The sequence below is a fragment of the Adiantum capillus-veneris genome, chromosome 15, assembly GCF_014529385.1.
Source record: "Adiantum capillus-veneris isolate H3 chromosome 15, ASM1452938v2, whole genome shotgun sequence".
NCBI classification, from domain to species: domain Eukaryota; kingdom Viridiplantae; phylum Streptophyta; class Polypodiopsida; order Polypodiales; family Pteridaceae; genus Adiantum; species Adiantum capillus-veneris.
In genome coordinates, this window is record NC_140945.1 from 122,535,791 (window position 1) to 122,679,969 (window position 144,179).

The 144,179-nt window shown below is 43.9% G+C and overlaps 2 protein-coding genes across 2 annotated transcripts; one reads left to right on the plus strand and one right to left on the minus strand.

The window, feature by feature from the left end:
• Positions 1 to 28,582: 28,582 nt before the first annotated feature.
• Positions 28,583 to 103,956, minus strand: LOC147441415 (uricase / urate oxidase / nodulin 35). The gene is made up of 8 exons (XM_086483061.1): positions 103,666 to 103,956; positions 56,864 to 56,956; positions 35,714 to 35,789; positions 29,961 to 30,070; positions 29,791 to 29,882; positions 29,533 to 29,682; positions 29,371 to 29,452; positions 28,583 to 28,927 (listed from the first exon to the last, which is right to left on the minus strand). Exons 1-8 carry the CDS (start codon positions 103,849 to 103,851, stop codon positions 28,838 to 28,840), a joined length of 879 nt encoding a protein of 292 aa, XP_086339187.1. The 5' UTR covers positions 103,852 to 103,956; the 3' UTR covers positions 28,583 to 28,837.
• On the plus strand, positions 90,544 to 102,795 carry LOC147441416 (uncharacterized). Its single transcript, XM_086483820.1, has 2 exons — positions 90,544 to 91,542; positions 102,478 to 102,795. Exons 1-2 carry the CDS (start codon positions 90,544 to 90,546, stop codon positions 102,682 to 102,684), a joined length of 1,206 nt encoding a protein of 401 aa, XP_086339946.1. The 3' UTR covers positions 102,685 to 102,795.
• Positions 103,957 to 144,179: the final 40,223 nt, after the last annotated feature.

A 144,179-nucleotide genomic window follows, 5' to 3' on the forward strand; every position in this document is an offset into this window, starting at 1 on the left:
CGCACCCCTTGGCAGCCTTGCTGCTAGGTACAACGGAATGAATGTTGTATTTTCTCAAGATTTGTGATCTATATTTGCTCAAGGTTCCTTTTAGTTCTTAGGGAAGGAGGAGCCTTCCGTCTTTATGGAGATGATGAAAAACGCTGAATTTCTTCCCTGATCTGGCTGCGTTTTTATGTCACTGTTGTAGGCTGAAAACGCTGGTCATGCAAGCATAGCCCATGCTAAAAAACACTGGAATGAGAGGTTCTCCAATGCTGAACAAAAACGCTAGAGGGGGTGGTTGACTGGCGTTAGTGAATTGGCTGAAATGGCTGCCTTGGTGGTAAGGGAAAAACGCCAGCAACAGGAGTATGCACGCGATGGCTATTGGAGATGGAAACGCCAAGGGGTGAGAGGATAGATGGCGATCCTAGTGTCTGATGGCTGCGGGTGAAGGGGCCTCACCAAAATGGCTCGGAGAGGGTCTTGCTGAGAGAGGGAGGGAACACCTCTTGCTTGGTAGCCTGTTGTGCTTCTTGGCTCATCTGCTAATTTGTGCTAACTTGGGTTTGCTTATATATTAACTTACCCAATTTGCCCTACTAAGTACCCAACAAAAGTCACTTAATAAATAAGTGAAAAATGTTAAATATAGGAAAAAATAGGATAAAGTCACTTGAAAAATCCTCAGACTGACTCTGATGGAAATGCTTATGCTTATGCGGTGTGCAACCAGAGGATATGCATCTACACTGAGTGATTGGGCATACGCAGTCTACGAATAGACTCACAAAAGTGCCGGATCACTTCTAATCTAAACTGACTGGACTAACGGAAACCTTGCTATGGTGTAGCTTGTCCACGGACACATAGGGTTGGATGTGTCACGTGACATCCCCTCCTTTTTAAAGTGAGGTACTGGTACCGAACTGTATGGTGTCGAGGGAGATCGCCAACAGCATCCGGAATCTTGGAAGAGACTATTCGCCGGCCTACTCTGATGTGTGGGTCGTGCGGTACTTGAACTTCATAAAGGTCTGCAATGCTTGCTTCTTTGGGCCGCGCCGAAAGCGACACAAAGTCGTTTGAATCTCCTTTCTTGCGTCAACTTCGTCTAGAGATCTGCTTCTTTCGTCTTCAAGAATCTCCATGGCTGAAAATTCCTGAAACCATCTCCAACACAAAACCATGAACATACCCATTTCATGTAAAGTGAAGGAAAAAAATCTTGTCTTCTCTAAAGACTGTGTATGCAATGTAGATGAACATAGAGACAGAGTGACAACCCGTTCATCAAACACATGCGAACAATGAGATCGAATCTTTTCTGTTTGATCAAAATCAATCAACTGTGGAAAATCACAATGGAAATGCCCATGCTGGGTGCTCATACTATCATGTGCTCTTTCTACAACTGTGTCATGCCAAGGAAGAGACATGGAATGCGACTTCCTAACATACATACTTTTCAGCTTTTCACGAAAAATCCGCATACATTCGTGCTCATCCATGGGAGAAACGTGCTCAACATGCAATATGTCATGCCTAGGAAAAGGGATCACATAACGATGCTGACTAAAATACAGGAAACGATCACAAATGAGACATTTGAACAATGCGTGCGTATCAATCATGCGAACACATAATACTTCTTGTGAGGGTTCTTTGGACCAAGGCTCGAGAGCCAAGATCGGTTCGTCCTAAATGATCGAATCGTCCTGTGGGGGTTCTTTGGACCACGACTCGAAAGCCAAGATCAGATCTTCGTGATTGATCGAATCTACAACGAGGTTAGCTTTGCTAGAAAAAGCATCCACTAACACATCATCCTTGTGACTAATCACATCATCGTCATGCAAATCATCATGCTGATCATTGTCATCCAAATCATCATGCTTCTCATAATCATGCAAATCCTGTGTGTCATGTTGTGGAGAAAAAGAGATTGGGAGAATCTCCTTATCCCGAATCCTTTCAACCTTGTCTTGCATATTAGCAATGAGAGATGGAGAAGGAGCAATGTCCACTCCATGAAAGACAGTAGGAGAATCACTTTTGGCATTGAGAGTTAAAGTGTTAGCCTCAAAATCAATGAGAGCGTTAGTCTCACGAAACCATCGAATGCCCAAAATCATATCACATCCTGAGAGAGGAGAAACAACAAATCTTCTAGAAAAGGCATTCTGTTGAATTGCAAACAACACATCAAGGCATTCCTCTGTGATGAGAGCGTCCATACCGGGACGAAAGCCAGAGACCTCGATAGAAGATCTTGGACTAACTTCGAGGCGGGCTCTCTCAACAAGAGAGGAACTGATCACATCATGCATACTACCTAGGTCAAACAATGTGACAAAACGGTGCCCCGACGTACGACCATAACATTTAATAAGAGAATCATCAATGGGAGGGTCCTACGAAACTTTGGGCACAATCGTGTTATCATTCATTGCATTGACAGATCTAGTAGGTGCTGTGGGTTCTTTAGATTCATTCGATTCAAGCTTAGGACATGTTCTTTTTATGTGACCCTTAATGTGACAATGAAAACAATGACCTTCCTTAGAATAAGTGCTTTGTTCTTCTGGTGTGATGTATCCTCCTACAATTCCCTGTGCTACCTTTTCATATGGAGTAAGCTTAGGTTTAGCAGTTGTGTTAGCCTTACCCTTAGAATCATTGGAAGAATTCTTTGATGAGATACTGTTGGAAGATTGGTTAGAAGAGTTATCATTCTTACCATTCTTACCGTTCTTACCGTTCTGAGGGTTCTGAGAAGTTTGCGAGGTACTTGTGGAAGTCTTGTTCTCCTTAGGCTTTCCCTTGTTGTGCTTCATCTCGTGGGCGAGAGCAATTGCTACCGCTTTGTTGAGATCGATTGGATCGAGTACCTCGACATCATACTTGATATACTCGTCCAATCCATAAAGAAATGCCTCCTTGCGCTTCGCATCCGATTTGCGTAATTGAGTGCCGAGCTGCAAAACACGATTAAAGAAGGACATAACCGGCATACCGTTTTGCTTGAGAGCTCGCCAATTGTCCTTCAATCGTGCAAGGTACTGAGGTGGCATAAACCGCGCATTGAGCTTGTCTTGGAAATCAGCCCAACTAAAAGAGAGGGGCGTGAAATCGTCGGCTGCCTCTAGGTGCGCGGCTAGCTGTGCCTGGTACCAATTAATGGCATCACCGGCAAGGTACATAGCTGCCGTCAAAACTTTGCTATTGCCTGTTTTCTTAGTTGTCACAAAATAAGCATTAAATTGATGCAACCAATAATGAATAACAATAGCATCCATCTTACCGTCATACTTACTGAAAGTCAACTTCTCTATGACTGGATGGTTGGAATCCGCATCGTGGCTTGCGCCACTTGACGAACTTCCACGATCTTTGGGTGGTTCGGTCTTCGAGGCTAGGACTTGGGCAAGCAATTCTTGAGTGCATAGCTCTCGTCGAGCTTCACGCTCGGCCTCCAAGGCCGCGGCTCGTGCAGTCGCTTCCTCCTTCCTTAGTTCTTTTCTTTCTTTTCTTGCGTCGCGCTCGCGTTCTAAAGCAAGGCGCTTGTCTTCCTGTCTATCCATCATGGCCATCATCTACTTGACCATTGCTTCCATAGGGTCTGGTGCACTTGGTGGCGTAGATGGTGAAGGGGGAGGGTTGAAGAAATCATCTCCGGGTGGGGACGAGTCTTCGTCGCCTCTCTCATGCTCATCACCTGTATGCGAAGTATCCATTCCGCTTCGGGTGACGACCATGCACTATGATCTTAGGTTCTTAAGTTCGCGAGGCACTTGGGTTCTTGAGGGTCTTGAGCTTCTTGATTATTGAGCGTCTTGGGTTCTTGAGGTTCTTGAGTTCTTGAGGTTTTCTGTCGCTTGCAAATCGCGTTAGAGAAGGATCTTATCTTCACCCGAGTTCTACCCTTTTCTGCGGGCACCCCTTGGCGGCCTTGCCTTGCGCTCACACCAAGGTTGTTTTTTCCCACCTCACGTCGATTGGCCGGCCGCTAAGTGCACGGTCCGCTCTCAATGAGTGAAAAGAGACACATGGGGAGGCTGGACAAGCCCTTCTTTCTTGGGATTCATGTCACTCTTCAACAAAACACGATTAGGAATCGACACGCCCAAGCGAACTTGGGTTCATGCGATTGCAACAAGCAAAAAATTTCTTCTTGTTCTTTCCTTGAGTAATGGAGAACACTTCCAAAGCTCTGATACCAATGTTAGGTGCAGCGGAATGAATGTTGTATTTTCTCAAGATTAGTGATCTATATTTGCTCAAGGTTCCTTTTAGTTCTTAGGGAAGGAGAGAGCCTTCCGTCTTTATGGAGATGATGAAAAACGCTGAATTTCTTCCCTGATCTGGCTGCGTTTTTATGCCACTATTGTAGGCTGAAAACGCTGGTCATGCAGGCATATCCCATGCTGAAAAACGTTGGAATGAGAGGTTCTCCAATGCTGAACAAAAACGCTAGAGGGGCTGGTTGGCTGGCGTTAGTGAATTGGCTGAAATGGCTGCCTTGGTGGTAAGGGAAAAACGCCAGGAACAGGAGTATGCTGGCGATGGCTATTGGAGATGGAAACGCCAAGGGGTGAGAGGATAGATGGCGATCCTAGTATCTGATGGCTGGGGGTGAAAGGGGCCTCACCAAGATGGCTTGGAGAGGGTCTTGCTGAGAGAGGGAGGGAACACCTGTTGCTTGGTAGCCTGCTGTGCTCCTTGGCTCATCTGCTAATTTGTGCTAACTTGGGTTTGCTTATATATTAACTTACACAATTTGCCCTACTGAGTACCCAACAAAAGTCACTTAATAAATAGTGAAAAATATTAAATATAGGGAAAAATAGGATAAAGTCACTTGAAAAATCCCCAAACTGACACTGATGGAAATGCTTATGCTTATGCGGTGTGCAACCAGAGGATATGCATCTACACTGAGTGACTGGGCATGCACGGTCTACGAATAGACTCACAAAAGTGCCAGATCCCTTCTAATCTAAACTGACTGGACTGATGGAAACCCTGCTATGGTGTAGCTTGTCCACGGACACATAGGATTGGATGTGTCACGTGACACTTGTACTCACACCAAGGTTGCTTTTTCCCACCTTAGGTCGATTGGCCGGCCGCTAAGTGCACGGTCCGCTCTCGATGAGTGAAAAGAGGCACAAGGGAAGGCTAGAGAAGCCCTTCTTTCTTGGGTTTCCTGTCACCCTTCAAAAACACGATTAGGAATCGACACGTCCAAGAGGTTTTGGGTTACGTGCGACCGCAACAAGCAAAAAAAATTCTTGTGGTTCTTTCCTTGAGTGATACAGAACACTGCCAAAGCTCTAATACCAATGTTAGATGCAGCGGAAGTGAATGTTGAACTTTGCTCAAGATAAGTGCTCCGAACTGTGCTCAAGGTTCCTTTTACTTATGGAAGGGAGAGCCTTCCGTTCTTTAATGAGAGAGTGCAATGGACACAAACAAAGGGAATGGACACTGTGAGTGAAGGTGCTGAGACTGAGAGATAGAGAGAGAAGAATACGACACCAGGGATGTTGTAAAACCCTCCTCCAAGGGCCCCACTCTCGATGGCGAGAGTGGTCTGCTATTGATTGCACAATCTGATACAAGATGCTGATGCAAATATAATGGCTATGTCGAGGTCGACAATGGTGACGACGACGACGAGACTATGGCTGAAAACTGAATGCTTTGGATGCTTCCACTCGGGCTGTCCTTTATCCGCTAAGCCCGATGGTCCTTTGACTGAAAATGCTATTGCAAAACACTGATGTGTTGCTCGTTTACCTGTTGAATTTTGCCTGGCTGAAAACGTTGGTTTGGTAGTACAAAAACGCTGATGTAAGTTGGCAAAATGCTGAAGTGGCTGGCTGTTTGTTGCTACAAAAATGTTGGTCTGGCCTATGCAAAAATGCTGAAATGTGAGTAAAAGTCACTTAATAAATAAGTGAAAAATGTCAAAAATAGAAAAAATAGGTTTTATGCACTAGAAAATTCCCTTGATGGATTTTGATGGAAATGCTGATGATCATGCTGTGTGCAACCGGAGGATATGCATCTAATCTAAGTGTCTGGACATGCACGGTCTGCGAACAGACTCACAAAAGTGCCAGATCACTTCCTATTCTAGACTGACTTGATGGAACTGAACCCTGGTCATGCTGTAGCTTGTCCACGGACGCATAGGGTTGGATGTGTCACGTGACATAATTTGTTTCGCATACCCAATAAAGACGCCCCTACTGGAATTGATGATGAATTGCCCGATACTTCCTTATTTCTAATCGCGACCATGCTGAAGTCGCGGAGCGGAGAGTGGATCGACTCTCTCTCTCTCTCACACACACACACACACACACACACACACACACACACACACACACACATACACAGAGAGCTTACACAGTACGCAGAGAAGTCGTTTGAAGGGTTATCTCCCAAAACCTTATTATCCACAAAAGTATAAATGAGTATATACAAAGAGTTAGTGATAAGTGAGTTAGGCGGCCGGCCGGCCATATCCGTATAAGAGGCCACTTGGGCTTTAATCCCAACAACCTCCCACTTAAAGTCCAATGTGGCACTTTAAGTAACTGTAAATCTATGAACATAAATGTACAAAGATTTACATGGCTGCCATTTATCCAATGCCCAATAACTCACGACAATGCACAAAGCCCTCTCCTGGAAGTCCCTTTGTGAGAAAATCAGCAGGATTGTCCTTGGTGTGGATCTTCAGCAGTTGTATCTGCTTGTCTTCAAGTACTTCCCTAATGAAGTGATATTTCACATCAATATGCTTAGTCTTCGAATGGAACACTGGATTCTTTGCCAACTGTATAGCACTTTGACTATCACAATATAACTCTGGCATATCTGCTTTGATTCCCAAGTCTGCTACCAATCTACCAAGCCAAATAGCTTCTTTGTATGCCTCATTTGCTGCAACATACTCAGCTTCTGTAGTAGACTGCGTAATACAATCTTGTAATCGAGATCGCCATGATATGGCACCTCCAGCCAATGTAAAGACATAGCCTGATGTAGATCTCCTCTTATCCAAGTCTCCTGCATAATCTAAGTCGGTGTATCCTCTGACACTCAAATCCTGACTACCATAGCATATACGCATACTCTTTGTATGCTTTAAGTATCTCATGATACCTCTCACTACCTCCCAATGTTTCTTGCCGGGATTTGACATATATCTGCTAACCACTCCCACTGCAAATGCAATATCCGGACGTGTAGCAATCATTGCATACATCAAACTACCCACTGCAGATGCATATGGAATCTTATCCATTTCAGCCTTTTCTTCCTCAGACACAGGACAATCTTGTTTGCTAAGTTTCACATATGGTGGCAATGGAACACTCAATGCCTTTCCCTTCTCCATATTGAAACGTTGCAAAACCTTGTCAATATACTCTGTTTGAGATAACCAAATCAACTTCTTTGATCTGTCTCTCTCCATGTGCATACCAAGTATATGACTCGCCTCACCCATGTCTTTCATGTCAAACGATTTTGCCATCTTTGACTTCAAAGCTGAAATTTCTTCCAAGTGTTTGCCAGCAATCAACATGTCATCCACATACAAAATAAGGATCAGCCAACTGCCATCCTTAGCCTTCTTTGTATGTAGACAGTGATCGAACTCACTACGTTTGTAGCCTTGAGAAAGCATAAACTGGTGGAACTTATGGTACCATGCCCTCGCTGATTGTTTTAAGCCATAAAGACTCTTTAACAATACCAAATCTTCCTTGCCTTTCTCAACAAACCCTTCTGGTTGCTGCATGTAAATTTCCACATCTAAATCACCATGCAAGAACGCTGTCTTGACATCCATTTGGTGCAACACCAAATCCAATATGGCAACCAATGCAAGAAGCATCTCAATGTAGTCATCTTGACCACTGGAGAGAAGACTTCATCAAAGTCAATGCCTTGTTCTTGCTTAAAGCCCTTGGCAACAAGCCTTGCTTTGTACTTGGTTGATTATCATGAGCGGTGATCTTATACCTGTAAACCCATTTACAAGGTAGAGCTTTTTTGCCTTGTGGTAATTTAACTAGCTTCCATGTCTGGTTTTTATGCAGAGCTGTCATCTCTGACTGCATGGCCAACTGCCATTTTTTCGAGTCAACCACTTGTAATGTTTCCTTGCAACAAGATGGTTCTCCGCAATCTGTGGGCATGATATAATTGAGAGATGGCACATAACGATCAGGTGGTTTAGAGACACGCTCAGAACGTCTCACCACAACTGATTCTGCCTCTCTAGCCACTATAGGTTGTTTCTGAGCCTGACCATGCTGTCTTGATGTGCTAGCACTAGGTCCATCTTCCCTGAAGACAACTCTTCTGATCTCCTCTGTCTTCTCTGGCTTAGCGTCAAACTTGGCTTCATTGAAATGCATATCATTGCTACGAATAACTTTTCTAGACTCAGGATCCCAAAGCCGGTAACCCATCTCGCCCGATTCTCCGTAGCCAAGAAATATACACTTCTTGCTCTTTGGTTCTAACTTATTCCTGAACTCCTTCGGAATATGGCTATAAGCTTCACAACCAAAGACTCTGAGATGCTTATACGAAGGTGCCTTGCTTATCCATAACATCTCGGCCACTTCACTCTTATCCAGAACCCTACTAGGAGACCTGTTAATCAAATGGACTGCTGTAGCCACTACTTCCGCCCAAAATCCATCAGGCAACTCAGCATTTGACAACATGCTTCTGACCTTCTCTTGTATGGTCCTATTCATATGTTCTGCAACTCCATTTTGTGAAGGATTGTATGGTGCAGTAAGTTCTCGCTTTATCCCTTTTGCTTCACAAAAGTCTTATGAAGCAAAAGTCTTATAAAGCCTTGGAAACGTACTCTCTACCATTGTCTGTCCTTAAGCACTTCAGCTTCCGACTGCTCTGATTTTCCACAAGCTGCAAGAATGTCTTAAAGACCTTGAGCACCTCATCCTTGTGCTTCAAGAAGTAAACCTATACTTTGCGAGAATAGTCATCTATGAATGTACAAAAGTACGTTGCTCCCCCTAGTGACAAACTAAGCATTGGTCCGCATAGATCATTGTGCACAAGAGCTAGCTGTTCGTCCCTACGATTCCTCTTTGATCTGTGCAGTTCTTGTGTTCGCTTACCATAAACACAATGCTCACAAAACTCGAAATCTTGAAATGAAAAGCCAGGAAAATAACCATAATGAGAAAGTATTTCCATTCCTCTTTTTTACATATATCCCAGTCTACGATGCCACAGTGACACGCTTGGCTGCTCAATCACATTAATTACATGGTTTTTAACCTCTGAAACATGTAAAGTGTACAGAGTTCATGACTTGCTACCATGTGCTACAGTCATCGAACCTTTGGAGATCTTCCAAGCGTTGTTCCCAAAAACTGTCACATAACCCGCATCATCCAACTTCCCTGTACTGATCAAGCTCTTTCGGATTGCTGGAACATGTTTGACATTCTTGAGCCATAAAGAAGAGCCATTCTGAAACTTCAACTGCACATCTCTCACTCCAAGTATGTCACAAACCTGCTCATTGTCAAGTTTGACATAATCTTTAGTAGTCACATATGATGTAAACCACTCTTTGTGCGGAGAAACATGTAAACATGTCCCTGAGTCGATAATCCAATCACTCATAGCATGTCTATCCTCTGCAGTCAAGAAAACAGGATCAATATTGCTTGTGAGGAAGATTTCACCAGCTGCTATACCAGAATCACTGTCTGAACCAGATCCTGTGACATTCACCTCTTCAATCTTCACTGAACTTTTCATCTTGCTCAGAACTCTTTGTTTTGCCTTTTTCTTGTTTCCACTTCGTACAGTCTCGCTTCATGTGACCCTTCTTGCCACAATGGTAGCATTCTATGTCATCCTTTGACTTCGAGTCATGAGACTTACTTCGGTTTTGTGCCTTCTTACCCTTCTTCTCTTTAGACTGTTGTCTCCCTCGAACGACCAAAGCACTATTTCCTTTGCCTTTGTCAATGTTCTTCCTGTTCACTTCCTCTGTGAGCAAGCTGCCTTCTACATTGGCACTTGTAAGACCTTCTGGCACGACAGAATTACTTAACGATGTGCGAAAAGTATCCCAACTATCTGGCAAAGTGATCAAGAGAAACATAGCCTTCACTGAATCTGGAAAGACTAGGTCGAACCCAAGACCTCCCTGTTGCCACACGGATGCCCTACCACCATGCTAGTGCATGTCGCTATCCATGTTGGCATGGCACATGATCACACCCTAGTTTACCCGTCCCTAGTTCACCCTTAGTTCACCACCCCTAGTTCACTGGATGATTCAATGACTGAGATTAAAGCTACCTCACCCTCCCAAATTTGGGCCCTAAATCCCCTCTAAGCCGTAAGGTCGTGCCATATAGTGACGAGGTGAGGTGAGGCATCCACGGCCCAAAAGTCCACCCACAAAAACCAAGGAAATCACATCTACAGGTGTCACAGTAAAACTAAACCCGGACACAAATTAAACCCCAAAAACCGAAGCAACACATGTTGGCTCACAATATAAGATCATAAAAATGTGGTAGGGTACACGATGTGTATGCAAGTGAGGCAATTAGCCCGTGCGATACAAAACCTGGGACATGAGGTTGTGGGTTCAAAACCGGATCGCGAGGGATTGGCGAGTCTCTATATAGCCTTGATTTTTGCGCTGCTCAACTTTAGTTCACCTCGATTTTTGCGTTGTTCGAGTTTAGTTTGCCATGAATTTTGTTGTGGACTTTCTAGCCGCAGATCTAGTGCTTTAAAAAAACCTAGGTTTAGTGTAATCCCACCTACAAATTTACAAATTTACCTCTAAATTTTATATTTGAAGGTGAGAAAACCTACCTAATTTTGAAAAAATTAGTGTAATTTGGTGTAAAAACCTTCACATTTTGTCAATTTACCTCTATTCTTTCACATATGTAGGTTTGCCAAGTTTTTGGAAAAAAGTTCTTTTTGAGCACTGCGTCGATCCCCTCACCACCCCTCATTTTATGGTTTGTGTTATTTAGTCTCCACTAGTGTGGCTGGCAGCTTCGCCATCTCTCTCTCTCTCTCTCTCTCTCTCTCTCCTGCGCGCATCGAGCCTTGCGCTCTGCTGTCCCGCTGTCTCAGTTTGGCTCAGAGGCCACTGCCCGGGAGGGTGCCAGATTAAGCAGACACTGACGCGTGGCAGGGGGGGGGGGGGGGGGGGGGGGGGGGGGGGGGGGGGGCGGGGGGAATTCCCTCCCCCTTTATCTGTAGTATAGAAGCATGCTTTTGCCTTGTGAAGGAAAGTAGACCTAAGAGCTTGTTCAGACTGCACAAACATCAAGAAGAGGCAGGGACATGGCGGCAGCTCATTTGAGGACCCACAAGATTATGGGCGGCCTCCACACTCCCCCGGAAGAGATAGTTTCCACAGTCCAGACACTATTGTAGCGCACGATGCGGATGAGCATCAATCTCTTGAATCTCGGTCTGCCATGCCTCAACTAATTCGTTGTTGAACCTGCGCTACGTGTTGCACACAAAGTGTGAATTGCCTTGCTCATGGAAAGGCTAGAGTTTGTGTGGCACCTCCACACAGTTACAAGACCTAGGAGGTCTCTCTCTCTCTCTCTCTCTCTCTCTCTCTCTCTCTCTCTCTACGTTAAAACATTCTTCTTCTTCTTCTTCTCTCTCCACCGGAGCCTGCCCACATGCATATGTCTTCTTTACAACGAAGATGGTAAGGAAATCCATTGACAGGAGGAAGCATGGGAGAGCTTATGATCGTGAGGGATTATTGGCCGAGCATTTTATTTATGCCAGAGATATGTTTGTAGAGCTCTGATGTTTAACTGTGCTATGTGCGAGAGCCTGCCTGAGACTTGGAGTTTGTCTACTATCGTGCCTATCCTAAAGGCAGGAGACCTTATGGAGTCTGGGAACTACCTTACTATTATGATCGGTCACACATTAGCATGGTTATACACATCCATTCTCGAGAAGCAGGTGAATAGATGGACAAAGAGACAAGGTATATGAGAAACATGACATGCAGGTGTCAGGAGGGGTTTCTCTGCTCTTGATCACATCGTGACTCTACGAGCGATTATTGAGGAGGGTAAGTCACATGGGAAATGGATATATTGTAGCTTTGTGGGCTTTCGCAAAGCTGTTGATACAATACCCAAAGCAGACTGATGCGGCGACTGTAGGTCATGGGGCTACCCACATAGGTCATTTGGGGGATTATGGCTTTATACAGATCGGTTGTGGGGTAGATACGCACTCTCGAGGGGATTTTTTCTACCCGGTTCATTCCACTATTGGAGTGAACCAGGGGTGCCTGTTGTCTCCTACTTTGTTTGGTATGTATGTAGATGAGGCCTCTAATTACATTGCAAGACTAGAGGACAAAGGAGCACAACTAGCAGGGACATGGATCCCACATTTGTTATATGCTCATAATATTGTGCTGATTTTTGACTCCGGAGAGGGATTGCAGCACCATTTGGATGTCTTACCTGTGTTTGCGGAGGATAGTCGATTGTCTGTCAACCTTGGTAAAACCAAGGTTGTGGTGTTTAACACCACACCACAATGGGTTAGGAGGTTAGTTCCCAAATTTAGCTATGGGTAGGAGATTGTGGGGTATACAAATGCATATACTTATCTGGGGGTTGTTTTGAGTGGGCCAGTTTTTTCATTGAGAAAAGCAGGAGAGACTAGATGGTATATGTAGCCTTGGGCAGACTTGAGAGGATGTATTCATAGGTTCAGTTTCAAGAACCTCAAACCAAACTTTGGTTTTTTGATATTTTGGTGACCTCAGCTATGATGTATGGGGTGTAGATTTGGGGCCCCTCAGCTGGTTGGCATGGTAGAGCTCGCAACACTAATGGATGGAACGGGATGGAGAGGCCCTTGGTATCTATGATTTCTCAGATGATTAGTGCCAAGGCCTCAATACCTCATGAGATTATTAGAGCAGAGCTAGCTGCCACTCCGGTGGTGATTGAGGCACTTACTAGATTTGTCTCTTTCATACATAGCTTGTGGGACCTTCCCAGAAACGGATATGCCCGACTTGCTCTTGAGTCTTCCCGACAGTTGGCCTTACAGAGAGACACGGTCTGCTGGTATGGACATATGACTTCTTGGTTCCAGATGCATGGTTTTAGCATGGACAAACTGCCTCCCTTCAAGTACTCTTTGGAAGCCCCCTCTCTCACTGTGACATGGACAGAGATTACTAGACTTATTCACCAGGACTTGATTCTTATGAACACCAGCAGGACTTGGATAGAGCCTACTCTGGAGTTGGGCACGAAGATGGATTTTTTTAGAGAACATTTTCTTCCTCAACTCACGATAGATGGCTTTGTAGTCAGGCCCAACTATATGGATACACATTTATCATATGGGGTGCGGTGTGCTATTGGCTAGATACACACATCCTCACACCAGCTTAAGATTGAAACTGCAATATATAGAGGAGTTCCGGCTGAGGCCAAGGTATGTCATTTATGCCATAGGGAGCCAAGGACAGAGCTGCATTACATTTGTCATTGCTCTGCATACTATGAGATTCGTGGTCGATTCCATTGCTTATTGTCAGGGGTTTTGGACCACTTTCCAGAGTTATGGGATACCAAGATCAGAGATGCTTGGGTCTATTCTTGCTCGAGTTGAGGAGACATAGAGAGTGCTTATTGAGGAAACTAGAGGGACAGACTCAACGGCACGTCATAGACTATTTTAGGCCAGCCATTACCACTAGAGAGCTAGAAAGATAGGTTCTGCAGAGAGTTCGGATCCCACCTCCACTAGAGCCACATTAGTTGACCGTGCGATGGACCTAGGGAGATTCATGCATCCACAATTATAGAGGAGGGCATCCCAACATAGACAAAGATTACTGAGGAGGATTCAATTTTATTTTGGTGCGCCATGCACGATGCCCAGTCACGTTTTTGACCATGGAGGACATCGAGGAGATCCAACAGCTATCGATGCTGGATTTACTTTGAGCTGGAGGATTATCTCCTTCTTAGTAGCTTAAGTTTCTTGCACTTAAGGATGTTAATCTTTATTTCTGCACTTAGACTTTGTATTAGATTCACCAGTTTGTAACTTGTTGGTCTCATAGGTCATTTTGGCCTTTTATAGACGTTAATATATAATTTCATTTCTCTCTCGATTCTCATTACCAGAATCATTTATCATCCCCATACCTAGTACATCACATGTATCTTTGGTCCCATAGGCCATATTTGGCATTCGAGGACAACAATAAAAGCTATCTATCTATCTCTCTTATCCATTGACAAACAATACCATGGTCTGCCGCCTCTACAAATGACTTGTTTCTAATATTCACCTCATGATTTGCATTGCCTAATCACACACACTCCCTACTATGTCTTCATTTTATAGTCATTAGCCTTGAAGATTCCCTTATCATCTCATACCTACAGCTCAATCTCTCTTGTCTCTTTCGGTCTCTATCCCTCCTCAACCATCCCCTCTGCTCTTTAGTTCCACCTCTCCCATCTCTTCATGTATCTTCCCGCAGCGTTGCCCTCAATCTGCCCCACATTGTGTTGCCCGCAATTTTCCACGGGCTCCTCCTCCTCATCACAATAGCAATGTCCTTGCAAGTTGGGCAAGTGCCTCCTCTAGGAACCCTTTACATTTTTGTTTTCAATAATAGGTACCGATGAACGTTGATTATGTTGTTTCACTTTTGTTGGCACTACCTTTCAAGAGAAAGGGAGTGTCCATATAAAAAGGGCATGTTTTTCTCAATCAGTGCCATGTGGGTGTCAAGAAATACTAAGAAGCCTCTCTCTCTCTCTCTCTCCATGTGAGTGCACGCGCGCACGTGTGTGTGTGTGTGTGTGTGTGTGTGTGTGTGTGTGTGTAGCTAGCACCCATTGAAAGGTAAAGCCATAGTTTGCAGAGGCAAACGACTTTTTTAGATTCACGTTTGTTTTTGGCCCAGCAAAAGGGCATAGACCATAGAGTTAGGTCCCTTTTAAAGCAATGAAATATGAAAAGTCTAGATTGTCTTTCGCTGGCCTTGGCTAAAAATGTAATTTCATCAAAAAAAAAATCGATAGGTTGAAGATCACTAAATACATAGACAGAGTGTATAGATAATGGTTACATTTAATAAGTGTGTCTTGACATATTAAGAGCTAGAGTTCATGAAAGTAAAAGGTAGTAGATGCATTAAACTTTTTTTTTTTTTTTTGGTTCGAAGGAGTTGGCTTGGTTGGTTTCCTCCGTGAACCAGGTCATGGGTTCGAGCGTGGCCAACTGACCTTGGTAGCACTCATGGACGCTCATTGTATCACCACGCATGGAAAAGTGTGTTCTGCTACTACAAAAAACATTTCTCCTTTTTCTACAAAGAGTATGAATTGATACTATCATGTGAAATATTGTGATGCTCACATCACACATGATTATATTGTTTTTCTTTTATTCAAATAGTCACCTATTTTTGCTACATCCTATTGGAGACAGGTCTCATGATTTTATCACTTGTTTTTGGATGTTCTAACATGTAGAAACTTGGCTAAAACTTACGAAGACAACTAAGAGTGCCGCCCTTCTACAACATGTAAAAATGTCCCTACACCTATTGCCAATATGAATGGCTTTGATTTTGCCCCTCTCCTCTTGAGTCTTGCTTTAATACCTTGTTACAAATTGACCCCCTTACTAGTAGTCGCAAAGGCACTTGAATTCTTTAGATGGTGGTTGATGGCACCCCATTGTGTCTATTTTTACTGGAAGCTCTTTCAAGAAGCGAAAGCCTTATGCATCCTACACTCACCCGTGTAAGGCCCTCATACGCACCCCTAAAAGGCCTAAGGGGAAATCTTTGAATATCCCAACACCTTACATATTGCACACTTAGGTGGTCCCTTAGAAAGATATTGCAAGAACTATTGACCTCTGTAAAATGGTCCATAGCCAAAAAATATAGGTCATTACTTCGTTAGCGTAGCAACCTCTTTTGAAAATCTGCTTCCCTGTTGCTCCACGTGGTAGACATACATGACCGTTGATTTACGTAGCCTACGTCACACCCAGCTTATTTTATCGATCACGTGCATCATATTTATATAACGAATCCGGAGAGAATGTAATCTGCAACAACTTGGAACGACGTCTCTTGGAATGCACAGGTTGCGGGATACTCACAATAGGAGCAGGGCCAATCACTCAACCATATACTAGATCCAACCAAGTTACTAAAGGCAGAATGCTGCCTGTTCCAAAAAGTGCCAAAGTTTAGGGCCTCTCTCCAGATGCAATCACATACATGTGCATCTTGAAGGCTTGTGGCTTATGCAAGATGCTGATATGGGCATAAACATTCAGGTTGATATTGTTAGTCAGGGGTATTGAGAAAAAAATTCATGTTTGGCACTGCCTTGAAAGCATGTGGCTCTATGCAAGATGTTGATATGGGCTTAAACATTCAGGCTAATATTGTTAGTCAGGGGCTGTTGAGAATAGATGTCGTGCTTGGCATGCCTTGTGTGGATTCAAATTTATATATCGAATCTGATCATGACTCTCGCAAGCAACATCGGTCCATTAGTGTCAGCGCGTAGTGCATCCTCGCAAGCAATACGCATCTACTCCCAATGCTCTTGGTGAAGGATCTCATGCCATGTAATGCTTTGGCTTATATATACGCCAAATGTGGTACCATCACGAAAGCATGAAAAGTTCTTGATGGGCATTCTCTTTGGGATGTCATCACCTGCAACATGTTGTAAGGATCACTTGGAACGACATCTCTTGGAATGCACAGGTCGTGGGATACACACAACAAGAGCAGGGCCATAAAGCTCTAGGTTGTTTAAAGCGAGTGCCTCTCTCCTGATGCAATCACATACGGGTGCATCTTGAAGGCATGTGGCTCTATGCAAGATGCTGCTATGGGCATAAACATTCAGGCTGATATTATTAGTTAGGGCTATTGAGAAAAGATGTGCTTGGCAATGCCTTGAAAGCATGTAACTCTATGCAAGATACTAATATGGGCATAAACATTCAGGCGGATATTGTTAGTCAAAGGCTATTGAGAAAGGATGTCATGCTTGGCAATGACTTGGTGACATTTTTATCCATCGTGTGCATTCAAATTTATATAACGAGATTGCAAGATTTTTCCCACAGGAGAAAGATCTAGACTATTTTTAGTAGATGCAATCACCTACGCATGCATCTTGAAGGCATGTGGTGCAAGATGCTAATATGGGCAAAAGAATTCACAATTATATTGTTTGTTTGAGTTTGTTGAAAAAAGATGTCGTGCTTGGCATTCTATTGGTCGATATGTATGCCAAATCTAGAGCGCTTGGGAAAGATGTCGTGCTTGGCACTGACTTTGTTGATATGTATGCCGAATGTGGTGCGCTTCAGAAAGAAAAAAAAGTTGCTTGAGGAGCTTCCTGTATGGAATGTCGCATTTCGAATACATCCCCGTTTGAAAATCTGCTTCCCATTGCTCCACGTAGCAGACAAAAAGTGCTCGAGGTGCTTCTTATCCGGAGTGTGAACTCTTGGAATGCACCAATTGCAGGATTTTCTCTACAAGAGAAAGCTCTAGGCTGTTCTCAGCGGATGCAAAGCATTGGTCGCGGGATACGCACAACAAGAGCAAGCCAGAAAGCTCTAGGTTGATTTCAGCTTCCTATCCGCAGTGTGGACTCTTGGAATGCACTGATTGCAAGATTTTCCCCACAAGAGAAAGATCTTGTCTGTTTTCAATAGATGCAATCACCTGTGCATGCATCTTGAAGGCATGTGGCGCAAGATGCCAATATGGGAAAAAAAAATCGCAATTATATTGTTTGTCTAAGTCTCTTGAGAAAGATGTCGTGCTTGGTAGTGTCTTGGTTGATATGTATGCCAAATGTGGTGGGCTTGCGAAAGATGTCATGCTTGTCATTGTCTTGGTTGATATGTATGCCAAATGTGGTGTGCTTTAGAAAGAACAAAAAGTGCTTGAGGAGCTTCGTGTCCGGAATGTCGACTCTCAGAATGCATTGATTGCGGGATGTGCACAACAATAGCAACATCAAGAGTCCAAAGTGTGGACTCTTGTAATGCACTGATTTCAGCATGCTCTAGTCTATTTTCAGCAGGTGCAATCACCTATGCATGTGGCTCTATGCATAACAAGACCAGGGCCAGAAAGATATTGTGCTTGGCACTGCCTTGGTCGATATGTATGCCAAATGTGGTGCGCTTGATAAAGCACAAAAACTGCTTGAGGAGCTTCTTCATGTCCAAGATATCACCTCTTGAAATGCACTGAACGCGGGATGTGCATAACAAGAGCAGAGCCAGAAATCTCTAGCTTGTTTTCAACGGATGCAAAGCATTGGAATGCTCTGGTCGTGGATATGCACAATAAGAGCAGGGCTAGAAACCTCTAGGCTGTCTTCAGCTTCCTATCCGGAGTGTGGACTCTTGGAATGCATCTACTGTAGGATTTGCCCCACAGGGACAGGGCCAAAAAGCTCTAGTCTGTTTTTAGAAGATAATAAGTGAGGCCCTCTCTCTAGATGCAATCACCTATGCATGCATCTTGAAGGCATGTGGCACAAGATGCTGATATGGACAAAAATTCACAATTATATTGTTTGTCAGAGTCTGTTGAAAAAAGATGTCGTGCTTGGCATTGTCTTGATTGATATGTATGCAAATGTGGTGCGCTTGAGAAAGATGTCATGCTTGGCACTGTCTTGGTCGATATGTATGCCAAATTTGGTGCGCTTCAGAAAGTACAAAAAGTGCTTGAGGAGCTTCCTGTACAGAATGTCACCTCTTGGAATACATTGATTGTGGGTTTCCTTTTTTGAAGTGTTTCTTGCCATTTTCTTACTTGCTGGCTTGCTAACTCAACTCATCACAATTTGAAGTTTCCTCAAATTTTTTGGTTCTCTCTTTGTGGGTAGCAAAGCTAGGTTTCCTTGTTCTTGCAACATCACCCACAAATTATTTTGACAGGGGTTCGCTGTCTTGAAGAGTTATGAGCTTGCTCTCTACAGAGGTCTCGGATTAGGTCACGATAAGGATGCCGTTAATTTGTTACCTTTGTTGCCTCTTCTCGAGCAAGATTGCAATACAGTTGAGGGTTTATCCCTATCATTTGACTGCAGATTGTCAATTCAAAAGAAAATTTTCAGCATTTGGAAACAAATAAATGAGTGGTGTTGGCCTTCGCTTCAATGAGCATACATAATCTCATTTGTTTACCGACTGTTGACTTCTAATAATCCCACACATCCGGTGTGCTAGTCCAACGAGGGCATGGTTCCTCAAATGTCAGACCAACTTCATCTTCCTCATGCACAACTACTCCCCCACCCTTGCCCCCTCCTCCTCTTCCACCGCCACATTCAACTTCACCAACTTCAACCACAGAAGATGACTCAAAGGAATCGGTGCCATCAAATTTTGATGACCCTTCAAATGAACATATAGAGGTATATCCCTTGGCAGAAGATGAAAAATTAGTGGAGAATGTTGTGGTAAACTATGAAGAAATTAGTGAGACCTTAAATGCTACCAGAAGTGCTTTTTTTATCAAAGTAGAGTGAGAAGGATTCTCTTGATTATTGCAGGCCATTTGAGGTAGGCTCATGCAGTGGAAATGCTCTGACAATTGCAGAATGTACTGTTGTGGGGCACGGGAATTCACAACTGGAGGTTGTTGTGTTGTCAATAAATGCATGTCGAGAAGACCAAAGCAATGCTGAAGGTTTTCCATTACCTTCATGTAAGCCTGATGGAGGCTCCGTTGTTTTAGTGGTTCATCCTCACATGTACAGGGTATGTGAATGAAAAAACCATCATTTGCTGCAACTGAATCTGGATTGCAGTGGTCAAAGGTTACTGCTAGTCTTCCTTTGTCCACTCTCTCATCGTCATCAGCCATAATTCCAAGCTCCCAACGGGAAAGCTGGGGCTTATCTCTTGCATCTAGCTCAATCAAAAGCAAGTGGATCCTCTTGCAACGGTGGAGGGGTGTAAAATCATCAAAGAGCTTCATCTCCAAGGTTGCAATGCGCCCATAAGAAAATGAGGAGAGAGAGAGAGAGAGAGAGAGAGAGAGAGTTTGAAGTTGAAACTAGACGCTCAAAAAGGTGTGGGGGTGTAGCGGATGGCTAAAGATGGGAATTGTCTCTTTCGTGCAGTAGAAGATCAATCACCTATACTTTTGTCTTGAAGGCTATGCTTACATCTTGAAGGCATGTGGCTCTCTGCAAGTGCTCGAGGAGCTTCCTATTCGGAGTGTAGACTCTTGGAATGCATTGGTCATGGGATACGCACAACAGGAGCAGGGCCAAAAAGCTCTAGGATGTTTTCAGTTGCCTTTCCAGAGTGTGGACTCTTGCAATGCATTGATCGCAGTATTTGCCACAAGAGAAAGCTCTAGTCTATTTCTAGGAAATGAAACCACCTACACATTCATCTTGTAGACATGTGGCTCTATGCAAGATGTTGATATGGGCACAAAACTTCACGATCATATTGTTAGTCAAAGGATCTTGAAAAAAGATGTCGTGCTTGGCACAATCTTGGTCGATATGTATGCCAAATGTGGCGCATTTGAGAAAGCAGAAAAAGTGCTTGAGAAGCTTTCTGTTGCCTCTTGGAATGCATTAATTGGAAGATGTACGCAACAAGAGCAGGTTCAAAAAGCTCTAGGTTATTTTCAGGATACAATGCATTGGTTGTGAGATATGCACAACAGGAGCAAGGCAAATTGCGGGATGTGTGCAACAAGAGCAATGTTAGAGGCTATTGAAAAGAGATGTCATGCTTGGCACTCTCTTCATTGGTATGTATGCCAAATGTGGTGCCCTTTTATGAAATCACAAAAAGTTGTTGGAGCATGTGTTAATGAGTGACTCTTATGCAGACGCTGGCATCTCAGGGACGACACAAAAATTTGAATGCATGAGGAGTAAGAATGGTGCTTGAAAGTAGCCAGGTCATAGTTGCTAGACTGATGCAAGTGGAATCAGATCATAGTTTCTAGACTGATGCAAGTCAAAGGACTCAACAATTTGTTGATGAAGCTATCATCTATAAGTCAAACATATCTAGTTTTGCAGGATATCCTATGCGCCTACCGCGCTGATCTTTGTCCCCTATCACTACAAAAGAGCCTCTTAACTCTCCCATACTAAAGCTTTGGTGTGCAGTTTCAGCCTTCGTCTTGGTCACCCCACCTCCAGTATGCACCTACCACGCTCAAAATGGTCCTTTACCATTGTAAAAGAGTCCTCTCAGCTCTTCCATACCAACAGTTGGTGACTCAGCTTCTGGCTTTGGAATGTCCACTCCACCTCCACTATCATGTTTTTTTCGAGAAGTACGGTCATACAGAAGGTTAAATGCAACCTGCATACATCGACGATATACAATTTAATCTCACGGTGAGCAAGCATTACCAGTTTTTCATTTTTGACACTGAGAACGTAGTTAAATGAATGTGCTGAAAATTGCCATTGCCGTGGGAATGGCACGTTCCCTCGTATTATAAAAATCGGGGAGGACTGTGCAAACTTCCTCATGCAAGGAGACTTGCATGTTTTTTTTTTTTTGAAACATAAAATTTGAATAAACAATTAATAACATTGAGATCTTCTATGATTATGAACATTGAGCTTGACAATACTCTAACCTTTTTTGTGGTTTTTTGCGAGGTACATTTTTGAAACACTACGACTGGTATCTTAAACACACTCTAAGGTAAAAAAATCTACGACGATTTGATAAAGAACTATGTGTGTGTGCATGCGTGTACGCTTTATTTTTATATTTCTTCTTCAAGTTAATAAATATCTTAGACATAGTTAATAGCATCAAATAATAGAACTTGTTGATTTTTTTTCATTCGAGGAGTGTTAAAATGGCATATATAATTTTTTAGTACTTGCTCGATCTCAACTCAATGCAAACACGGCTAACGATCACTCTAGTTGTATTATGCAACTCATCTTAGGGAATTGACCAACAATAGAGGTGGATGGGGAGTATGGGTTTTTGAAAAAGCCTCTATAGGATATGCTGCAACCCTTTTCCAAAGAAAGATTTCTCCACTAGGGAGGTTTCCCAACTGGAGGGCTTCTAGAGTTTTTGGTGGAGGCCCTTCCATAGTCTCTCCCACTATGTTGTGAGGTGCCTGGAAAAAACGTCATAGAGAGAGAGGTTTACTTATAGCAAACATCTCCCATATCATTCCATGGGAAAGGGGAGCCCTTTGACTACTCACATGTTTACAAGGGAAGTAAAGTAATATCATTTACTTAGTTCAACTTCTTTATTGCTTTCAGCACCAAATGAGCTCCCATTTGCAAAGTTGGACCTCTAGTCCACGTTTGCCTATGAATACTTAAGTTGAGACTTTTTCCAAATACTTAAGTATCATCAAAATATACTAGGTGCTTGTAAAGTATATTCCCAATGCAAAACAAAGACATGCCTAATTTTGAAACTTTAAACCCCACAACAAGGCTTTGAGAAAAGAAGAGGTCTAGTAGGGTGACAAAGTGGCTAGAGGGTGTCCCCAATTGTGGGGGTTGCAGGCTTGTTTGTGGGCTTTAAAGGAGCAATCATAACAAGAAATGGCTACATGAGGAGGCATGATCAGGGAGACCACAGGTTTTTTATTGATAAGTGGTAATAAGCAAGGACTCAAGTTTGTTTCTAAGACCTACAAACCTAACGAGACCGAGTGAGTCTTGGTAGCGAACAACATGAAAGTGGCCAATAGGAAAGGTGCTTTAATATGTAAAAAGGAAGCTAGCCATAATAATGTTTTAAGAATCTGGTTGGGGGGTGGGACGGTTTTTGACATGGTACATTTAGGCAAATTCTTGATGCATTTAGGAAGGGCTTTATTGATGGTTCAAATTATGCTCTATCAAGAAAAAGCAAATTTGGAGGAAGGTAGGAAGCCCGACCATGTGTAAATGGTTTACTTGAGGATGAGGCATAAGATGAAGTGCCAAGCAGGGCATGCTTCACTGACATGTTTCTAGAAGGGCATTGTGAAATGTATACTTGGTGTGGGATCACTTCTTGATAGGGATCCCTTTCATAGCCCGTCATGGTGTTGGACAAGTGCAATCAACATCGATCCATGCTTGCTTCATAGGGGCACCCACTGAATGTACAATAATGTAGTAGAAAAAGCAACAAGAGGGAAAACCATTGGATGTAATGAGGTAGTCACCATAATTATTGGTCATTTGTATGCATGTTGTTTGGAGCTCTTGACAAGGGGACCAAGAGGCAATTACCAAACCATAGAGAATAACTATGCTTGGGGTGATGATCAACATGGGCATTGAGAAGGGAAGTATAAGGATTTCTATGTGAGATAATGGCATGGAATCATAGTTGGTAGCGGTTTATGGTCTTGGCATGCTTGGGTAATGAAAATGGCATGTAAGCTTAACACGAAATATTGAATTGTGGGAGAAATGTGAATGGGAAAAAGGAATAGATTGATGAGTTGACTCTAGCTGAGGTTTTTAGAGGAAAATGGGGTGTGGTTGGCATAACCACTATGAGCTTGGTAGTGGATTTCCTCCATGCCCAGATACCAAAGTTTCCATATTGCCTTGTGAGCATTGATAAGAAACATCGGTCTGTCACATCACCAATGGAAAACTTCTTTGGAACACATTGACCATTCTTAGACCTCTTTTCATCCTACTCTCTCTTGACACGTCCTCTGTGCAAACACATCTCTGAGAACACTGTCTCTAAGGCTGAGAGTACCCTTTGCTTTGGAGGGGTAGGTCAAGTGGTCCATGCAAAACATATGTAGAGAAACATTAGTTTTTCTATTATCCTATATAGTGTATGCATTGTGCATATGTGCACCCTAGATAGTGGGATATCCAAAACGGATCGGAAGTTGGGGTAGTGCTCCTTCAAAAACATTGTACATGCATTTCAAGGTCTTTAGGTCTCTAGATACGTGCCACTCATGTGCGACCAAGGAGTCTAAATCCTACCTCACCTCCCCCAGACTCTTGCCCTTATATAGACAAATCCTCGAGCTCGCTTCAGACTGCCCCAGCTTCTAGATCCTTAGCTTGACATTGCTCTCTCCTTGGAGAAGTGTTTTTGTCCTAAAAAACAGAAGTGAAAAATTTATTCTTAAGAACACTAATGTTTTTCCAAGTGGCACCTTCTTCGGATCTACCTTTCCACTTGACTTATGCTTGTCGTCGCACATGATGGCGAGTATGTAAATCATGATAGTCGAGAATGTGCGCAGGTTCATGTGGTTGGGTTAGAGGTTCAATGAAATCAACCAAAATCTTTTGGTCAATGACATTGTCCTCCCTATGCAAGTGTTTACATAAGCGACATACATGAAAAACCGGATGAATATTAGAGTGCACAGGTAAAGAGAGTTTGTAAGATCATCAGCAACTCGCTTGAGTATTTTAAAAGGGTAAGATCATTGTAAGAGCTGAGGATGCATTGCGCCTTATAGCCCACAATATCTCGGAGATAATTTAGTTGTTGGCCCAAATTTTAGACTTTTGGAATGTTTCGGCACACACAAAATACCTCTTGCCTTCCGTGAAGGTTACTTACTGACGTTCATGAGCATACTTTTTGCAACTATCATGTGCTTATTGAACATTGTGACGAGAAAGTTTCAGCATATCCATGTGGTCTGGAGAAAATCCTTGGCCTGCTAAAGTTTCTCAATTGCCAACCCTACTGTAATTAGTGATCTAGGTTAAAACAATACATAAGAATGAAAGGAATAAAACCAATCGTAACATGCTTTGCACTATTATAATCAACCTTGAGAATAGTGAGATGATCTTTTCAATCTGATTGCTTTTGGCTAACATATTCTCGTAGCATATCGTATATCATTTGATTAACACGTTCAATTTGACCATTCATTTTTGGATGAAAACACTTTGATCCCTAACCCAACCCTATGCGTAACATAGTTGAGTAGCTTCTTGATTGACCTTTATGGGACAATTAATATGGGCAGCTTCTTGATCGACTTGTATGGGACACAAGATACGGGTACCATAAGGAGAGTTCTTCTTGTCATTCTTTGTGGGACATGCATGAAAGGTGTACCCTGGGTATCCATACTTAAAACAACGATTCTCTTTCTAATATTTCTAAATCTTTTCAGGTGATAGCTCATTTTCCCCCTTTTATACACCCTTCTCTTTCTATATTTCATTCCCTTTATGAGAAATTCCCTTATTGTAGGGAGTCTCTCTTCTCATATACCTTATCTTTATCTTTATAAGGCATCTTGTTGGGAGAGGTATCAACCATGGTGTTATGTCGCCAATAATGTCGCTTGAGAGGGTTAGGTCACCAAGCTCACCACCTAGCCTATGAGAGAATGAGAATTGCCATTCATCCTCCGTGGACCATATAAATAAGTGTGGCATGCCATCCACATTGGTCCGCCGACCGCCCGAGAACTATGGCTGGTGGTCTACCGCCTCCCAACTTTGTAGCTGTAAGGGGCCCAATGCAAATGCACGATCGACTTCCTTGGCCTCTCTAGAAGTTGCAACTATGAACACGCTTGAGAAGTCAGTGTGCAAACAATGATTGCAAGAAGATATGCCAATAAAATGCCTGTATATATTAAAAAAAGTAAGTTGAACATCGATTCCTTCTAGGATGGCCCCCACTAAAAATAGATACACACACACCCCCCCCCTAATTTTGGCAAAATCTTAGAGTGGCCTAACCACGCCCAAATGTTGAGATTAAGAGTTGAAAACAAAAAGAATTTCAAGAGTCTAATAGAAGATCCAAATGACATGCCATTTAGGCACATGAGATCTCTATAGAACGACGTCGAGAAGCACCTTATGCACACATAAACTTCAAAATGCAATGTCAATTATGATGAGAGTAATGGTAAGGCGAACAATTAACTCTCTCTGTTTCATATGACGTTAAAAATTCTCTTCTTCTTCTTCTTCTTCTCTCTCTCTCTCTCTCTCTCACACACACACACACACACACACACACACACACACACACACACACACACACACACACACACACCTGATCACCATGGGTAGTGGAGCATGCTCATATCCTAGGTGATGATTATGGAGCGAGTTTATTAATAATGCAAGAGCAATCAATTAAGCTACTAATGATAATAAAAAAGAGAGATTGGACCTAGGTGTGAACATTGGCTCTGATACCATTTATTGAAATTGGGTGCTCTACCCTAAGCGCCATTAGTGTGAGCTAAGCTATGAATGAAGCCTTAAGCTCACCATGGTGCTAGGGTTAGGGTTAATGCAATAGAAGGGTTAGGGCTATACCAAGAGCATAAAGAGAGGAGTATAGACACAATGGTAAAACTCAAATCGCAATGATTCATCTATTGCAAAAAGAAGGTAAGAGCTTCCAAGATACTATGTGCTAACGATTTAAATAAAAAGCCTATTGATACGAATCTTGAGAGATCCTTTGAGACTGCACGTTGCAATGAGGGAAGAATGAAGCCAAACAAGTGCGGCAAGAGCAGGAACACTGGACTAGGAGCAGGGAATGGCGATGGCGGTAGGAGCAGGATCGGTTGGAGTCAAAACCAGTCACAATAGGAGTGAGCAGGGGATGGCGATGGCGGCATGAGCAAGAGGGATTGATGTGTTCTTTATTTGTTTTATAAAATACATCTTCGTCATCAGCATAGTAGGAGATTGAAGTGGCTAGGGAAGTTGCACTCAACGTCCTCGAGAATCCTGTATGAGGAGGTCGATCTCGTTGGTTTTGGCGTGTGCTGTTGGGGTTTTAGAGCGCCTCTTCAAGCTATATGATTTAGGTATCTGCGAAGATTCCGCTTATAAAAATACAAACCGACCATTATATTCACATCGAACATCAACAACATCAACTAGAAGTGTATTAAGACATGGGTGGAATAACCATCTAACTAAAGATTCTCTTTGAGCAAGCCATGTCAACATTGTGAGAAGACCAATTACCTACAAAGATCCAGGGAAAAAATTAGAGGACGTGAAAACAATCATAAAGCCAAAGTGAACAACATTGTGAAAGAAGTTGTAGCATATATGCTCATGTACTTTGATGATGATAATCTTTAAAAACTAGGAGTTAGAGCTTTCATTTGTAATTGGGAAAGTTGTTTGTCATGTTGCTCATCGCTGTGCTACTCATCGTTTCTTTTAAGAAAGCTTTTAGTCTTGTTGTTGTTATTGTACGCGTGACATGAATGTAAAACGTACCTAGAAACCCCTTGTTGTTGGGAGGATTATTCTTGTTACTCATCTATTGACCAACAGAGGTTTTGCCTAGTGTGTCTGCATGTCATTCCCAGACAGAAGAGGAGTGTTGGGTTGTATGCCTTAGGATTATGCTCTTTCCCAATAAAGCTCAAGAGTAATTTATGGCCAAGTAATCGATCTAAAAGAGTATGTTGAGGACACGCGCAAAAATTCATGGTGAGCTACACACCAACAAATGGTGGGACAACTAATCCACGATTTGCAAAGCTCAAAGTCTAAACATCTCAATATTTTGAATTGTTACTGGTGATAAAGCTGATCAACTTGCTTGTTACTTTTAGTTAATTTCCATCAATGTTACTTGATTATTGCTTAGTTAAATGCATAGCAATGCCATTGACAAACATTAGTTATGGAAAATAAGTAGAGTAATTAAATTATGTTGTACCTCTTATGTTTCAAATGAAGGAAATTTCTCATTCACTTCGGCGATTGTTTTGCAAAAAATTATAATTTTGAAAACCCAAAACAAGCACAATTAAACTTTTGGAGGAAGTGGATGTACAGGATAATATCATGGAGCTTAAACAACCACAAGGGGTTTCACAAACTTCTTGCTCATGTGGAAATGTATTGCTTGAGATGTTGAGACAAGCAAACCAACTGCTGGGGCATCCGTTTAAGTTTTAAGTATTAACAGCTGGGATGATGTCACATTTGCATTGAATGACAACCCCCCCCCCCCCCCCCCCCCAAACAGTGCTTTATTTTTGTTATGTGCACTTAGACTGGTACGTTTACCCTAGTAGCTACATTTGAGCATCTACTACTTCACACAGATCTCCTAAATGGATCAGAGAAGCAACTAAATCTGGGTTGATGGGCTTTCCGTTCTGATGTTTCTTCAAAATCTCGTGTACCACAAGTATTGTGAGGGAAAGGTGAAAAGACCTCACCATATACCGGGAGTGCGATAGAAAGACTGCTATTACCACGACTTGTTTATGCCTGTTGAAGAACATACGCCATGCTGGTTTGAGGAGAACCACACAAGACATATGACATAATTTTAAAAAACCACATATGACTTGTTTATGCCTATTGGAGAACCTTCTAATGCTGGTTCAAGGAGAGCTACACAAGACATAACGACATAATTTTAAAAAAGGACATACGACTTGTTTATGCCTATTGAAGAACCTTCTGATGCTGGTTCGAGGAGAACTACACAAGACATGCCATAATTTAAAAAAAGCACATGCGACTTGTTTATGCCTATTGAAGAACCTTAGAGAACTACACAAGTCATACAACATAATTTTAAAAAACCAGAAGGGGTAGGAGGTTTCATTTTTTGCCTTCTTGATTTGAAAACCATGCCAGCCCAGTGGTCACAGCAAAGGAGCAACTAGTCCTAATACCACAACAATATTTTGTGGCATTATGGAGGGAATATATATATTTAATACTAATGCTTATTTCCATATACACTGAAGGCTTCACAACTTTGAGTGCCCACTCTTCCGGGTTAAGGAAGCTTCTATTGTCCCATGTGGCTCGTCCGTGGGCAAGTACACATCATGGTCAAACTGCATGTGAAAAGAAAAATATTAAATAACTAAGGTATTGCCAAGATTCTTACAAATTGACAAACAAACTGTTTTGTGAAGATTGCTCTAGGCTATCACTAATTACATCCTGATTTGTTTTTTTCTTAAAGAAGCTAAAAAATGATCATGTCCATAATCGCAAGGAACATATTTTGTACTCTTTAGAACATAGCACTTAAATTTAATTTGAACTTCCTTAAATCATTCGATTGATCACAGATTCCTTTACACGCAGAATGATTCAATAAAAATCCGATTGGTATAATGTTCCCTATGGTCACAAAAAACAGCTTTCAACATAAATTTTACTTGTTCAAATTTCAAGATTTTGCTTAGATTTCAGACTTGGCTTGGAAAAAAAAAAATCTTTATACAGATTAATGAGAAAAACTGACAAACATTTAACACAGAAGCAATAATACCTTCACGCCAACCGTGGGCATATTGACTGGTATGAAGTGCAAATTTGGCATGCTAAGTTTTATCGATTCAATTTCCGGCAACCTGACAAAATCATATCGTTAAAAACAGCCACAAAAAAGCTTGACCTCACATAACTTCCTGCTCAACAAAAAGCTCTCAACCTTTGCATAACTCTTTCTCCCATCAGGTACAAAGTGTTTTGTACTGAGGGGCTGTACACGCCAGAGACCGGTGGACCAAAAAATACATCCATAAGTTTGTTTCTAACAGTCTCAAAGGCCTTATTATAGCATGAAGGCTTGCTGCGATACCTGCACATCATATTTGTTAAAACTACTGTTAGCACACACCTGTAAGCTTAAAAATAGTAACACAAGCAAGGAGCCCCTCATTCTTCTTGATCCAAAATTCCCACTAACCTCCAAACAGCTCGAACTTCAGTTGCTAGGATTCGCTCACGCACTTCTGGCAGTAATGTGAATTTGTCTCTCACAAAGCCCTCAAAACCAGACTTTCCAAAGAGGAGCAAATTGTGAGAAAGCTATCATGACAAGGATTTATTAAGGAACTCAATTAATAAGCACTATACCTGAGTTGTCTTCAGTAAAGCCAAGCCCTCCAGTCCACTTAACACAATCGCAGATCCATATGCATCGATTGTCACTTCACAAGTATGACTTCCTTTTCCAAGCTTGAAGCCTGTTTTCAAACAGAATAATAAGGGGATGTGCTAAATAATTTTGTTTTCCGCACAACAAGTGCTTTTTGAGGAGGTAGTCACGACACAAACTTCAAGGAGTGATCTTCATTATGTTGTGACGTGTTGCGAGGTATGAGAGTGAGTAGATTCTCTCAGACCAAAGCTGTAATATACAGCTTGAAATTGAGCAGTTCCACTTCGCTGGAGAAATAGTGAAGATTCAATATCAACACTAAGAGACCCCACTCAGAATTCTACGAGAGTCATAGATGTGAGCCCCGGCCCGCCAGCCACTCTTCATCAGAAATTTAGATGAAAATAAAATAAAATAATGGACTCGATAAGCTTAGGCCAGACTTCTGATACAATGCTCCGGTCCTTTCAAAACTTTTGGTAATTAAACCCTTCTGCTGGGATTGTGAGCACCCTATGCTTGTTGTAGTGCGGATAGTGTGTCGTGCTCTCTACAGTGGGTGTCCTCAGTGCAATGTGCGTGACATCTCACTCAAACAGAATGAAAACAAAGGAAACAATAGATAACAGCTGATCAACACAGAGACACAGCAGCAAACCAGAACATATGGACTCGACTATCTCAAAGAACCAATACAGACTCTGGCGTAGCAGCACACTCAGCTCCAGCCCAGAAGTCACGGGTACAATAGGGGTGTCGAGGCTCAGATGTGCAGGGATGGTGCAGACGTGCTGTGAGTATAGATTCGATACTCTAGACGACGACGCTGGACAATATATGAAGAAGATCCACCAACAACTCATAAATGTCAGCCACCTAAGTCTATCTCCAAACTGAGTAGTGGTGGTGACCTGGCCACGATGTCCACTAGACGACTGTCCGTGTCCCTGCCACGTGTCATTGCCCAGCCCAGAGAGTCCGTCCAGTGTGAACTCAAGCCCAACTGCAACTCACTACTTGTCCCACGCTAGTGACACTGTAGCCCTGCTACAAGTTGCCCGCCACAAAACCACTCACCGTCCCGGTGAGATATAACAGTGAAACTAGAGAGAACAGTGAAAACACCAGGTAAATGCAGTACTCTGTTACCACCGAACCAATGCCGATATTTGCAAGATATGCTGAAGAAGTATCGACTCGGGCTCAATGAGGTAAGCTGACCAGAAAGTAGAAACGGAAGGCTGAACAATTGGTGCTTCTCGCAGAATATTCAATCTCCTCTACTCTGTATACACAGACTTCACTCAGTAGGGGACGGGTGAGGGGGTTGGGCTAGATAGGGGTGAGAGGAGAGGGGAAGGGGTCTAGAGGGGTTTAGAGAGGGGCAGGGAGGGGGTGTTTAGGGCGAGGGGGTTCGGCTAGATAGGGGCGAGAGGGGGAGGGACTAGGGCGAGTGAGTGTGAGGGGGAGGGTAGGGACGAGAGAAAGAGTGTAGGGGCGAGGCTGGTGAGGGGGGGAACGAGTTGGGGAGGGGTAGGGCGAGTTGGGAAGGGGGTAGGGACAAGCTGGGTGGGTAGGGCGAGTTGGGAGAGAGGGGGGACGAGTTGGGAGGGGGGGGAGGGGCGAGTTGGGCAAGGGGGGGGGCAAGGGGTGAGTAGGGGGGGCGAGGTGTGGGTAGGAGGACTAGGGGCGAGGGCAAGGGAGGGGGTGGGTGGGGGGGGGGGGGGAAGTAGGGGGCGAGGGCTGGTGAGGGGGAACTAGGGGAGAGGGTAGGGAGGGAGAGAGGGGTAGTGAGAAGTGAGGCTGGAGATGGCACTCCAAAGGTCGTGGGTTCTTGTAGGTGAAGAGGTTGGAATGACATGGAGCAGAGAGATATCATGAGCATGAGCAGGGAATTTATCAAGCTTGAAATCAACATCTTTTTGGTTGTATCCCGTCTTGAGGAATCTCTGTGAAAGGAGTTCGCTAGACACTGAGGAGAGCTTTGTTCTGGTCGTCGGAGAAGCACACACCGATGGGGCTGATGTTGAAGGTTGTTGAGCTTCTGTTTCTTTCCGCTTCTATGATTTTTCATAGGCTCACCAGATCCAAAGGCTACCACCAAGGGCGCATGGGGAGTAGCTTCTGTGACCTTCAACCTTTGTGCTGGCTCAGGTGGCCTATTAGGTTTAGTTACCGTGGAAACATTGGAAGAGGGTGTACCTTCAGGCAAAGAGTGAATAGAGATTCCATAACAAGGCATAGATTTGGTAGCGTCCAGCCACTCCAACAGATCCTCATCTTCTGACCCATCGGGTGGAGCAGGCTGTTCCAATTCAAGGCTGGTTGCTAGGGACAAAGAAATATGTTGCACGACGGGATCCATGCCTCCTAGGCGAATGGGTTGCATCCGGGAGCCAGGAGTATGTATCCACATGGCATCGTTTCCCCAATCATGAAGTGCTTTAGTGTGTCGCAGCCATGGTCTACCGATGAGCAAGGGAAATCGGCCCTCCACCTGTGGAAGACGAATCACAACAAAATTCAAACTAAAAGTGAAATCTTGTACTTGCAGAGGCACCTTCTGCACTATGCCCACAGGGTATACTGTCCTCTGATCGGCCAATGTTACTGTGAAGGGGGCAGGTTGAGTAGGCTGCAGGCCTAAAGCCATCATAGTGAACTCAAGCATCATATTGATGATGGGATATCACATAGGACTCGGATGGTTGCACTCAGAGGTGCCCGCCACTAGGACCTGCTCCGGGGTAAATTGATTGAATAATTGTAAGGGTGTCACTTCGAAAACTCGCATCTAGCCACAGCATGTCATAGAGCGACACTTGTTGAAAAGTGTTCTTCAAGATTGTCTCTGTTGTAGGCTTTTCTTTTTCTTCCAGTGGCTTATCTGGTACCTTGATCTGCTGTAGATCAGCCATTGATTCCAAGAAAGCTTCATCAATATTGGAGAGCAAAGATTTGGATTCTTGCTTGTCACTGAGTGAGGGCTTGGCGCCAACTGAAGGTAGAGTATCCACTATTGGGAGAATGTGTGGGGGAGTTGAACGTGTTGGAATACTAAGATCGAGAGCGGCTCTCTGGACACGGGTGAGAACGCTCGCTGGCTCCTCTGCCAACTGCAACTTCTCTTGAGTGGCAACCACATGGGCAGAAGGGGGTGGTTGAGAAGTGGTGCTAACTGCTATCAAATTGAGCTTGGGAAAGGTAAACTCATTTTGGCTTTGACTTGGGTTCGCAGCCGTGGATGCACGAAGTTTAGGGCAATCTTTACAGTAGTGATCCTTCGTTTCAGGGCAATGACGGCAGGGAGTGGACCCTTCGGGCAGAGGGCATTTGCTTTGGTAATGACCATATTCCCCGCATCTGTAGCACAAAATGGGCCGATTCAATGGGCAAGTCGAAGGGCGAGGTGGTCCTTGCTCCTGGTACATGGAGTTGGAGTTGGAGGCATAGAAGTTTTGAGGTGATGAGGGAGCATGGGTATGATAAAAGCTCTGAGACGGAAAAGTACTTTGCATACCTTTCATAGGAGGGGCTGTCAGCAAAGGTGGCATATGGTGTGGATGGTCACAGGGAGAAACCATGTTGGATGTAGGTGCTGGCCCTTGTTGAAGAGTAGGACCAAGACTTTGCTGTATTTGTCGCAATCCCTTGAGGTAGTAGCAGTCCTTGTCCTCATGTCCAGACTTTTCACAGAAGCGGCAGTAAACCTGAAGGGGGCATCCTGTGGAGGGTGCCCTAGAGAGCGGCATGAGCTACACCAAACCATAGCCTTAGTCTCCTGCTGAAACTTGAGCTCTTCTAGCTCGCACTTGATCTGTTCCAATGCCTCGTGATGTGGATGCATCTCCTGTCTAAGAGAGAAGGACATCTCCTCTTGAAGAGCTCGTTGTAACTTTAGGGTTTCCATTTCCCAGCGTAAAGAAGTTAACGGATCAGAGGGATTTTCCGTGAGTGTTGAGGCGTTCTCCACCTGAAGGGGGTCCTTGAATAGCCTCCTTGCTCCTTCTATCCTGGTAGCGGCCGCTATAAACTCCTCCAGAGATGCATCAGATCGAAGACTTTCGCGTAGTTTTTGTTGAGACGTCTTTGGAAGAGCTTTCTCTACCCACTTCTTGACCATAAATTCCCTTGGTTGCTGAGGAAGCTTGGCAACCAGAGACTTGGTTTTAGTCATGAGTTTTGCAAAAGTCTCCTCTGGCTGGAGCACCATGTTGGCCAACTCATCCAAAACCTTTTCCTAGAAGTCCCCTAGTCTGAAAGCTTCGCAAAATTGTTGTCGTAAAGCTGCCCAAGTTAAAAAGTGGTTCTCTGCAAATTGACTGTACCACTTGTTTGCTAAACCATCCAATGTTGATGGAAACAGCACCAAACAAGCATCTTCTGAGGAGAATCCCTTGAAAGTAGGAAACTTGATGTTTACCTTGGCCAAAACACTAATCAACGCCTCCATGGCCACTTGCTCAGGAGCCTGTTGCTCAATAGCTTGCTGTAACAAATGGAAGAAAGCTTTACTGGGAAGGTGACCTGGAAGATGTAGAACCGGATGGAGGAATGGATGATGCCGTATGTGGAGGTATGGGTGATGAGGTTGGTGGACTTCTACTAGGTACCAAGGGTTGACGTCTTCTGTTGTAGTGCTTTAGAGGACTCAGTGGTGCGCTTTGACGCTCTAATGACCGCCTTGTATGTGTCATGCAGTGACCACAAACCCAACCAAGCTTTGGGCAAGAAGACTTTTAATTGGTTAAACATAGGTCTAGACTCTACTAGACCAAGGCAAGTGACTAGACCACTTGGCTGGACCAGGGACGAGGAAGGACTAGACCAGGACGAGAGCTTGGTTGGACCAGGGCGAGAGAGGACCAGACCATCAAGGCGAGAGACTAGGTCAGCTAGAGTAAGTTGTCTAGGGTGAAACTGGACCAGATCAGCAGCTGCACTGGCCAGGCGAAGTAGGCGAGGCTAGGTAAACAACAGAGAGAGACTTCAGTTGAAGTCCCACCAGGCGTGCCAAAAATGAGAGCACCTGTAGCGCGGATAGTGTGTCGTGCTCTCTATAGTGGGTGTCCTCAGTGCAATGTGCGTGACATCTCACTCAAACAGAATGAAAACAAAGGAAACAATAGATAACAGCTGATCAACACAGAGACACAGCAGCAAACCAAAACATATGGACTCGACTATCTCAAAGAACCGATACAGACTTTGGCGTGGCAGCACACTCAGCTCCAGCCCAGAACTCACGGGTACAATAGGGGTGTCGAGGCTCAGATGTGCAGGGATGGTGCAGATGTGCTGTTAGTATAGACTCGCTACTCTAGACGACGACGCTGGACCATATATGAAGAAGATCCACCAACGGCTCATAAATGTCAGCCATCTAAGTCTATCTCCAAACTGAGTGGTGGTGGTGACCTGGCCACGATGTCCACTAGACCACCGTCCATATCCATGCCACGTGTCATTGCCCAACCCAAAGAGTCCGTCCAGTTTGAACTCAAGCCCAACTGCAACTCACTACTTGTCCCATGCTAGTGACACTGTAGCCCTGCTACAAAATCAAGAGGGCAATCCCTACAAAATACATGTCTCTTTGTCGGTTTGTTGACCCCTTTCTTCTGCAATGCAAGAGGCCAGAAATCTAAAGAAAGACCCTAGCAATGCAGCATTTAGGCTAAACTCTTTGTGGCCTTCAAGAAAGAGAGCAGTAATGCACTCTACTTACCGTGATTATGTATTTCTCCATTGATTGTGATTGGTTCCCAGGGAATCTCGATGATATTTATTTGTGCGCCTGTCACCTGCATAAATAAAATGAACAAGGTTTGGTTGTACCGTCAAAATGGATGAGCAATAATGGTAAAGTTAAAAGCATGTCTCACATATCAGAAACATTTACCTTACCTCTATGACATTAGTAATTTTGACAAAATAAAATTAAAGAAACACTTGTTTATGCACAAATCAATATCGTTTAGGTCTATGTACCTTCAAAAGATCAGACAAATTTAAACTTAAAAACAACTTAGAGGGATGGGGCTACAACACTTGCACAAGACACAAAATCAAGGCACGTTAAAATCTAAAAAGGAAGGAAATGAAATATGACTAATACAATCCACTTTTTATTTGATTGAAAAATATTAGTAAAACAGATGGAAAATATAAATGAGACAAAGCTTAGTTGAATGAAGGTTTGTACAAATACTCAACTTTTTAGTCATTCACATCAAGGACAAGATAGTGCAAAGACTAGATTCCTCAACTTCACACTAATACAAGAACACAACATGGGACAAGAGAGCAGATTCTTATTCTTGATATAGCTATCGACTAACGAGAAAGATTAATGAGAATGTACAAATGAAGCAATGCATGGCACTTGATTGGTTCATGCATCTTAAACATGGATTGCAAAACTTTTATACGGTAAAAAGTGTAACTCTTGCTTTGCTTTGGCTCATAGCTCATCAAAGGCAAATATTTCTTGATTCAAATGAGCAGACATCTTGCTTGGCAACTTGGTGCTTTCTGCTGATTAGTACGTTGGGTTATCACTTTTTTGAGAAATGTTTTGTTAATTCTATACTAGAAGTTTTCTATCCCCCATAATAAAGCACAATCTTCAAAACCTGACAGCATGCGACCTTCACTTCGCTGCTTGTCCAAACAGGAAGTGAAAGATCCTCGCAACAGCTATGACATCCCTAATCCCGTAATCAGTGCCCAAGAGTAAGTGCAGGTTTGTATAGAGTGACTTCCTCATTTTTTTAAAACCAACTAACTAAGTTTCTATCGCACTTTGGAGGTGACCATCTCCATGGCATAGAGCTGATAAATCCTGGATGCTCCTCAAATTTCTTTTCGGCTACAATGAAAAATGGAATGTACCTTTAGATGTATATGCAGGGACTGATTGGCCCACAAGGGTTTAAACATAAAAGTAGAATCTGAAATGCACAGCAATGACATCCATCCCCCACACTCCAGTTTTGTGACTGCAGCTAAAAGACCAGAACAGCTTCACTTGGGCTGTGGGAAAGGAAGTATAGACTTTAGCAAGCCCTATATATAATGAATTTGGAATCACAAGATTTATGTCTACATGTGCATTCTGTGCACACATAGCTCCATGCCTGCATGTGTCATGCACCAGACTTTGTTCCTTTGTCTTTTACCTTTCACTGCCCTCAACCGACTCAGTGTGACTCTGCAAGGTGATTAATTTCTTAGAAACTCGTCGTAGTTCGCTGAATTGCAGTGGGAATACCTGCAATAGCCCCAAGTGAGGCATGTTTTTTCATCCAATTTGATGGCCTTAGTGCAATGGTAGTTTGGACTTCTGTTGCATGTTTTAATTAACAAAAGCTGAGAAACACCTGCAGCTCCTGTTAGCCCATGCACCAAACATGTTATAGAACTTCACAAACTTTTGCTCCAAATTGTGAAGATGGCAACAAAAGGAAGACAAAAAATTTGCGCCTTTCCAAACAAGCACCTAGTGAGAGCATTTCCCTCATAAGCTAGAATGTTCAATTCAACCCCTTTTGGCATCTTAATTGATACTTAGCCTCCAGGGTTGTTCATATACTTTTAAAATGGGCCCGCAATCCTTCCCTCAGTGGCTGTCTCCGCCTCACGAAGGTCGGGTCTATGAGTTGTTTCCAATATCAAGTCAACCCAGAGGGTTTTTTGTACACAGTTTACAACAACTTTTTGAGAGAGAGAGAGAGCGAGAGAGAGAGAGAGAGAGAGAGAGAGAGAGAGAGAGAGAGAGAGAGAGAGAGAGAGAGAGAGAGAAAGAAAGAAAGAAAGATTTTTAACATCTATGTCAGGCCGAAATCGGCCTATGAGACAAATCAAATGTACATGGTGTGTATGTCATCCATCTATCGGAAAGACAAATGAAACAAAACTGATACAAAACTGAACTGAATGTAGGTAGTGGAGTATCTGAGGAGGGATGGAGTTCTATCTCTAGGGGTGTATGCATGTCTATATGCTCAAGGTAGTACAATCATGAGAGTGCATCAAGCTATCTAGCTCCATCCTGTACTAATGGGGGGATGTAAGATGTGGTACATGGGCGGGTCTGGTGCCAAGGCTACCCGGATGAAGGCTGTCGGGTCGGCCCTCATCTGAGCCACTCGCTCCTCAGTGGCACGGCGCTCCCGGGCTCGGATCTCCTCGATCTGTCGGTGGTGGGAGCTCGCGCCCCTGTAGCCTGTGACTCGTGGTCGTCGTCTAGCTCGGTTCACCTCCGCCTGTGGGAGTGTCACTCCCCTCTGAGTGTCTGGTGAGAGAGAGAGAGAGAGAGAGAGAGAGAGAGAGAGAGAGAGAGAGAGAGAGAGAGAGAGAGAGAGAGAGAGAGAGAGAGAGAGAGAGAGAGAGAGAGAGAGAGATGAAATGAAATGATATATAACGTCTACAAAAGGCCAAAATGACCTATGAGACCAAACTGATTACAATGGTGAGTGTATTACCAAGTCTGGGTACAAACAAAGAAAACTACAAACTAAAAACTGAGATAGGAGTTCTACCGACTCCTATGGGTGGCTGGTAAGCTGAGCAACGGTATAATGCCACAAAGGCACAAAGTGGGGATAAGTGTCACCAAGATACAATATAGCAGTAACATGAAGCCTATCCTGATCGACACTCTGGGTGTCGTGCTAGAATCCTGTGGATCCTCTACCGCAATCTCCGTCGGTGCTGCGTGGCTCCCCTCCTCAGTCGTGGTCGTCTCGATCTCCCCAACTCTAAAGCTCAGTCAATGAGAGTACCACTGGTGTGTGTATGGGTGGGAACCGAGCTCTGAGGTGGTGGTGGACCCTCTACCTCTATGGTGCTCGGACTGAAGAAATCTGAGATGCGTCTCAGGGACTGTCTCTGTCTGTGCCCTCTCAATAGAGAGTCTCTATGTCTCTGTATCTCAAGTAGAAATAATCCGAGACATCTCTGATCCTGATATCTCATGACACTATCTAACGAGTCAAAACCATCTCTGAATAAACAGTGAAAGCGACCCCGAATCTCATAGTAGACTGTGCAGTGACATATGAAGTGAAACTCTGTCTCTCTCTCTGCATGGCATAAGTGACATATCCTCCTGTCTGCTGGTATGCCTCTGAATCTACCTGTCTCAATCCCAAGCTGGTGTGAAGATGTGCGTATCTGGCCTATGGCACATCGTAACCCATGAGATAGATGTGTGTCCATGTAGTTGGGCCATGTGACAAAACCATTTATTGTGAGTTGGAGAAGATGCTCTCTATAGAAAGCCCTCTTCGTACCTAACTCCCGTGATGGCTCTATCCATGTCCTCTTGATATCAAGCTGGATAAGATCCTGCCGAATGAGTCTAGTAATCTCCATTCGTGTAAGAGTCAAAGATGGTGCATCAAGAGAATATTGGAAAGGGGGCAGCCTGTCCATGCTGAAACCATGCCTCTGAAACCATGAGCTCATCTGTGCATACCAACATGATGTATCTCCTTGTAACGCCAGCTGTCTGGATGACTCAAGAGCAAGCCTAGCATATCTGTCCCTGGTGGTGTCCCATAAGCTGTGTACAAATGATACTGATCTGGTAAGTGCCTCAATCTCCATAGGTGGGGCAGCCAGCTCCGCTGGTATGATGTCATGTGGAACTGAGGTCTTGGCTCTAATCAGCCTAGAAATCATAGATACCAAGGGCCTCTCCATATTACTCCATCCAACACTGTCAACAGATGGTCCCCAAACATGAACCCCGTAGTGCATAACTGAAGCGACCAAAGTGTCGAAGAGCCAAGGTTCCTGGAACTGAACCTGCGAACAAATCCTCTCTAAACCGCCTAGGGCTGCATAGGCACGAGTCAATCTAGTGTCTGCTGCCACTTTCAGTGTGAACCTCGGTCCACTAAAGACCACCCCAAGATATGTGTATGCATCAGTGTACTCCATACTGTCCTGATCATATGTGAATGTAGGTGCTGATCTCCTGACCCACTGTGGCGTGGTATTAAATACCATGACCTTGGTTTTACCAAGGTTGACAGACAATCCACTATCCCCTGCAAAACTATGTAATGCGTCCAAATGTCTCTGCATACCCTCTGGTGAGTCTAATATCAACACAATGAGAGAGAGAGAGAGAGAGAGAGAGAGAGAGAGAGAGATGAAATGTTATATTAAACGTTTTCGGGACGTTTTCAAAGGCCAAAATGACCTATGATCAACTTTAATACGACCAACACACAAGGAGTGAAGGAAATGGGGAATGTCACAAGACGGGCACCGCGTGCCAATAGAAAAGAACAGATTGAATAGACTTTTAGGACTTCAATAACAATTGAACTGAGAAAGAGAGACGACACGCGACACGGAGTGGCGGAATTCCACCCCAAAGAGTATTGGTCATACCTTGGCGCCCCTTTCGGTATTTCTTTATATTGCATCAACACAGTACAAGCCGGTACTCCAGACTTTGCACCTTCTCCAAGAAGCATGCCAGAGAATGAGCCCTAACCTCATATTTAAAGGCCCTTGGCTTGAAAAGCAGTTACAGTGAAAAGCCTTCAAAACTCAAAAGCTTCGAGTCCAAAAGCAAAGCCAAAAGCTGCCAGCGTAATTTACGGAAATCCGTACAACTTGCCACGTCATCACCGCCAGCGTGAAAAGCGGAAGCAGTTCTGCCACGTCATCAACCAGCGTGATTTTCGGAAATCTACCACGTCATCAGCCTGCTTCGCAAGTTCTTGTGTGTGTGTGTGTGAGCCCTGCTTTATTTCCTGCTGCTCTGCCTCTTCACTTAGGATTTAGGCCCCTCGGCCCACATCTGCAAGTTGGCTCCCTTCTTCAGGGCTTTGACATGTCATCAGTTTGTGACAGGGAACATCAAGTTTAGGGTCATAGTCACACGAAACGGCGTTTCGCAGGGGGGAAACGGGAACAGAGTTTCCCCACTGTTTCGGACCGATCGAAACGGTGTTTCGCAATGTCATTTTTTTTTTGGGTTCAATCCGGGGTAGTGAAGACCAATTTGTGTCAGATGAGCTAGACAAGGGATTTCAAGAGTATGTGGCAAAGTACATGCACGCTGACGTAGCGATGGCAAGAAGAATAGAAGATGATTTGCTGGTCTTTCGGAATCAAAGTAGTCATTTTGGTCGAGCCACTGCAAAGCTTCGGGACACAGCTCTAGCCTGTCTCATGGTGGGAGAAGTATGGGAATTGTGCACCTACTTTAGTAAATACACTTCCTTAATCTCCCACAATACATTGTAGTGCAACTTGCGGCTTATTAAGCAGATAGCGCAGGGCATGGTGATCCATAATAATTGTGAAGTGCACCCCTAATAAATAGTGACGAAATTTTTGTAGAGCATATACAATAGCCAAACCTTCCCTTTCTGTCGTACTATAGTTGCGCTCTGCTTTGGTGAGCAATCAACTTGCAAAGTGAGCAGGCCGCCGATCCAGGTTGAACTCCTTGCTAGGTTGAGTCAGCACAACACCCACAACCAGTTGGTTGGCATCCATATGCACATGGAATGGGAGGGACCAATCGGGGGCAACTAGAATAGGTGCTTCAGTTAGATGTTTTTTGAGGTATGCAAATGCTTCAGCTTTGGGCTTTGACCATTGAAAAGGTACAGTAGCACTGGTGAGCCGGGTCAATGTTTGGGCTACCTATGCATACATCCGGATGAACCTGCGATGATAGCCCATGTGATCCGTGAGCAAAGGACAAAAGATGAGATATACTGTGCGATTGAAAGAAGGCGGAGCATTTTTCAATCCAAAAGACATTCGAGTGTAAATGAAAATACCCTAGGGAGTCACAAAAGCCGTTTTCAGTTGATCTCCCGGATGAATGCCCAGTTGATTATAGCCACTGAACCCATCCATGAAATTGTAAAGTACATGCCCGGCCACATCTTGGAGCACACGCTCAGTGAAGGGTGTGGGTTAATCATCTGGGATAGTGACCTTGTTGAGGGCGCGATAGTTGACGTATACGCTGATTTTATTGGATTGCTTCTTAGGCGCTATGACCATGGGTGATAGCCACTCAGAGTGCTCCACTAGGACAATGATTCCTGCTTCTTGTTGGAGCAGGGGAAGAAGAGGTTGGATCAGAAGGCAAGGGTTGAATAGAGACCACAGAGCATGGTAGCGATGTGGTAGCCCCCAACCACTGCAGGAGATCTTCATCAGACCCTTCAGGTGGGGTAGGCTGTTGCAGTTGGGGTTCAACTCCACTAACAAAGAACTATGATGAACCATTGGATCCATACCTCCTTCAAGTCGAATTGGTTGCATTAGGGAGCCACGAGTATGGATCCACATGGCGTCGGTTCCACAATTGTGAAGTGCTTTAGTGTACCGCAGCTAGTGTCACAAGACGGGCACCACGTGCCAATAGAAAAGAACAGACTGAACAGACTTTTAACACTTCAATAACAACTGAACTGAAAGAGAGAGACGACACGCTGGCTCCATTCTTTAGGCTTTGACACGTCAGCAGTTTGTGACATCTCCCCTTCTTGAAAGAGAGTATCGTCCGCGATTATAGCATATGTCACAAAGTGATGACGTGGCTGTCCGAGAGCAGAAACCCTAACCCTAATTTCTGCCAAACCCTGACTGCTTCTGAAACCCTAATTCTGGCGGCAGAAAATGACACGTGGCAGCAGTACGGACACGTGACAGCTTTTGGGCAACGTTATTTTCCTTAAAAGCAGCAAGAGAGAGAAGCTTTTCTGTTTTGAGTTAAGCTTGAGAGAGGAAAAAAAGAGCCTTTGCTTTATTTTTAGGCTTTTGATTCTAAGCTTTTGGGGCTCTGCTTTTGGCATCCCTTGTAAATAAATACGTGGTTTGGGCTCCCACTCTGCAGAGCATCTGGACGCAGAGTCTGAGAGTGAGACCCCACTGCACTCTTGTACTTTGAACATAGATTAATACAAAAAGAAATACCGAAAGGGGCGCGAGTCTTTGGGGCCAATAACTCTAGGCACGGAACTCCGCCGGGCCAGTGTAAATCTATTGTGAACTGTGAACTGTTTTGAAGTGGTTATTTGGTATTGTTGCGATAGATTCCTGACTTGGAGTGTCCAAGTCTATTACAGTGGTATCAGAGCACGGGCGATTTCTCTGCTACGGGAAATCCGATCCCAAATTTTTTTTCCGCGGCACCTATGGCTTCAGGCAGGGATCAGTCGACTCCCTCTGCATCCGGAGATGCGAGCAGGGATCACAACGAAGATTCCGGCAAGGAGTATGGCCCGCCTCGGCCTACTCAGGCGGAACGTCAAGAGATGGAGCGTCGCGAATTGATCGGCGATGCAACAAAAATGATGCTCAATTTTGCTAAGGACCCAAAATTTGCAAAATATATGAGCGAGACTTCTTTTCAGGAAGTGCATGAGCAATGGCAAAGAACCACAACACCACCCCCGAAACCCACTCTCAAGAAACCTTCTCCTCACAAGAAATATTCAAAGAAGGAATTAGAAGAGGTGGTTGATGCACGGATTGCTCAGCTTTTTGACGCGCAAAACAAAGGTAAGAAGCACGGCAAAAAGCAGAAGAAAGGCACTGACTTCCTGGGATATTTGGGTCGTCAGTCGACATTTGATAAGGCAAAGAAACAGAAGAAGCGTGTTCGATTTGATGAAGTACCCAGTTCTTCTTCTTCTTCTTCTTCTTCTTCTGACAGTTCTTCTAGCTCATCTGACTCGAGCGAAGAAGACCGCAAAGGCAAAAAGCGAAGCAAGGAACAACGCTTCGGGAAGGGCAAGAAAAAGACAAAGAAGTCTAAATCTCGCCCAGTGAGTGACAGTTCTACAGAGGACTCGTCTACAGACAGTTCAGACTCTGACGATGGCAACTTTTATGCAAACAAGAAGAATTTTTATAAAGCCAACCAATATGACTTTTTGGAAAATAAAAGCAAGAAGGTCCGAGAGTTTAAGGAAGGTGGACAGTCAGTTAAATTTGACACGTTTTCGGGATATAGAGATGCTTCGAAGGATTTGTCTTTTATACAGCAGTTTGACATCGCTTTCGCGGGAGGACGCTACTCAGAGCACTCTAAGATTCGGAGAGCTCCCTCTTACTTAAAGGGGAATGCTCGAACTTGGTGGTCCACGCTTCTTTTAAACAAGACTGCGCCAGTTAAATGGCTGAAATTTAAGAAGCTTTTTATTTCTTCTTGGCTGATTCAAGAGTATGAACGCGATATACGAGTTGCTTGGAACCATCTTCGGATGACCAAGAAAGATACAGTGGACGCTTATTGCGAGAGATTCTGGAGCTCTTTTCTACCCGCCTCTTCATTCAAGAAGATCTCGTTCAAAGAACAAATTGAGCGGTTTACCTTGGGTCTACCTACAGAGATTCGAGATCACTGCTTGGAACAGAAGTCAGCTTCTATTCAAGAGTTCATGAGTCATGCGAAACGGGGTTTTGCCATTCACTCTCGTAGTCTGACCTACCCAACAGATGAGGTCATGACACAACGAGCCGAACATACTTCAGCGAATGAAAGTAGAAAGAGAAAGAGCAACCCAGAAAAGAAGGATGCACGACCCAAGCTTACTCCTCACGAGAGAGCTCGCTTCGTCAGGGAGGGGAAGTGCTTTGGATGCGGGGAACATGGACATATCTCCGCGAAGTGCCCTAAAAAGGCACAGAAAGAACAGAATGACAAGGACGACGAAAGGCCTGAGAGTTCGAGAGTAGCTGAGGAACGTGGAAGAAAAGGCAAGATGAAAACAGGACTGGTTCCAGATTGTGTGGGTAGCGATCCCAACACCATGGATGAGAGTACAAAACTTTGTTGAGCTTGGGGCAAAGTGAAAGACCAAAAGGCCCTGATCTTCTTTGATGTAGGAGCCAAGGCCAACTTCATTTCACCGGAATTGGCGGCGCGGCTCGAGATCACTCCTGATCGGATGGGACCACTTGCGGAGGCAGTTCTAGCGGCACCTGGCAGAAACGTAGCCATTACACCTGTCATTGGCAAACTTCGGTTGCATTGTCAGGGGTATTTGGGGCATGAGGACTTTCACATAATGCCTTTGGAAGGTTATGATGTTCTCTAAGGAATTCCCTGGTACCACAAGAACAACGCCGTGGTCGACTATCGGGCGAGGAAAGCGACATTGACTACAGAGAAGGGAGGGCAGAACCATTGTACTTGACATTAAACTGAAGGGCGAGTCTATCCCTATTGTATCAGCTTCGGTCATTTCTAAATTAATGAAATCCAGTCTGTTTGTTTACTCGATCTTTATGAAAGAATTGAGTGATGAGGATAGGACAAATATGTCTAAACTTGATAAAGAACGCCAAGATTTTCTCCACTCTCACGCCGATTGCTTCTCAGAGGGCCTACCAGGCGAGTTACCACCTGCTCGTCCTGAAGATCATACCATTGATTTGATACCTGGAAGCACACCACCGAACCGGCAACCTTACCGTGTGAGCCGAGTACAGAATGAAGAGATTATGAACCAAGTGAAAGACCTCTTGGAAAAGGGTCTTGTCCAACCTAGTACTTCACCGTATTGCTCTCCAGTGTTGTTGGTATTGAAGAAAGACGGATCTTGGAGAATGTGCATCGATTATAGAGCTCTCAACAAAATCACCATCAAGAACAAATTTCCGATTCCTAGGATCGATGATATACTCGACAGATTACAGGGATCCTCGTGCTTTAGCAGGATTGATTTGAAGAGTGGATATCATCAGATCAGAACCGCGCCGGGAGACGTCTACAAGACAGCTTTTCGGATGACTTTTGGGTTATTTGAGTTTTGGTGATGCCTTTTGGCTTAAGCAATGCTCCTGCGACATTTAACCAGATGATGGACAGGATTTTTCGAGAGTACATGCTACGTTCTTTGACGATATCATTGTTTTCTCCAAGAATGAGGCAGAACATAGAGATCATCTGCTTCACGTCTTTACCTCGAAGCTTTTGGTTTAGCATAGTCTACTCCAATGAAACCCAGAATTCAACTTGGCCGGAGATCTGGTGCAGTGGGATGCACAAGAGGGGAGTTACTCCGCTCCTTTGTCAACAGATGCCTCGATTTTGATACTAGAGTCACTGATGTCTCTTTGAGCTTCAGGATACTGAGAGATGACAGTATTCTGCTGTATGACTTTATGAAATGGAATTCCTGAATATGAAACTGATTTGTTCTTGACTTCTTTTTAAGTGCAGGCACTGATAGACGAAATGATTGCAGCATTTTGGTCTACTTGATCTCGAATAGACATGGTTGCAATAGGGGTTAGTCAATCGGACATCGATGAGGTCCCGACTGGATCTAGATGCGATTGCTAGCTACATTGCCGATAAATCATGGTCTAAGATCCGAATGAATGTTGAATGTCATGTGATGTCCTGTGATGTCGAGTGATGTCCTATGATGTCATGTGATGTGACTGTCGATTGGTACATGTGCTAGATCTGTGTTTTCTAGTGCGTAGGTACTAACAGTCAGTGTCTGCTAAGACGGTTTATGGCCTCTGTCTGTTTTGCAGGCGTAATCGAGGGCGATTACATTTCAAGAGTGGGTATGTCACAAAGTGATGATGTGGCTGTCCAAGAGTAGAAACCCTAACCCTAATTTCTGCCAAACCCTAACTGCTGCTGAAACCCTAACTACGGCTGAAACCCTAATTCTGGCGGCAGAAAATGACACGTGGCAGCAGTACGGACGCCCGGAAATCGCGCCGGAAATTACGGCGGATTCTGTGGCAGCTGACAGCTTTTGGGCGACGTTATTTTCCTTAAAAGCAGCAAGAGAGAGAGAGAGAGAAGCTTTTCTGTTTTGAGTCAAGCTTGAGAGAGAAAAAAAAGAGCCTTTGATTTACTTTTAGGCTTTTGATTCTAAGCTTTTGGGGCTCTGATTTTGGCATCCCTTGTAAATAAATACGTGGTTTGGGCTCCCACTCTACAAAGCATCTGGACGCAGAGTCTGAGAGTGAGACCCAGCCGCACTCTTGTACTTTGAACACAAAAAGAAATACCGAAAGGGGCACCAGTCTTTGGGGCCAATAACTCTAGGTACGTAACTCCGTCGGGCCAGTGTAAATCTATTGTTAACTGTGAACTGTTTTGAAGTGGTTATTTGGTGATGTCGCGGTAGATTCCTGACTTGGAGTGTCCAAGTCTGTTACAGCATATCTGCAAAACAACTCAAATAGCTCAAAAATTTTCGAGGGTCATTCCGAGGGGCAATCAATTTGCTCTTTTTTTTTGTTAAGGAGTTAGCTTCTCCTTTCGGCTCTTTTGATCAAGGAGTTAGCTTCTCCTTTTGTCCAGATTGGAACTCTTGATATCCTAGCGTAGTAAAATTAGCCATCACACCCAAATCGTACAGATTTTCCACGGGTGTCTTGATGCACTAAAATTACATACCCAAGCAATCTCATCCAATTAGGAATATTCAGTGGTTGGCACATCACAATGCAACACAAATGCTCACATATGCATGTTACAAGACATAGAAACATAAAGCGGCCGATGAACACTCCCCCCGCAAATAACCATCCAGGTCTAGGCCATGAGCTGTTCAACGACTCCCTCATCACTCCTCCCGCAAATAACCTAAAAAGGTCCAGGCCATGAGATATAGAGGCCTTTTACAACCAAACGCCCCCCAGACCACAGCCTGCGTCGTTTGGAGGTGTTGAGAGTAACCACTACTCAGACTTGTTAATACTCCCCCCGTAAATAACCATGCAGGTCCGGGCCATGAGTAACAACAACAATACTCCCCCCGTAAAATAACCACAAGGGTCCGGGCCATGAGTATGAACAAGCATTCTCAAACATCATTTCTCACCCTCCACCCGGGAGTAATAATCACCAATCATTGAAACCAGTATTAGAACCAGAGTCAAACATTTCAAATCGGCACTAAGACAGATTTAAAACAGATACCATCCATTTCAAACAAATTTCAAACCATACTTTCTCAAACAAAGTTCAAAGTATCTACTATAAAACAACTAGAAAGTTCATTCAGGGTTTTGTTCGGACAACCGAACTTTGAGGACGATTGGCTTGTCCTTCTGCATCACGGTGATGGTTCGGTTCCGAACCTGGAGAGTCGCATCATTCTTGTCATGCCAAGGCATGCCTAATAGATCATCACAATTGCCCAACTTCATAATGTGGAAATCGGCTTTTCCATGATAATCTTGTGAAAGAGCACCAATGAGTGGTACCACTTTTTGAGTTTTCCTTGTGGCTAGCTCAGCTTCAATTTCTCCACCCTCTGCATCATAATCAAAGTGCACATGCTTTAAGAATCCTGGATGGATGAAGTTCTCTGTAGCTCCGGGGTCAAAGAAAATAAGGGCTTTGAAACCATTGACTTTGCCATATGCTCGACACAATTCATTTGTACTTTCAAGGCGTATGCCATAGATGTCAGGTACTAATCCAATAGCCGGTTTAGCTCGTTTGGCTGGAGATTGTCTTTTCTGTCGATCGTCGACGCAGGAGTTGGCTCCGCGGGTCTGTCAGTGCGTTGGGGACAACCAAAATAGTTATGTCCTGTTTGAAAGCATCCAAAACATCGGCCTTCTTGTAGTAAGGTGTCTCATTGTTGAGGTGTCAAACGAGGCCTTTGTGGTTGACTTTCACGAAACTCTCGAGAATTTGTTCTTTGTTGGCGAGAGTTGTGGTTAGTGGCCGGAGATTCTTCTGTGGTAGACTCTAGCTTTCCCTTCATCAGTTTGTAGCCAACTGCGGCATGGTCCATAAGTTCTTGCATGGTGGAGACTTGCTAGGATAGACAATATTCTTGCAATGGTGATGGTAGCCCAATGGTGTATCGCTCGCATTGGGCCTCCAAGGGAACAGATCTAAAGAAGGACACCGGAAGGTACACGTCGAGAAACCTTTGGTTATATTCGTCCATGGTTTCGGTGGCAAGCATTTTCAAGTTGCCCCACTCTGCCAAAATACGGACTTCAAACATAGAAGTCATGTAACTACGTGCAAAAACTGTCTTGAAAGCTTGCCAGGTTCTTGGAGCATGCGGTTGTGTCGTGATTGAACTCCACCATTGCATAGCATTATCTTTAAGAAATCCCGCTGCCCAAGAAATCTTGGATTCTTCTATATAGTTCCCTAAAGCATAGATGTTGTCGAATTGCTTTAGAAACTGCACTGCTTTCTTGCGATCTTTCACCCCAGAAAAAGTGAAAAATTTGACTGTCGTGCCGCCATCTTTGAAATCTTTAGGTTGGTTAGGCGCATATCCCGAGTATGGATAATAAGGGTATTCATATGGGCTCCAACCATTGTAGCCTGGTGGCCGTGGTGGTGGTGGTGGGGGCAATGGCGGTGGAAAAGGCGGTTGCACTGGATCAGGGTTAGATGGCTGCACCATATTCCTGAAGACTCCCCCGATCGGAAAAGACGGCTGAGAAGTTTGCCAGTTGGAAGCTCTCGTACTTTCTGTTGCCGGAGGAGGAGGTACTACCTGGGGCATCAGAGGGGGTAACATGTAGTTCAAAAATTGTTGAAAACTTTGCAGCATCGGAAGATTCTGTTTAGGGGGCATGCGGTTTGGATGGCCATAGGGAGAAACCATATTGAATGCAGGAGCCAAGCCGTGTTGAAGTGTAGGAGCGAGGTTCTGCTGGAATTGCCACAGTCCCTTCAGATAGTAGCACTCCTTGTCATCATGGCCGGACTTCTCACAAAAGTGACAGTAAGCTCGAAGCGGGCATTCCTCAGGAGGATGCACAGGAGAACGGTAGGAGCTACACTAGATCATAGCCTTAAATTCCTGATGAGCCTTGAGCTCTTCCAGCTCCCGCTTGATCTGGTCCAAAGCTTCTTGATGCGGAGACTTCTCCTATCGAAGAGAAAATGATCTCTCCTCTTGAAGAGCGCGTTGTAACTTCAGGGCTTCGAGCTCCCTGTGTAAAGAGGACAAAAGGTCAGAGGGACTTTCCAAAAATACTGAGGCAGTCTCTACCTGAGGCGAGTCGGTGAACAGCTTCCTAGCCCCCTCTATCCTAGTAGTAACAACAACAAATTCTTCCAGAGTGGCTTCAGGTCGGAGACTCTCTCTGAGTTTTTGTTGAGAAGGCTTAGCAAGAGCCTTCTCTACCCATTTCTTGACCATGAATTCTCCTGGTTGTTGAGGAGGCTTTGCGACCAGAGACTTTGTCCTTGTCATGAGTTCTGCAAAAGTCTCATGCAGGTGCAACATGAGGTTTTCCAATTCATCCAAAATCTTTTCTTGGAAGTCCCCTGGTGTGAAAGCTTCACAAAACTGCTTTGTAACATAGCCCAAGTCGTAAAATGGTTTTCAGCAAACTGACAGTACCATTTATCTGCTAAGCCATCCAAGTTGGAGGGAAGAGCACTAGGTGAGCGTCTTCTCTGTTGAGCCCACAACCCCTGCAGAGGGAGACAAATCTCCTAGCATGGTCGTCTGCATCCTCTGTGGAGAGTCCTCTGAAAGTTGGAAACTTTATATTCACTCTAGCCAAGACGCTGGTGAGTTCCTCCATGGCTATCTTTTGTTCAAGAGCCTGCTGTAGCACAGGGGGTGAGAACTGGACTGGGGAAGGTGACCTGGGAGGTGAAGAACTGGTTGAGGGAGTGGAGGTAGCGGCGTGGGAAAGTAGGGGTAGCGGGGTTGGAGGACTTCTACTCGGCACGAAGGGTTGGCCCTTTCGATGGTAGTACTTCAGAGGACTCAGTAATGAACTTAGTCAATCTTTGGACTGCCTCGTATATGTGTCATGCAGTAATCAAAACCCCACCCAAGCTTTGGGCACTAAAACTTTTACTTAGCTGGTCCAGACTCTCTCCACTAGACCAATGTAAGTGACCTGGACAAGCGACTAGACCCGGGCGAGGGTCTAGACCAAGACGAGTGACTAAGCCAGGACGAGGGTCTAGAGGGACTTAGACCAAGACGAGCCAGGACGAGTGACTAGACTGACTAGACTAGCTGGTCTAGTATCGAGCTGGACAAACCAAGCTGGACTACTCTAGTCCAGACCAACACAGGCGAGAGCTTAAACGAGCTAGCTCCTCGACCTTTAGGCACAATGGAGTGAAACTTCAGGTGAGGTCCCACCGGGCGTGCCAAAGATGAGAGCACTTGTAGCGAGAATAATGTGTCGTGCTCTCTACTGTGGGTGCTCCTCAATGCAATGTGCATGAAATCTCACTCCAATAGAATGAAAACACTGCAGACGATGAATAATATGGCAACAAATAACTCAATAGAACAGCAGACTCAACAGTAGAACCTGAACAACATGGGACTCGACTAGCTCAAGTGGACCAGTACAGACTCTGGCATACTCTCTGCTCCAAGCCCAGAACTCACCGGTACAATGGGGGTGTCAAGGCTCAAGATGTGCATGGAGGGTGCTGTGTGTGACGTTGACGTAGACTGACTCGACGCTAGACTCAAAACTCATAAAACCATCTAGAACCGTATCTCAGACTGAAGCAAATGTGAGAATATATACAACCCCTAAAAGGGTAACCAATAGATAACATCAAATATCTCTGACTGTCCAGCTACACATATCCCTAAACTGTGGCGGAGAAGAACTGGCCACGGTGTTGTCCTAACCACCACTCCTGCCACGTGTCAAGTCCACCAAGTGTGAACCCACGACCAACTGTAACTGTCTTTCCGTATTGACACTATAGCCCAACTACACTAGTTCCCTGCGTAGAGAAGTGAAGGGCTCAGATGGACTTTCCAAGAGTATAGAGGCAGTCTCTACCTGAGGAGAGTCGTTGAATAGTTTTCTTGTTCCTTCTATCCTAGTAGCGGCATTGACAAACACCTCCAGAGTGGCTTCAGGTCGAAGACTCCCTCGAAGTTTTTTTTTTCCAAGAAAAGATCCTTCAATTAGTTAATAAAACTGCCCATAGGGCTACAAACCACCTCTACTAGAGAGGGCTACATCAAAAGCATGGGGAGACTCTGCCAATGAGTAAACAAAATATGTACAATGAGGCTAAATCACAAAATGGGAGGAGGAAAGAGCCACATAGGTGGCCGGTAGTGCCATCTCGGCGCACCCTGGACCATGGAGAAAAAAGGCCTTGCTCCCGCATGCGGTCGAAGCTGCCCTGAAGTCTCTCAAACTGACCCTTGAGAGTATGAATCAGCTCCAACCAAAAGTCACAAGCAGTCTCCACCGGTGGGACAGAGCGAGCCTCGAAGATGCGGAAAATGAACCAGAGTGTCAGACCACAGACGAGCTCCCAACACATCTCTGTCTCATTGCACCACTCCTGGGGGTGTAAGCTCTATGGCAGCTGAAGTGTAGGTCGACCCCTGTGGATCACTATCATCCTGCTGGTCAAGGCTAGCTCAAAAGGGAGCGCAAGGCCCGTGAGGGTGGACGAGGCTACAACACCCCAAGTGTATTGTCGTGTTGTGGAAAGAGCTGGCATCAGTGGAAGTACCCGAAGCCAAACCTGCTGTGCCATGGGGTAGTCCCATAGACAATGATGCAAACTCTCCAAAGCATGGTCACAAGCTGCATAGGTTGCTGACAAGCCACTATGTACTAGCCAACTCCCCATTGTTGTAGCTCTGTGTGCGACTAGCCACTGGAACGAAGTGACTCAGCTCGGCTGTCTAGAGTCCCACAACCGCTCCCAAAAACCTAACAAGAACTTTGCTATGAGACCCTCCTCCTGCCAATGAAGTGTTGCAGCAGGACGAGTCTCTCTCCGTGCTGCCAGTATGTGTCGTCCCAGTCGAACAGTGTATTGAAAGAAGGGAATCCCAAGGTGACCGGCTGGAGAGAAGGAATCTTTCCAAAACCACTCTCTAGAGTCCTAGTGCACTCGTGCTAGAGGGCAGCTCTCCCAAGCCCAAAGCCACCAGTGGCATGTCTCAAGATCTGCTGGGTCAAGATCTATGGCACAAGTCCTCCCATAGATGCCCACTACTCATATCCTTTGAAAACAACACTCTGCAACCTGTGGAGCCTCTACTGAGACTCTGTGTAGGCAACCCTCTCCCTCGATCTCAAAAAACATGGGGGTACGGACTTTGAGCAAGCACAAACTGCGATGAGGACCTCCAGTCGCGTGAAAGCCCCCATCCATCTAGGAGTTGCTATGTGTAGAGGGGTGAGCCACTTAGCTAGTAAAGCCTCTGTAACGTCCTGGCACATGCTCTGTACCTCTCTCATGCCTCGTAGCTGGATGCTCTCTGCCTCCTCAGGCAAACCTGAAAACTAAAGCCAATCGCCGAGAGTGTCGGCTGGCCATTTGCCATGGGACCGCAAGAAACATGAGGCCTACTTAGTACTACCAACCAGCTAGCCTCTTTGAGTGCAAACCATGGGGTTCCAAATAAGAGCCTGTCTGAAGCGCTCCTCCGTGCAAGAGGGTTGGTGCTGCTCCACGCCACTTCTCAGCTGCTCCAAAGACCGAAGCAGGCTCGCAGCAAACCGATCCTCAACCTCCTGCTCAGACCAACTCTGAGCATGTCTGTGAAGATCCACCTAATGGAAGGGCTCCAAGGGCCTCTTGCATGAGGGACTCGAGCTCGAAGTCGATGAAGCAACAACTCTTCGGCTCCTCCCCTCGAAGCAGTCTTCTGACAACAAACTTCCCAATAAGGGCACTGCTCTGTTGTGCTAGACTTCCTCCTAATGGACAGGAGGAGGGGAGTAATCTGCTGCTCAGGGAACAAGTCCAGGCCAACCTGACAACCCAAGTAGCGAACTGCAGTCCCTTGGGGGAATCCATCTAAAACCCTCACCTGGCGACCAATCAGGCGTAGGAGCATTGCCAACCCAGAAAGCTATTGTCTTTCTCCAGTTGATCAATGCCCCTGATGCACAACAAAACACCTCCAGAGCCTGCTCACACCTATGCAAATTGGCCTCCTGGCCCTCCAAGTACAAGGCTGAGTCGCTGAGAAGTCAAAAATTTGTTGATCACCTCAGCATAAAACAAAAAGAGGAAGGGGGCTAGAGGGCAACCTTGTTTGACTAAACGCGTGAGCATGAAGCATTCCCCTCTTCCCCTTGCCAAGAGCACCTCTCTCCTGGTTGCTGGGGAAGCTTGGCAACCAGAGACTTTGTTCTTGTCATGAGTTTTGCAAAAGTCTCATTTGGCTGGAGCACTAGGTTTGCCAACTCATCCAAAACCTTCTCTTGGAAGCACATGGTCTGAAAGCTTCACAGAATTGTTGCCTTAGTGTTGCCAAAGTAGTAAAGTGGTTCTCAGCAAACTGATTGTACCATATATCGGCTAAGCTGTCCAAGGTTGACAGGAAGAGCATGAGGTAGGCATCTTCTCTGTTCAAACCACGAGGCCTGCAAAGGGAGACAAGTCTCCTGGCATGGTTGTCTGCATCCTCTGTGGAGAGTCCTTTGAAAGTCGGAAACTTTATATTCACCCTAGCCAGAACGCTAGTCAAGTCCTCCATGGCTGCCTGTTCGGGAGCCTATTGCTCAAGAGCTCGCTATAACACAGTGGGTGAGAGCTGTACCGGGGAAGGTGACCTAGGAGGTGAAGGATTGGTTGAGAGAGTGGAGGTAGATGTGTGGGAGGGTAGGGGTAACGGGGTTGGTGGACCTTTACTCGGCACGAAAGGTTGGCGTTTTCGATGGTAGTACTTCAGAGGGCTGAGTAGTGGGCTTTGACGATCTTTGGACTACATCGTATATGTCATGTAGTAACAACACCCAAGCTCTGAGTGTCGGGATCCTTGAACTTGCTGGGTAGTCTAGACCCACTTGTCTAGACCCGACTAGACTAGGCTAGACTCGGCTAGACGACTCCTTCTAGATGGGGACAAGTGACTAGATCACTCAGCTAGACCACGACGAAACTGTCACACATGTCTGCAACCATAAGTGAATATCAAGAAACCAAACTATGGCGAGAAAACCTGGGAGAAGTCTAGCAGAGTCTCCCTTGTAAACTAAGCAAAAAATTCAAGTACAATCTCTACCATAAACCATGCCAAACTGGCAACAAAGTGGGAGACAACTCGACCACAACACAATCATGAAACCCATGATCAGTCGCATCAAAACCGATGCTCACATATGCATAAAATCAACTCCACAATCTGCTATGTCGACAAGCATAGAATCTGGGACAAACAACTCAATTGAGCGTAAAGCACCTAACTAGCTCAAAACACATCCATAAGAGAAACTGCCTACAAAAATCTGCAGAAAAGCTGTGAAACCTATGATTGCCTATCTGTAGCCACACAAGCATACCTAATCCTCACTCCTACGAGAGTGGGTACAAGAACACTAAACTATGTCCAAGCTGACAAAACCTGGGGTATATCACTTGGTGATGTGGCATGTCCGTGCCCAACCGGCAGAGGAAGAACATAGGAGAGAGTAATTGGGGCTGAGGCATGCGCCTGGATCCACGGGCAGCAGCCCGCAAATCACGGCACAATTTGATGCGGGCTGTACGGACGCTGCTGAACCAATACTATGGATGGATGTTGTGATGTGGACAAATTTTACAGAGGAGCTTTTGGGCAACTAGTTATTGAATACCACTTGACTTTTGAGTGCTTCTGAGCACTACGTAAAGCACAGTAAGCTGTCTGCTTCTGGGGCCAGTGACTTTAGATATGAGGCCAAGATAAGCCATTAGCACTCTGATTTGACGAGTGGGCTCACACCGGCAATTTTTCCAGACAACTTGAGCAATACAATCAAGAAGTAGTGAAAGGGGCACCTAATTTAGGGGCCAATTCTTCTGAGTGTGGAACTCAATGCCTTATCTCTAGTGTTCTCTTTCAATTAAAGTTTGCTGCTTTCAGTCAGTTTGTGATGTTACTGCATTGTTTTACCACCCTGTCAAGTGACTTGCAGGTTTCACTATGATATAAATTGTCAGTTCTACCTCAAACTACTTCAGTTGCTTCTTCATCAAACTTATGAGGTTCCATTTCCTAGTGTGTCAAATAGCTTGAATGATGTAACCCTTACGCCTCCCTCTTGCCAAGCTAAGTGAAAAGCGAGCAAAGGCTGGACATGATGTGTGCATATTAATGCATGGATAAATGTGAGTATGAGTGCGTGAACGCGCAAGGGATGTAAAGGTGCAGATGCAGCTTGAAGCTACAACAAAGCAAAAGACTACGCAATTGATAAGCGTGTAGGAATGAGGCGTAGCAAAAAAGCATACGTGCGTAGGAAATGAGGATTACCAAAAAACATACGCTTGTTGTCCAAGGGGATACCGATTGATTGTTTGAATCAACAGACTCCTATAATTATATTAAGACTGTCAAAAAACCTAACTAAGGCACAGAATCATTTTTCTCAACAGCTTGTGTTGTTTTCCGTGTCCACAACATTAATTTTCCAACACCCAACAACAATTTAACTAACAAGCACCTATATCTGTCCTTCTGACACTTCTTAACAAAACTCTTTCTCCTCAGCCTTTAAGAGACAAGAATCATCCAAGGAAGGAAACCTGAGTTTAGTGGCTTTAAAGAATGAAGGCATAAGAAGAGCAAACAGAGTCCTCATAGTAGCTGAACTGCACAAATTTCATTTGTGTAAGGAGAAAAGGTCACATTACTACAAATTTATCACTTCGATCTTGATTTTTGAGGTGCAACCAATGCCGCTATCATTAAGTGTTTCTATTCTCAACTTTTCACATACTTCACATTTTTGTAGCTATGAAAAGATGATTCAAGATATTCTCACACAAGGAAGAGCATCCAGAACTCCTTGAGAAAATTAAAAATAGAGCTCAATCCAATCTTTCCTGGATCAAGAGGTATTGAAAGTTATTGTATCCCAACATTTAGTGTCGCATAGTTCTATTAAAAACGAACAATAACAGAGGAAAATCTCTCACTTGTGGATATGTTTTCACAAAATGCTCTCCAAGAAATATTGCAAACTCCTCCATTGAAATTATTGCGGTGCACTCCTTTGCTTTAACATAAACCTATAAACAAAACACATTTTGAAAAAAAATCCATCTCTTCACACGATTTATAAAATACTACTTGGTATGAGGAAAGAACACTTTATAGTCGAACCATTCAAAGCAGCTCAGACAAAAAAACTATAAAACTCAAAAAAATGTGCTCCAATTTAAGCCGAGTCGTATGCTCTAAACACAAAGACTAGTGGTTAGTATCGAAACCGGCAAGAAACACTATGCTAGCAATTTCCAGGCAACCTTTATGCATACATAAAAGACAAGCGACCGTTGAGAGTTCCAAGAAGGCTCATAACTTGCTTTAAGAGAGGCTTCAAAACAATAGAATCACACTGAGCATGCTTCATAAGGATAGTCATATCTGCCGAGACATGAATTGTATTGACCAGAGATTTTCCTTTATCCTTAGTAGAAGCAAGTTGTGCGAAATTCGATGATGTTTCCGCATTGGAATTTCTTCTCGAATTAAAGGATTTGGTTTCTTTGGACACTCATACCATCTATGGTCACCACCACAAATTGTACAATAATCCATCCTTCTTTGAAGTCGAAGAAGTATTTGAAGAAGAGCCTTGCTGAGTATTGAAATGCAGATCTTGAGGAAAATACGTCCTTTACCACGATCAAGTGGAACATTCGAGGGAGATTTGCTCGGAGATTGTCGATCTTGAAAGTAGAACCTTGAAGTTGAATAAGGCACCATTGCTTGTTGCTTGAACTGATGCTGACTTTGGCTAAAGCATTCTCTGTGATCACGCTGTGAAAATTGAGCATTGTTTGAAGATCAACTCTCTATCTCCATAGTTAATCTCTGAAACTCCGTGATGTACGTGGCCAAGGAGCCAGTCTGGCTTAGGCGGTGGGAGAGAACCGGGCATGGAAATCTCATTAGTAGGTTCAAACGCCTTGTGAATAGAGCGCTTGAATTTTTCCCAAGGTGTGAATTTGCCATTAGCAACGGGTCGTTGCCACCAAAGAAATGATGTGTATTTCAACAAAGAACCAACAAGTGCAACCTTTCTGCTCAGCAATTTGTGACAGTTGCCACAGAGCCAGATGATAAGGCATATAATTGCTGTTGACTTCTACCGTGAGTTGCTTTCAGCCATAGTCAGAGCGCAAGGATGCATATAGAGAGCTGGTGTGGGCATGGATGCCTTGCGTAGTTACTGAGGAGATGCACCAAAGACTTGAGAGCCCACTCGAGGCAAAGGAGCTTCAAGAGGCTCTTAGGGCACTCCCCCTTGGTAACTGCCCAAGGGAGGATGGTTTGACTCCCAGTTTCTTCTTAGAGTTGTGGGAGGTTCTTGGACAAGACTTTTGTAGTGTATCCCAACACATTTTGCACACTAGCATGAGTGAGGGTTTGATTTATCTTATCCTCAGGGGGGCTCCTTGGACGAGATTCAACAATAGCGACCCCTCAACATTCTCAAATCAGCCTGCAAATTCTAGCAAAGGCTTTTGAGTTTGAGAATTTAGTCGCTACTTGAGAGCATCATACATGAGACACAGACAGGTTTTCAAGGAGCAAAGCGTCCTTGAGAACATTTTCACCTTTTGGGAGGCGACTTCTCTTGCTCGTCTCCGAGCAGAGGATCTTGAGACTTGTGGTGGTGCTTCTCGACTTTGAGAAGGCTTCAAGAGGCTCTCGAGGCACTCCCCCATGGTACCTGTAATAGACTTGGACACTCCAAACCAAAGATCTAATGCAACACACACGAGAGAAACTAAAAGAACTGAACAAAACTCATAGAGAGACGACATGGCACGACGAAGTTCAACGCCTAGAAGTATTGGCCCCAGAGACTAGCGCCCCTTCTCGGTATTTCTTTATTATTATGCTTCCAAAGTTACAATGTTTGAGGGTCCGTGCTCTCTCTGCAAGCTAATTTGCCAGTCTAAAAGCATCTTGTCCCAAAAGCTAGCGCCCTGCTGGGCTGTCTATACGCAGTGCCTCGTCAGCATTTCAACGTGATTCGCGGAAGTCTGTACAGCCTACCACATCATCAACCGCTCACTCTTTTGGGTGTCCTGCTTTATTTTTAAAAGTTTTAGGCCCTTTGGCTGGGGTACCATAAGTTGGGAACACTTTATTGGCCCTTCTACCCTTTAGGCCATGCCACATCATCACTTTGTGACATACCTGTAATCGCCCTTGATTACGCCTGCAAGACAGTACAAAAACTAGTTTAGCAGACACTGACTCTAAGTACCAACGTACTAGACCACATATATCCAGCATTTGCAAAAAGACGAAAGTCAATTTCAAACAACACTGGCGAATAGTAAGGTGATGTACTGAGCTAAATGAGACCCCTCTCTAGAAGGTCTTTCACTTGGTTCATAATTTCATTGTTTTGGGTTCTGCTCACTCGATAAGGTGGCGGGTTCGGTGGCGTGCTTCCGGGAATCAAATCGATAGTGTGATCTTCAGGACGTTTGGGAGGCTATTACAGGATTGGACACTCCAAGCCAGAAATTAATAGCAACACACGAACAAAAAATCACTGAACTTTGAGAGAGAGAGAGAGAGAGAGAGAGAGAGTCGACCCGGCACGATCGAGTTCCGCAAGATTGGCGCCCCTTTTGGTATTTCTTTATTATTGATCACAACCAGGTACAACTCCCGAGGTTCTCTACTCTCTGACTCTACATCTGGATGCTCTGCAAAGTGAGGCCCCAAGGGCTCTTATAAACAGTACAAGGGATTCCCAAAAGCAGAGCCCCAAAAGCATCAAGTTCAAAAGGTGACTTATCATGGTGCTGATGACCTCGTGGCAGTCGTAAAGTGCATGCGTATGCTTGTTGATAACAGCTTTGCTAAGCACGTAATAAGCACCATTGAGAATAGCGGCCATAAGGCACGGGTTGGTGTTGTGATGGACTGCTGGAAGCTTTGCATGGTCGTCGATCCAGAATGGCACGAGGTAGAGTGCAAAGCCCAAAATGGTGACTATGATGGTGTGAAGGCTTTTCTTAAAATGTTTGGTAGTTGGTATCTTTGTCGTTAGTTGACTCGGTTGATTTGCATGACTCCCCCATCTACCCCAAGGAGCCCTTATTCTCTACAGTAGCTGGATTATCCCTTTGGTGTATTTGGAAAGTCAAATGCTTGCAAGGGACAATTGCATTTGTTTTTAAAGGGGCCGGGGGTGGTAATGTTATGAGTGCATGTGTGGGCATGGTCTAAAACTCTAACCCTAACAGTGTGTATATACATAACATGTTTACATTGGATGCATGGCTTGTGTTTCCTTTGGATTGCAAGTGTACACATAGCCATAGGATCATGCCTGACACTATTTCGCTAATTGATAGGTGTGGCTCGCTAACTTTATGGCAAACACATATAGGTAGGGTATTAATATACATGTAAAGCCTATGGAACAACACACAAACACATGAATGATATGGATCACAAGGAGGTAGCCACATTTGAACGTATTGGACCCATTGTATGAACTGTTTGTATAAGGAATGATCCACTTCATAACAATTAGACCCAATTGGATGGACATCTTGTATAAGATTAATGGACCCATTGTACAATGAGCGATGGCAGAACTAATTAAACCCAATTGGATGGACATCTTGTATTAGAGTAATGGACCCATTGTACAATAAGCGATGGCGGACCTAATAGGATGGACCCATGGTCAGTGGGCTATAGTCAACAATTATTATTAGGTAGTTAATACAATAAGCTTTAACTACTTTTGGGGCATCCCTTGTAAGAATAAATAGACCCTTGAGGCCTCACCCTGTAGAGCATCAGGATACGGATTCTGAGAGCAGGTCCCTCGGGTGTTGTACTTTGCTCAAGCATTAATATAAAAAGAAATACCAAAAGAGCCTTTTCTTAGCAAGCTTATTACTGGCAGCATTGAGAGCACTTGGAGAGGCACAAGCCTCCAGCTCATGGTAAGGATAGGTTATACAATGTCGAGCTAATGCTATGTGAACCTGTGTGTGACCTTTGATTACCACGAGCTATTATCTCCTGCTAGAAGCCCACTATGATTCTGAGGCTCGGTCTTCTACGGACAATGGGTCCATCCTATTAGGTCCACCATCCCTTATTGTACAATGGGTCCCATAACCCTTATACAAGATGTCCATCTTATTGTACAGAAAGTCCATTACCCTTATACAAGATGTCCATCCAATTAGGTCCACCATCGCTTATTGTACAATGGGTCCATTACCCTTATACAAGATGTCCATCCAATTGGGTCTAATTGTTATGAAATGGGTCATTGCTTATAAAAACCGTCCATACAATGGGTCCAATCGTTCAAATGTGGCTACCTCCTTGTGATCCATACCATTCGTGTGTTTGTCGTTCCATAGGCTTTGTATGTATATTGATACCCTACCTATATGTGTTTTGCCATAAAGTTATGTATACACACATTGTTAGGGTTAGAGTTTTAGACCATGCATGCCACACCTATCAATTAGTGAAATAGTGCCAAGCATGATCCTATGGCTATGTGCACACTTGCAATCCAAAGGAAACACAAGCCATGCATTCAATGTAAACATGTTATGTATACACACATTGTTAGGGTTAGAGTTTTAGACCATGCATGCCACAAATGCACTCATAACATTACCACCCCCCGCCAGGGTAACGGGGAACGGGAGGAACACAGGCCAAACGTTCCGGAACGGCGTTCCGGATGAGTCCGGTTCCCGAAACGAAGTCGAGAACGGAACACCGTTCTAAAATGAGGTGTAACCGGAACGGTGTTCCAAAACGGGGGGAACATGAGGCGGAACGGCAGAACGGGCAAAAGTAGGCATTTGAGAGAAAAAAAATAGGCTTTTGGGGGCAGATTTGGAGCTGTTTGGGGGACATATTTGGTACAGTTTGAGGACAGGTTTGGGGGTAGATTTGGGAACAGTTTTGGGGTTGTTTAGAAGTTTATTTGGGACTAAGCTGAATGGAGGTAATTCAAGCCTTAGTTTAGTCGACCATTCCGGCCCCCCCTTCTCCTCCCCGTTCCCATCCCATTCCGGACCCTCCTATTCCTGTTCCGGGTAACTATGCCCCTCGCCCCTCTAAAAACAAATGCAATTGTCCTGTGCAAGCATCTGAATTTCCAAAGACACCAAAGGGATAAGCCAACTACTATGGAGGATAAGGGCTCCCTGGGGTGGATGGTGGAGTCATGCAAAGCAACTGAGTCAACTAATGTAAGGTGCAGCGGAAGTGAATGTTGAACTTTGCTCAAGATGAGTGCTCCGAACTGTGCTCAAGGTTCCTTTTACTTATGGAAGGGAGAGCCTTCCGTTCCTTTAGTGAGAGTGCAATGAACACAAACAAAGTGGCGAACACTGTGAATGAAGGTGCTAAGACTGAGAGATAGAGAGAGAAGAATACGACACCAGGATGTTGTCAAACCCTCCTCCGAAGGCCCCACTCTCTATGGCGAGAGCAGTCTACTATTGATTGCACAAATCTCTACAATGCAATGGACTTGCCGACGATGTCGACGACAATGAGGACGACAACGAGACGGGCTGAAATCTGCGAATCTTGTATCTACTGAATTCTGACTCTATGTCGGTGACGACGGCGATGACGACGATGCTACGACGACGCGCTGAAAATGCAGATGCTGAAATCTGCGTTTTCCGGGCTGAATCTACAAACGCTGGCTGATCTGACCGTGCGGCGAGGATCTCCTGCTGCAGGAAGGTGAGATATGCAAGGTTTGGAACTTGCGGTACGGAATTTGACTGCTGCTGCAAATGCAAAACGCTGATGCAAGGGGTGTTCTACCACCGGGAATCTGCAAAAACACTAAGGGTTCTGCTGTCCCAAAAACGCTAGGGCTGAATCTGTGTCTCATGCAAAACGCTGGGGGATCTGTTGTGTCTGTTGTCGCCAGGCTGCTACAAATGCAGAACGCTGGGTTGAATCTGCACTTGAAGAAAACGTTGGGCTTGTTCTTGGCTGAAAATGCTAGGTGATCATGCCCGGGGGGTCTTGCCGAGAAGGTGCAATGTTGAACACACGGTTCCTGCTGCCTCTTCTGCCAGAAAGTGCTAGCGCTAGGTTTTCTTATATACTTGCTGAGTCAAATTGCCCTACCCAGTTTCCCAACAAAAGTCACTTAAAAATATTAAGTGAAAAATGGCTAAAATAGGGAAAATAGGTTTTCTGCTCTTTAAAATTCTCCTGATGGAATCTGATGGTAATGTTGATGATCATGCTGTGTGCAACCAGAGGATATGCATCTACTCTAAGTGTCTGGACATGCACGGTCTACGAACGGACTCACAAAAGTGCCAGAACACTTCCTAATCTAACTAAACTGAACCCATGTCATGAAGTAGCTTGTCCACGTACACATAGGGTTAGATGTGCACGTGACAACTAACCACAAAAATACCAACTACCAAACGTTTTAAGAAAAGCCTTCACAACATCATAGTCACCATTTTGGGCTTTGCACTCTACCTCGTGTGACAGGCCTTGGGGAACTGCTTAGGAGAACCCTCAGACAGCTGACGGTTGGTAGCAGGTGCTTGCCGTCGTCGTCAGGGGCGCGGCTCGCCCCACTGCTCCTCGTGGTGGCCGTCCCTCTGCAGCTCAGCAGCACTGGGTTCCGACTGGGAACCGTTTTGACCCCTTCAACAGGACCCTCCTGAGAAGGCCCCATCCACTTCAGTTCCTCCACCACTGCCTCCTCCTTCATCAGACGCTGCCGCTCCACCTCCCCCGCCTCCTCCCTCCCCCACCTCCACCTTCGCCTCCCGCCACTCCTCTCTCCCCGATGGGGCCCACAGCCTCATCTCCCGACCCCTCCTCCGCTCCTCCTCAGACGCAGGGTACTAGACACACTTCAGCTGCGAGGCGTTCTCTTGGTGGTGCTTTCGCTACGAGCCATGTGGCTCGAGAGGGACAGCCCCACCCGAGGCCACCTTTTTTGGTGTAGACTTCTCCCTTTGCAGCACTCCCTAGAGGTTTGACTAGCTTTGACATTCGCAGATGCTGGGACTTCTTCGACTACAGCTTCACTCGGTTTATGGGTGACTGACGAGGAGGAGGCTAGCTTTCAAGTCCACGTCCTCTTTCTTGCAGCTAGAGGCATTGAGGCTCTGGACACAGCGGTGGGTTTCTCCTTTCCGCTGTGTGGTAGGGATCTCATAGAGTGGACCCAGCACACAGTCCTTGACTAGCTCCAAATTCAGGCTACTGAGTTCTCACACCACACAGGGGACTTAGGGGTGATAGATCTAATACAGACACTTTGGCCTCTTGCCAAGTTCAGCGTGACGCCTCCGGATGCAACGGGTTGCAGGCACATTGTGGTGCACTTGTTTGCTGACACTCAGTGCCCTCCTTGTTATGTATTTGTGCATGAGGATTCTTGGACAGAGGATGTAGCCCTTCGGGCTACACACTTGGCTTGGGCCTGAGCGGGACAGTCATTTCTTTCGCGCTTGTCTAGAGGTCGTTCGGATGCGGATTACTCCCCATCCAAACCGGCCTCAAAGATAGCGAGGTTGGCTGCTACGGCAGCATCTGTTTTCTCTCACTGACTCCATGAGGATCATCTCATGGAATGTGCAGGGATTAGGAGGGCCCCAGTTCCAGTGTCAGAGGGGTCGGCTGCGTCAAGAGCTTCAGAGTTGCCTTGTGGGTGGTGAGATTGACATTCTTATGCTACAGCAGCATCATCTTTGTGAGAGCCACATTCGACGGTGTGGTCAGATTTTGCATGGTCGCTATGAGACGTTTTGGTCGGCTGCATTTGGACCTGGAGGCATCGAGGGTGGGGTATGTATGATTATTGCGGACTCTTTGCAGCAGTCCATTGTGGGCAGAGGGATTATTGTGCCAGGCAGGGCTCAGTGGATTACTATGCAAGTTCAGGGTTGCCTCATGGGCTCCCTGAACATCTACGTCCCCAATGTGGCGAGCGCACGTGCAGAGTTTTGGGCTCACATTGTAGAGTCTCTGCCACAGGCAGAGCAATGGTGCATTGGGGGTGACTTCAACATGTTGGAGGACCCCTCTGACAGGATTGGAGGTAGCCATACTACTGTGCATGGAGTTGAGTTGGCAGCTTGGGAGAGATTATGTATGACTGCGGGTTTCAGATGTGTGGCAGCATTCTGGTTTTGTGAGGCCACCTGACAGCCTGGCCTTCTCTCGTTCGGACTGTAGAGTGGAAGGAGTGAATCTATCTCGGATAGATCGCTTCTACACTAGTGACCACTTCTGTGACTTGGGTGGGTCGGTTTGCATTCTGCCTGGGACTTCTTTTTCGGACCATGCATGTTAGGTACAGCGGAAATGAAAGTTGAACTTTGCTCAAGATGAGTACTCCCAACTGTGCTCAAGGGTTCCTTTTACTTACGGAAGGGAGAGCCTTCCGTTCCTGTAGTGAGAGAGTGCAATGGACACAAACAAAGTGGTGAACACTGTGAATGAAGGTGCTGAGACTGAGAGATAGAGAGAGAAGAATACGACACCAGAATGTTGTCAAACCCTCCTCCGAAGGCCCCACTCTCTATGGCGAAAGCAGTCTACTTATGATTGCACAAATCTCTACAATGCTTGGACTTGCCGACGATGTCGACGACGATGAGGACGACGACGAGACGGCAGGCTGAAATCTGAAAACGCTAATGGCTGAAATCTGCAAATCTTGTATCTGCTGAATTCTGACTCTATGTCGGTGACGATGTCAATGACGACGATGCAACGACGACGCGCTGAAAACGCAGATGCTGAAGTCTGCTTATTTCGGGCTGAATCTGCAAACTTCGCTGGATCTGACTGTGCGGCGAGGATCTGCTGCGAGGTTTGAGACTTCTACTGCGATGTCTGACTGCTGAAAACTGAAAACGCTGGTGCTACTGCTAATTCTGTCACGATGGAATTGCAAAATGCCGAGGCTGATCTGCAAACCAAAAACGCTAGGGCTGAAAACTGTCCTTGCTGAGGAAATCTGCTAACGCTAGGGCTGATCTACTGTGTCTTGTCGTCGAGGCTGATCTGCCATGCAAAAACGCCAAGGCTGGTCTGTGGATGAAAACCGCTAGGTCCTTGCTGTGATGCAAAAACGCTAGGCTTGCTGGGGGTCTTGTTGAGAAGATGCATATTGAACCAAAGTTCCTGCTGCCTCTTCTACCAGAAAGTGCCAGCGCTAGGTTTACTTATATACTTGCTTGCTAAAATTGCCCTACCTAGTTCCCAACAAAAGTCACTTAAAAATAATGGGTGAAAAATGGCTAAAATAGGAAAATTAGGTTTAATGCACTGGAAAATGCTCCTGATGGATTCTGATGGTAATGCTGATAGATCATGATGTGTGCAACCAGAGGATATGCATCTACTCTAAGTGCCTGGACATGCACGGTCTGCGAACAGACTCACAAAGGTGCCAGATCACTTCCTAAGCTAGGCTAACTGACTGAACTGAACCCATGTCGTGAAGTAGCTTGTCCACGTACACATAGGGTTAGATGTGTCACGTGGCATCCCCTCCTTTTCAAAGTGAGGTACTGGTACCGAACTGTATGGCGTCGAGGGAGATCGCCATCAACGTCTGGAATCCTGGAAAGGACTCTTCGCCGGCCCACTTTGATGCGTGGGTCATGCGATACTTGAACTTCATAAAGGTCTGTAACGCTTGCTTCTTTGGGCCGCGCCGAAAGCGACAAAGTCTTATGTGGCTCCTTCGATGCTTCAACTTCGTCCATAGTCATGCGTCTACCTTCTTCAAGAATCTCCGAGGCTGAAAATTCCTGAAACCACTTCCAACACAAAAACATGAACATACCCATTCCATGTAAAGTGACTGGATCTATGCATGCAATGGAGATGAACATAGAGACGGAGTGCCAAACCGTTCATCAAACACACGCAAACAATGAGTCGAATCTTGACTTTCTGATCTAAATCAATCAATTGTGGCAAATCATGATGGAAATGCCGATGCTTGATGCTCAATTCTTCTTGTGCTCTTTCTGATACTGTGTCATGCCAAGGAAGAGACATGGAATGTGACTTCCTTGAATGCATACTTTTCAGCTTTTCATGAGAAATCCGCATACATCCGTGCTCATTCATGAGAGAATCGTGCTCAACGTACAATATGGCATGCCTATGAAAAGGGATCACATAAAGACATTGACTAAAATACAGGAAACAATCACGAATGAAACACTCGAACAATGCGTGTTGACTAATCATTCGAACACATAGTACTTCCTGTGGGGGTTCTCTAGACTGAGGCTCCAGAGCCAAGATCCGTTCTTTCTAAGCGGTTTCTGTAGACCTCAACTCGAGAGCCAAGATCGGTTCTTCGTGATTGATCGTCTCTACAATAAGGTTAGCTTCACTAGAGAAAGTATCAACTAACACATCATTCTCGTGAACAATCGCATCATCTTCATGCAATTCATCATGCTTGTCATTATCATTCAAATCATCATGCTTATCATTGTCATTCAAATCATCATGCTTATCATACTCATGCAAATCATGTGTGTCATGCTTGGGAGAAGAAGAGACGAAGAGAGTCTCCTTTTCCCGTATCTCTTGCATATGTGCCTGCACTTGAGAAAAGAGTCGCAACATCTCTTTCATGTGTTGGTCGCTCAGCGCTTTTCTTGCTTTGTTCTTGCGATCAAATTCTGCTTCTCTTTCTTCGCGCTCATGATTTCGGCTTTTCTTACTTTGGCTTCCAAGCGTGCTTGCTCGCGCTCACGCGCTATGGTTGCCATTCTTTCTTCGCTTTCACGTGCTATGGCTGCCATCCTTTCTTCGGCCGCTTCGCGCGCTTGCTCACGCTCACGCTCAATAGCTGCCTTTCTTTCGTTGGCCGCTTTGCGCGCTTGCTCACGCTCACGCTCCAAGTCGGCCTTTCTTTCTTCACGTTCTAACTTCCTTGCTTCGCGTTCTAACTTCCTGTCCATAAACATCCGGTCCAAAGCCTCCATAGGAGTTAGTGCAATCCTTGATGTAGATAGGGAAGAGGGAGGGTCAGAAAAACCTCCTGGTGGGCAAAACTCTTCTTCACCACTCCCAGGCTCACCACCTCCATGCGAAGTATCCATTCCGCTTCGGGTGATGACCATCCACTGAAGTCTTGGGTTCTGAAGTTCACGAGGAACTTGGGTTCTTGTGGGTCTTGGGTTCTTGGGTTCTTGAGGTTCTTGAGTTCTTAAGGTTCTTGAGGTTCTTGAGGGTCTTGAGGTTCTTGAGGTTCTTCTTTCGCTTGCAATCTGTGTTAGAGAAGGATCTTCTCTTCACCCGAGTTCTTCTCTTTTCCGCGGGCGCACCCCTTGGCGGCCTTGCGCTCACACCAAGGTTGCTTTTTCCCACCTCACGTATATTGGTCGGCTGCTAAATGCACAGTCTGCTTTCAATGAGTGAAAAGAAAGAGGCACAAGGGTTCAGCGCTCGCTACTGCTGCTCGCCCCCCCCCCCCCCCCCCCCCCCCCCCCCTTGCTGCCTCCCGTCCCCTGCCTGCCCTTGCGCACATCAGCCCAGCCCAGCCCGCCCCGCCTTCCCTTGCGCGCAGCAGCCCGCTGCCCTCACCTCGCGCTGCCCCCAGCCTGTCTGCTGCCCCCTTCTCGCACCGCCATCCCCCTCCCCCCCGCTCGCTGCCCCTTGAATTCTCGCTCACTGCCTTATCCTTTCTCCCCCCCCCCCGTCTTCGTCATTCCCGAAGGTTCCTGCACTTGGCTCTGCAACACTGTTTCTTCGGGCAGTGCTCGGCATGCTCGGTTGCAGAGTCTCTTCACCGTCCGCTTCTTCGCCACAGCAGTAGACACAGATGGAGGCTCCAGCTCCGCCACAGAGGGACTCATCCGAAGCCCCCTCGCCCGACCCCGCTGAGCCCACCATTCGACTTGCTCTATCGCCGACAGAGCAAGCGAGCCTAGCCGCTGAGGTTGAGCATTTGCAGGCGACTTCGGTCATCTACAAAATTCTCGGCACCAGTCCTAGCAGAGGAGGGCTAGGAGACCTCCAGGCCCGCCTTCTCGCAGAGGTGGGCAAGATCTTGGATGTCCAGATTCTCGGACGGGGGTACTACCAGATCGAGTTCGAGACCTCCGAGATGGCTTCCAAGGTCATAGCTATGAGTCCACTGGCCATCCGAGCATCACGCGCCCACTTTCGACAGTGGCGACATGGTTTTGACCCGACTTCGGATGTGCTAGTAGAGGAGGCAGACATCCCCATCTCAGTCTGCTTTCCGGGTTTACGGAGGGAGTACCTACCACTTCTCTCCAGGATTGGCTCCGCCATCGGGACTGTCCTGGAGTCACCTCGTATGGCAGCATCAGTAGCTGCCAAGGCAGCTGGCATCCCCTCAGTTTGAGTTTTGGTTAGAGATACCCACACGATCCCGAAGGTCATCCTTTTGCCTCGGGTGAGTGGGGGTTGGTTTAGACAGAGTGTGGAGTACTCGGGTCTCCCGAACCAGTGCTTCATTTGCAGACAAATGGGCCACCTAGCGAAGGCCTGTCCACGGAGGAGGCCACGACCTGCACCTCAGCCTCAGCCTCAGCCTCAGCCTCAGCCCCAGCCTACCAAGGCTGGGCCACAGCCAGCGGCACAGCGCACAAATTCAGAGCCACCCTCCGAGCCTGGGGCTCCAGCGGAAGAGGGGTGGCAGCAGGCCCGTGGCCATCGACGCCAGGGGCCACAGCGACAGCCTGGCATTCAGAGTGGCCCTCAGATGCCTACTCAGCAGCAGTGGGTTCCCACGGGGAACCGCTTCGGTCCTCTTGAGCAGGAGGAGCCCCCTAAGCCAGCCTCCACCTCCACTTCACCCTCGCCAGCCGCCCCCCCTTCAGAGTTCCCCTCCTCCTCCTCCTCATCCTCCCCCTCGCCCTCTGCTCCCGTCCACTCCCCACCTCGCCCCTATATCTCTGTCGCCCCACCCCGCTTTTCCTCCCCTTCGCCCCCCCCTCCTGCTCCAGTTCCACAGTCGACTCAAGAGACTGGTCCCTCGCCGGCGGCTAGGAGATCTCTTGGCAACGCCTTTGCCACGAGTCGCCTAGCGAGAGAGGGTCAACCCTTCTTGCGGCCCCCTATGCAGATTCAGACATCTTCCCTTGCAGCTATCCCTCCTGGTCTGACGAGCATTGACCTCCGACGCCGCTGGGATTTCTTCGACTACGGGTTCACTCGCTTTCTCGGCGATTCCGCAAAAGACCACGAGGCAGCCTGCTTCAGGGTCCATGCTTTGTTCCTCGCCGCTAGGGGGACAGAGGCCTTGGACTCAGCAGTTGGTTTCTCCTTCCCCCTCTGTGGTAGGACCGAGACAGAGTGGTCCCTCGACTCAGTGGTGGGATGGTTGCATACAGAGGTTCTCGAGTTCTCTCGCCACATGGGAGAACTTGGAGTTACAGATTTGCTGCAGACTTTGTGGCCACTGGCCAAGTTTGCGGTGACACCCCAGACTCAGCAGGATGTAGGCACATTGTGGTGTACTTTTTTGCTGATACGCAGTGTTTGCCTTGCTATGTATACATTCATGAGAACTCCTGGACAGAGGAGGTTGCTTTACGCACGGCTCGCTCTGCTTAGGCTTGGGCTAGGCACTCACTGCAGTCTCGCCTATCTAGAGGACGCTCGGATGCGGATTACTCCCCATCCAAGCCAACCTCGAAGATAGCCCGTCTTGCTGCTGCGGCAGCATCTGTGATCTCTCGCTCCCCATGAGGATCGTCTCGTGGAACGTGCAGGGACTAGGTGGGCCCCAGTTTCAGCGACAGCGGGGCCGATTGCGTCAGGAGCTTCAACGTTGCCTTGTGGGAGGAGAGATTGATCTCCTTATGCTTCAGGAGCACCATCTGTCTGAGAGCCGCATTCGGCGATGTGGTCAGATTTTGCATGGACGATATGATACCTTTTGGTCAGCTGCTTTTGGACCTGGAGGCATCCAGGGTGGGGTATGTATAACTATTGCGGACTCATTGCAGCAAGCCATTGTGGGCAGAGGGATTATTGTGCCAGGCAGGGCTCAGTGGATTACTATGCAGGTTCAGGGTGGCCTTGTGGGCTTCCTGAACATCTATGCGCCCAATGTGGCGAGTGCTCGTGCAGAGTTTTGGTCACAGATTGTTGAGTCTTTGCCACAGGCTGACCATTGGTGTGTAGGAGGGGACTTCAACATGTTGGAGGACCCTTCTGACAGGATTGGAGGCAGCCATGCTACTGTGCATGGAGTCGAGTTAGCAGCTTGGGAGAGGTTGTGTATGACTTTGAGGGTCTCGGATACATGGCAGCACTCTGGCTTTGTGAGGCCTCCAGAGAGTCTTGCCTTCTCTAGATCGGACCGCAGAGTGGGAGGAGTGAATCTATCGCGGATAGATCGCTTCTACACTAGTGACCACTTCAGTGACTTGGGGGGATCAGTGGGCATCCTGGCAGGGACATCCTTCTCAGACCATGCACCAGTGATCCTCACAGTGGCAGACAGGCAGAGGAGTGGGAGCACGACGCTTCGCATCCCATAGCGGGTCTTGTTGGACTCGGCACTCAGAGAGAGGGTAGAGGCTCTCTGGACAGAGGGCATGGACAGCCAGGCTCTACCTGCAGACAGAGTGGCCTTAGGCCTAGCTCAGCTTAGCCACTTTTTTCTCTAGGAGTCTCTAGCTCGACAGGCTGCAGCGAGAGAGGAGGAGCAACGTCTCAGACGAGGCATTGCTGCACTACAGAGGATGCAAGAGCAGCATCCAGACAGTCCATGGTTGGAGGAGCAGTTACAGCAGGCTCGACAGGAGCTTGCTTGCACAAAGGAGAGGCGTCATGAGTTTGCCTTTCACCGACAGGCATCTCAGTGGACTCAGGTGGGTGACAGAGTGACAGGTGCTTTTTTTGAGACAGTGGGACCTCGGCACTCGCATGCCAAGGTCAATCAGTTGAGGAGACCCGATGGGTTAGTTGTTTGTGAGCCCGAGGATATGCGTGCAGTTGCTACTGACTTTTACCATGAGTTACTCTCGGCTGAGCCCCAGTCAGAGCGGCAAGATGCATGCAGGGAGCAGGTTTGGGCACAGATGCCTTGTCTTGTGACTGAGGAGATGCGCCAGAGGCTAGAGATGCCTCTTCAGCTTGAGGAGCTGCACACGGCTCTTAGGGCCCTCCCTCGTGGTAGCTGTCTAGGTGAGGATTGGCTGACTCCCAGCTTCTTCTTGGAGTACTGGGACCTGCTTGGCCCAGATCTTTGTAGTGCCTTTCAGTACATTCTGCACACAGGAGTGATGCCGGATAGCATGAGTGAGGGCCTGATTTACCTCATTCCAAAGGAGGGTGGCTCCTTGGATGAGATTCGACAGTGGCGCCCCATCACCATCCTCAACTCAGCCTACAAAATTCTTGCCAAGGCTCTGAGTTTGAGGATTCAGCCACTTTTGGAGAGCCTTATACATGGGACTCATACAGGTTTTGTCAAGGAACGCAGTATCCTTGACAACATCTTCACTTTCTGGGAGGCTTCTGCCCTGGCACGGCCCCGTGGGGAGGACCTTGTGATTCTTCTTCTCGATTTTGAGAAGGCATACGACAGAGTTGACTGGGACTTTCTAGAGGGCACTCTACGCAGGATGGGCTTCTCAGATGCTTGGATCAGAGGGGTGTCAGCTTTGTACAGACAGGCTCACAGTCAGGTGCTTTTGGCAGGAGGTAGAGGTGAGCGCTTCATGCTCACACGATCGGTCAGACAGGGTTGTCCTCTTGCCCCCTTTCTCTTTCTGTTCTATGCGGAGGCGATGAGCAGATTTTTGGTGTCACAGCAGGTTGGTCTGAGGGGCTTAGCACTCCCTATACAGGGAGATGAGCTTCTGGACACTGAGTTTGCAGACGACTCAGCCTTGTACTTAGAGGGCCAGGAGGCCAATCTACACAAATGTGAGCAGGCTTTGGAGACCTTCTGTTGTGCATCGGGCGCACTGATCAACTGGAGAAAGACAGTGGCTTTCTCGGTTGGCAGTGCTCCTGTGCCAGATTGGATGCCAGGAGAGGGTTTCAGGTGGATTCCTCCAGGGACTGCAGTTCGGTACTTGGGTTGTCAGGTTGGTTTGGACTTGTCCCCCAAGCAGCAGATTGCTCCTCTTCTCCTGTCCATCAGGAGAAAGCTCTTACATTGGAGCTCAGCACGACTTTCACTGGCTGGTAGAGTAGTAGTTGCCAACCAGGTGTTGTTGGCGACTATATGGTACATCACTTCTTGCTGGATCTTCTCGAGTTCTTGTATCAGCCAGGTAGAGAGGCTGATCAGGAACTTCCTTTGGTCAAGTCGTGACACTCAGATTGCCCGAGCCAAGGTGGCTTGGTCGGTCATCACACTTCCTTGTTCTCAGGGAGGGCTTGGGATCATTGATCCAGCACAGCAGAGCAGAGCCCGTCTTGGGAAGTTCGTCGTCAGAGGACTTCTTCTAGGCGAGGAGCCCTGGAAGGAGTTCTTGCTGCAGAGGCTTCGTGCCAGGGTCCCTCAGTCAGGAGGCCCTTGGCAACCTTCGACCAGATAGATCTTTACAGAGTTGCGCCGAGTTGGTTTGAGCAGGAGACTGGAGGACCGCTTCGCTGTGAGTTTGCTTCGATCTTGGGAGCTCTTACGGCGTGGCCTAGAGCAGAGACAGCCGACGTGCACGGAGGAACGCCTACAGAAGCCCCTCGTCTGGAACCCCATGGTTAGCACTCAAAGAGGCCACTTGGTTGGGAGTCGGCCTCATGTTTCTTGGGGTCCCATGGCAGCAGGTCCAGCGCGCTCTCTAGGTGACTGGCTAGAGTTCACAGGTTTGTCCGAGGAGGTGCAGGGTTTCCAGCTACAGGGCATGAGAGGGGTGCAGAGCATGTGTCAGAACATCTCAGAGTCAGTTCCAGCTGAGTGGCTCACGCCTCTCGAGCCAGTAGCACCCCGGTGGATGGGAGCCTTCACACGACTGGAGGTTCTCATTTCAGTCAGGGCCTGCTCAGAGACTGTCCCAGCCCTGTTCTTCGAGCTTTAGGGTGGGGGACGATTACAGCAAGTTGCAGTAGAGGCCCCGCAGGTAGCAGAGTGTTGTTTCCAGAGGATCCGAGTTGTGGGCATCTGTGGGAGGACTTGCGCCATAGACCCTGACCCAGCAGCTCTTGAGACTGGACACTGGAGGCTATGGGCTTGGGAGTGTTGTCCACTGGCACGAGTACAATGGGATCCTGGTGAGTGGCTATGGAGGGACCCCTTCTCTTCTGCAGACCGCCCAGGAGTCCCCTTCTTTCAGTACACTGTTCGGCTTGGACGTCATATACTTGCAGCACAGAGAGAGGCCCACCCCGCTACAGCACGTCATTGGCACGAGGAGGGCCTCACAGTCGAGTTCTTGGCAACCTTTTGGCAGAGGCTATGGGACTCCAGACAGCCGAGGCGCGTCACTTTGTTTCAGTGACTGGTTGCACACAGAGCCACAGCAGTAGGGAGCTGGCTTGTGCATAGTGGTCTCTCGGCCGCATGTGCAACCTGTGACCAGTTGGTGGAGAGTCAGCGTCATTGTCTTTGGGACTGTCCCTCGGCCCAGCAGGTGTGGCTACGAGTTCTTCGGCTGATGCCTGCCCTCTCCACGGCTCGACAGTACACTTGGGGGGCAGCGGCTTGGTCCACCCTCACGGGCCCGGCACTTCAATTTGAGCTATCTTCCACCAGCAAGATGATAGTGATGCAGGGGGGGGCGACTACACTCCAGCCTGCTACAGAGCTTACTCCACAGGAGTGGTGCAGAGAGAGAGAGGAGTGTTGGGAGCTCATCAATGGCCTGACACTTTGGTTCATCTGGCGGGCCCGCTGTTTCTGCATCTTTGAGTCTCGCCCTGTGCCACCAGCAGAGACTGTTCGTGACTTTTGGCTAGAGCTGATCCATACTCTCAAAGGACAGCTTGAGGGACTACAGGGTAGCTCCGACCGCATGCGGGAGCGCCGCGAGGCTTTCCTTCGACTCTGGCGCCCTGGGCCTTTCTACACCATAGTCCAGGGGGTGCTCAGATGGCATTACTGTCCACCTGTGTGGCTCTTCCCTCCTCCCATCTCTTGATTTAGCCTCATTGTATATATGCTGTTTTTTCATTGGGAGAGTCTCCCCATCATGCTTGTTGTAGCCCTCTCTTGCAGAGGTGGATGTAGCCCTATGGGCAGTTTTCATTAACTAATAGAAGGATCTTTTTCTCGGGGAAAAAAAAAAGAAAGAGGCACAAGGGGAGGCTTGACAAGTCCTTTCTTGGGTTTCCTGTCACTCTTCAAAAACCAGCAGAATACTGTCAGCTCTCAGTATCCCTGAAGCTCAAAGAGACATCAGTGACTCTAGTATTCAAAAATCGAGGCATCTGTTGACAAAGGAGCAAAGTAACTCCCCTCTTGTGCATACCCACTGCACCAAATCTCCGCCAAGCTGAGTTCGACATCATTTTTTCAGAAAATCTGGAAAGGTCCACACTATCCCATGCTAAGCTTTCCCTTTTTTTCTTTCTCGGGCGTGCCTTCCCAAAATGTAAGAGCACCCAATAATTCTCCTTCAATTTCAAATCACGACCAAGTCAATCTGCTGCCTTTTCTAAGATTTCTCGAAAGCCTTCCGGACCAAGTCCCTTGTGAATTGGTCGGCTTCACAGAAAAATCTTAACTTTCATTCTAAGGAAGGGTGGAACCTTCGTAGCAAATTCAATAATCTCAAATGGCACCTTCCCCATTAAAGAGTTAATCGTGTTTCTGTAGGCATATTCCACCAAAGGTAAAAACCTTTCCCATGTAGTCTTCTGATCCAATGAAGAAGACTTCAACAGATCCAATACCACTGAATTAGCAATCTCTGATTGCCCGTCAATCTGCGGGTGGAACGATGACGAGAACTGCAACCGCGTGCCTATGTTCTCCCAAATAGCCGTCCAAAACAAACTTGTGAACCTAGGATCCTTGTCGGAGACAATCGTCTCAGGTATGCCATGTAATCTGAGGACTTGGGCAATAAACAATCGTGCCCACACTGTGTTCTCGAGAGATGAAATCCATTGCAATACTTTCCCAGGGGCGGGTGGGTATGGGTAAAGGTTGTAACAATCCCTGTGCTTTATGCCTGTCAAACTTGACCTTCTGGCATACCAAGCAACTGCGCACAAACTCGTCCACATCCTTCTTGAGTCTCGGCCAAAACAATTATCTCTCTACCTCTTTCAAGGTAGTAGCAATGCCGCGGTGACCCGTAAAAGGCGGACAGTGGCATTCGGTTAGAACCTTTTCCCGCAACGGCTGTGTAACGCACAAAATGGTTTTCTTCATCAAGTAGCCATCCCGAATGGAATAGTCCACTACTATCTCCCCTTTCTGTATTCAGCTGAATACATCTGCAAAACCTGTATCTGTGGCATACTGACCGACCGTATCCTCGAAGTTTCTATGATGTATCGCGGAAATAGCCAGAACCAACGGCTTTCGGGACAAAGTATTTGCCACCAATTTCTTTTGTCCCTACACATGGACAATTCGGAAGTAAACTGTGACAAGATGTTTGCCCACCACATCTGCTTTTCTGATAGCTGCTTCTGTGACAAGAAGTAGCATAATGTAAGGTGCAACGGAATGAATGTTGTATTTTCTCAAGATTAGCGATCTACATTTGCTCAAGGTTCCTTTTAGTTCTTATGGAAGGACAGAGCCTTCCATCTTTATGGAGAGTGCTATGATTACGAACAAAGTGAGTGGATATTGTGCGTGCAAGTGTATGAGACTAAGAGAAGGAGAGAAAAGAGATACAACACCCGAGAGATTGTAAAACCCTCCTCCGAAGGCCCCACTCTCGTCGGCGAGAGTGGTCTACTTTTGATTGCACAAAGGTGTACAATGATGATGCATGGACTGATGCAAACGGGGACTATGCCGATGACGACGATGATGACTTTAGGGCTGAATTTGATGCTCTTCTATCTGCTGTCCACAAAGGGGTAATGGCTGAGAATCTGGACCACTTTGGGGGGCTGAAATGACTGGTTTACTGCTGTTTTTATGGCTGAAAATGACTGGTTTGTCGAGGGCTCATATGGTGATAAAAACACTGAGGTTCTAGCTTGATCAGGCTGCGTTTTTATGGCTGATTTTACCTGCTGTAAAACGCTGTCATGGCTGCGTTCCAATGCTGAAAAACGCTGATGTAAAACGCTGAAATCTGCTATGGGGCTGGCGATCAAAAACGCTAATGGATGTGGTTGTTGGTCGCGGGGGAAAACGCCAAGGGGGGAGCACTTGATGGTGATGGCTGTTGGAGGATAACGCCAATGGTGGAGGCTTGATGGCGATCCGCAAAACGCTGGGCTGATGGTGGTGGTCTCACCAAGGCATGCTTAACGAGGTTCTTGTTGAGAGAGGGAGGGAGTACCTGTTGCTTGGAAAGCCTGCTATGCTCCTTGCTCATCTGCCCAATTGTGCTAACTTGGGTTTGCTTATATATATATTAACTTACCCAATTTTCCCTACTTAGTTCCCAACAAAAGTCACTTAATAAATAAGTGAAAAATGTTTAAAATAGGGAAAAATAGGATAAAGTCACTTGAAAAATCCCCAAACTGACTCTGATAGAATCTCGTGGAAATGCTTATGCTTATGCGGTGTGCAACCAGAGGATATGCATCTACACGAAGTGACTGGGCATGCACGGTCTACGAATAGACTCACAAAAGTGCCATATCACTTCTAATCTAAACTGGCGGGACTGACGGGAACCCTGCTATGGTGTAGCTTGTCCACGGACACATAGGGTTGGATGTGTCACGTGACATCCAACCCTTTTTACAGTGAGGTACTAGTACCGAGCTGCATGGCTTCCTTGTGGTCTGCCAACAACTCTGGATAATCCTTGAAGAACTCTTCGTCTACCCACACCGCTTCATGGGTTCCTCGATCTTTGAACTTCAAAAAATTTTGTCGTACTTGTTTCTTCGAACCATGGCGAAACCGATGCAACAAGACTTGCTCCGGCTCCATGACTTCAGCTTCATCGACGATCTCCGGTTCTTCTTCTTCCGAAACGTCCTTTGGAGGTATTCCCTTAAACACTTTCAACCAAGAAACATGGAAAACGTTGTGCATTGACCATGGGTTAGGCAACTACAATTTCATCGAAACCTCATTAATCTTTTTGATGACTGGAAATGGGCCATACATACGAACAACTTGCTTAAGGCGATGTTTCATGATTCGTAGATACACGCAATCTCCTTCCATGATCGAGACCTCCCGACGATACTTCTTAGCCTGTCGCGAATAAGATTCCTGAGCCTTGCTTAGCCGAAGCTTCACACTCTCAGAAATCTCATCCAATGACTGACTCTCAGCATTGGCATCAGGCATTTGACTGACCGATCTAGTCAAAAGTGACTGAAACGGACGGCCAAAAGCTACCTCATACGGAGTTCGACCAATAGCAGAAGAAAAGGAATCATTTAGAATAGCTTGAAAAAATGGAAGATAGAGCTCCCATTGAGACTGCTGATCATGAACATAAGATTTCAACACATCAAAAGCCAACTGATTATAAATTTCTGTTTGACCATCTGACTGTGGATGAAAAGCGGATGAAAAATTAAACTGTGCCAAAATTTTCAAAGAGTGCACGCCAAAAGTTGGACGTGAACTTAACATCCCGATCTGAAACAATGGACTTTGGCAAACCACAGAGGGGGTACCAATGCTTAATGAACAAACGTGCAACATCCTGTGCAGTAACTGTGGCTTTACAAGGAATCAACATGTAAAATTTGCTGAAACGATCAACAATTGTTAAACATTGAGTGTTCCTTGAATGCAAACTTGGTGGTAAGTTAGACACAAAATCCATAGAGATATCCTGAAAAGGTCCCTCGGGAATAGGCAGCGAAAGCAAGAGGCCTTGCTGCTTATCCCGAGGAGGTTTTTTTTTTACATATAGTGCACTGTGTGACATAAGGAAACACATCTTTTCGTATTTTAGGCCAATAAAAAAAACGTTCAATCTTTTCCAATGTGGTGTTCATACCCCTGTGCCCACCCGAGAGAGAATCATGTGCATCATGCAATATGGTTTGCCTGAGAGAGGGCCCACACATAAACGCTGTCGAAAAAATAACAATCCATCACGAATGAGATATTTGCTGGGCCCTTGGGAAGAAAGAGCCTGCAACCAATACTTACCAAACTCCGAATCTGCATACTGATTCTTCATGCTGTCAAAAGACTCACCCTATATAGAAAATGTAATTCTTGACTCAAGAGCCAAAATCTGTCCTTTGCGACTCAACGCATCTGCAACAGGGTTAGCTTTTCCCGGCACATACTCAATCAAACCTCCAAATTTCTCAAAAAATTGTGACCACCGTGCTTGGCGATCACTCCAATGTACACTAGGCATAGACTGGAGCCACTTGAGGGCTTGATGATCTGTTCGTACTGTAAACTCTCTACAGTACAGAAAATGCTTCCAATGCTTAAGAGAGTGAATGACAGACAAAACTTCTTTATCATAAACTGAATAATTCTTTTCCGCACTATTGAGCTTCCGGCTAAGGAAAGCTACAGGACGACCATGCTGCTGGAGCACAGCGCCTATGGCGACATTGCTCGCATCCGTCTATACCTCAAAGGGATCATCCTAAGAAGCAAGGATAAGACACGGAGCTTCTGTCACCGCAACCTTGAGAGCTGCGAAAGCCTCAATGGCTACCTCGGGCATGTCTACGCGCTGACGGCGAGTCTTTACGCCTTTCAAAACATCAGTCATAGATGCAGCAATGCATGCAAAATTCTCTATGTGCAAACTATATGCTTGACCTAAACCAAGAAAAGAACGCACATCATATGCAGTTTTGGGCAAATCCCAATTACAAACCTGTTCCACCTTCGTAGGGTCTAGCTTGACGCCCTCTGCAAAAATGATATAACCCAGATAAAATGACTTCAGTAAGAAAAAATTCAGACTTCTTAGCTGCAATGTACAACTGACACTCATCCAAACGAGTTAGTACCCTTTCAACATCTCTTTCATGTTGTTCCCACGATGCAGAAAAAATGAGAATATCATCTAAAAAGATGAACACACATACACCTACCATATCACCGAAACGACCTACCATGAGACGATTGAACGTACCCACGGCTCTTGTCAATCCAAAAGGCATAACAATATACTCCCACTGCCCTCGCTCGGTACGAAAGGCGGTCTTGAAAATGTCGCCTTTAAATACCCGTACCTGATGGTATCCACTCTTGAGATCGACCTTGCTGAAAACCTTTGCCCCATTGAGCCTATCAAGGATATACTCAATGCGAGGTATCGGAAACTTGTTCTTGACAGTCATCTTGTTTAATGCCCTGTAATCTATACACAAACGAGACGAACCATCCTTCTTGCGAACAAACAAAATAGGGGCAGCAAAAGGACTTACACTAGGACGTATAAATCCTCTAGCCACCAACTCCGTGAGTTGTCGCTCTAACTCTTCCTCCTGTGACTTGTTCAAACGGTAGGGAGCCTTACTGAAAAGTTGTGCTCCCTCCATAAGCTTGATGCGATGGTCCTCCGGCCGCTCGGGTGGGAGACGAGGTGCAAGATCATCCTGTAAAAAGAGATGTTTAAACTTCGTAAACAACTCCGAATACTTACCTGGAGCTTGAATGCTTTTGGAAACTGGAGCAGCATAAATGAATACCGCTTGTGCTCCTCGTCGTAATTCATGCTTTACCTGCACATGCGAGATGAGAGGCAAAGAATGCAAGCCCTCCTCAGCACGAATGATGAGGGGGGAATCAGTTTTGGCATGTAAAGTGAGAGTGTTAGCCTCAAAATCAATGAGAGGGTTGAGTTCACGAAACCATTTAATGCCCAAAATCATATCACATCCTGCGAGAGGAGACACAAAAAATTTTCTACGAAAAGAAGCTTGTTGAACGGTAAATATCACATCAAGGCACTCCTTCGTGATGAGAGAGTCCATACCAGGAGCGAAGCCAGAAATTTCAAGAGGAGACTTTAGGCGGGCTCTCTCAACAACAGGGGGACTAATCACATCTGCATACTGCCTGGATCAAACAATATGATAAAACGCTGCCCCTTTACATGACCATAGCACTTCATGAGAGATTCATCAATGTGTGTGTCAGAGTCATGAGAAGATGCAGGTTGGTTTGTGATAGTGCTTGTGGTTGCTGTGGGTGCCTTTTGTTCTTTAGGTGGGACTGTCTTAGGACAGGCCTTCTTAATGTGCCCCTTGACGTGACATTGAAAACATCTACCTTCTTTTCCATAAATCACTAGTTCTTCAGCCGTGATGTATTCTCCTACAATTCCTTGTGAAGCTTTTTCATTAAGGGTTAGCTTAGGTTTTGCAGGTGCTTTAGCTTTACCCTTAGATTCATTGTTAGAGTTCTTTTCTGAGGAATTAGAGGAAGAAGGGCTAGAAGAATTACCATTCTTACCGTTCTGTGTTTTGAGAATTCTGAGAGGTCCCTTGAGAAGACTTGTTCTCCTTAGGCTTTCCCTTGTTGTGCTTCATCTCTTGGGAGAGAGCGATTGCTACCGCCTTGTTGAGATCCACGGGGTCAAAGACTTCGACATCAAACTTGATGTATTTATCTAGCCCAAAGAGAAAAGCCTCTTTGCGCTCATCATCCGATTTGCGTAATTGAGTGCCTAGCTGCAAAACACGGTTAGAAAAAGATATGACTGGCATACCATGTTGCTTGAGATTGCGTCAATCCTCTTTCAATCGTGCGAGATACTGAGGTGGCATAAACCGCGTCTTAAGCTTGTCTTGGAAATCAATCCAACTAAAAGAGAGGGGCGTGAATTCGTCGGCTTCCTCTAGGTGCGCGGCTAGATGTGCCTCTTGCCATGCGTGGTACCAATTGATGGCATCACTGGCAAGGTACATAGCTGCCGTCAAAACTTTGCTATTTCCTGTTTTCTTAGTTATCGCAAAATAGCATTAAATTGATGCAACCAAGAATGAATCACCGTAGCATCCATCTTACCATCATACTTATTGAAAGTCAACTTTTCGGTGACTGGGTTGTTGGAATCCGCATCGTGGCTTGTACCACTTGAGGAACTCCCATGATCTTTGGGTGGTTCGGTCTTCGAGGCTAACACTTGGGAAAGCAATTCTTGAGTGCGTAGCTCCCTTTTTGCTTCACGCTCGGCCTCCAAGGCCGCACTTCATGCTGCTGCTTCCTCCTTTCTTAGTTCTTTTCTTTCTTTCCTTGTGTCGCGTTTGCGTTCGAAAGCAAGGCGCTTGTCTTCTTGTTGTGCGGCAAGTCTGGCGTTTCTTTCGTCGCGCTTGCGGTCCTTGGCTGCTTGCTCAAGGTCCTTAGCTGCTTTTTCTCGGTCCTTGGCTGCTTGTTCTGCGGCAAGTCTTGCAATTCTTTCGTCGCGCTCACGGTCCCTAGCTTCTTGTTGTTCTGCTTTGCTTGCGAGTTGTGCCAATGCAACTCAATTCGTTTCTTGTTGTTGTGCCATCGTGTCCAACATCGACTTGACCATCGCCTTCATAGGCGTGGGTCCAAATCGTGGCGTAGATGGCAAAGGGGGAGGGTTGGAAAAATCTCCTGGTGGGGACAATCCTTCGTCGCCTCTCTCATGCTCATCACCTGAATGCGAAGTATCTATTCCGCTTCGAGTGACGACCATGCACTATGATCTTTGGTTCTTAAGTTCACGAGGAACTTGGTTCTTGAGGGTCTTGAGGTTCTTGAGGTTCTTGAGGTTTCCTTTTGCTTGCAAATCGCGTTGGAGAAGGATCTTCTCTTCACCCGAGTTCTACTCTTTTCCGCGGGCCCACCCCTTGGCGGCCTTGCGCTCGCACCAAGGTTGCTTTTTCCCACCTCACGTCGATTGGCCGGCCGCTAAGTGCACGGTCCGCTCTTAATGAGTGAAAAGAGACACGAGGGGAGGCTGGACAAGCCCTTCTTTCTTGGGATTCCTGTCACTCTTCAGCAAAACACGATTAGGAATCGACACGCCCAAGTAAACTTGGGTTTGTGTGACCGCAACAAGCAAAAAAATTCTTGTGGTTCTTCTGGTTCTTTCCTTGAGTAATACAGAACACTTCCAAAGCTCTGATACCAATGTAAGGTGCAGCAGAATGAATCCTGTATTTTCTCAAGATTAGCGATCCATATTTGCTCAAGGTTCCTTTTAGTTCTTATGGAAGGAGAGAGCCTTCTGTCTTTATGGAGAGTGCTATGATCACGAACAAAGTGAGTGGATATTGTGTGTGCAAGTGTATGAGACTGAGAGAAGGAGAGAAAAGAGATACGACACCCGAGAGGTTGTAAAACCCTCCTCCGAAGGCCCCACTCTCGTCGGCGAGAGTGGTCTACTTTTGATTGCACAAAGGTGTACAATGATGATGCATGGACTGATGCAAACGGGGACTATGGTGATGACGATGATGATGACTTTAGGGCTGAATTTGATGCTCTTCTATCTGCTGTCCACAAAGGGGTAATGGCTGAGAATCTGGACCACTTTGGGGGGCTGAAATGACTGGTTTACTACTGTTTTTATGGCTGAAAATGACTGGTTTGTCGAGGGCTCATATGGTGATAAAAACGCTGAGGTTCTAGCTTGATCAGGCTGCGTTTTTATGGCTGATTTTACCTGCTGTAAAACGCTGTCATGGCTGCGTTCCAATGCTGAAAAACGCTGATGTAAAACGCTGAAATCTGCTATGGGGCTGGCGATCAAAAACGCTAATGGATGTGGTTGTTGGTCGCGGGGGAAAACGCCAAGGGGGGAGCACTTGATGGCGATGGCTTTTGGAGGATAACGCCAATGGTTGAGGCTTGATGGCGATCCCAAAAACGCTAGGCTGATGGTGGTGGTCTCACCAAGGCATGCTTGACGAGGTTCTTGTTGAGAGAGGGAGGGAGTACCTGTTGCTTGGAAAGCCTGCTGTGCTCCTTGCTCATCTGCCCAATTGTGCTAACTTGGGTTTGCTTATATATATATTAACTTACCCAATTTTCCCTACTTAGTTCTCAACAAAAGTCACTTAATAAATAAGTGAAAAATGTTAAAAATAGGATAAAGTCACTTGAAAAATCCCCAAACTGGTTCTGATGGAATCTGATGGAAATGCTTATGCTTATGTGGTGTGCAACCAGAGGATATGCATCTACACAAAGTGACTGGGCATGCACGGTCTACGAATAGACTCACAAAAGTGCCACATCACTTCTAATCTAGACTAATTGGACTGACGGGAACCCTGCTATGGTGTAGCTTGTCCACGGACACATAGGGTTGGATGTGTCACGTGACACGTAAACTCCCATCATCTATGAAAATCGTAAAATCGGCTCCGAGTAGGTAATATGGATAGCCGCCAAAAGCTCTTTCTCACATATCTGTACTGTCAATTCCGGCCTTGAAAACAATCGACTCTCATAGTCAATGACATTGGCCTTCTTGCATTAAGACCGCATCCAGACTACGACCACAAGTATCACAATATACTTCAAACGACTTCTGCAATCCGGCGAAGTCAAAAACTGGTCCTGTAGTCAAGTTCTGTTTCAATTCCTGAAACGCAATCACTTCTGTGGATCCCCACGAGAAAAGGACTCCTTTCAATGTCGACAAATGCAAAGGGGTAAACAACCTCTGCAAACTTTCTGATGAACCGCCGATAGGAAGAACATAATCCTAAGAAGCTTTCAACTTCATGGACATTCTCCGAATCGGGCCAATCACAGATAATCTCTATCTTGGCCGGGTCCATCTGTACTTCTACTGCTGAGACAATGTGTCCCGAACAGGTGTATCTCTGGGCTCGGCTCACACGATAAGGTGGCCGGTTCGGTGATGCAATACCAAGTATCAGATCAATGGTATGATCCTTAGGACGAGTTGGTGGCAACTCGCCTTGCAGGCCCTCTGAAAAGCAATCGGCAGGAGTGTGGAGAAAAATCTTGGCATTGTTTGTTCAGGTCAAAACATATTCAACCTTTGTTCATCGTTCAGTTCTCTCCCCATAAAAAAGTGAATAAAGAAATTGAAGTTCATTAAGTACAATCTCTGAGCCCTTCTTTTGTCAAAGTCGTTTTCTCAGCCCGGTAGTCAACCACGGCATTGTTCTTGTGGTACCAAGGGATTTCAAGTAGGACGTCACAATCTCCCAAGGAAATTACATAGAAATCCTCGTGCCCTAAACACCGCAATCATTGCAAACGAAGTTTGCCAATGATCGGTGTAATGGCAACATCCCGTCTGGGTGCCACTCAAACTACCTCCGCCTATGGCCTTAGCCTGTCGGGCGTAATTCCAAATCGAGCCGCCAATTCCAAGTGAAAAGAAGTTGACCTTGGCTCCTTCATCAAAGAAAAAGAGGGCTTCCCGATCCTTCACTTTGCCCTAAAAGCGGCAAAGTTTGTACTTTCATTCATTTGATTCGGTTTAGGCCCCATGGAATGTGGTACCAGTTCTGCTTTTTATCTACCTTTTCTGCCACGTCCCTCAGCTGCTTTGGAACTTTCTGGCCTTTCTTCATCCTGTTTATTCGGTGCCTTGTTAGGGCACTTCGCGGAGATATGCCCAGTTTCCCCGCATTCAAAACACTTCCCCCCTTTGATATAGCTGATCATCTCTCGACGAGTGAGCTAGGGTCGTGCACATAGTCACACGAAACAGCGTTTCGGGAGGAGGAAACGGGAACGGAGTTTCCCCACCGTTTCGGACCGGCCGAAACGGCGTTTCGGCATGAAATTTTTTTTAACGTTCAATTTGGGCAAAAATCCTCAGCGCTGGTTTTTTCGAACAGAAACGCGTGGCCGATTTTTTTGAGCGAGCGAAACGCAAGGCACCGATTGCATGTAGAGTTTTTGCCCTCTTTGCGCACCTGATTCTATTGGTTTGCGCTGCCATCTAACACTATCTGAGTTTTGTCAACGTGTGTGGGTTTTGTGGGCTGATTGTGTGCGTACCTTGCAAGGCACCTAGGTCTTGACTCTTCACGCACACCATGACAGACCCATATTGGAGGTATGTGACCAAATTGGCCGGCCATGGAGGAAAAGGGGGACAGGGAGTGTAACTCGTGTGAAAGACCATCTTGGGCATGTACCTGGCAAGGATATGGCACCTTGTGAACACATCCCAGCTGATGTGAAAACTGGCCTTGCATATGGAAAGCAAACGCTTGGCTTTGGTCGACATTGAAGAGGAGACTCAAACAAGTCAAAGTGTAGGAGAAGCAATGTTAGGTGCAACGGAATGAATGTTGTATTTTCTCAAGATTAGTGATCTTTATTGCTCAAAGTTCCTTTTAGTTCTTTAGGGAAAGAGAGAGCTTTCCGTCTTATGAAGAGTGCTATGATCACGAACAAAGTGAGTGGATATCGTGCAAGTGAATGAGACTGAGAGAAGGAGAGAGAAGAGATACGACACCCGAGAGGTTGTAAAACCCTCCTCCGAAGGCCCCACTCTCGTCGGCAAGAGTGCTCTATTCTTTGATTGCACAAAGGTGTACAATGCGTATGGAATGGACTATGCAACTTGGTCTATGCCGACGACGACGACGACGACGACGACTTGGTGGCTGAAATCTGCAGTCTTTCTACTGCTGTCCAAAAACGCTATGGGCTGAAATCTGCGAATCTTCTATCTGCTGAATTCTGACTCCTTGCGGAAACTGACCGTGCGGCGAGGAACTGCTGCGGGAAGGGAGATCTGCGAGGTTCGAGACTCGATCTGCGGGTACTAAGGGCTGAAAACTGAAAACACTGTAGCTAAGGCTGAATCTGTCGCCGGGAATCTGCAAAACGCAAGACTGGGCTGCAAGTTGCAAAAACGCTAGGCCTGTTCTGTTGTCTACAAAAACGCCAAGCTGATCTGGGAGTTCTGCAAATGCTAGATGATCTGCTGCAAAAACGCCAAGGGCTGGCTGCTGTGCAGAAAACGTTAGCTTGGTCTTGATGAGGAAACGCTAGGTCCTCCTAATGGGTTCTGCTGAGAGGTTGCCTGTTGAGCAAGGTGCTCCTGCTGCCTCTTCTGCCAGAAAGTGCTAACTTGGGTTTGCTTATATATTAACTTAGAAAAATTGCCCTACCTACTTTTGTAGGAAAGTCACTTAAAAATAATAAGTGAAAATCCCAATAAATAGGAAAATAGGCTAAATACACTGGAAAATTCCCCTAACTGACACTAATGGATTCTGATAGGAATTCCGATGATCATGCTGTGTGCAACCGGAGGATATGCATCTATGCTAAGTGACTGGGCATGCACGGTCTACGAATAGACTCACAAAAGTGTCAGATCACTGCTATTCTAAACTGATCGGACTGACTGAACCCTGCTGAGGTGTAGCTTGTCCATAGACACATAGGGTTGGGATGTGTCACGTGACATCCCCTTCTTTTCAAAGTGAGGTACTGGTACCGAACTGTATGGCATCGAGGGAGATCGCCAACAGCATCCGGAATCCTAGAAGGGACTCTTCGCCGGCCCACTCTGATGTGTGGGTCGTGCGGTACTTGAACTTCATAAAGGTCTGCAACGCTTGCTTCTTTGGGCCGCGCCGAAAGCGACACAAAGTCTTCTGTGGCTCCTTCGATGATTCAACTTCGTCTAGAGTCCTGCTTCTTTCGTCTTCAAGAATCTCCATGGCTGAAAATTCCTGAAACCATCTCCAACACAAAACCATGAACATACCCATTCCATGTAAAGTGAAGAAAAAAAATCTTGTCTTCTCTAAAGACTGTGTATGCAATGTAGATGAACAAATAGACGGAGTGACAACCCGTTCATCAAACACATGCAAACAATGTGCTCGAATCTTTTCTGTTTGATCGAAATCAATCAACTGTGGCAAATCACAATGGAAATGCCCATGCTTGGTGCTCATACAATCATGTGCTCTTTCGAAAACTGTGTCATGCCAAGGAAGAGACATGGAATGTGACTTCCTTACATACAAACTTTTCAACTTTTCATGAACAATCCGTATACATTCGTGCTCATCCATCAGAGAAACGTGCTCAACATACAATATGTCATGCCTAGAAAAAGGGATCACATAACGATGCTGACTAAAATACAGGAAATCTTCACGAATGAAACACTCGAACAATGCGTGCGTACCAATCATGCGAACACATAATACTTCCTGTGATGGTTCTTTGGACCTCGACTCGAAAGCCAAGATGGCTTTTTCGTGATTGATCGAATCTACAACGAGGTTAGCTTCGCTAGAAAAAGCATCAACTAACACATCATCCTTGTGAACAATCACATCATCTTCATGCAACTCATCATACTTGTGAGAAATCACATCTTGATTATGCAAATCATCATGCTTGTCCTTGTCATCCAAATCATTATGCAAATCATTGGCATCCAAATCATCATGCTTATCATTGTGCTTCAAATCATCATGCAAATCATTATCAATCAAATCATCATCATGCTTCACACAAACATGCAAATCCTCTGGGTCATGCTTTGGAGAAGAAGAGACTGAGAGAGTCTCCTTTTCCTGATCTTGTGCGAACTGCGCCTGCACAATAGAAAAGAGTCGCAAGAACTCTTTCATGTGTTGGTCGCTCTTTTCTTTTTGTGCTTTGATCTTGCGATCAAAATCTGCTTGTCTTGCTTTGCTCTCGCGCGCTATGGCTGCCATTCTTTCTTGGTACTTAAGCTCGATGGCTGCCATGTCTTCTTCGTAGGCTTTTCTGTCTGCTTCTCTTTCTTGTTCCAACTCCTCCCTAGGAGTTAGTGCAATACTTGTCGTAGATGGAAAAGGGGAGGGTCGGAAAAACCTCCTGGTGGGGAAAATTCTTCTTCGCCTCTCTCATGCTCATCACCTCCAAGCGAAGTATCCATTCCGCTTCGAGTGATGACCATTCTGCAATCGTGGGTTCTTGGGATCCTAAGTTCACGAGGAACTTGGGTTCTTGAGGTCCTTGATTCGTGAGAATCTTGGGTTCTTGAGGTTCTTGAATCTTGAGAGTCTTGGATTCTTGGGGTTCTTGAGGTTTTCTTTCGCTTGCAAATCGCGTTGAGAAGGATCTTCTCTTCACCCGAGTTCTACCCTTTTCTACGGGCGCACCCCTTGGCGGCCTTGTGCTCACACCAAGGTTGCTTTTTCCCATCTCACGTCGATTGGCCGGCCGCTAAGTGCACGGTCTGCTCTCAATGAGTGAAAAGAGACAAAAGGGGAGGCTGGACAAGCCCTTCTTTCTTGGGATTCCTGTCACTCTTCAACAAAACACGATTAGGAATCGCCACGCCCAAGTAAACTTGGGTTCGTGCAATCACAAGAAGCAAAAAAAATTCTTGTGGTTCTTGTGGTTGTTTCCTTGACTAATGCAGAACACTTCCAAAGCTCTGATACCAATGTTAGGTGCAACGGAATGAACGTTGTATTTTCTCAAGATTAGTGATCTTTATTGCTCAAGGTTCCTTTTAGTTCTTTAGGGAAAGAGAGAGCTTTCCGTCTTATGGAGAGTGCTATGATCACGAACAAAGTGAGTGGATATCGTGCAAGTGAATGAGACTGAGAGAAGGAGAGAGAAGAGATACGACACCCGAGAGGTTGTAAAACCCTCCTCCGAAGGCCCCACTCTCGTCGGCGAGAGTGGTCTATTCTTTGATTGCACAAAGGTGTACAATGCGTATGCAATGGACTATGCAACTTGGTCTATGCCGATGACGACGACGACTTGGTGGCTGAAATCTGCAGTCTTTCTACTGCTGTCCAAAAACGCTATGGGCTGAAATCTGCGAATCTTCTATCTACTGAATTCTGACTCTATGTCGGTGACGATGTCGATGACGACGATGCGATGACGACGCGCTGAAAACGCAGATGCTGAAATCTGCATTTTCCGGGCTGACTGTAAACCTTGCGGAAACTGACCGTGCGGCGAGGAATTGTTGCGGGAAGGGAGATCTACGAGGTTCGGGACTTGATCTGCGGGTACTAAGGGCTGAAAACTGAAAACGCTGTAGCTAAGGCTGAATCTGTCGCCGGGAATCTGCAAGACGCAAGACTGGGCTGCAAGTTGCAAAAACGCTAGGCCTGTTCTGTTGTCTGCAAAAACGCCAGGCTGATCTGGGAGTTCTGCAAACGCTAGATGATTTGCTACAAAAACGCCAAGGGCTGTCTACTGCAGAAAACGCTAGCTTGGTCTTGATGAGGAAACGCTAGGTCCTCCTAATGGGTTCTGCTGAGAAGTTGCCTGTTGAGCAAGGTGCTCCTGCTGCCTCTTCTGCCAGAAAGTGCTAACTTGGGTTTGCTTATATATTAACTTAGAAAAATTGCCCTACCTACTTTTGTAGGAAAGTCACTTAAAAATAATAAGTGAAAATCCCAATAAATAGGAAAATAGGCTAAATGCACTGGAAAATTCCCCTAACTGATGCTAATGGATTCTGATGGGAATTCCGATGATCATGTTGTGTGCAACCGGAGGATATGCATCTATGCTAAGTGACTGGGCATGCACGGTCTACGAATACTCACAAAAGTGCCAAATCACTGCTATTCTAAACTGATCGGACTGACTGAACCCTGCTGTGGTGTAGCTTGTCCACGGACACATAGGGTTGGGATGTGTCACGTGACAAGCAAGCCAATTGAGCTCAAAAAGAAGTCGATTGGAGTCCGCAGCAAGAAGTACAGTGTGTCATCGACTTCTCTTGCAAAAAGGACTCCTTTGCCAAATGTTGATGGAGGTAAAAAGGGGTCTATCACTCTCCAATCTGCATGCATTAAAGCTGGCATTCAAAAGCAAGCTATGAAGATAGCTACCCGTGAGGTGACACGCCTCTTCATAAGATGTGGTATTCCATTCAATGTGGCCAGAACTAAGCAATGGAAGAGGACAATGAGGGCAGTGAGTCGCATAGGATGGGAAGGTCCTTCATCTGAGACCTTGCACACACGGGAGCTTAAGAAGGAGAAGATATGTGTAGAGACTCAGCTTGATTTCCTAAAGGAAACATGGCAGAAGTATGGATGCACTATTCTACGTGATGGGTGGTCAGATGTGCGCAAGAGAAGTGTCTACAATGTCTTGATTTCTTCATGCAAGGGAACTATGTTTTGGAAGGCCATAGATGCTTCAGGTGCAGGTGTCACTGTGACAGGTGCTTACATCTTTGGACAAATTAAAAGGGTCATTGAGGAGATTGGGAAAGAGCATTTTATGCAAGTAGTGACTGACAATGGCAGCAATTGTGTATCAGCAGGACACATGTTGGAAAATGAGTTTCCTACCCTTGTGTGGACGCCTTGTGCTTCTCACTCCTTGGACTTGCTCATTGAGGATATTGGCAATATACCTTGGGTAAGTGAGCTCTTTGCTACTACTAGGAAGATGGTCAAGTTTGTGACTAAGAGGCCTAAAGCACTCGGCATGTTTCGAGCCAGCAGTACATTGGAGCTCTTGAAGCCCTCCACCACTAGGTTTGCTTACATGTTCATTGTGCTTGAGCGTCTCATTAGAGTGTGGCCAAATCTTATACGCACCATTAGCTGTAACAGACTTGGACACTCCAAGTCAAGAATAACCACTTCAAAACAGTTCACAGTTCACAATAGATTTACACTGGCCCGGCGGAGTTCCGTGCCTAGAGATATTGGCCCCAAAGACTAGCGCCCCTTTCGGTATTTCTTTTTGTATTAATCTGAGTTCAAAGTACAAGAGTGCGGGCAGGCGCTCACACTCAGACTCAGCGTCTAGATGCTCCGAGTTGTGAGTGGCCTACCCACTTATTTAAAGAGTACAAGGGATGCCAAAGCAGAGCCCCAAAAGCTGAAAATCAAAAGCCCATAAATAAAGCAAAGGCTCTTTCTCTCTCTTGCTTTATAAAATAAAGCAAGTTCCAAAAAGCTATCCAAAAGCTTTTAAATAAAGCAAAAGCTTTTTTTCTCTCTCATTCTTCTATGCGTTTATAAAATAAAAGCAAAAGCTTCTCTCTCTCTCATCTCTTGCGTTGAGTAAAAGCAAAAGCCAAAAGCCAGCCAAAAACTGCCAACGCAATCTGTAGGTTAGGGTTAGGGTAGAATTAGGGTTTTTGGCAGGTTTTAGGGTTAGGGTTAGGGTTTTCTGGCAGATTTTAGGGTTTGCAGGTTTTAGGGTTAGGGTTTCCAGAAATTAGGGTTTTTGGCAGAAATTAGGGTTTGCAAGATTTTTAGGGTTCTGGTAGAAATTAGGGTTTCTGCTGTCGCTAGCCACGTCATGACTTTGTGACATACCCCCCTCTTGAAAGAATTGTAATCGACCGCGATTACGCCTACAAAACCGACAAAAGCCATAAACCGTCTTAGCAGACACTAACTGTTAGTACCTACGTACTAGGAACACACATCTAGCACATGTACCAAATTGACAGTCACATCACACGACATCACAGGACATCACTAGACATCACATGACACTCAACATTCATTCGGATCTTAGACCATGATTTATCGGCAATGTAGCTAGCAATCACATCTAGGTCCAATCGGGACCTCATCGATGTCCGATTGACTAACCCCTATTGCAACCATGTCTACTCGAGATCAATCAGACCAAAATGTTGCAGTCATTTCGTCTATCAGTTCCTGCACTCAAAAGAAGTCAAGAACAAATCAGTATCATTATCAGGAATTCCATTTCATAAAGTCATCCGGTAGAATACTGTCAGCTCTCAGTATCCCTGAAGCTCAAAGAGACATCAGTGACTTTAGTATCAAAATCAAGGCATCTGTTGACAAAGGAGCGGAGCGACTCCCCTCTTGTGCATCCCACTGCACCAGATCTTCGGCCAAGCTGAATCCTGGGTTCCGTTTGGAGTAGACTATGCTAAACCAAAACATCGAGGTAAAGTTTCACAATCCGAGGAGTATCTGCTAGGTCCTCCTCCTCCATCCACTTCGCATCAAATGCACGAAAGTTCTTGAACTTAACCAAGAACCGCCTTCGGACTTTACCTTTCTTCGTATCCTTCTGTGCCAAAATCTGTTCAGAGACAAGGATTTCCTCGTTTTCTTCCACTTCGGGTTGCTCATCAGGCACATCACCTTTAAAAGGTTTCAAGAGACTCACATGGAATGCATTGTGAACCCTCCAAGTATCTGGCAATTTCAATCGGAAGGAGGCATCATTTATCTTTTCAGTAATCTGGAAAGGTCCGTAGTATCGCATACTAAGCTTTGGAAAAAAAGCCTCTCCTTTCCCTTTTTCTTTCTTAGGCGTGCCTTCTCAAAACGTAAGAGCACCCAATCATCCTTCTTCAATTTCAAGTCGCGACGATGGCGATCCGCTGCCTTCTTTGTCGTTCTTGAGACTTCCGCAAAGTCTCGCGAACCTTGGCAAAAGCCGTATCCAAATCTCGCGAATATTCATCCGCTTCAAATATCTAATCTTTCGTGCTCAGGAAGGATGGAACCTTTGCAGCACTTTCAACAATCTCAAATGGCGTCTTTCCCGTCAAAGAGTGTATCTTGTTATTGTAGGCAAATTCCACCAAAGGTAAGTTCTTTTCCCATTGAGTCTTCTGATCCGAGATACAAGACTTCAATAAATCTAAAACCACTGAATTGGCAATCTTAGATTGCCCGTCAGTCTGCAAGTGGAACGATGATGAGAACTGCAACCGCGTGCCAATGTTCTCCAAAATTGCCTTCCAAAACAAACTCATAAATCTGGGGTCTCTGTCGGAGACAATCGTCTCAGACGTGCCATGTAATCATCGTGATCATTCTGTGTTCTCGAGAGATCAAAAATGAAATCCATTTCAATACTTTCCCAGGGTGGGTGGGTATGGGTAAAGGCTTTAACAATCCCTGTGCCTTATGCCTGTCAAAATTGACCTTCTGGCATACTAAGCAACTGCGCACAAACTCTTCCACATCCTTTTTGAGTCTCGGCCAAAAGAAGTATCTCTCTACCCCCTTCATGGTGGTAGCAATGCCGCGGTGACTCGTAAAAGGTGGACAGTGGCATTCACTCATAACCTTTTCCCTCAACGGCTGTGTAACGCACAACATAGTCTTTTTCATCAAGTAGCCTTCCCGAAGAGAGTATCCAGCTACCGTCTCCCCATCCCATATCCGTGTGAAAATATCTGCAAAATCTGTATCTGTGGCATACTAATCGACCATATCCTCAAAGCTCCTATGATGTATCGCGGAAATAGCCAGAACCAACGGCTTCCGAGACAAAGCATCTGCCACCACATTCTTTTGTCCCTGAACATGGACAATCTGGAAGTGAAACTGTGACAAGATGTTCGCCCACCGCATCTGTTTTTCCGAAAGCTGCTTCTGTGACAAGAAGTAGCGCAAACTCTAATGGTCTGTAAAGACAGTAAAATCCGCTCCGAGTAGGTAATGCCGCCATTGAGTAAGAGCAAGGATAACCGCCAAAATCTCTCTCATAAATCTATGCTGTCATCTCCGGCCTAGAGAAAAATCGTCTCTCGTAAGCAATGACATGGCCTTCTTGCATTAAGACTGCACCCAGACTACGACCACAAGCATCACAAAATACTTCAAATGACTTCTGCAAGTCCGGCAAAGTCAAATCTAGTCTTGTAGTCAATTCTCTTTCAATGTCTGAAAGGCAATCACCTCTGTGGATCCCCACGAGAAAAGGGACTCCTTTCTCTGTCAAGATATGCAAAGGGGAAGCAACCTCTGCAAACTTTCGTATAAACCGCCTGTAGTACGAACACAGTCCCAAGAAGCTTCTAACTTCATGGACATTCTTCAAATCGGGCCAATCACGGATAGTCTCTATCTTGGCCGGGTCCATTTGCACTCCAGCTGCTGAGACAAAGTGTCCCAAAAAAAAGTGTATCTCTGAAGCAGATCATCTCTATGTTCTGCCTCATTCTTGGAGAAAACAATGATATCATCAAAGAAAGTGCCAAAAAATAGCCTGTACTCTCGAAAAATCCCGTCCATCATCCGGTTAAATGTCGCAGGAGCATTGGTTAAGCCAAAAAGCATCACCAAAAACTCAAATAATCCAAAAGGTAGTCCGGAAGGCTGTCTTGTAGACGTATCTCGTCGCGATTCGGATCTGATGATATCCACTCTTCAGACCAATCCTGCTAAAGCACGAGGATCCCGGTAACCTGTCGAGTGTATCATCGATCGGAAATCTGCTCTTGATGGTGATTTTGTTGAGAGCTCTATAATCGATGCACATTCTCCAAGATCCGTCTTTCTTCAAATCCAACAACAGTGGAGAGCAATACGGTGAAGTACTAGGCTACACAAGACCCTCTTCCAAGAGGTCTTTCACTTGGTTCATAAATTTTTCAGTCTGTACTCGGCTCACACGGTAAGGTGGCCGGTTCGGTGACGTGCTTCCAGGTATCAGGTCAATGGTCTGATCTTCAGGCCCTCTAAAAAGCAATCGGCATAAGTATGGAGAAAAAAAAAATCTTGGCGTTCTCTTGTTCAGGTCAAAACATATTCAAACTTTATCCATCGTTCAATTCTCTCCCAAAAGAATGAGTAAATAAACTGAAGTTTATCAAGTACAATCTCTGAGCCCTTCATTTATCAAAGTCGCTTTCTCGGCCCAGTAGTCAACCACGGCGTAGTTCTCGTGGTACCAAGGGATTCCAAGTAGAACGTCACTCGCATGCCCTGAACACCCTTGTCATTGCAAACGAAGTTTGCCAATGCTCAGTGTAATGGCAACATCCGGTGCCAGTCGAACTAGCTCCGCCTGTGGCATCAGTCTGTCGGGCGTAATTCCAAATCGAGCCACCAATTCCAAGTGAAAAGAAGTTGGCCTTGGCTCCTTCAAAAGAGCTTCACTTTGTCCCAAAGGCGGCAAAGTTTGTACTTTCATTCATTTGATTCGGTGCAGGTCCCACGCCATGTGGTACCAGTTCTGCTTTTCTATCTGCCTTTTCTGCCACGTTCCTCAACTGCTCTCGAACTCTCAGGCCTGTCGTCGTCTTTATCATTCTGTTCTTTCTGTGCCTTTTTAGGGCACTTCGCAAAGATATGTCCATGCTCCCCGCATCTAAAGCACTTCCCCTCTCTGATGAAGCGAGCTCTCTCCTAAGGAGTAAGCTTGGGTCGTGCATCCTTTTTCTATGGGTTGCTCTTTTTCTTTCTACTTTCATTCCCAGAAGTCTGCTCGGCTCGTTGTGTCATGGCCTCATATGTGGGGTAGTCAGACTGCCAGAGTGAATGGCAAAGCCCCGCTTCGCATGACTCATCAACTCCTGAATAGAAGCTGACTTCTGTTTCAAGCAGTGATGTCACGTGACACATCCAACCCTATGTGTCCGTGGACAAGCTACAGCATAACAGGGTTCAATCAGTCCAATCAAGTCTAGATTAGAAGTGATCTGGCACTTTTGTGAGTCTATTCGTAGACCGTGCATGCCCAGTCGCTTAGTGTAGATGCATATCCTTTGGTTGCACACAGCATGATCATCAGTATTCCCATCAGAATCCGTTAGAATCACTTAGGGGATTTTTCCAGTGCATTTAGCCTATTTTTCCTATTTTTGACATTTTTCACTTATTAATTTGAGTGGCTTCCGAACAAAAGTAGGTAGGGCAATTTTGCTAAGAAAATATATAAGCAAACCCAAGTTAGCACTAAATGGCAGAAGAGGCAGCAGGAGCTCCCCGCTCAACAGGCATCTTCTCAGCAAGAACCCCGCAGTACCCTCAAAACCCCTTGACGTTTTTGGTCTTCATCATCGCCACATTCAGCCTAGCGTTTTCAGTTTCCCCCATCGCCCACAGCCCTCTGGCGTTTTCAGCATTGCAGTCATCGCCACAGTCCCAGATTGGCCAAGGTTTTCACTAACGCTACCAGATGAACCAGCGTTTTCATTTTCAGCCTTAAGTGCAGCAAATGCAGCAGCGTTTTCAGCCTTAAGAACAGCAGCAGATTCAGCCCTAAGCACCTGCAAATACCCCCATTTTCAGCCTCCCAAAAACGCAGCAAACCAGCGTTTTTTTAGCAGTACGAATCAGCCCCGAAATTCAGCAGATAGAAAACCGCAGATTTCAGCCCTAAGGTCGTCGTCGTCGTCATCGACAGCCTAGACTTGCATCAATCTCATGCATCACCATTGTACCAGATTGTGCAATCATAAGTAGACCACTCTCGCCGATGCCTTCGGAGGAGGGTTTTACGTCTCTGGTGTCGTATCTCTCTTCTCTCTCTATCTCTCAGTCTCATACACTTGCACGCACAGTGTACATTCACTTTGTTTGTGATCGTAGCATTCTCTCACTAGGAACGGAAGGCTCTACCTTCCATAAGAACAAAAGGAACTTTGAGCACAGTTCAGAGCACTCATCTTGAGCAAAGCGCAAACATTCATTCCGCTGCACCTAACATTGGTATCAGAGCTTTGGCAGTGTTCTCTATCACTCAAGGAAAGAACCACAAGAATCACAAGAATTTTTTTGCTTGTTGCGGTCGCACGAACCCAAGTTCGCTTGGGCGTGTCGATTCCTAATCCTGTTTTTTTGAAGAGTGACAAGAATCCCAAGAAAGAAGGGCTTGTCCAGCCTCCCCTTGTGTCTCCTTTCACTCATTGAGAGCGGACCGTGCACTTAGCGGCCGGCCAATCAACGTGAGGTGGGAAAAAGCAACCTTGGTGTGAGCGCAAGGCCGCCAAGGGGTGCACCCGCGGAAAGGAGTAGAACTCGGGTGAAGAGAAGATCCTTCTCAAACACGGTTTGCAAGCGAAAGAAAACCTCAAGAACCTCAAGAACCAAGACACCTAAGAACCCAAGTTCCTCATGAACTCAAGAACCCAAGAACCTCAAGTCTCAAGAACCCAAGTTCCTCGTGAACTTAAGAACCCACAAGAACCCACGACTTCAGAATGGTCATCACTCAAAGCGGAATGGATACTTCGCTTGGAGGTGATGAGCATGAGAGAGGCGAAGAAGAATTTTCCCCACCAGGAGGTTTTTCCGACCCTCCCCCTTTCCCATCTACATCAAGGATTGCACTAACTCCTATGGAGGAGTTGAAGCAGGTGTTTATGGAAAGAAAGTTGGAACGCGAAGAAAGAAAAGCACAAAGAGAAGCAGAAAGAAAGGCCTACGAAGAACAAAGGGTAGCCATAGATCGTGACTACAAAGAAGGAATGGCAACCATACAGCGTCAGTACGACTTGAAAGCAATATAAGAACAGAGCGACCGACAAAACAAAGAGTTCTGGCGACTCTATTCTCAAGTTCAGGCACAGATGCAAGAGATTTGGGGAAAGGAGACTCTCTCAGTCTCTTCTTCTCCAAAGCATAATACACAAGATTTGCATGAGATTGTGAAGCATGATGATGATTTGAATGATTCTGAGAAGCATGATGATTTGAATGCCAATGATTTGCATAATGATTTGGATGACAAAGATAAGCATGATGATTTGAATGATATTGCTAAGCATGATGATTTGGATGCCAATGACAAGCACGATGATTTGCATGATCAAGATGTGATTTCTCACGAGCATGATAATTTGCATGATCAAGATGTGATTTCTCACAAGCATGATGAGTTGCATGAAGATGATGTGATTGTTCACACGGATGATGTGTTAGTGGATGCTTTTTCTCGCGAAGCTAACCTCGTTGCAGATTCGATCAATCACAAAGGACCGATCTTGGCTTTCGAGTCGAGGTCCAAAGAACCCCCACAGGACGATTCGATCATTCAGGGAGAACCGATCTTGGCTCTCGAGCCTAGGTCCAAAGAACCCTCACAGGAAGTATTATGTGTGCACATGATTAGTACGCGCGTATTGTTCAAGTGTTTCATTCGTGATCGTTTCCTGTATTTTAGTCAGCGTCTTTATGTGATCCCTTTTCCTAGGCATGACATATTGTATGTTGAGCACGTTTCTCTCATGGATGAGCACGAATGTATGCGGATTTTTCATAAAAAGCTGAAAAGTATGTATGTAAGGAAGTCACATTCCATGTCTCTTCCTTGGCATGACACATTCGTAGAACGAGCACATGAAAGTAAGAGCACCAAGCGTGCGCATTTCCATTGTGTTTTGCCACAGTTGATTGCTCTAGATCATAAGAGAGATTTGATCTCATTGTTTGCATGTGTTTGATGAATGGGTTGTCACTCTGTCTCTATGTTCATCTACATTGCATACACAGTCTTTAGCAAAGACAAGATTTTTTTCCTTCACTTTACATGGAATGGGTATGTTTATGGTTTTGTGTTGGACATGGTTTCAAGAATTTTCAGCCATGGAGATTCTTGAAGATGGAAGAAGCACGACTCTAGACGAAGTTGAAGCATCGAAGGAGCCACAAAAGACTGTCACTAACGCTACTAGATGAACCAGCGTTTTCATTTTCAGCCTGAAGTGCAGCAAATGCAGCAGCGTTTTCAGCCTTAAGAACAGCAGCAGATTCAGCCCTAAGCACCTGCAGATACCCTCATTTTCAGCCTCCCAAAAACGCAGCAAACCAGCATTTTTTAGCAGTACGAATCAGCCCCGAAATTCAGCAAATAGAAAACCGCAGATTTCAGCCCTAAGGTCGTCGTCGTCGTCACCGACATAGCCTAGACTTGCATCAGTCTCATGCATCACCATTATACCAGATTGTGCAATCATAAGTAGACCACTCTCGCCGACGCCTTCGGAGGAGGGTTTTACAATGTCTCTGGTGTCGTATCTCTCTTCTCTCTCTATCTCTCAGTCTCATACACTTGCACGCACAGTGTCCATTCACTTTGTTTGTGATCGTAGCATTCTCTCACTAAGAACGGAAGGCTCTACCTTCCATAAGAACAAAAGGAACCTTGAGCACAGTTCGGAGCACTCATCTTGAGCAAAGCGCAAACATTCATTCCACTGCACCTAACAAGTGATCTCGGATCTCTGTAGGTAGACCCAAGGTAAACTGCTCAATCTGTTCTCTGAACGAGATCTTCTTGAATGAAGAGGCGGGTAGAAAAGAGCTCCAAAATCTCTCACAGTAAGCATTGATTGTATCTTTCTTGGTCATCCGAAGATGGTTCCCAGCAGCTCGTATATCTCGTTCATATTCTTGTGTCAACCAAGAAGAAATAAAAAGCTTCTTAAATTTCAGCCATTTAGCTGGCGCAGTCTTGTTTAAAAGAAGCGTGGACCACCAAGTACGAGCATTCCCCTTAAAGTAAGCGGCAGCTCTCCGAATCTTAGAGTGCTATGAATACCGTCCTCCCGCGAAAGCGATGTCAAACTGCTTATATATATATATATATATATATATATATATATATATATATATATATATATATATATATATATATGTATATGTATATGTATATATATATATATATATATATATATATATATATGTATATGTATATGTATATATATATATATATATATATATATATATATATGTATATATATATATATATATATATATATATATATATATATATATGTATATGTATATGTATATGTATATGTATACATATGCTGTATAAAAGACAAAGCCTTTGAAGCATCTGAGTATCCTGAAAAAGTATCAAACTTGATCGAGTGGCCACCTTCCTTAAACTGTCGGACTTTCTTGCTTTTATCTTCGAGAAATTCATACAAGTTGGCTTTATAAAAATTCTTCTTTTTCGCATAAAAGTTTCCGTCATCGGAATCTGAGCTGTCTGTAGACGACAGAGTTACCCGGAACGCGGAATGGGAATGGCGACGGGGACCCTCGCGGAACGGGGGAACGGCCATGGGTTTGGAACGGGAACGGGGCGGAACGGGAGGCATAAAAAACACCCAAATAATGCTTGAGAAGGGAATGGGTGTGAGGGGGTGCATTTTAATTTTTGAGTCCTTGCACACTTAAAAAAACACCTAATGTTCACTGCAAATTTGCAAAAAACTGCCTATTTCTTCCCATTTTTGAGAGTTGGCCATTCCAGAGCCGTTCCGGCCAGCCGTTCCGGTATCAGGTGGTCACCCGGAACGGCAAAACGTTCCGAGGCATTCCAGCTTGGCAGAGGGGGAGGGAACGGCGTTCCGGCGTTCCACGGCCTACGGAACGCGTTCCCCGATAACTATGGTAGACGAGTCCTCAGTAGAACTGTCAATCTATGGGCAAGATTTAGCCTTCTTTGCCTTTTTCTTACCCTTTTCGAAGCTTTGTTTCTTGCTTCGCTTTTTTGCCTTTTCTGTCTGCTTCGCCCGAATCTAAAGAGCTAGAAGAATCGTCAGAAGAAGAAGAAGAAGAACTGGGTACTCCTTCAAAGCGAACACGCTTCTTCTATTTCTTTGCTTTGTCAAATGTCGACTGACGACCCAAATAACCCGGGAAGTCAGTGCCTTTCTTCTGCTTTTGGCCATGCTTTTTGGCTTGCTTTTGCACGTCAAAAAGCTAAGCAATCCGTGCATCAACCACCCTCTAATCCTTCTCTGAATATGTCTTCAAAGGAGGAGGTTTCTTGAGAGCGGGTTTCGGGGGTGGTGTAGTGGTTTGCTGCTGCCACTGCGCATGCCCTTCCTGAAAAGATGTCTCGCTCATATATTTTGCCAATTTTGGATCCTTCGCAAAATTGAGCATCATCTTTGCTGCATCACCGATCAATTGACGACGCTTCATCTCTCTTTGCTCCGCCTGAGTAGCCCGAGGCAAGCCATACTCTCTGCCGGAATCTTCATTGTGATCCCTGCCCGCATCTCCGGATGCAGAGGGAGTCGAATGATCCTTGCGTGAAGCCATAGGTGCCGCGGAAAAAAAATTGGGATCGGATTTCCCGTAGAAGAGAAATCGGCCGTGCTCTGATACCATTGTAACAGACTTGGACACTCCAAGTCAAGAATCGACCGCGACAGCACCAAATAACCACTTCAAAACAGTTCACAGTTCACAATAGATTTACACTGACCCGGCGAAGTTCCGTGCCTAGAGATATTGGCCCCAAAGACTGGTGCCCCTTTCGGTATTTCTTTTTGTATTAATCTGAGTTCAAAGTACAAGAGTGCGGGCAGGCGCTCACACTCAGACTCAACGTCTAGATGCTCCGAGTTGTGAGTGGCCTACCCACTTATTTAAAGAGTACAAGGGATGCCAAAAGCAGAGCTCCAAAAGCTGAAAATCAAAAGCTCATAAATAAAGCAAAGGCTCTTTCTCTCTCTTGCTTTATAAAATAAAGCAAGTTCCAAAAAGCTGTCCAAAAGCTTTTAAAAATAAAGCGAAAGCTTTTTTTCTCTCTCATTCTTCTATGCTTTTATAAAATAAAAGCAAAAGCTTCTCTCTCTCTCATCTCTTGCGTTGAGTAAAAGCAAAAGCCAAAAGCCAGCCAAAAACTGCCAACACAATCTGCAGGTTAGGGTTAGGCCAGGATTTAGGGTTAGGGTTAGGGTTAGGGCAGAATTAAGGTTTTTGGCAGGTTTTAGGGTTTGCAAGTTTTAGGGCTAGGGTTAGGGTTTCTGGCAGATTTTAGGGTTTGCAGGTTTTAGGGTTAGGGTTTCCAAAAATTAGGGTCTTTGGCAAAAATTAGGGTTTGCAGGATTTTTAGGGTTTCTGTTGTCAATAGCCACGTCATCACTTTGTGACATTAGCTGTGATGAATGGCTTGCTTGGAATGACATTACTAAGCCAAGGTTCCTTGAGTTCCGGTGTCAATGAATCTTGGTGGGTGGAGACGGAGGCATTGGTAAAATCCTTGAATCCAATCTACATGGTTCTACGCATCACCGACATGGAGGGGAGCACATTAGGCCTACTCTACGAGTACATGTAATATACTAGTTCTAGAAATATGTCGCCGGTTTCTTGACCGCCCCTCATACAATCATTTAAGCAAACTGGTACAAGTCTCCTAACATTTTCTAGTCTAGGGTTTGGCATTGAGTCGTCGCAGCATGTCCAAGAGGCACGTTGAGCCCCTGTGCACATGACATCCCCTCTTGCTAAAGATGAGGCTAGGCGAAGCTGCCTCCCACCGATGGCGGTGGTTCTCCGCGCCTCTTGGACCACAGAGCTTTCTTAATGACGGGTATCTCTTTCTTCAATGCACCCACTCATAGCATAAGAGAGATAATATCAAGAGTTTGCAACTTGTCCACATGCCATAGCATCTACCTGATGAGTATCATCAAGCTTTGATCAGTTAGAACTAGGATCCATAGGACAAGATAATGGGCATGGTACCATACTTCTAGAGCAATTTCTACACACATACTTCTTTTGGAAGAAATAGATACCCTCAAGAAATTCATGAACTTCCAAACCAAGAAAGTAGTGTGACTATCCAAGATCAAGTATCAGCAAATGTACAAGTTAGTTGAGTTCTCACCCAAGATGAGCCAGTAAGAATAAGATCATCCACATACAAGGTTTCACAATGATAACTGCAAGTCATGTCAAATCACTTATGTCATGCAAAGCATTGCATACTATGATACAATCTGTAGATCTAATAAAAACCAGGCTGAGCATAGTCTACCAAGCAATGCTTGTCTCATGGAAGGGACAATGCACAGGTGCCCCACTCAAAAGAGCAGCTACCCGGAAGCCAGCTATCCAGGTAACGTGGGATACATAGACCAAGTAGAGCCTGCCCCAATAGGTCCCAATCATTTTTATTTGGCCTGAAAGAACTTGGCGTTTCTGTTTTCATCTAGCTTTCCTGCGGAGGATAAAATAGCTTATTTTGGGTTTAGGGAGGGGGGTTTGTGTTGGGGCAGGGCAATCCATGAGAAAAGGAGCATAGAGAAAGTACCGTGTTCTTGATGGAATCAGTAGCAACGATGGAAGAATTGTCCCCAACGGTGAAGGCAGGATCACAGCGGGAGGAAAGCAGCACAGAGACGCTCCACTCCACGAAAGCATGGCGCGTGCCCTCTCTCCAAACGCGACCCACCCTCACCCTTGCTTTGCCATGCCGATGCTGCACCACTTCCGCCATAGCTGCTGGACGCTGTGCATGCGTCTTTGCTCATGCACTGTTGTCAACCTTGGAATCTTGGAGATTCCCGCAACAGGCCCGCATGAAAGACAACACGGCAGTGCTCGAAAAAAAACTTTTTTCCAAAAACTTGGCAAACCTACATATTTGAAACAACATAGGTAAATTGACAAAATTTGAAGGTTCTTACATCAAATTACACTATTTTTTTCAAAGTTTTGTAGGTTTTCTCACCTTCAAATGTATAATTTAGAGGTAAATTTGAAAATTTGTAGGTGGGATTACATTAAACCTAGGTTTGTTTCGAGCATTGTTCCACAGGTTTTTTCCCAAGTTTAAATTGGAAAATTATGAGAGAATTCACATGAGAGTGTGGTTGTCAACCGGCAACTTGACTTACATGGAAAAACTCTAAAAACGTGAGAGGGTGGGAGAGATTTCTTTTTTAGGAAAATATAAGCATATTGCCAATTTTTTAATGGAAACGTTCCATGTGAACACAAAAAGTTGGCAACATGTTGCAAACCAATTGCCCATGTGAACAAAAAAATAAAACCACATGTGGTAGTGTTCAATAATGTCTTTTCCCAAAGAGAATGTTCAATGAAGAGGAAAATAGAACCTTATGTGGTAGTGTTCAATAATGTCCTTTCCCTTAACACTAGTTCTGTTAAACGTGTATGCCAGGATTGTGTTATTTAATGATTTCTAAGCTCTAGTTACCTTTAATTTAGATAAATTATCATGATTGTATGAGTCTATTTTAAATTCTCTACTATAAAATTTAAGAATAAGCCTCCAATATAGTTCTTTGAAAAAGGATTTTTATGACATCAATGCTTTTCAACCTTCAACAAATGATTCTAGAAGTAGCTTCTCAAAAAATGAAGTGTCAAAAAAATCGATTGATATGATTTTTAAGCAGCATATAAATTGATTACAGCATTAAAAAAGATAATATGTAAAGACAAATACTATTAAACACTCTTGTCATAAATTCGGTGACCTTAATCCACGTATAACAAAATAATTGGTCATGGTTTCGTAGCATGCTGTCAAGTTTTAAATACACGATAATTTAAACAACATTCAAACTAATGTTTCACAGTTAAAAAGCCAAAACAATAATATAGAGTATCCTATGGCTATAAGACCATGAGATACCATCTATTGCACCTATGGCCTTAAGGCCATATAGTGCTCTTTGTAGATATATCTATGACTTTAAGATAATCCAAAATATGTCTCTTTATGACCTCAAGGCCATAGGGTTAGGATTATTAGCAGATCTCAACGTATAAAGAGTTCAGTGCCTCAAAGCCATATGGGACTTTATTTATGTGCCACCCTATGTCCCTAAGGCTCTAAGTTGTCTTAGGGCCACAAGATGCCGTTTATGCCAATAAAAAACCCCTTTATGCTCTATGTTGGCACTCTATGTCCCCAGGCACTCAAGGTGTATCTCGTATGCTAATTAGAAACCTTTTATTCTATATGTTGTCACCATATGGCCTTAGGCCATAGGGTGCCCTGTGTGTTATGTTTGCACCCTATGGACTAGGGCCACAAGGTACCCTCTATGCTAGTAAGAAATCCTCTACGCTCAATATTGAGACCATGTGGCCCCAAGACCATAGGATATTCTCTATGGTAGTGAGAAAAATCCTCTATGCTATATGTTCACAAACAATTAAAAAATCTAAACAATAATTAGAGTATCATACAGCCCTAAGACCATAAGATGTCATCTATTGTACCTATAATTCCATTTGGTATTCTATTTAACTATACAAATTTAAATGAGGTACTTACTTAGATAAACTATCATAATTCTAACTTTGAATCTGTTTTTTAACATAAAACTACAATATAAAAACTCTTAATACAAGTTTGTGCCAAAGAATCTATGTTAAGATGAAGATTTTTTACATCAAGCACATGCTTTAAAACTTCATTCAAAGGTTTTAGAGATGGTGTCTCAAAAAAAGGAGGTGTTTAAAAACACCATTTGATGTGAATAATACAAATCGTATACATTGATTATGTCAAAATAGTATAAAGTATAGACACAAAGATTACCACCAACAACTTGACAGTTTCACAAAAATGATGGTCTTCATCGCATGTACAACAAAGTACTAACAAGAAAGAGTATGATATCTCCAAGATTGAGGGTATTCAAAAAACACCGTTTTGTAACACTACCAAATGTCAAGAACATTCTGATTGTTTGCATCACTTAATAAAGAAATTTACTAAAAAGAAAAATTTAACAATACCATAGAAGCATCAAACAATGAAACCAAAGAGCTTGAATGAGAAGGGTCTCCTCACAATAGGATGCACTCCATTAAAAAAATAGTTTAAAGATTTTCAAGCTATCCCACAACTTCCATCAAGTCTAAAATTTGAAAAGTACACAATGCCAAATACTTGGTAGATGCTATTTAGAATACTTAACTAGTACACTTAACGTGGCCTCCTTCTCTTGAGATTTTGAATCGTTTGAGACATATAACATTGCATTACATAGTGAGTCTCAAGATCCGGATGGAACATTACAAAATTTCTTATGGTATAGTCTCTCTTGTCTTTAGCATACAACCATCCACATAACCATGGAACAGTTTCATCTTTTAGAAAACTTTGAAGCAATTGAGTAGGTTGGTTCCAAAATCATATAAGTTCCTTGCATATTCCACATCACTCGGTATGGACTATCATCAAATATTATAGTGTTGCCCCCATCTAAATAATCAAATAGCTTCCATATGGTCAAAAGATATTTGTGATAAGCTCTTTTGTAACCGATCATGAAATTTGAATTTTGGCAGCACCTGTTATCCATAATCATCTTGAATTTGTGACTTTGTGTAGGAAAACAGGTCTTGATTATGTGTTGAGCTTTGTAAACGATGGCAGCTCCAAATCCGAACCTCAAAGAACTCAAAGCAAAATCTTAAGAAATGCTATGCATTTGGACGCACCACATACACCTCATTGTTATCTTCTACAATGCACATGTACTTGGTCCAGGTTGGCCTTGGGTGAAGCTCAAATGTTGCAAGAAGCACACCCTCTAAATCCAAGATAAGCGTTTTCTTCTCCTGTTTGAAAGATGCTGGTAGATAATGAAACCATTGCTCTTGGTTTGAATGTGATATTTGACGTAATATGAAAGGGAGCTCCTCTATTTTGTGATAATCTAATAGCAAAACATTTTTTCTTAGAAGCCCTGAAATGATTTTAAAAAAAAGTTAATATAGAGATCTCAAGTGTATTGAAGACCTTAGGGACATGGGGTGCTAATTTGTGGTTACACTTAGTAAGTCTTATGCAAAAACACATGCCAAACTATGACGCTATGGCCTTAAAGTCATAGGGTGTTGAGACCATAAAGTGCAAATCCCCCAAGGTCATAGAGCAAGATTTGACCTTATGACCATGTAGATTAACCTTGACGGCACAATGAACTCAAATTTCAAAGCAAACAATTATAAAACCTTTTTAAAAAAAGAGCATTTGGCACACGAAACTCAAAATCTACTTATACTATTGAAAGACACATTAAAAAACTATTAATCATTTACATCTTCATATATCTTGAAAGCCTAAGCACTCTAGCAAAGTCTCTGAGTACATAAAGATCTTTGTAAATGAAAAAAGGTTACAAAACATTGCTCCATCAGTTCTTGATGTAGGGCTATTTGAGATCATACTGAATTTTTAGATGCTTTATATAATTCCTGGCTTCATGTACTTTGATCACAGGCTCCTTGAATCCCAATTGGGCAAGCATAATTGCTTTTGTATCTTTCAAGGCTGACGATGATTTGATATTCTTTAAGACCCCTACTTTTTCTCGATCACGTGCTGAAAGTTTCTTGTCTTGACTTCGAGTGGACATTCCACTAGTGCTAGATGTTGCAACTTTCTCATCGTGAAGAGGACGATAAACTTCTGGTAGCCTACCCGTGGAGTAGGTTTTTCCTAGAAATATTAGATTTCTCTCCTCCCACTCTGCAACAACCTTGTGTATACGGTTATAAAGCTCATGACCTTGAGCTATGGGTGCTTGTCCATATAACTGAGACCCTGTAACCGTGCGAATGTCATTAACATGATTGAGAGCTTTGATATATGGTAGCAGCTCCCCAAGGAGGATATTATCCTCCTCATCATCAACATTAAATGATGGTGGAAAAATACAATTCAATGCAGGATTCACGCATCCCTTTAATGGCTCATCATCTACAAGAAGCAATCTTCTTGTATCAAGCCCAAATTTTGATGATGCAATAGCCAACGGTTCGAAAAGTGCTTCTACTCCTGGATTATCTAAGCGAGTGATCCTTGATTCTACGCATGGTTGACATTGGCTTTGCCCCCAGATCATAAAGAATGGAAATTTTTCTTTAGCTTCCTTTTCTAAAATCTTGATGATGTCCACAACATGCATGTCATTAGCAGCTGACCATATCCCTACATTGAAATTTCTCAGTAGAGCCTTTAAAAACTCAATGCATCTTGGACGAAGAACAATATGCTCATGTCCAAACTTTAAGCTCTTCATTTTCTTGGACTTTTGCTAGCATCTCCTCAAGAACAATCCACACAAGCTCACTATTATAGTCAGCACTGGTTTGTTGGTGGATGGAAGGTCCGGCTCACCATGCACTTCGATTTCCAAATCCCGGGGTGCTAAAATATTTGTGTTGGATTCTCCTTCTGGCGTTGCACATGTTTTGGAACTTCCATTGCCTTCTACTTCCATTGTATTGCCATGCAATCCAATTCCCAAATCTTGGGCTACTAGAATATTTTCATTGGATTCTTCTTCCTTCCTTGCACATGTTCTAGAACTTTCACCGTCTTCTTCCATTGGATTACTCTTTAAATTTATCTCCAGTTGTTGTAGCGGTTGACCTTCAAAAACTTGTAGATTCTTGTCATCTTCTTCAGAAGCTCTTTGGTTGACATGGAGCTTGATAGAATCTTTCTCAATAGGGTCAATGGCATGAGCATCCTCTATACCAACGATCTCGAGTAAAACTTTGTCAGCCGCAATGTCTTGTTGAAGGATTGCAAGTTTAAAGAACACCAAATTTTAGATTCCAAAGTATCTACATTTTGATAAATCTTTTTTGTCACTCTCTTGGAAAAAACTAATCGCAAATAAAAAATTTTAGACAACAATTTTTAGATTCCAAAGTGTCTACATTTTGATAAATCTTTTTTGTCACTCTCTTAGAAAAAACTAATCGCAAATAACAAATTTACTAACTGACAACACATCTACAACAAATTTATTGTTATGCTCCTCATTGTTTAGAGATTCCTTATCTTTATCTAGCTATTAGTTCTTTGTCCATGATGGTGGCATCTAGAAGTATACTTGGAGAAACGTTTATGCCTTTAAACTCTAGAACACAAGTCTCATTTTCTATTGCACTATCTTCTTGCATTGGATGATTTCCTTGACTAAGTTTCTTATGGCCTTCAAGCCATAGGGTTCTCTTTGTAGATATCTCTATGACTTTAAGATAATCCAAAATATGTCTCTTTATGTATCAAAGCCATAGGGTTAGGATTGTTAGGAGGTCTCAACATATAAATAGATCTATGGCTTCAAAGCCATATGGTACTTTATTTATGTGTCACCCTATGGACCTAAGGCCATGGGTTGTCATAGGGCCACAAGATGCCCTCTATGAGCACTAGTAAGAATCCATCTATGCTTTATGTTCGCACCCTATGGCCCGAGGGCCACAAGGTGTGTCTCTTATGCTAGTAAGAAACCCTTTATGCTATATGTTGTCACTCTATGGCCCTTGGGCCATAGGGTGCCCTCCGTGCTAGTAACAAATTCTATGTTTGCACCCTATGGACCTACGGCCACAAGATACCCTCTATGATAGTAATCAATCTTCTATGCTCTATGTTTGTACCCTATGGACCTAGGGCCACAAGGTACCCTCTATACTAGTAAGAAACCCTCTATGCTCAACATTGAAACCCTATGGCCCCAAGGCCATAGCCTGATGTCCTCTATGGTAGTAAGAAAAACCTCTACGTTCTATGTTGGCACCCTATGGAGACTTGAGGGCCACAAGGTACCCTTTATAATGCTACTAAGAAACCTTGTATGCTCTAAGTTGGGAGCATCAAATGGCCCCTAGGCCACAAGGTTCCCTCTATGCTAGAAAGAAAACCTCTATGCTCTACATTGGCAACCTATAGCCCCCAGGCCATAGGGTGCATCAAATGGCTCCTAGGCCACAAGGTGCCCTCTATGCTAGAAAGAAAACCTCTGCGCTCTACATTGGCACCTTAGGGCCCATAGGGTGTCCCCCTATGCCTAGTAAGAAACCATTGAAACTCTATATTAGCATAAAAGACCATAGGCCACAAGGTGCACTCTATGCTAGTAAGAAACCATCTAAACTCTATGTTGGTAACCTATGGCCCAAAGGCCATAGAGTGTCCAAGGAACCCTTTAGGAGCATTCCCCACAAAGACCACCTTATAGCCATAAGGTGATTTAGTGGCCTAGGTGCCCTTCTTAAGACTCTTCTATTTTGGTATCACATGGCCTCAGGGAAACAAGCTATCCTCTATGCTAGCAAAAAACCCTTAGTGCTCTTTGTTGGAACCATATGGCCCCAAGGCCATAGGGTGCTCTCTTGCTAGCAAGAAACCCTCCATGCTGTATGTTTGCACCCTATGGCAACAAGGACACAGGGTGTCCTCCATGATAGTAGGAAACCATCTATGCTCTCTGTTGCACCCCATTTGACTATGTTGACACCCTATGGCCCTAGGGTTGTAGGGTGCTCTCTATGCTAGTAAAAAACCCTATATGCTCTCTGTTGGCACTCTATGGTCCCAAGGGCCATGGGGTGGAAAATGTGACCTTTGAGAGTATTCCTTACCATGTTTGCAAAGACCACCTTAGCCTAGTTGCCATCTTAGAGACTCTATATTGGCACCCTATGACCTAGGGCCATAGGGTGCCCATTATCCTATAAAGAGATCCTCTTTGTTCTCTATTCTCTATGTTGGCACCCTATGGCCCTAGGGCCACAAGGTGCCCTTCATCCTATGAAGAGACCCTTTATGCCCTACATTGGTACTCTGTGGCCCTAGGGTCATAGGGTGCCTTCTATGCTAGTAAGATACATTGTATGGTCTAGGTTGCCAATCTATTGCGTAGGTCTAAAAGGTTTGCTCTACGAAAAAACCATGTATACTATATGTTGGCAGTGTATGGCCCTAGGGCTAGAAGGAAACCCTAGGGCTATAAGGTGTCCTCTATGTTACTATCATATGGCCCAAGGGCCAGATGGTGGCCAAGGTGTCCCGTGTGAGAGAATTCTCTACTACATATACAAAAACCACTTTATGGCACTATGGAGTCCCAAGGAGAAACAAGGTGCTGATAAAAATCCCTCTATGCTCTATGTTGGCACCCTATGGCCCCAAGGCCATAGGGTGGTCTTTATGCTGGTAAAATTCTCTCTATGCACTATGTTTATGTGTATACTTATAAGAAGCCATTTATGCACTATGCTGGCATCTTATGACCCTAGATCCATAAGATTTCCTCTATGGTAAAAGAGAAATCGTACATGGGCTACGCTGGCATCCTATGGTCCTAGGGCCATAGGGTGTCCTCTATGCTAGCAAACCCTCTATGTGTAATGTTGGCACCCTATAACCCAAGGGTCACAAGGTAGCCCTCCATGCTCTATATAGGCACCCTCCTCTATGCTAATAAGAACCTCAATATGCTTTATGTTGGCACCCTATGCCCCTAGCACCACAAGGTGCCCTCAAGGCTAATATAAACCCCTAATGTTTCATGTTTGCACCCTATGGTGCTAGTACCACAAGGTGTTATCTATGCTAGGAAGAAACCTTGTGTGCTCTGTGTTCACACCCTATGGCCCTAGGGTGACCTATATGCTACTAAGAAACACCATATGCTCTATGTTGGAATCTTGTGGCCCTAGGGCCATAGGGTGCTATCATAAGAAACCATCTATTGTCTACATTGAGACCCTATGGCCTTAGGGCCATAGGGTGGCCAAAGGTGTCCTTGAAGAGAATTCCCTACTACATACATATAGGATACGTTATGGCCCCAAGACCATTGAGTGACCTAAGTGCCCCTTTAGAGACTCTATATTTGTACCCTATGGACATTGAGTGACTTACGTGCCTCTTCATAGACTCTATGTTAGATCCCTATGGCACTAGGGTCATAGAGTGCTCTCTATGCTAGTAAGAGACCTTATATGATCTTTGTTGGCACTCTTGGGGCCATAGGGTACCTTTCATGTTAGCAAGAAGTTCTACATGCTTTATGTTAGCACCCTATGGCCCTAGGGCCACAAGGTGCCCTCTATGCTTCTATGCTAAAAGGAAGTCCTCTATGCTCTAAGTTGGCGTATGACCCAAGGGCCAAAGGGTGCCTTCAATGCTAGTAAGAAACACTATATGCTCTAAGTTCGTATCCTATGGCCCAAGGGACATAGGGTGGCCAAGGCATCCACAATACATTCACAAACGGATTTTGATTACGATGTGGTTAGAGCACAAAGCATTCTTTCTAATATTAGTAATTTCAATTAAAAAAGTCAAGTTGTTTTAGTGATCCTAAATACCATTTATATAGGTGATATACTTTTTGACATAATTTTCAAGGATGAATACACATTAAAAGTTTTCATAATAAAATAGTCATGAAAAAATCCAAGTGTATATACACATTAAAATAATTAAAGGCTATATATATCAACTTAATTAGACAATGACAGTCATGAAAAAATCCAAGTGTTAACTTTTTTATAAAATCTCAATGTGTAAGTTAATATTGCGGTAAATATGCAATCCAATATACAAAATTGAATCATTATCATACATCATACAGCTGTTGCTTTGCCACATAGTTGAAGGGGTCTTTGCCTTCAAATGTCGACATAACATTCAAACATTTAAATAAAATTTGCAAATACTTTAATTCACAATGCATTGATCTGTTGGTGGATGGAAGGTACGGCTCACCATGCACTTTGATTTTCAAATCCTGGGGGGCAAAAATATTTGTGTTGGATTCTCCTTCTGGCATTGCACATGTTCTAGAACTTGCATTGCCTTCTACTTCCAATTTACAAACTTACACAATTGTCATACATTATACAATCATTTCTTTGCAATAAACCTTGATACAATGTTCTGATTGCTACATGACAAGCTAAAAAATTGTACTAGTCCTAGCTTCCCTCTATTGAAAAACATTCAAGATATGAATTTCAATTCTCTGCATCATCTAGAAGAAAAACCAAATCATAGTTTGGAACAAAATACTCGCACTTTATATCTTTGAATAAAATCTTGTTACAATTAAAGAACTAGATCTTCACATAATCCGAAGGACAAATGCTTCATAAACCATTTGCACTTTGATATTTTGATGTTTACTATCTAAGCAAACAAATTGTACTAGTCCTAGCTTCCCTCTATTGAAAAACATTCAAGATATGAATTTTAGTTCTCTGCATAATCTAGAAGAAAAACAAAATCATAGTTTGGAACAAAATACTCGCACTTTATATCTTTCAATAAAACCTTGTTACAATTAAAGAACTAGATCTTCACATAATCCAAAGGACAAATGCTTCATAAACCATTTGCACTTTGATACTTGATGTTTACTATCTAAGCAAATAATTGGCATTTACAACAAATATTGAATATATTTTTAATCTAATTAGTTGCAATACAAAGATAATTATTTCAAATTCTTACATCATCAATTCACAATAGAAGAACTTACACCCAATCAAAAATGATCATACATTAATTGTTCACAAGATAAGCAATATATGTCCCTAATGTTTATGAACACAAGATAGTAAGGCAAAAGAAAAATATTTTTGAAACACTTAAAGAGTCTTTAGGTAACCTAAAATAACCAACCTATGGTCTAAAGGCCATAGGGTGTCATGTGATATTTTATAAGATGTGTACATAGAGAGCTAAGTGATTTGCATCCATGGGGTGGTTTAAGTGTCCCTGTGGAGATTCTATGTCAGCATCCTATGTCCCTAAGACCTTAGGTTATCCCAAATGCTCTTGGATAACTTATGTTTCCTTCTAGAATAGCCCAAATGCATATGTGCCCTTTTAGAGACTTCATGTAATCACCCTATATCCATAAGATTGTGGAGTAGCCCAAATGCTTATGTGCCCTTTTAAAGACTCTATGTAATCACCCTATATCCGTAAGATTGTAGGGTAGGCCAAATGCTTTTGGTGGATTCTATGTTGACACCCTATGGACCTAAGGCTATAGAGTAACCCAAATGCTTATGTGCCATTTTAGAGACTCGATGTAATCACCCTACGTCCATAAGATTGTAGGGTATCCTATTTGCTTTTGGGGGATTCTATGGCCCTAGGGCCATAGGGTGCCATATCTACAAAGAACTCTATGATCCCAAGTCACAGGGTGTTCTTCCTAAACCTCATATGACCACTTAACTTTAAGGTATTACATAGTATATCTTATGACCATATATATATATATATATATATATATATATATATATATATATATATATATATTCTATATATATATATATGTAGAATTCTATTTGCCACAACATGTCCATATAATATCATACACTTAAGTTTAATTCATTTATTGTGAAAAAAACTTAAACTCACAACTTCACATTTTTTCAAAGATAATAAATTGAGAAAAATAACAAACCAAACATCAATGTTTTTAACATCAGGGGTGGATTTGAGATGGGACAAATAAAATAAAATGGCAACAATAACAATCTAAATATCAGTAATGTAATATCATGGGTGGCTAGCTTAACCTGTTTCTTGTAAATAAAATGGCCTCAGCACTTGCATCCAATGGTTCTTCAATTTCTTCTTCCTCTAAATCCTTGGCATCATTGACTTTCTCTGTGGTATCTACACCTGTCCACCTTCTAAGATCAAGGTCTTCTTCCACTATGGAATGGCAAAGAGATTCCAATTGCGTCATTTGATCACTAGTACATGCAACTGATATCACCTTTCTTTGTTGTTGTAGAGACTCTTTAGTCCTATAGCATAATGAGAAGATGTCTATTACTTGATCATCTTCTTTGACACACATACATTTGATTTCACGATGCACAAAAAAGGCTTTGGCCGTGGTCACAGCATCATACTCGTCGTCGTCGATGTAGAGAGTATGCATTGGCTCCAAAAGTGACACTTTAACACTAGAGTAGTTGGTGTACTGCTCTCCTTGACTGAAGAACGCCCAAACCCCAAAAATTACTTCACGAAGAGCACATGTTTGTATGATCTCTGATCCCATTAAGGAGCTCAAAGGTAGAACATGCATTTAATACCATTTAGCTTTTTTAGAAATTGCCTTCTCTAGGGAAGCAGCATGCTGATACTTGACTAAGCCAGCAATTAAAAACTCTGATGGTTGATGTGCTATCCCACATACTCCATCAGTTACTTTACCAAATTGGGTAGCACTCCAACCACTAGATGTAAGACTTTTGTGTGTTGTATCTATGATGCAAACACCAACACGAATTGTAGAGCTATTCTCACTGCAGAGAAACTCAATGCCTTCCAAATTCTTTCCAACACACTTGATTGTCCATGGTAAAATGAATTGCAAACTAGAAGTTCCATTCTTTTGTGCAATGATTCACTGCACATATCTCCTAGTGATCTCAGGAATTGGCTCTTTCTCCTTTCCTTTTTGTAGCAGGAGATTTAGCCACTGCGTACAGCTCGTGAAGAGAGATTTGTAAATCTCATCTGTAATGTTATAATGAGACTTACATTCATCCCATGAAGTTACTGATCTATCTCTTTAAATGCCATCAACATTTGAGGCTCAAAAACCTTGGTCTGCTTTAAGTTTGTTGTAGGTGCAGTGAGGTCGAGCATGCTCGCTTGGTGCGGTTGCTTCACTAAGCAGATCTTCTCTTCTGTCAGCTCCTGTTGTAGTAGCTTGACATCATTATCTTCTAAACCATTTAAGCATCTAAAGGTTGTTATGCTTGGTTGTCTCCCACGAGCAATTGATGTCTGATGCTTCTCCAAGATGTTTATCCACTGATCATAGATTTCATCATTGTACATGACCATGTGTGCTTCTTTGTTGGCAAATGATTTATGGTTGAACGTGATGTTCGCCACATTTACAAAGGCCTTAAAAATAAAGAAAAGAAAATTAAATTTATTTCAAGACATATTTGTAACAAAAACAAGCATAGGGAAGTGGAACTTACATCCCAAGGTGCTCGACTCGGATGACCGATAGGAACTCCTGCCTTGGGTTTTGTTGGTTTAGAATATGCAAGCCATTGACTACGGCCATGCTTCAAGACCTCCACATAAGGCTGGTGTTTCATTGTTGTTATTTTCTCCATGTTCTCCATTTTGGAAATTCGAACAGCAACCTCTTTGGGAGCGTCTACTACTATCCTTGCAGTTCTAAACTTGTAGAACTCTTTTCTCAAAGCATACTTAGTGCTGTTGTTACGCAAAAAAGCTCTAGCCGCTATGATGGAATACTAACCAGCTAGAATCTAGTAGTGGTATATTGATAGCTTGTCTCCATGCACTTCAGCTGTTTGTAAAGGCATTTTTGTAATTGGGTTATACGGCATCAGGTTTGCTGCACTGGAGACTGGCCTATAGTGCCCTGCAAATTGCTTCAAGAGATATTTCACATACACATCTGACAATGGTCTGCATTTATAGCCATCTGATGCAAGGTTGCATTGCTCAACTAGGATCAATTGGGTAAATTGTACTCCAAATTTAAAATAGTGTGCAATTCCAACATATCTATCTAGTCCACTCTTAGAAGTTTTGGTAACTTCTTTATCAAGATCTTTTTCTTTGGGCTGTTTAATAGAGTCCAGCACAGCTAAGGATACTGAGTCCACAACCACTGCCACTGAGGGGGTTTCAACTACTAAGGTTGCAAATCCACTAGAATCTCTTGCTTCTTGAGTCTCTAAGGGTATAATTGAAAGACTTTCTTCGGCCACATTTCTACCATTGTCTCCATGTGAGGGAGTCTGACTCTCCTTGAGAGTCTTAGATTGATTTTCTTTACCTGTGTCTTCATTCTTTCGCTTCTTCTTTGTGCTGCTCAATTTACCTAAATATTGATTGACTTTCTTAAAGCCCTCAATATATAAGCCTATAAAGTTCTCACTTGGAGTGTAGTCTTGAAGCTCCCACCCACCCTGCTTTTTTCATTGTCACTCCGTCATAATCAACCTTTACCAATTTTTGAGCAAAGGCCACAGGCTCCAACAAGTAGGAGTCACCATTGAGTAGTTTTACTCCAAGGCATGGAGACATTTCAAGATCTGAACAATCTTTCTTTATCTCCTTGACAATACCACAATCCTTGAAGGGCAATTGCTCTTTATCTTGAAAGAACAAGTGGACTTTCTCATCAGTTCCACCATTTGGTAAGTAAAAATCTAGATACCAAGAACTTGGTGTTGATCCTATTGCATCAACTGACTTTGACATTCTCTTCTGAGACATTTTCCCCTCTATGTTAGTAAGAACCTCTCTATGCTCTATAATGACATGAAGGGTTTCTTCAAAACATAGAGGGCACCTTGTCATTATGTCATTATAGAGTATAGGCAACCTATGGACCCAGGGCCATAGGGTGCTCTCTATGCCAGTAAAAAACACTATTTGCTCCATATTGAGGAGACCTTGTGGCCTTGGGGCCATAGGGTCCCCTCTATGCTAGTAAGAACCTCTGTTTTCTCTATATTGACACCATGTGGCCTGAAGGCCATAGGGTTCCCTCTATGCTAGTAAGAAGATCTCTATGTGCTCTATGCTCTATATCGACATCCTATGGCCCCAAGGCCACAAGGTGCCCTCATTGTTAAAAAAAAAACCCTCATTTATTTGGCAACCTATGGCCCCAGGGCCATAGAGTGCTCTCTATGGCGGTATAAAGCACTATTTGGTCTACATTGGAACCCTATGGCCTAAAGACCATAGGGTCCCTTCTATGTTAGTAAGAACCTCTCTATGCTCTATAATGACATCCTATGGCCCCAAGGGCCACAAGGTGCCCTCTTTGTTTTCAATTTGAAGAAACCCTTCATGATGAATTTTTGACAGCCAATGGCCCTAGAGCCATAGGGTGCTCTATATGCTAGTAAAAGACACTATTTGCTCTATACTGGCACCATGTGACTTGAAGGCCATAGGGTCCCCTCTATTCTAGTAAGAGCCTCTCCGTGCTCTATATTGGAGCCCTTTGGCCTGAAGGCCACAGGGTCCGCTCTATGCTAGTAAGAACCGATCTATTCTCTATATGGCACCCTGTGGCCTAAAAGCCATAGGGTCCCCTGGATGCTAGAAACCACCAAGAGGGTTTTTTTGGCACCCTATGGCCCTGAGGCCATAGGGTGCTCTCTTTATGGCCATAGGGTTTGTTGTATACTAGGAAAAACTCTACATGCTCTATCTCGGCATCTTAAGGCGGTTGTCCTCTATGCTAATAAGAAACCACCATTGCTCTAGGTTTGTCTCCTATTGCTTTACAGCAACAAGGTGTCATCCCCCATGCCAATAATTAAAATAAACCTAAATGCTCTACATTGAAACCCTATGGCTTAAGGTCCAGGTGTGATCTATGCTAGCATAAACCCCTCTATGCTCTATGTTGACACCCTAAAGCCCCAGGGCCACAAGGTGCCTTCTCTCTCTCTCTCTCTCTCTCTCTCTCTCTCGGATTTAAATTGTTTATTTGACCTTATTACCTCTCCTCCCTCTCTCTCTCAGCTTCCTCTCCTTTGTTTGTCTCTCTTCCTCTCCTTTCTCTCTCAATCCAAATAACTATTTTTCGCCCTCTTCTCATCTCTCTCCATTCATATAGCAGGCAGTCCCTTGTGAATTTTGGGCGTGAATATCTACCTGTTTACCTATAGCATCGTCATTCAGGAACTCCCTACCAAGTTTCCTCTTTCTGGGATCTCTCTCACACCAACAAAAAGCGTACAATACAAAGGTTAGTTCTTTACTGTTTTACTATTTTACAATAAGAGAGAGGTAAATAAATGTACAAAAAAAGATTGAGCTTACCTGCGAGCGGTGTCGTGAGGCATTGTCGTGTTTGGGAGAGAGGCACAGGGAGGGAGAGAGAAGGCGGAAGAGGCGGCACCACAGGATGCTGCACGTTTGTGAGAGGCTCAGGGAGGCATTCGATGTCATGAGATGTTGCAAGCTTGAGAGGTGCACGGAGGGTGGCAAAGGGCGGCTATTCGTTCAGAGAAGGGCAGCGCGAGGTGCTATTTGTTTGAGAGAAGAGGTGCAGCAAGGGCCGATAGAGGGGCGCTCTTGGTTCGCGAGAGGAGGCACTTCGATGAGTAGGGAGGGCACGCAGCAGAGGCGACGCAAAGGAGGTGTTTGGGAGAGGCGTATGGAGGGAGGACATTTGAGAGAGGCATAGGGAGCACGCATGGAGGGCGTTAGGAGAGGCGCAGGGCGCACACAGGGAGCTGTGCTCGAAAGAGCAGAGTAGGGTTTCAAAAAGAAAGAGAGAGAGAGAAGAAGAAAGAGAAAGAGATAGAGATAAGGTTAATCAACTTTGTTAATTCAAAATGCAAAATTTGACTTTCAAATTTTAAACCTAAAACTTCCCGCTCTCTTTTATTTTGAAATTTGAAGGGTTTAAAATCGTTTTCTTAGGGGGAGAGTCATACCAAAGGATTGGAAACTTAAAGAGCTTTCCGCAAAAAAAAAAAACAAAGTATAGATTAAAAAAAAAAGAATTGGCGTGAGACTTTGTCAGTTCCCGTATCATATCTCTACGAGTGGAATGACACCCATGGTCGAAATCACCGTCCCGGGACCAAAAATCGCATACTAAAAAATACACTAAAAAGCATTCAAAATTAGAGAATTTTCCCTCGAAAAATCTGCAATATTTTTTTGTGCAGTATTGCTCGGGAGACTTGAAAACACATTTTGAAAAAAATTGGGATAAGCAAAAAAAAGAGGATTTTTTTTGCACGTGCAATTGCACACTAATTGCACGTGTTTTGAAAGTGTGAGCATACATGCAATATACACATATTTATACAAATAGTAGTTAAACGAGGAAGCCACATACTAGAATGGGTTGCAAAGGTGCTGGTGCGCATTTGCGAAGAGGCTTGTAAAGGTGTACATACGCAATTTGATCACACATTTGATCATGGGATACATGCATACCGTCGATTTTAGGTCCCTTCAAAGACGTAAACATATCATATGGATCCACGGGACTACTTGAGACACGGTTTCAATATATAATCAATGGTTGTGGATACCACATGGAATATGATCAATCAATGTGGATGCACCACATGGCATATCGTGTGGCTCATATGTACCCCCTTATGTCCTGGCGGGTTCTAGCTTTTTGAAATCACTATATATAGCACCCTATGGCCCAAAGTCCATAGGATGCATATATAGCTCACCACAAAACACCAATAGATAGTATTATGTGGTCATAAATCCATAAGATCTATATATATTTAGCTAGAAACATCAACATATAGCATCCTATGGCCTTTTGTCCGAAGGATGTTCATATACTCATCATGAAACACCTACATATAGGACCCTATGGACCTAAGGCCATAGGATGTATATATCAAGACACCTACATATAGCATCCTATGGACCTAAGTCCAAAGGATGTATACAAACGCGTTGTGTCCCTAAGGCCACATGATGCTATATACCCCTCATGAGACAACTACATATAGTGCCCTATGGCCCTCAAGCCAGACGATCTATATTTACTCAGCAAAAAACACCAGCATAAAACATCATATAGACTAAAGGACATATGATTTATATATACTCAACACAAAACACCTATATATAGCATCCTATGGCCCTAAGGCCATAGGATGTTATATATCCATCATGAGACAACTACATATAGTGCCCTATGGCCCTTAGGCCATAGGATGTGTACGTATGCATCACGAAACACCTATATATAGCATCCTATGGCCCTAAGGCCACATGATGTTATATGCCCATCATGAGACAACTACATATAGTGCCCTATGGCCCTCAGGCCATAGGATGTGTACAGTTGTATCGCAAAACAGCTACATATAGCAGCATCCTATGGCCCTAAGGCCACAGGATGTTTTATACCCATCATGAGACAACTACATATAGTGCCCTATGGCCCTCAGGCCATAGGATGTGTACAATTGCATCGCAAAACACCTACATATAGCATCCTATGGCCCTAAGACCACAGGATGTTTTATGCCCATCATGAGACAACTACATATAGTGCCCTATGGCCCTCAGGCCATAGGATGTGTACAGTTGCATCGTGAAACACCTACATATAGCATCCTATGGCCCTAAGGCCACAGGATGTTATATGCCCATCATGAGACAACTACATATAGTGCCCTATGGCCCTTAGGCCATAGGATGTATAGAGTTGCATTGCCAAACACCTACATATAGCATCCTATGGCCCTAAGGCCACAGGATGTTATATACCCATCATGAGACAAATACATATAGTGCCCTATGGCCCTCATGCCATAGAATGTATATTTACTCAACACAAAACACCTACATAATAAATCTATGGCCCTAAGGCCATATGATGAATTCATACTCATCATGAACCACCTACATATAGCATCCTATGGCCCTCTCTGTAGGATTCTGTATACCCATCATGAAACAACCACATATAGTGCACTGTGTGTATGTATTCATCATGAAACACCTACATATATACTCACAATGAAATGACTTTGTGATGGTTTTCTTAACAAATATTTGTTGAAACCTTCTTGCAGGTATGGATTTTAATCAAGGTGATAGAGTATGCATGTTTGTAGCCACACAAAAGGTTGCCCTTGGGAGTGTATGTGAGACAAACCCAAACGCATATTGCTCAGGCATGCTTATTGGGGAAGGAAACGTATCGGTGTCAATTGATTTGTGTTTTCAAAAGAAAGCACTTATTCCATTTTTGACAATGGATGCATTGACAGTGGGAGATGCTTTTCACAGTATTGTGAAATGGAGTATTGGGTTGCTACAACATATGAATGAGTTACAATACAAATGGGTTTCTATGTCTGAGACTCACAAAGGAATGGGAGCATTCGAGGCACAATTTGATGGAATGAGCTATAGGGAGGTTTGGAAGGATAAGAGGGTTCTTGGGATGAAAACAAAACACATGTAGTAGCCGAAGGGGTTGTCATGTATGTGTGTCCATTTGATTCCGTGAACTTTGGTGAGCTGGGTGAAGATAACATCGGTATTGGTATTGAAACATCCTATGCTTGTGAGGCTACTATTTCTGCACAATCTGATGTATGCAACATCAGTCTGGTTTGCTGGCCTATCAAGAGAGTGACAACTATGGATGGAAAATCATTGTTACAATATGAGGATTTACATGCTAGTGACACATCACAAGATACATTCATTGATTCAGCTCGTTTGATAGAGCCTATTTCAAGAAAACAAAAATATTGGTTTATGAATAGGAAGCCAAAAATTCTCGTGAAACCTTCTAAGAGATCCAATCAAGCATCCCTATCATTTTTCCAGCTTGTTTCAGCCATAGATTGTTGTTCTAAGAGGTGTTGTCAATATGCCAATAGAGATAAGGTCATGGCTATGCGCAATGAATTTTGGGGACAAAGTTTGCAAAATAGAACCAACTATGTGTATGATACAATGTTGAGTGCTTGGCGTGAGAAGAAAACAAAGACTTACCATGTATTTTCTTTTAATGACATGAGGTCTGTAGTAGAGCTTGGTACGAAATTCATGGCATTCCAAAAAATTCATTTTATCGTTACCGTGAACAATTTGAAAATGGGGTTCGGCGCTCAGTGCATGGTAATGATGGTGTCATAAGAAAAGGAAGAGACCATACAGAAATGGGAAGGGCATTGATGCGCTCATTTGTAGATGAAAACTTAGAGAAAATGCAACATAAGAGTAGAACTATAGAAGATGTACCAGAGAAACCTTGCTTGCAATACCAAACACGTACAAGCAAATAGACATCTTACATGATGTCAACAAAACACTCGAGAGTATGAGTCTCAAGCCAATGTCTAGCACTACATTCAATAGGGTTTGGAATACAGAGTTTGCTAATGTGACCTTGTCAAATACAAGCGAGTTCTCCAAATGTGTTGTGTGTAGTCGGATAAAGTCTCAACTAGAGTCAACAAAGGATGATGAGCTGATTTCACGTTTGAAGGATGAGCACAAAATTCACATGATGCAACAACAAAGCTGTAGAAATGTGTACTACACCTGGCATAAGCTCTTCCAAATGCAAAAGTATAAGTACTTATGCATTATACATGATAAAATGGACCAAAAAAAGACAACAATACTAGATTGCGAGTGAACTCAAAAGACTATGCGAATGCATATCAGTTGTAAGTATCATTAACAGGTATGATAACACATGGGCATGGACATTGGATGTATGGTCATTTCTCGTTGAATGGTCTATGGCCTTCAGATCCAAATGCTACAATAGGTTCCCTTGCATTATGCTTACAAAATCTGGAAAGAACAGAAAACCATGGGTTAGGAGATTTATGCCATGATGGTATGCCACGCAGCAATGTAACATTGTTCAATGCATTGAATTCAAGGACAACTCTAGACCACCAAAACAGAATGATGAAAGAGCGTGAGAGGAATGCATCAATAGCAGTAACACCACCGTTGGCTATTGAAGGATGTAATGAAGAGATTTCTAACTTGCAATCAACCTCCTCCCAATGTGTTGTGGATACCATGTCTACTCCCGTGTTTCAAAAATTGCATGAGAATCTTCTGCTACAGCTAGATAATTGTGCAGGAGAGAATAAGAATCGATATTTATTTGCATACTTATCCTTGCTAGTAGCAAAAGGTGTTTTCAAAACCATGCATTTGGGTTTTTGAATGGTGGGTCATATGCATGAGGACATAGATGCAATGTTTAGCAGGTTCTCAGAGAGATTACGAACAGGAATGACCTACACTTTTCCACATTTGATGGAACATTTTCAAAAATGTGAAAGTTCAGCTCCAGCACCCTTTCTGATGACGCAAGTGTTGATCGTTGGGTCAACAACACAACATAACTCAAGTTTCGTACCAAAGTATTATCTTTTGCGAGTTATGAAATGCTGCGGATTATGGCTATAAACGTCATTTGTAATGAGTAGTTATTCTAGTTTCAGAAGCCGGGGTGCAATGGCACTTCCAGATTGTAAATACAAAGCCATTTGAACCTTTCAACCCCATTTTTGGTTAAACCTAAGGTAGCCTTAGTATATAAGGTACCTAGGTCATTTTGTAAAAGGACTTTTTATCATAATCAAAACTTAGCGCTGCCGTCTACCGTGTGTGAGAGAGAAAGAGAGTGAGTGTGAGCTTCATCCTCTCGCTACGCCTGGCTCGCTCAACGCATTGGAGATCCGACCGCACCATTGCTGTAGGCTCGAGGAGAGCTACGCGACAACACCAAGCATTCCACGCGAGACGAAGCGCACACACCGACGCATCTACGAGCTATTTGTGGTCATAAGTGTATCAAACGATGTCTGTTTTCTGCGTGCTAGTAGTCTATAGAATCGTGGCGACGTAAGCTACGCATAGGTACTCGTAAATTTCAGTTTCGGGCACTTTCAAATTTCAGCTCTGTCATTCTACGCGTTTTCCGCAGATGGGTTTAGAGTGAGGATTTTGAGTGTAGAAGCTTAGGGACAGGTGTATCATAGTGAGGGGATGTTGTTCCTTAAGTTTCGTAGGAATCTGGCATGATTAGGTGAGTTACCTTTCGTATGTGTGTATGTGACTAGGTGGTGTAGTTGAGAGCAGTGAGGTTCTTGATTGTGGTTTAGTTGGCCTTCCTGAGTGTTGTATGTGTAGGATGGTCTCAGCCTGACAAGCTTAAGAGATTTCCTCCGTGTGCCTATCGTGTCATCTGTGTCCTCGATTGACATTATGTTGATCTAGGTAGTGTTTGCATGCACTTCATGGGTGTGTGAGTCTCTCCCGTCCAACAGCAAGTTCCTGGCTTCAAATCCTTTGTTAAAGGGTACATGCGTTATGGACAAGATGCTCTTGTTGGACACTCTAAGCCACTTCAATTTCGTTTCTTTATGCAAGGTGGAATCCTAGTAATGCAGTACAAAATTCACCCCAAATCACCTGATTGGATGCCGAGGGAGTCATGAATTGAGTTGTGGAAAAAAGATGATAAAGGGAAACCAAAATTGCCAGTAGACTGTCTAGATGTGGTTCCTATAGCAGACTATGTGAGGGATAGTCCGCTTGTTATTCAAGGGATTAAGACATATCTTGAATTTTGGAAAAGATGGACTCCACTAAAGGGAAAGGAGCATGATTCTACAAAATATATGGAGCCAATTATTATTTATTGGCAAAAAATAATTAATGAGCTTGAACAACCAACCAATAAACAAATTGGTGAATATACATCATTTTGGCCAAAGACTACAGGGAGTCATCGAATGCAACAGATAGAGGAAGACACATATGAGTTTCAAGGATATGAAGAATTGAATGATCACTATGTTGGTTCTCAAAGTGCAAGGCCACAGGAAGCTTTTAGGCCTCAAATTGATGTAAGGAAAGGGGATTTTGTTCTTGTGAGACCCTCATATCCAGAATATCCGATATGGCTAGGAGTTGCAGAGTCAAATGTTGATGTAGACAACTCATCTCCTAACTACAAGAAAGTTTTCATTCAATATTGGGCACCAAAACATCGGGAAAAAAATCCCAGAATCAAAGAACAAGATGAGGATTGTTGGAAAAAGAATTGATGCTGCAATCTTGCTGACCCAAAGCGTTGGGAGTGTGTTGATGCAGTTGTGTGGTCATGGACTCCAAGGGGTGGAAGACTTGCAGAAGCAATTAAAATCCCATCCAATGTTGTAGAGAAAGCACAAGCTAGCTTAATAGGAGAAATTGAATAGCATTTCATTTTCATATATTGTTTTTCTTGCTATCCGTGTCTATGTATGTTTTATAAAGTATCAATTAACATGGAAAAAAAGGTGTTTCTCAACACCACCATTTTCTTGAGAATCTATCTCTTTGTCTAATGTAACACAAGTCCTCAAGACAAGTCCCAAAATAAATGAAATTTTCCCAAATCAAATGGGAAATAGGAATCCGTAGGCATTGAAATCAGTCCCAAAGTTGTGGAATTTTCCCATTTCATCTAAAAGAGTGTTAAATTCTCATAAATTGAATATAACTTCTCATCAAAATAAGATTTTGCATAGATTTCAAAGTGTATGGATAGGAAAAAACTTATTATAGCAAGAAATTGAGTTCATAACTTAGTTATGGGACTAGATTTTTGTTATAATCAAAAGACCAAAATCTTGAAAATGCTGACAAAGAGGAAAATTTTGATCTTTCAAGGCCTCTTTCATTAACATGATGAGGTTATGGGACAAAACCTAAGGTGTATAATGTATCTATAGGTCAATACCCATCAACTAAGCATTTTTCAAGGGTTCAAACCCATAGGCATCTTGTAATTTAAGGCTATTTAAAAAAAATTGTAGTGCACAATTTCTTGCAAAAAAACATTGCCATGAAAAACTAATGAAAGTGTGTATATAAATCTCCCAATTGTGTCCATATGAGGTATTTGTATACAAATAAGTGAGATGAATGGAAAAATCCAAAAGTGGACTTTATTTTAAGGCTTATCTTCAATAAATAAAAAATCATAATTACAACATGCATAGTTTTTTGGATACGCCATAAATCACCAAATGTGGCTTGCATAACCATTAAAAATTATCATCTTATGTAATGGAGTCATAGATCTAGTATATATGCATCGTATGAAATTGTAAATTTAGATGAACTAAATGTTTTTTGTGATCGTTAATTGAATTTGTGAATGTTGTATATTTGACCCACAGGACTTTCTATATTTAGTTCTAGTCACAAATGATTTTTTTCTCATATGAAAATTGTAAAAATATCAAACACATACATAAGTAGTTACCACGGATTATTGCATGCACCCTGCTCATTTTTTTCTTAGGCTAAAGTACGAGTTTTAATGAAACATTGAATGCTGTTTTGCGTAGGTTCTTTTCATAAAACATTGAATGCTGTTGAGGTTATGATCAAAAGTGAGGGATTATAATTTCTATGAGTACTTTGAATAACATTTTATAAGTTTGCAAAAGCGTTTCTTGAGATGTGTTCTAGATTTCATGTATCATTTTATTTAAATTCGCAAAAAAAGGACACTAAGTGTCCTTTTTGGTACCAAACTAGTGTTAAAGGGATTTTTATCTCCAAAGTGACATTGTTATTTTCACCCTCTAATATGGAAATGTTTTCTCCCACGTGGTTATAGTTTCCCTTTTGAACATCATCTCCCTTTGTTGACGTTTGTTGGACTACATAAGTGGTTTTTAGTAAAGGGTTGGATTTTGGGTGCATCTCTGGACCATTGGATAAAGCTTGTAGATTAGTGCCACATGGCAAGTTAATGATAGTATACTTTTTGACCAAGAAGTCCATACGAGAGTGGTGGAGAAAACGTGCAAAACTTTCACCATCCAATTGTCACCATCACATTAACTTTAATTTTTGACATTTTAAAGCATTTGTCACCTTCACATTAACTTTAATTTTTGACATTTCAAGGCATTTGTCACCATCACATTAATTTTAATTACATTAACTTTAATGGTTGACATTTCAAGGCATTTCAAACAAAACTCACACCATATAATTGTTTTATTTTTTATTTTTGCAATAATTACCAATAGGTGAGTTGAAATTGAATTAAACACCAAAAAATTTATAGACAAAAGTCTCATGCATAACATGTGCTATGAGAGCCCACCATATCGAAATCCCTTACATCTGACAAAATGGTTCAACAGACTGAGGGTTTTACAGGGACCCAATACTTGTACATATAAAAAAAGAACTAATAAAATAACACAAAGGCCAGCTAGAACAGGGCATACCAGCAAAGGACGTCGACCCGGAGAGAGTGCCCAAGGTTTCCACCAGGAAGTTATCCGTGCCATAGATAGCTTCATGACCCGAGCAGAGCCTCCATAAGGCGAAAACATACCATCGTACTAGTCGGAGCAGACCAAAACTGAACTTCCTACATAAATCTCCATAAGGGTGGAGCATTCAACTCCATCACCTTAAACAAACCACCAGCTTCAGGCTTTTTTGATGAGCCACGCGTCCCAGACCAGTAGAAGACCAAAGCAACCACCACCAAAAACTCGAGCTCCAAGGGGAGCTCACCCACCACAGAGAGATCTCCGGTGCCACCATGCAGGGCAAATCCTACCACAACTTGCCTTGCATGCCAAAAGGACTCCAACGAATATGCCTCACCAGGTGAGCGAAGAAGCCGAAGAGCCGCCAACCATGCCAGCAAAAAATACACCATTTGGAGCACCACTAAACACCCAAGGCGAGGGGAGGAGCAGTTGAGTGCTTTCCTTCCGGAGCAACTCCTGTCCCCAGGGCACATTCAACCAATTCCTCTCTCGTGGCAGCAGATCTGGCTGCAAGATGCACTCCGTGCATGCAACAGTCCCCTGTCCCACATACGACTCTCGTTATGACCCCCCGAAGCCTTTGAGCAGGCGTTGCAGCTTACAGAAAGCCACCGTGCACAAGGGTCTGATTATTCACGTCATGGCTTGCTTAACAAAATATGAAGAATATTTATCTGAATTGCTGGTATACAATGTTAAATACTATTTCATATATATCTATATATATATATATATATATATATATATATATATATATATATATATATATATATATATATATATATATATATATATGAGAAAGAACATTACAAATGTGTTGGCAATCATGACCCTTTAAGTTTTATACTCGTTTGAATATTTTCATTATGAAAGTGTGTGTGTGTGTGTGCGCGCGTGCGCACGTCGTTATGGTTCGTGGTACATGTACCAGTTGAGAAATAAAGTGCAAGAAGATAAGGAGACTTGCCAAGCCTTGAGAAGTCTTGCAGATACTAAAAAGGCTTACTGATTTAGAACAAGAGGAATTATGTGTAGCTAAAACTTCGTTGATGCATAATGATAAGAGAAAACTTGAAAATGTTGGAAAATTAGATCTAGGCAACACGCTTTTATGGATAAAGATTGTTCATCAAAACAATTCTTTAAGCATTTGCATCATTTGAGGACATCTGCCTCTATCAAAAGGGTTAAAGACGAGACTGGGCAATGGACGACCAAGAAAGGTCAATTGGCAAACTCAATGGTAGATCATTTTCAATGAGTTTTTGCCAAGCCCAAGGCTCCCTTGACTGAGGTTTTGCAAGTCAGGCACTTATTGTTGTCTTATGCACATCCTATATTGACAATGATGAGGCTAGTTTTACTGAGGACAAGTTGCACAACAATCTGTTGCATCTTGGTTGGAAATCGCCTGGATGGGATAGGCTTACGTTTGAATTTTTCCTTCGCTTTTGGGAATTCCTTAAGCAACCTCTTCTTTTCATGATAAATCATGCATGGACCACGCAATCTTTGCCGCAATCGTGGAAAGAAGGAATGGTGAAACTGTTGCCCAAGCAAGCATTGTGCGAATACTTCTCGCATTGGCATCCAATAATGCTTATGCTGGTAGTTTACAAATTGTTGTTGAAAATGATAGCTACTCGTCTTGCTGACGATTTGTTCTTCGGCATACATCCGGCTCAGTATGGGTTTATTCATCGCAAGCAAATTATGGATAATATTGCTAACGCTTTTATTGGAATTGAGTATGAAAAATACATTGGACATTATCATGCAAATTGATATAGAGAAAGCATTTGACACTGTTCAATGGGACTTCATTGCTCAGATCATGACGGCTTTGGGCTTTGGACCTAGGATGCATTAAGTAGTTTATTTCCTTTATGATAATCGTCAATCTGTCGGAATTCTTGACGGTGAGCTGACTCGGTTATGGGATCTGGGTTGATCGATCAGGCAAGTATGTCCTTTGAGTGCCACGTTGTATGCTATTGCTACACATCCTCTGCTGTTGTATTTGAACTCCTTGAGAGCCTGGTCAGTTGCATGGATTGCAACTACCAGTTCATGATCATTTTGTGGCACAAGCGTATGCGGATGACTCCATGTTCTGGCCTAGAATCAACCTGAGGATGTTTGTTGTGTTATGGAAGCACTACGTATTTATGGGTTGGCTGTAGGTCTGCAAGTGAATTTTTGAAAATCTAAATTGTTGCCCTTGCATCAAATGGATTGTCATGCTATGTTATGGCCAGGTGAGATAGTGGAGCCTGATCAAATTGTAAGGCATCTTAGTTATCCGTTGGCTTAGTCGGTTAACAATGTGAAGTTGTTGCAATGGGTTGAGAATAATTGAGGTGTAAATTGCATTATTGGAAATTTTCGACTCTTGTCGCTCCATGTAAGACTCAGTATAGTGCACTCTATTTTGGTGGCATGCATGCAATTTTTCCTACCTTTCTTGCATTGGCCACCCCGTTGTCTTCGCAGTTTCATGTCTCGAATTCTGGAGCATTTCTGGTCCACTTCCTCTCACAAAAAATGCTTGCGATTGCTTGCGATGGATAAGCTTTGTACTCCAAAACGTTGTGGTGGTCTGAATATCCTTCATTTGTGTTTTCATGTTGCAGCAAAGAAGTCTACTTTGTTGTTAGTGCTGGTTGAGCAAAAACAACCTTGGACGCAGATGCTTGCGTTTCTGTGCTGTCATGCGGTTTCCACGCCGGTCTTCGGCCATTGGCAGCCATCGTATTGGGATGTGGTTTTTGCTAAAGTTGAAGCTACAATTCCGGGATGTACTTTTCTTCCAGTCTAGTGGCAGATTGGAAGTTGGTAACGAAGGAATGGTAGGGATGACGCGTGTGGAAATTCACTTCGATTGGAGAGTTTGCATTGGAGCAGAGTTTTTTCTCAAACTCTTGTTCAACGCTCTCCTAGACATGCTTACTTTCTCTCCCACACAGGTATTGATAGGATAGCATATGTGATAGACGTTTAAGGATGGGTGCTCTCGTTCAGACATGCTGCTCTTACCTTTGGACTTGGGTCACACTACAGGCACATGTGGGACACTATTAAGGAATTGGTCGATTCTATATCTCCCATCCTACCGCTAGTTGAAGATAATCGAATTTGTGATTGGCTCTACGTTGGTTCTTTGATTGGTTCGATATCTGCAAAGAAAGTGTACTGTCATTTGCAGTCATCTTCCTGGATCCAAGAACATTGTAACAAGGCATGGAATATGAATAAGAGTGTTACTTGGTGGCGGAGTAAAATTATGAAAATCTGGCATTCGAAGCTATCTCTCAAGGAGCGATTGTTTATGTGGAGATGTATTGTTGGGGTTCTCCCCACTGGAAAATTATTGCGCTCTAGGAGATTGGCCTCTTTGCACTGCGTTCGCTGTGGGGTAGGCATTGAGAATATTTCACATCTACTGTGGTCTTGTTCTCATACGCGACAGTTTGTGGAGAGCATCTCTTCACCTCTTCGCTCCCATTTTCCTCACTTACAATTTGGTAATTTTTTTTGGATCTTTGGAGTGCTTCTGCCTTTGCTTTGGCCGTATGCATACTTTTTTTGTTGGGTTAGGTTCTAGGTACTATGGACAGTGTACTATTACACCGGTGCTAGACTGTTACATCAAAGGGAGATTGGTTAGGAAAGGTCTAGTGGATGGGGGTGCACAAATTTGCATCATGACAGAGGGACTCATGCAAAGACTAGGCATGCACATCCATGAGACACCTGAAATCAAAGTCAAGATGGCAAACAATAGCAAGGCTAGGTGTGTAGGCATTTGTAAAAATGTCTTTGTAGAGGCCTTTGGCATTAAGAAAGCGGTGGATTTTTATGTTATGTCGACCAAGGGAAGTGGTTATCCATTTATCCTAGGAAGACCATGGCTAATGAAAATGCGAGCTTTGCAGGATTGGGAGAGTGGGAAATTAATTTGCAGGAATGACAATCATAAGAAGGTTGTCTTTGACATGAAGGAGCAACGCCAAGAGGAGCTCCATGAAGAATCATCTCAAAGTGAGACGGAAGAAGGTTGGACCGATAGCACTTTAGAAGAAGAAAGTAGCAGCAGCATTACTGAAGAGGAGTCTTCCATCGAAGTCATGGGGGTAAGGTTTAAGCCAAGCAACCAAGAGACCTCTTGTCAAGGCTTGGAGGAGGTAGGTCCTCAAGAGAACGAAGGTGTTCAAGATGAAGGGATGCTGGAAGGTATGCTATCAACAACACTTACAAAGGATGAAAGAGAGGAGTTCAAATGTGTGCTAAGGAAGTTTCCTAGGCTTTTCGCTAAAGACTACACCGACGTGCGTGGGGTAGATGTTGTTCAACACAAGATTGAGTTAAAGCCTGAGGCCACACCTAAAGCTCAGAAGCTACGAAGGCTAGGAGTTATAAAGGAGCAGGCTCTACTCAAGGAGGTAAGAAAGCTTCTAGCAGCAGGTTTCATTTATCCAGTGGAGAATTCAGAGTGGGTCTCTCCTGTTGTTGTCACTCCTAAGAAAAACGGAAAGTGGAGGGTGTGTGTGGATTACCGTCCACTCAATGAGGCAACAAAAAGAGATCACTTTCCCCTCCCATTTCAGGATGAGATACTAAATGAGGTAGCTGGTCATGAGAAGTACACTGTGTGTGATGGCTACTCAGGCTACTTTCAAATAGGTATCGCATTGGAAGATCAATTGAAAACAACCTTTATCACTCCTTGGGGTTGTTATGCTTTTAGAGTCATGCCATTTGGTCTGACAAATGCTCCTGCAACATTCCAACGTTTCATGAACATGGTGTTTCACTCATTCTTTGGAAAGTCAATTAGGGTGTTCATTGATGATTTTTGCATTTATAGCTCAGCATCATTGCATCTACAAAGGGTAGAAGAAGGTTTAAAGAAGCTCTACGACATGGGAGGTCAACTCAACCCCGACAAGTGCCACATAGGTGAGGATGAAGTGATCTTGCTCGGTCACAAGGTTTTCTATAAAGGCATTAAGGTGGATCCTTCAAAGGCAAAGGCTCTTATTGAGCTCCCATCACCGAAGAGTCTTAAGGAGGTCATCTCTTTCATTCAGAAGGTGAAGTATATGTCACGCTTCATTCACTTAGCCTCGGAGTTGCTTCATCCTTTGCAAAAGTTGACACAACAAGTAGAATTTGCATGGTCTGATGAGCTTGAAGAGTATTTTTGTAACATTAAAGTCATTTTGTCAGAGCTACCAACACTCATGCCTCCTTGTTGGGAGTACACATTCTTTGTTAGCTCTAGTGTTGGAAGGGAAACAATTGGTGCTGTGTTGCTACAATAAGATCCCCACAGTACAAGGATGCGACCCATCTACTTTGCTAGTAGGGTCATGAATGCTTTGGAGAGAGACTACACAGAAGCAGAACTCATGATGCTTTCTCTCATGTTTGCGGTGAGAAAGTTTAGATCCTACCTACTACCAAAACCTTTTGTAATTCTCACTGCAGAAAATTTGTTCCCTTGGGTGTCATCTCAAATGAATCTTAGTACTAGGATCTCAAAGTGGATTATGGAGTTGCAAGAGTTCCAATACTCTTTCAAGGTAGAAGATAGTGTGCGTGCACAATTGGCAGGGATTCTCACTTATAGGGTACATGAGAAGGAAATTAAGGTGCCTCAAGTAAAGACCCTACCATTGCCACCACCAAAAAGTATTCCTAATGCTTTTACTTTGTTCTTTGATGGAGCTTTTCGTCGAGCCACAGGAAAAGCAGGGGGAGGGCTAGTATTGCTCAACCCAAGTGGAGAGGTGGTCATGAAAGAGAAGGTCAATCTACCAGGTTCAACTAGCAACAATGAAGCAGAATATGACACACTACTTCATGGTTTGAAGATGTGCATTGGCCAAGGGATAAAACGTCTCATGGTAAAGGGAGATGCACTTCTCATTGTTAAACAGATTTTAGGCATTTGGGCATGCAAGAATGAAAGCTTAAGGACGAAAGTTCATGCCATTCGTAAGATGTTTAATCAGTTTGAAGAAGTGCAACTATATCATATTCCGAGGAAACAAAATGAAGATGCCGATTTACTTGCACAACAAGCAGTTACATGTGTTGAGAGAGAAGTGCAGGTCATCATGGTGGCAGCAGTAGTCAAGCAACCGAGATACCAGGGATTGGAGTCATTGGCTCCCATTATCGGCTACATTTTGGAGGGTGAGTTTCCACAAGACTTCACGAAGGCTCAGAAGAGGAGACTCATGAAGAAGGCAAGCATGTATCTCTTCCTAGAAGGCTCCCTCTATCAAAGAGGGAGGGATCAAGTGTGCAGAAGAGTACCAACTATCGAGGAAATTCCAGCCATTCTAAAAGGTTTGCATGAAGAGGCATGTGGTGGTCATTTTTCCCAAGAATCAACTATGAAGAAGATTTTGCTTGCGGGGTATGTTTGGCCAAGCTTGCATGTGGATGTTCAACATTGGTGTAAAAGCTGTCACAATTGTCAGATAAATGGAAATAGAAGGTTGGTGCATGGCCCGAGGCAAATAGTGCTTGCAAATGGACCCTTTGAAAAGTGGGGCATTGATGCTATGGGTCCTCTGCCTAGGACAAAAAATGGTAAACTCTACATTCTAGTGGCTGTAGACTATATGACTAGGTGGGTGGAAGCTCAAAGTGTGGCAAGAGTGAATGAGAGGACAGTTAGCAAGTTTGTGTACACTCACATTTGTTGCAGATTTGGCACACCTTTGGAGATTGTTTCTGATAATGGTCCAGGGTTTAGGAAGGGCTTGCTCACAGAAGTTTGTGAAGAGCTTCACATTCTACATCGTCATAGCACACCATACTACCCACAGTCAAATGGTTTGGTGGAGAAGGCTAATGGTGTCATTGCAGGAATCATTAGAAAGATGGTGCAAAACAAGACAAAATTATGGGATGACTTCTTGGATGGTGCCTTGTGGGCATATCGAACCACATATAGGGAAGCCACGGAGTTCACACCATTTCACTTGGTCTATGGTCAAGAGGCTTTGCAGCCTATCGAGCTCAACATTCCAACAATGCGACTTCATGGCAAAGGAGCACAAGATGATCAAGAGGTATGGATGGATCGACTTCTTACGTTAGTGGAGCTTGAGTGGAAAAGAGAAGCAGCATATGAGTGCTACAAGAGGAAAGCCACACAAGCGAAAGAAACGCACGACAAGAAACTGAAGGACAAAGGCATCAAGGAAGGAGAGCTTGTGCTAAGGTATGACAATCGACTTGACAATCGTTTTGATGCCAAGTTTGAAACAAGATGGCAAGGGCCATACATAGTCAAGAAGGCTTTCAATTCAAGTTACTATCAGCTTATGGACTTGAATGGTAAAGAGCACTCCAGGAAAGTAAACGGGTATCGCTTGAAGCCCTATTTGAGTCGCCTTCTACCAAAGGATCTACCAAAGATCTGTCCAAAGGCCGCTGTCTTATGTAAGTATAGTTACATGAAGCATGAGTGTAACTCCAGCAAAAATTCGGAGGGGCTAAACAATGAAGATCTCGTCAAGGACTTTGAAGCACTCTCTTTGGAAAAGATGCTCTATGATGGTACATGAATATACCATCATCCAGGGGGAGGGCTAATGATAGCCGTTTTTTCGGCTCTTTGTAATTGCCACAGTGAGTTACCTCACCCTACAAAAATCACCCAAACACTGTGGCTATCCCTGACATTTCACTGTACATAGGCGTGTGTGAGTTAGGGGGCTTTTCCCATATCTTCTTAAAAACCCTCAGCTAGCTAGTCACTGGGCTAGGTGAGCCAAAAAAAATAAAAAAAAATAAAAGTATATTATGGCCTCTTTGTGTGTAAATATTTCATTGTATATATGGCCTAAATATAGGGATTTTTTATAAATATTTTGGTATTTTATTTAAATATTTCTACTTAGGTGTGTGTTTTATTAAACCTATGTACACCTTTTTTCATCCTCTTACACCATAATTATATTTTTTGCCAATATGTACATACTCTAACCTCATATTTTTCCTTTATACAAATCACTCCCACATTTTCACCCTCACCCTCGTGAAAACAAAAAATTGATTTCTACTCATTGGTTACTTTTATTATATTATTTACTTGCATACCTTTTCCTCTTTCACCCAAAATAATTCAAGGAGGGACCATATCATATGATTCCAATATCTTTCCATATCCATAACTCCTCCATATTTTTATTATTATTTTTACTCATTATTCTAACACCATGTGCTCATTGAGCTAAAGTCCATGAATAGTCCATACACTAGTCCCACCATGTATATATTTCTTATTTCACCAATAATCCTCCTCCATGCATGGGTCAAGGGAAACTTGAATGCTTTGTATTATAATATGACAAAGGAGGGGCTCACTCTTGGATGCATTGTACAAATTCAACAAAGGAGGGGGCCACTAAAAGACTTTTGCAGGCATAAAAAACAGGCTTTTTGGTGAGAATTTTGGCACCTATCTCCACTCCGAATTTGGAGCGGTGGTCAAAAGAGAAAATGTAGCCCACGCTCTGAATAATCACCTCAAATTTTTTCATGATTTTTGGAGCTACCAGCGGTGAGCTATGATTTTTTGAGTGGACCCCAGTCTGCCCACTTTTCTCACAAGTAGCCCATAGTCTTCTCTCACCTCTTTCCACACTTCTACACACACACACACACACACATTTCTCTCAATCCCTCACTCAAACCTGCACCTTCAATGGTTTCTCTCACCTTCCTCACCATTAACCTCCCCACTTACTCCCATAGCTCTCATATGAGCTCTCCATGTACATACACCATCTCTATGCCTCTCTCTATTATCTCCAAAGTACAATTCCATCTTACCCCTTATATATATACATAAATTCAGCATGTGTACCATGCTTAACCTCTGCCAATCAAAAGATCTCATCAACGGAATTACCATTTTCATCACGATGATCAACCTTGGCGGCGGTGGCATAAAGAAGAGAAGACGAAGAAGAAGATCGATAGTCATTTTGAGAACCTACACAAGTGAGTTCAAGCTTCTTCAAAGCTTCACTATCTCAATGATTCTCTTTTAATTCATCCCTCTTCCTTCATCAAATCAACTCACTCTATCCATTGTAAATGTAACATTAACTTTCTAGTGATTACTAACGACTAACATACTAACACAAAATAGCATTGACCTAACCATAAAAGACACCTCACCTCAAGACATGTATAGTAACTCTCTCTCTCTCCCTCTCCCCTTCTTTAAAACTTACTTTCACCTTATCTACCATCAATAATGCTTTCTTTTGAGCCCACACCCACGACTCAAGCAGGCAAAGAAGGCCCGCAATGTTTTGATATTCAAAAAAATCATAATCCTGATTTGTTAGCTTGTAAATTAAGATTTCCAATAATCTTAATGAGGGGTCTCCAACCTATAAATAGGCCCCTCTCCTTCTTGTAAAACAACCTCCAACATCTCACATAGCACCCCAACACTCTATGCGTGAGGAGAGACTTAGGTGTAGCAACCACTTGTGAGCTTCACTCTTGGTGTGAGAGAAGCCTTCAAGCTACACATTGCAAGTGAGAGAGCGTGAGTTCCACAAACCTCAAAACCACTATTGTATATGCTCCTTCATCATCAATAAATTGAGGTTTGGTGCATCAAAGGCGTGATTCGACGTTCAAATCTTCGTCCTTCCATTTGTGCAATACGGTTTGGAGAATTCAAGGTGACTTGTGTATTTGAGTTTTTATCGGTTGATCTTGATTTTAGAAAGTGTTTTAGTGTGTTTTTCATTGCCAGTTTTGTGTCCATTGTAAGAGGGTATTGTGGTGAGAGGTCTCCCACACCCTAAGACAGTGTGTGTGTGTTTTGGCAATGTTTAGCAATCACTAAGCATTGAGTGAGTTTATACAAGTTCTACGATAGCATCATAACGAACCATCTCCATTTGCAAGTCACAAATACGGTATTATGCAAGATCCTTTTCTCTCTCTCTTCCCTTTGCTCTAGATCTCTCTGGTCCTGTTTGTGTGTGTCTTGGTGTGAGGTTGTTTGTGTGCGTTGTGTGGTGCATCTTCTTGGTTGTGCCAAAATCTTTCTTGCGTCCTAGTTCGCATACCATAACTAGGTGGTGCCCCTATCTTGTTTGGGTTTGGTTGTGGGTTTGTTGTTGTGTTGTGCTTGTGGTTGCCCCAGCCCCAATTGAGCAGCACGGGAGCCTTGAGGGGTGTTTAGAGGTCGCCTCTCTTGTTGCCCGCCTCGGACCGCCTCACTGCGTAAAGAGTTGGAGTCGAAGATTATGCATGAGGAAGATGATATGGACACTTTCCTTGCTGGTGTCAAGGATATCAATGAGCAACTTATTTTTGCAGGTGAAGTCATTTCAGACAATTCCCTTGTGCAGACTATTCTTGATGCCTTGCCAGATTCTTACCAGACTTTTGCTAATACTTGGAGACTTATGACCCAAGGAAATCCTGAAGTTGTCAAGTTTGATGCATTGTGCACATTGCTGTTGCAAGAGTCACTTTACAGAAAAAATAGGACTAGACAACATGTAGTTGAACATGCCTTTATTGATGCTCAAAGAAAAGGTGGTAACAACATGCAACCACTTCTTATGGTTCTTCTGCGAGTGGGAAATCACTTGTTGCTAATGCTTCTGCTGGTAGCAATTCGTTTGGAAATTCTGGTGATAAGGGTAAAAAGAAGATACGTTGCCATTATTGTAAAGCTAATGATCACTTGATCAAGCAGTGTCTCAAGTTGAAGGCCAAAGAGGCTAAGAAGAAAGAGGGTGTTTCCACTACAAATGCTGGCTTCACTACAAACCCAGCTATTGTTGAGTCTTCTGTGAAAGGAGGCTGTGATGTTGATGTTGATGCAGAATGGGCTTTTAGTGTAGAGTGTACCTATAATCCTGATGTCCATGTTGCATGCATGTCAGTTGCTGCAGATTCACACGTGTGGTATTTTGACAGTGGTTCTACAAAGCACATTACCTCACATCGTGATTTGTTCACCTCTCTTGAGTCTATCCCTCATGGGAATTCAGTTACTCTGTCCAATAATGCCTCTTATCCAGTTCAAGGAGTTGAAAGTTTGTGCTTATTGCTGCAAATGGTAGTTCTTTCACACTTGTTCATGCACTTTATGTACCTGGGATCAAGAAGAATATTTTGTCTGTATCTGCACTTGCTAGACTTAGACTTGTAGTCAAATTTGTGGATCACAGATGTACAGTACATGATCTCAGTTTCGATGATGTTTTATGCAGTGGGCTATATAAGTTCACTTTGTATGACAAGCGTGGGCAAAATTTTGCCAATGCAGTTGTGGACTCAAAGGCTATTTCAGATGCAAAACTTTGGCATGCACATTTTGGACATCTGAATTTTGCCAGTTTGTTGCATTTGCAAAAATATGATATGGTTGCTTCTTTGCCACCTCTTGAAGCACCTGTCAAACATGTTTGTGAAGGCTATATTTTGGGTAAGATGGAGCGTTCGAAGTTTCCAAAGGATGGTTCAGTTAGGGCGACATGCACATTGCAGCTTGTGCATAGTGATGTTTGTGGGACCATGCAAACTCCATCCTTGGGAAATTACCTTTACTTTGTGACTTTTATTGATGATTACTCTAGGCATGCGTAGGTATGTCCGCTTAAAGCGAAGTCCGAAGTGTTTATGTGCTTCAAACAATTTTTGGCTATGGCTGAAAATGTCTCAAAATGTACTATGGGCACCCTCTGTTCCGATCAAGGGAGGGAGTATATGTCTCGTGAATTTAATGCATTTCTAGCTAGTCGTGGGATAAAACACCAATGTACAGTGCCTTATACACCTCAACAAAATGGTGTTGCTGAGAGGAAAAACAGGTCACTTACAAGAATGGCACGATGTATGGTCAAAAGCAAGATTTGCCACATTCGTTTTGGCTTGAGGCCATCATGTGTACCACTTATGTAGTTAACAAGTGTCCTACAAAAGCTTTGCAGTCTATGACTCCATATGAAGCATGGCATGATAGAAAGCCTTCTATTGAGCACATACGTGTTTTTGGCTGTTTGGCATATGCTTTGGTGCCACAAGTGCAGCGCAAAAAATTGGATGATAAGGCTGTCAAATGTATTTTTGTTCATTATAGTGCTGAAAGCAAAGGTTACAGGTTGTATCATCCATAAACAAAGCGTATTCTGGTTTCATGGGATGTTGTGTTTGTGGAAGATTCTATTTAGCCCTTGCTGTCATGTACTAGAGACAATAGTGTAAGCTTGTAGGACATTTATGACACTTCGTTGTCTCTTTTCAGTGGTGGAAGTTCAAATGTAAATTCCAATGAGGCATGATGTACTTGATGAGGAAAGGGGTAAAAATGAGCAGGCTAGAGGTATGCCAAAATGGTTGGTACATACATTGCATGACAGTAAATTGGATGCACCTTTGTCTAGTCGCACTCGTTCAAGCTCTTGCCATGCATCTTATGCATCAGGTTGTTATGCTTTGGCTGTGTCTAGCTTACATGATGTTGAGGAATCTATGTCTTTTCATGAAGCACATAATTCAAAAATTTGGATGGCTGCCATGCAATCAGAATATGATGCACTTATAGAAAATGACACATGGACTTTATGTGATTTTCCTCCTCGCAAAAAGGCCATTGATACAAAGTGGGTTTACAAGTTGAAATGCAAGCCTGATGGTGAGATTGATCGCCATAAGGCTCAACTTGTTGCAAAAGGTTATGCACAACAAAAAGGCATAGATTATGAAGAGATTTTTGCTCCTACTTGTTGTATGACCCACTGTGCATTTTCTATGTGCATTGGAAGCTCATTTTGGTTGGGATGTACATCAGTTAGACATTGTTACTGCTTTCTTGAACGGTGACATATTTGAGGAAGTTTATGCAACGCAGCCTCTCGATTTTGTTAAGAAAGGACAAGAGGATACGGTGTGCAAATGTAACAAACTAACAATGGACCATCATGGGGCATTCCTAAGGTGGGTGACCGGGGTTATTGCAATTTTTCCACCATACCTATGCCCTAGCCTATGGGTTGAAGCAATCTCCTCATGCTTGGTATGAGAAGGTTGACACTCATTTGGTCAAGGCTTTCATAACAGTCCAATGGAAAGCACATTGTATGTAAAGCGTGAGGGTGATGTACTTCTCATTGTGGTTCTCTACATGAATGATTTGCTAATCATTGGACCAAATGAGAGACCTATTGATAAATTTTAAAACTGATTTGAATGCTACCTTCAAGATGAAAGATTTGGGGATGTTGCATCATTACTTGGGTATACAGTTTAAGCAATGTGATGGTGGTATTGCCTTGTGTTAGAAAGGTTACATAGAGACATTGCTAGTAAGTTTGGACTTGAGGATTGCAAGCCTATTGCCACTCCCATGGAAACATGTTTGAAATTGAGTCTCATGATGCTGGTGATCCCGCAGATGTCACTCTTTACCAAACTGTTGTAGGATGCCTCATTTATGTATGCAAAACGAGGCCGGATATTCAGTTTGCAGTCTCTCAGGTCAGTAGATTTATGCATAGCCCAGGGTCTAAGCATTGACAAGCTGTCAGGAGGATTTTCTGCTACTTGAGTGTCACTTTACATCTTGGCTTGTTTTATCCCAAGGGGGGATCATTGCTGCCAGACTTACGTGCTTTTTCAGACTCGGATTGGGCTGGTTGTTTTGACACGCGAGTGTCCACAAGTGGTTTTTGTTTCATGCTTGGTAGTTCATGTATATCATGGTTGAGCAAGAAGAAATCTAGTTGTGAGGCTGAGTACAGGGCATTCTTCACAGCTACAATTGAGTGTATCTGGCTTAGACGCCATATGGTTGATTTGGGTATTGGACAGGACACTACCTACACTATCTACACTGACAGTCAAAGCGCATTGAAAGTTGCGAGGAACCTAGTTTTTCATTCTTGCACAAAGTACATTGAGGTGCATTACCATTATGTTAGGGAGAGGCTCTCAGCAGGAGAGATTAGCTTGGTGTATGTGCCAACACAGGACAACCTTGCGGATATTTTCACAAAGGCATTGTCTCGTAAGAAGTTTGAAGCTTTCCGCAAAGCTTTGGGCTTACTCCCCTTTGTGGACTGATCATGTCCTCAGGGCATGGCACTTCCCTTTACTCTATGTGCCAGCTCTTGTTCACCGCATCACTCCAGCGGGTTTGTTACCATATACATGTGGTAGTGATGTGTGCGAACAAGTTTCCCTTACTAGGAGGTTTTTTCCCACGTGCATTGTATATACGCCCATCATTCTAGGGCTATCTATCCATCCATTGCGCACTAAGTAATACCCTCTCTGTGTGTGCCCTTAGCTTCCTTTGTCTTCTCCAAGTTGTGTGTGTTTCCTGCAACCCTAATTCCAACATAAAGCCCTTAGTGCATTATGGGTGAAGGCCGTTCAATTTTCATTGCTTGACAAGTGTCCCAAGGGGCTTCAAAGTCCTGTGAATAGAAAGACATGATAGTCTTTTTAAATGCTATTTTTCAAAGTTGCATTCACCTTTTTGGATTAAAAAATGTATCATAGGAGTTTGATTCCATGATATGAGGTATTGATAAATGTCCTTTCATTTAAAAACTTTATAAAATTCATTTCACTATCATGTTTTATTATGTTTATTAGATTTGATTGTTTTTACTTTACTTCTTTCTCATTTTATCTTATGTCAAAATGTTGATATGCGATGTGTACCTTTCACATTACTTAAGTGGGGCTTTTTGTAATATATAAACTACTTGTGATTATATATAAAATAAATCATACAATTTTATATTAAAACACAACAAAAATTCCATGTGATTATGGGTACGTATTTAAACTTACTCTCCCTCATCTCCCCTTAACTTAGTAGGCCTTCGTGACTTCTCACTTTATTTTTTGTTATTTAACACTAGTTTGGTACCAAAACAAGACACTTTTAAGTGTCCTTTTTTTACAAATTTAAATCAAATGCTACTTACATTAAACGGTTTATTTAAGAAAACCCTCTTGATATGCTTAAATATGTTAGCTAGAGGGTCTTTTAAAAATATAACCTTGCATTTTAGAATCTATCATGATCAAGAAGTATACTCATCAAGTTGACCCTCATAAGACTGTGATTGACGCTTTGAAGAAATCGCCTTTATAAGCTCAAAAAAAATGAAGCGACCTTATAGAAAATGATAATTGAAAATTTCATGTGAAAAAAAAATGACTTTGGAGTATATAAAATAATAGAGAGTTCCATGTGTTTGATATGGTCATTTCAAGCATATCGTTGTATACAAAGAAAAATATGTTTTTGATGTATTTTTGAGTTTTAGAAAGTGACACATTGCTTCCCCTTTCCATTGAGCACTCAAGGTGGCAAGTAGAAGGGCTTTGGTATGCAACAATTATTGGATCATTTTAAATATTCAAAACTGCATAAGATAAAAATTTCATATTTTCATTCTTGACACATAAGCATTCAAACCTCAAATAATATCAAACTTTCCATGTAGATCAACTAAATGTATCAAAGTATATGGTACACACACAATTGGGGTGCCTAAAACCTTAGTTTCAATGTTATTATGGAGAACTTAAGATTTTCAAGAGTTTTTGCACGATAAAAATTTCAAGATAGAGCTCAAGCAACAAGATTTAATTGAGTTAGGGAGCCCAAAAAATATGTAGTTTCTTGGTTTAAACATATAAAGTTATTTGTAGTTGTCAAATTGCACTAGAATAGTACCAATTCCATGAGGGGACCTTTGGAAGACCAAAATTATGCTCTTATTCAGCACTGCTCACGTATAAAATTATGTCTATAACTTGCATGTGACTTTTAAACTTATCTTTGAAGTGCTTTCCATTGTTTTGTAACACTAAGTGCTAACACTTGGATTTTATAACCATAAAAAAGGCCATCTGTATAAAAAGATGTAATAATTTTATGATTTTTTTTGCAAAACAGCTTGAAATTTTACTAAAATTTATGTCTTAGAACTTACCAAAATTCTCTCGATATGGATTGTATTTTGATATGGAGAAAAATCCAATGTTTTCTTTCCCTCATAACCAATCTATGGTAGAAGCAAGGTGTAAAAAACTTCTTTCTAGCTTGACAAATAAATTCCCAAA

Coding starts and splice junctions, on each gene's coding strand:
- LOC147441415 (XM_086483061.1), bottom strand. CDS start 103,851: ATGGCGGAAGTGGTGCAGCATCGGCATGGCAAAGCAAGGGTGAGGGTG. Junction 56,957..103,665: donor CTGATTCCATCAAGAACACG/GTACTTTCTCTA, acceptor TTTTGTTTATAG/GTTTATGTTAAAGCAAAGGA. Junction 29,883..29,960: donor CTTTACTGAAGACAACTCAG/GTATAGTGCTTA, acceptor CTCTTTGGAAAG/TCTGGTTTTGAGGGCTTTGT.
- LOC147441416 (XM_086483820.1), top strand. CDS start 90,544: ATGTGTCACGTGACAAGCAAGCCAATTGAGCTCAAAAAGAAGTCGATT. Junction 91,543..102,477: donor CAGTTCACAATAGATTTACA/CTGGCCCGGCGG, acceptor TGTTGTCAATAG/CCACGTCATCACTTTGTGAC.